Source organism: Tinamus guttatus, unplaced genomic scaffold, assembly GCF_059628265.1.
Source record: "Tinamus guttatus ecotype Peru unplaced genomic scaffold, ASM5962826v1 Tinamus_guttatus_pri_ptg000254l, whole genome shotgun sequence".
NCBI lineage: Eukaryota > Metazoa > Chordata > Aves > Tinamiformes > Tinamidae > Tinamus > Tinamus guttatus.
Window position 1 is genome coordinate 1434215 of NW_028288788.1, and position 113418 is coordinate 1547632.

General features: G+C 50.4%; 5 protein-coding genes across 10 annotated transcripts; 2 read left to right on the forward strand and 3 right to left on the reverse strand.

Annotated features, from left to right (window-relative positions):
- The first annotated feature begins 14781 nt into the window (after nucleotides 1-14781).
- Nucleotides 14782-20709, forward strand: JSRP1 (junctional sarcoplasmic reticulum protein 1). The gene is made up of 9 exons (XM_088526825.1): nucleotides 14782-14800; nucleotides 16288-16386; nucleotides 17072-17143; nucleotides 18104-18162; nucleotides 18488-18626; nucleotides 19032-19184; nucleotides 19527-19601; nucleotides 19856-19986; nucleotides 20173-20709. Exons 1-9 carry the CDS (start codon nucleotides 14782-14784, stop codon nucleotides 20707-20709), a joined length of 1284 nt encoding a protein of 427 aa, XP_088382951.1.
- Nucleotides 20710-22668: 1959 nt separating this feature from the next.
- On the reverse strand, nucleotides 22669-27077 carry AMH (anti-Mullerian hormone). 2 transcript variants are annotated; one of them, XM_088526838.1, is made up of 6 exons: nucleotides 26987-27076; nucleotides 26462-26935; nucleotides 25098-25264; nucleotides 24473-24596; nucleotides 24058-24241; nucleotides 22669-23625 (listed from the first exon to the last, which is right to left on the reverse strand). In XM_088526838.1, the coding sequence occupies exons 1-6, from the start codon at nucleotides 27060-27062 to the stop codon at nucleotides 22710-22712; spliced, it is 1941 nt and encodes a 646-aa protein (XP_088382964.1). In that variant the 5' UTR covers nucleotides 27063-27076; the 3' UTR covers nucleotides 22669-22709. The 2 variants fall into 2 exon arrangements, with proteins under 2 accessions (XP_088382964.1, XP_088382965.1); XM_088526839.1 differs by having other exon boundaries at nucleotides 26462-27077.
- Nucleotides 27078-29303: 2226 nt separating this feature from the next.
- On the reverse strand, nucleotides 29304-34410 carry SF3A2 (splicing factor 3a subunit 2). Its single transcript, XM_088526787.1, has 9 exons — nucleotides 34356-34410; nucleotides 33470-33640; nucleotides 32918-32989; nucleotides 32580-32626; nucleotides 32134-32243; nucleotides 31456-31505; nucleotides 31018-31158; nucleotides 30405-30473; nucleotides 29304-29787 (listed from the first exon to the last, which is right to left on the reverse strand). The coding sequence occupies exons 2-9, from the start codon at nucleotides 33593-33595 to the stop codon at nucleotides 29455-29457; spliced, it is 948 nt and encodes a 315-aa protein (XP_088382913.1). The 5' UTR covers nucleotides 33596-33640; nucleotides 34356-34410; the 3' UTR covers nucleotides 29304-29454.
- Nucleotides 34411-34483: 73 nt separating this feature from the next.
- PLEKHJ1 (pleckstrin homology domain containing J1) lies at nucleotides 34484-40411 on the forward strand. Its single transcript, XM_088526840.1, has 6 exons — nucleotides 34484-34602; nucleotides 35293-35360; nucleotides 37224-37290; nucleotides 39082-39172; nucleotides 39374-39437; nucleotides 40068-40411. Exons 1-6 carry the CDS (start codon nucleotides 34509-34511, stop codon nucleotides 40131-40133), a joined length of 450 nt encoding a protein of 149 aa, XP_088382966.1. The 5' UTR covers nucleotides 34484-34508; the 3' UTR covers nucleotides 40134-40411.
- A 9580-nt stretch (nucleotides 40412-49991) lies between these two features.
- On the reverse strand, nucleotides 49992-110511 carry DOT1L (DOT1 like histone lysine methyltransferase). Of its 5 annotated transcripts, XM_088526792.1 has the most exons (29): nucleotides 110326-110511; nucleotides 94868-94911; nucleotides 93303-93377; nucleotides 91609-91672; nucleotides 89910-90138; nucleotides 86592-86686; nucleotides 84286-84348; nucleotides 77987-78042; nucleotides 75247-75326; nucleotides 73945-74013; nucleotides 71188-71294; nucleotides 70189-70230; nucleotides 69462-69545; nucleotides 68462-68696; nucleotides 67975-68088; nucleotides 67544-67635; nucleotides 64690-64791; nucleotides 63974-64111; nucleotides 63267-63392; nucleotides 61930-62411; nucleotides 61574-61694; nucleotides 60635-60781; nucleotides 59157-59283; nucleotides 57476-58089; nucleotides 56561-56766; nucleotides 55734-55798; nucleotides 54276-55244; nucleotides 52513-53134; nucleotides 49992-50449 (listed from the first exon to the last, which is right to left on the reverse strand). In XM_088526792.1, exons 1-28 carry the CDS (start codon nucleotides 110404-110406, stop codon nucleotides 52548-52550), a joined length of 5214 nt encoding a protein of 1737 aa, XP_088382918.1. In that variant the 5' UTR covers nucleotides 110407-110511; the 3' UTR covers nucleotides 49992-50449; nucleotides 52513-52547. The 5 variants fall into 5 exon arrangements, with proteins under 5 accessions (XP_088382918.1, XP_088382915.1, XP_088382917.1 ...); XM_088526789.1 differs by lacking the exon at nucleotides 52513-53134 and having other exon boundaries at nucleotides 60638-60781; XM_088526791.1 differs by lacking the exon at nucleotides 52513-53134 and having other exon boundaries at nucleotides 57476-57705.
- Between the last annotated feature and the right edge of the window lie 2907 nt (nucleotides 110512-113418).

The window sequence follows — 113418 nt, forward strand, 5'->3', positions numbered from 1 at the left end:
CCCAGTGATCCGATACGTTTGTGCCTCAGCTGCATTCCCAGGCTGACTTTTTTCCTCTTTATTCCCTCCACGAGTCTCGCCGCTCTCTCGGCTCTGGGCTCCTTCGCGGGCGATGCCGGCGCCGCACTCGCCCCGCGGCCCAGCCAGCTGTGTTCACTTATCTCCCTGCTTTTCTGTCTCCAAGCAGAAATGGCTCCTGCTCCGCGCCCGCTCGCCCATTGGCTGCAGCCTCCGAGGACGCCGCGCGCAGGAGGAGCTGCCCATGGAGGTGGGAGAGGCTGGAACCTCCCGGGAACGGGCGCGGAGATGGCCCCTTCCCGGTGCCAGGAGTGAGGGAGCTGGTGTTGCAGGTGGGCCCGGCGCTGGCTGCTCCGCCGGCTCCTCCCCTGCTTCCAAAGAGGAAGGGAAAGCGGCGGCGTCGCCGTGTTGCGAAGGGGATTGGGCTGAACTCGTGCAACGAGCGGCTGCTGCCTGGGGAGGTGGTGAGCGGCGGCTCGTGTCCCAGGAGGAAGGACGGCAAATAGAGCCGTGTGTGCTGCGAGCCGGGTACGGCTCTGGAGTAACGCAGCCGGGGACGGCGGGTTAAGGTTAAACCTCGCTACGGAAATGCGAAGTGCAGTAATAAACTCCTCCAGGCTCTCCTCCAGTCTGTCTTAATGGATTAATTGAGCATTCGGAGCAGCGGGGAGCGTGGCAAACATTCCCCCTGTTTTACAGAGAGGGAATCGAAGCCCTGCGAGGCAGGGGATGGTCGCGGCCCGCGCGGGGCCCCGGCGCCGCGGGCGGCTCTGCCCTGCTCCCGAGCGTCGTGTTCCACGAGCCCCGGGTCCATCCTGTCCAGGAACGCAACGGGCCGCCCTGGCAGCACGGGCTGCTCCCGCCAGCGCTGCCGGCTGCTGCTCATCTGCACATTTTCCTCTTGCACAGGTATTCCTGGCATCCGCAGCTCTTTTTGCACCCAGGAGTCTTGGGCTGGGCTATTCTGCAAGTATTTTCTCCCTTTTAATTTGTTTTCCTCTTCTCTGGGATCCCTGTTGCCCACCTATCGTGGGCTCGTGTCCCAGGTATTTTGCTGTAGCGCGGAAGCTTAGGGCCTCTCTTGTCCCTCTGCTGTGTTCAGGGACATGGCATTAGCCACCTCATTTCTTCTGGAGTTCCCAAGTGCAGCCTCGCTGTGAAATTCCGACGTGTGCAGGGAGGACAAGGAGGGAAGCTGGAGTCAGCTCCCTGGAAACCCTCTGCTGTCGTTCCCTCCTCTGCTGTCATTCCCTCCTCTTTTCCCCCTCTCTGGCCCAGCCCTCGGGCTGTTTCCACTCCCTGTGCTGTCCAGGCCTGGACAGGACAGCAGGGAGTGACGGTCCCAGTTTGTGAAACGGCAGCCGAGCTCCAGGCGCTCTGCCGTGACCTCTCCCTTTTTGGTTTCAAATTCTTCCCATCCCTCTTTCCAATGTAAGCGGAGAGTTGCTCTATTTAGGGCCTGATGAACACACTGCCAGAGGTGTATCCAGCAACAGTTTTCCATAGCTTTTAGGTTTTCTCGAAGTCCCAGTTCAGCGTCCTGCTGGAAACGCTCCGGGCAGACGGGAGCCAGGGCTGGAGCCAAGCTCGGCCTAGCTGGGGCTCCCGAGTGGGTCTCTCTGCAGGCAGTTGCTCACAGCAGCCTCAGTCACTGCCTTCCCCACAACCCACAGCCTCTCCCTTCCTGGCGATGGAAATTGTGTCACTCAGAAATCCAGAAACATGAAAGCGAGATCATGGGACGCGTTCGTTACACGAGGGGGAGCAATCCCACAGCATTTTTTCCAGGTGAATAATGGTGAGGATCCCTTTTTGGGCCCACGCTGCGTCCCCTTGCGGGCTGGCTGCACCGAGGGCCCTGCATGGGGGCAAGGCTGAGCCCCGGGGAAACGGGAGAAACATCCCCTGGCAGTGGGACCGTGGCGGAAGACATTGGTGCCACTGGTATAAACCCAGATAATTCAGTCGGTTTCCCTGGAGTTAACCCAAATTTATAACTAGGGTTAGAAGCTTGAAGGACACATGTAATTCAGGCCACCCTGGAATTTCATGGATGTAGAAGACCAATGATCTTCCTGCAAAGGGGTAGGAAGTGGGGGACAGGTAGCCAAAAGACCAGCTGTAGCAGGGCGTTGGTTAGATCTTCCCATACGGTGCCACCAGTCGATTTGTTGGCTGCCTTCTTGCTACACCTTCCCTCATCTCCTTTAGTTTGTAACTCAGCCTCCTTCTGCACAGCCCTTGGATTGCAAATTGGCAAAAGGTACACGACTTGAGCACTTACGCTGTTTTTTTCTGGCCTGTTTATGTCCCGTAAATTAAGTCAACGATGAGCTTGGCATGGGATCTGGAAGTTTTTCACAGCAGGCTTGGTTTCCCCCCTTTAATTAAACATTACAGGTTCCTCATGAATCATGCCTCGTGCTGTTCAACTTTGATGAAAAGCCTTAACCTAGTAATTTATGGGAACTCTGTTTTGATGTGCAGATTTGGACCCCCCGTCTAACCTTGGACACAATTGTCAAGCTCCCGTAAATCATCCTCCTCTGCTGGGTTTGCGCCTCCCCTGCGAGGACGCGTCGGCGAGTGGAGCCCGACGGAGCTGGCGCAGCCCCGAGCCACCCCCTGAGCCACGAGCTCGACGTGGCTTCGGGAGCCCCCGCGGAGCCCTCCCGAAGCCCTTTTCCAACATATTCCTGCGCTTGGCTCCCACCACATCCATGCCAGGGAGCTCCGCCGTGTCACGACGCGCGGGGCAGAAGCGCTCCCCTGGTTGGTCTGCAAGCTGTTGCTCATCGCAGCTGCGGCCCCAGGTTTTGGGCTCTGAGAATTAAAAAACACCCCTTCCCCTTCGCCCTTCCCCACAGCATCGCTGCTTTTCGCAGCTCTCAGATTTTTCTTCATTTTACTGACATTTTACTCTGCTTGTGCCCAGTCTGCCCGCACCTCCATCCCTTTTCCTGTCCTAGTTGTATCTTTGCTGACATGAGGTGACCAGAACCGCTGGCAGCGCTCACCATACAGGTGCACAGGGGATTTATACAAAAACAGAACATTTTTTTTCTAACATGATTGCTATACCATTTGCAACAATTCCCCAGGATGCCTTTTTACCATTGCAAGCCCTGAGCTGACATTTGTAGAGCTATATCCACACTGACGCTAAGATCCCAGAGCAGCATTAGCTCTTTTTCATCCTGTTACTGCATATGGGTCATTAGGGTATTTTTTAAGTCTGTTTTTTCTTTGTTTTTGAAGACACCAGGTGTTCATGATGTTGTCATCCCACCAATTCGTATGCTTATACAACTAGTTGTGTCCAGTGAGAGAGAAGCAGAAGGGGTGAGGATGGAGGGATGAGGAACGTTAATCAGGAGGAAACCGGCCTCTCTGCTTCCTCTGGCCATGGAGATCCTCCTGTGCTGGTTTGACCGACACCAGATTTCAGCTCTCTGCTGCCTCGGCACTCAGCACCAGCACCGGTTCCTGTCTGAGGTCAAGTCAAGTCACACGTGTTTTGGAGGAGGCCGTCTTAGACAGTCACGTTCCAGACAGCTGCCCCGAGGTGCGATGGGCTGGGGGGACCCTCTGAGCAATGTTAGCTTTTGTAAAACATCTGCTCGGCAGAGCTGAGCGCATGGCTGATCCCAACACATGTGTCAGATCATTCCCATTTCTTGTCCACATGAAGCTTTCACCACTTATTCCCACTGCTCTGCCCGCTTGGTCCTATTTATAGAGTGCCCTTCACTGGAGCATCCAGGCTTTTAACCTTTATTCTTGGAGAATTATTCACCTCTTGGACCTGCCGTGGAGCAATTATTCACCAACACGCCTCCCAACCTGCCATTAAAAGAAATTCCCACGAGGCAGCGCAGAACTTCAAACCTTTCTGCGGCCAAACCCAAACTCTGCCTCGCGCTGGGAGCTGTTTCGTCTTGCCCCGTAATTCTCAGCCTGGCCAGGTTGCTCATTCACCTGCAAAAAATGCTTTGCTGCCTTTGATTCCTCTCCGATGAGATCATTCACCTCTGAACAGAAGAGCAAAACACACAGCAAAGGGTATTCTGACCTGCTGGGCCACCACAGCTTCTGTTCCTTGTCCTAGGGAGTAAATCAGAAGAGGCCAGTGGTGACGATGGAGCGATTTCACAGAATCCCAGGATGGTTGAGGTTGGAAGGGACCTGTAGAGATCTAGTCTAACCCCTGCTCCAGCAGGGACACCCAGAGCCCGTGGCACAGGGTGGCATCCAGGTGGGTTTGGAGATCTCCAGAGAAGGAGCCTCCACAGCCTCTCTGAGCAGCCTGGGCCAGGGCTCGGGCACGATTTGGGAGCAGCTAGTTCCCCGCTTGGGGATATCTGTGTGCATTTGAGGCCAAGTTGTCTCTGCCATCTCCGCGTTTCTGTAGCACCTTCTCAGCATTTTAGAGATACAGAGACAGAAATAATCAGCGGGTTGACAGGGGTGTGTATCGCTAGCTGGCTTCCAGGTGGTACGTGGATTCCTCGGACACGGCTGATTTCCAAAGCTTCGCTGGGGATGGAGTGGGGACTGAGCCACCCCACATCTCTGCAGGGTCAGAGGTGTTGAAAGATGAAGTGACTCTGTTCCTCTTGCTTTTGCTGTTAAAAATCCCTGGATTTTGAGTATATGGCATCACTTGCACTGCTGCGTGGGGCTGGAGCTGGCCTGGGGAACCTGCCCTGCTGCGCTGGTGAGACCTGGCTCCTCCTGAGACCCGAGAGTCCAGAGCGAGGGAGGCTGCCGGTGCCTGATACCAGCTTTTCCTGCAGCAAGCAAACCCTGGTAGTTTTGAATGGCTAATTTGGGGCCTAACGTGAGCCTTGAGGAGGAAATTCTCTCAGGCTGTTGCATTTTTGGCTGGACCAAAACAAAAAATCCAACAAACAGCAAAAGGACTCAGCTGACTCTGCCGTCAAACCTGTCAGCGTGAAGCAGGCTGGACACATGGAGGGTGAGGAGGAGGGAGGAGAATTGGTGAAACTGGATATTAATGTCCAAACATTCATCTTGGAGCTGCGTGGCGGGAGGGAGCGTCCCGCTGATGGGCTGCGCGTGTGCCCGGAGGCACCGCTCGAGGGCAGCCCCGGCTCGGCCAAACGCCCTCCCCAGAGCTGGGCGCTGCGTGGGGGCAGCCGGGGGGCTGCTCTCCAGAGCTGGGTGCAGCAGGGCAGATCCCAGGAGCGGGAGGGGATTGGAGCTGCTGCTGGACACCGTCCAGGCGGGATAGGTTCGACTGCAGCAGCTCTGCTCGGCTCTGCTTTGGGAAGGGGCCACAGTCCGGCCCCCGTCCCGTGTCCTTCTGGCCTGGCCAAATCCCCTTTCCGCCCTCTGTGCCTGGATTTTCTTCACCAGGATGGAGCCTTCACCTGGATCCAGGTCCCTGGTCCTTTAGCTGAGCTGTAGGACAAAAGTTTTAGTGGATTTCTGGACATTTAAGGAGTTTCTAGACAGGAGATAAGAGGGTGCAAGCAGGGGACAGAGCCTGACTGGAGCACCTTGCTGCTGGGATGAGGTCGCCGAGGAGGAGATCATCTCCTGCTCTTCTGCCCACTCATGCAGGAGTGTTGCCATTTTTCAATAATTCCATCATCACTTTAAATAGCTGTTACTACCGCAGCCCCCAGGCCCCTGACTCAAGTCCTCACTGGCTGTGCACGAAAGCAAACACCGGCACCCTGCCATTTCCCGCGTGCGTCTCTGCTCCTACCTGCCCCGTCCCGGGGCGCGTTTCATTCCTTTGTGCCTTTTTGCCAAGAAATACCAGACTGGTGTTGTAGACGATCATGGGAATGAATTCAGTCTGCGCTGAGCTCTGCTCCTGCCACCCAAGGAATGATCGCTGTCTCCTGCCCTGGAATAAAGCGCAGGGTGCTGGATCTGCACTGAAAATGAGGTTGCTTAACCAAGCTGTCTTCCAGAAGGTAAAAGGGAGGGTCGATAGTCAGTATAAGTCTTTGTACTCTCATCATCATGTTATTTCAGTGAAAAAAAAGCTCAAAAAACAGTGCACATCATTGCCAAAGATGAACCAGGAGGGTTGCATAATTCTATGGCCCCTCATGTGGAGGACTTTGCCCAAGTTACTTTACAGACAAGCAGCCTCGTGGGAAAGAGCCTGTTTCTACTGAGGTTTCATTCCTGCATCTGCTCTGTCAGCTCATAAAAAATTTCTGCCTGAGCCTGTGTTAACTCTGCAAACTTGTTAACCCAAGTTCACAGTGGCACCGTGGCTCCTCCTGAACGCTTGTTTCTTCCAGTGGTAGAAGGCAGGTTTACGTGAGCATCAGTCTTAAAACACTGGTCTTTTCAATGCCAAAGAGCCACGGCTCTGTAATCCCCTTGTAAATCTGGCACAGCCCCATGGATTCCGTGAAGCCGCCTTGGATTTACACCAGCAAAACTCACGCTGGCGTGCAACCTGCAGGCTCAGCGTTTGCAGTGAAGCCCCCGGAGGCCGTGGGGGTTCAGGGTGATCCCTGAGCACACGTTGCAGCAGTGTCTGTCCTCCCAGGACTGTACGGATGGACCCTGCGCCAGCTCCCAGCACCAGGTGCCGAGAGCGGAGCGATGCTGCCAGAAGGTTTCTGTGTTTAGTCCGCGGGGTAAAGGTAAAATTAATTGCTTGGCTGCTGACTGTCAGCTACAGCCAAATTGCGCTTGTTCTGGCACTGCGGCACCAGGTTCCCAGGCTCTGCACGTGGTTGCTTGTATATTTGCCAGCACGGGGTCAAAAGGAGCTCGTGTGATGGCGAGGGGAGATGTTCCCCTCCATGTGCATCCCTCCACTGGGCAGTCGTTTGATTCACCCAGTTTCAGCCACGTGTTTCCAGCAAGTTGGTCATGGTGGCCACAGGTAGGGAGAGTCCCAAGACTTAGCTGAAATATGGATCTTGCTCCATGCTGGTTGAATGGCACAAAATCAGGAACAAGTGGCCAGCAAGGAAATTGGAGGAAAGAAATAGAAAATGTTAGAGATCATGAGACTGCCTGTGTTTTGTTTTAGCCAGGCGATCCCAGAGCCTCACAGTTCCTACAGGCCTCAGGCAGGGCAAGACATGAATGTTGATGTGTTTGTGGAATTGTCTATGCTGGACAAAAACCCATCTGCAGGTTGGTGCTAATGATAGTGGGCAAAAAGGAGAGAAAACTGAATAATTCAGATTGCAGCTTTGGGAAAGGGTTTTTGCTGCTATTTTAAGGTCTAAGTGGTTTGGTTCTTGCTGTTGCTATTCATAATGTATTGCATTTGGCTTTTTACAAGTAAGGAGTCTGAAAGCTGAGAGCAGAAGCGAATTTCACTCAAAAATCTTATCCCCAAACGTCAGCCTTTTCTGTGCTGTTTATAGCTAACTGATTTGGAGACCAGCTCAGATTTTGGAGAAGGAAAGGCACCATCAGAGCTTCCAGATCTCAGAAGTAACAACAGGCATCCATAAGGACCCCAGGACATTCCTTGGAGAGTCCAGCATTCCCACAGGAGACCGTCCTGATGTTGTCAAGGGGAAACTTTTCTTAAGGAAGCAGGAATCAAACGTTTTCAGCCTCCCTTCTCCATCAGAGAGGAACAAGAAATAAATGATGTGGAGCAGGGAGAGCAGACAAGCCAGGCTGCATGAGACCTCAGTGTGTTGTCTTTGAAGGCTCCTGAATATTAACCTGGGGTTTCATTGTGTCGTAACAACAAGGAAAGAGGGAAATTGCTCAAACATGAAAAGCGGAGGGTTAGGTGAGGGAGCAAGAAGACCCTGGGAAACATCCACGGAGGGTCTCCTGGTGGTGAAGATGGTTATTTTTGCCTTTGCTGCAGTGACTCCAGCTGTACTTTCAGGTGTACTTTGTACTTTCATGACCCCCTAACCCTAAAGGCAGGACATTGGCCTCCCTCCTGCCCCGTAACCCGGCCAGCGTGAAGGGGCTCTGGGCAGGCGCCTCCCCAGGCCTCCCCAGGCCCTCGCGCTCCAGAGGCTCCTCCTGACCTTGCTGGGAGGCTCCTGAGACCTGCGAATATCCTCCCGGCAATGACAGGGGGACAAAAAGGAGTTGCTTTCGGCATGACCTGGTTGCTTTCTAAATGACTGCTCAATCCCACCGGGATTTTGCAGTGCTATTAATGGTGTCAGGGCAAGCTGGAGCCCCAGGTGAGGCTCTTTTTATGGTTTGTGAACCAAAGAGGTGGGAGGCGAGTGCTAGATCAACAGGACTCGATCTCCTACCGTCATTCCAAAAAGCCGAACTAGTCCAAAAAGAGGGACTGAAGCTGGATGAGACACAGAGAGAGGCTGCCACGACGGTGGGAGCCGTATAGACCCCCTCGTGGGACAAGAGGGCCTGAAACAGGGTGGTTTAGCCAGTGCTTAGGCTGGAGGACAGGGCTGCAGCCTTGGCCTAGGTCAGGAACATAACAGGGCCGCTCGCGGCTGCGGGATTAGGGTGAAGCGGGAGGCCGCTGGCTGCAGGCGCCGAGGGGAGAGCAGCGACCGCACGGCGTGGGCAGGAGCGGGTGAGAGCTCCGGATCCCACCACGCCGGCAGGGTCTGCGCAGAACCTCACTCATTAGAGTCAATAGAGTCCAGAAGGACCAAAGTTATGATGGATGGGACATTATTCCCAGGCTGTTCCTGGATCTGGGAGGCTGCCCAGCGCCCCTTACCCAACCACTCACTTTCCCCTTAGCCACCTCTCGCCTCAGTTTCTCCATGTTTCAGACTAGATGGGCAACAACTCCCAGCGGGAACCCGTTAAGGGACAAACATCGCAGCCTGTTTCCCTGTCGCCAAACAGCACTTCCAAGGACAGTTCGTTTGAAATGTCATGTTCAAACACAGTCGCTTGCTTGTATTCTCCTCAGAGCTACCAACGGCTGCACATCTTCAAAGAGAATAATGATTAGCCCAAAGCAGCACCAGGCTGTGAGAAAACGGATAATGGAACAATTATTGAAAGCAGCCGAGACTAAAAGTAGCATTTAATGGGATCCGGCATCTTCTGTTCCAGCTGACCTGAATGCTGCTCCTTCTGCCGAGCAAAGAGAGTGAAAACCTCCGAGATTCGTAAGTTGGAGTATTTAGGTCACACGTGGATTAGAGTGTGATCAGATTGGCTTTAATGTAGCGCTGCTCCAAAGAGATATAGATCATACAGGAAGCGACAGGATCAATGTTTGCGACGGCTTTTAGGGAGGTCCCAGGGAGCCTGGGGGAAGGCTCTCCTGCCAGAGCTGTGCTGCGTAAGCTCTTCTGGAGGCCCGATGGGTTACAGGCGTTATTCAGCCGCGTGTGATCACAGGCTCTGTGGGCACGGGAGACCTTCCCTGTGGTCAGAGTTGCCACCACAGAACACCTGCGCATCCCACGCTCATCCCGCTTGGATGGAGTCATCCAGCTGAGAGGGGAGCTCACGGTGCAGCGGGGGCTTCAAGCCTCTCTCCTGCCACAGACACTACCCTCTTCTACTCTTTGCCATGAAGGCAGTAGAGACCTAACAAACTCATTTCATTTACGAGTGCACACACCCTGTTCTTGACGAGCTCTGGTCGCAGACCCATTAGATCTGGTATCTTCTGTCCCTGCCAGCTTGATATCTTCTAACGGTGCTGCGAGGTCCAAGCTGCAGCCAGCCCTGGGGCTAAGGCTGGTAACTGAGCCCAGGAGCCTTGTTGGGACCATCTGCAAGGCCAGGACCTGGGAGCAAACCACAGCCTGGCTGGATCTGTCCGTGTTAGCTGAGCAGCTGCTTTTTCACTGTATCAGCATGAGGGGTGATTAGTGTTGGCAGGAGGCCATAGCAGAGTATCCATGTTCTGCTGGGTCAGTTTTTGGCCAGGTTCCCCCCTCCTCCTCATGGACAAAACACAAATGACATCATTGACACTTCTCCGCCATCAGAACTTCATCATTTTTGTGGAACAAGGGAGCCTGGAGACCCTTCTGGGTGCCCTGAGGGGATGTGTCTTGCATGGCCACCAGTGGAGGGGACCTGGTTCAGCTTGAGTGCCTCGTTGCTGGCCCCCTCAGAGAGCCATCCAGGGGCTGGGGATGGCTGGGGTCCAGCTGCCTGCCTTGTTCTCCAGCAGACCCCAGAGCACCTGGGCCACGGCTGCTCCTCATCCTGCAGGCATTGTGCAGCGCCAAGGCCTGTCACCAGCACTACCCAGCTGTCACCACTAGGAACAGTTATGAGAAAACACAGACTCTTAAAACAGTGAGATGATAGTGCTGGAAAGATAGCAGAGAAGTGGGAGAGCATTGCTGGCATGGGTGGGACTATCTTTGCAAGCTTGTGCTGGAAGAATTTGCCCACAGGCAGTTATGCTGGTGTCTGGTTTTTGGCATCGTGCTAGACCCCACATCATTCCTTAAACACCTGTGGTGTCACATCTTCCCAGCCTGCTTCATGGGATGTCCTTGCCTTCAAAAGAAGACCCATAATCTTCCTGGCTTGCTGTCCCAAGAAGCTCACCCACAGCTACAAGCTCCGGGCAAGAGGAAGATAGAGAAAAGCTTCCAAGACTTAACAAGCCGTGATCTCCCCAACCACAGCCCGATCTGAGTGCACAAATCCCACGGAGCTCCTGCCTCCTCCTTGGCCAACTCCACCTCGCCGCAGGTGAGGGACAGAAGGTGCCCTCAGCTGTGATTCCCTGCCTAAACCAATCACAGCAGCACTGAAGCTACAGGGCAGAGCCCAGGTCTGAGTCCTCGTGACAGTCCTGAAGTACTAGATATTTTCCCATAGCTGATCCTGTTGGGGCTGGGACCTGCAGGCAGCCAGACAGGGCATTGCAGCAGCGCCGTGGAGCCCGTCCAGGTCTTAGCTGTGGGTATCGGCTTGCGCAAAAGGTTCCTGGTCTGTCTCCCTGGATCCCTCCCGGTGTGTCAGGAAACGTTACCCAACCCCACGATTACGCCTGGTGGCACGAAGCCACAGCCAGCTTCCAAAAGGCCCCAAGCTTGCAATTAGCTGCACCTCCACGAGGAGATTGCTCAGCTCAACGTATCTCAAATCTTCCACGCTGATAGATTGTGATTTGACAGGAGATCCACAGTTGGCAGCCCGAGAGTGTCTCTTTGCTTCCTGTAACTTCCCAAGTGTTTCCAGATAATGACAGCGCTCACAAAGGTCTGCGGTTCTTCTAATTGCCCGGAGAAATCATCTCTCTGGCTGACGCTGATGTCTTGCTACCCCAGGGTGAGGAGGCAGCATCTGCGTCTCAACACACAGCTCTTGCACAACTGTCCGGGGCGGGAAGAGCTGTTCACTGCTGGATGCAATCAAAAGAGGAATTTTAGGTCAGCAGAACATTGTTGGCAGCTCTGGGTTAGGGCCAGGTTGCTATGGGGATACCTGCACCTTTTGGTTTTTGATAGCGCAAGGACTTGGCGTGCTCTTTCACCTGATTTCCCCCAGAAATTATGTTTCTGGGAGCCTTCCTCAGCCCCGCTCCCGCCTCTGGTCCCGGTGGCAAACCCCAACCACATCTAACAGGAGGGTGGAGGGCTGCGAAGCGCGCAGCGCCCGCAACAAGCCCGTGCAATGCCCGGCCCGAGTGCCTCGTGCACCTCCTGCAGGTATTTGTTTGGCTGCCCTCGGCATCAGGTCCACCTGGCAGCTGAAAGGGCCGTCACTCGCGTCACCCGGGACTGCCCCGGCGCCCCCCGCCACCGCACACAGGGCTGAACCTTGCTCCAGCAGGACTGGAGAGCCCAACAAGGGAGCCGGGCTGACGGGTGCCTGCAATGCCTGGTGGTCTTCATTGCTCCTTCCTGCCCCGGTGTCCCGTAGTGCGCACCACGGGCCAGGCGAAATGCAGTTAGCACCAAATGGCCTCCTCGCCGTGTCCCGGGAGTCCCTGTAAACCTGCGCCCAAGCCCAAGGCATCCGTGGAGACACCGGGAGATTTCAGGCCTGAACGCAGGCTTGGACCTGGGCTTAGCAGGGCAACACTGAAATTCACATCATTAAATGAGGGCAAGACCCCAACCCTGTCTCCGTGTGGGGATGGAGGAGGGCTGGAAGGAGATTGCTGCTCCCCAGGCTGGGAGAATCCTGCTGGATGGGTCTGCTGTAGTCAGGGATGTCACCCACCTTGCAGCCAGGGGGTGGAAAGATCTGGAAGTGCACAGAAGAGTTGGTGCACCTGGACCAGGACCTGGGGCAGCAGCAAATCCAGCCACTGTCCTTTGGCATCTGCCTTCCATTGTACACGTGTCAGGAGAAGAAGGAGGCAGGACTGGGAGAATGGGAGCTCCGGGCAGAGCGGACGAATCGCGGGGCAGAAATAGGAAAATTCGTCACCAGAACTAACCAGCGCCAAAAATAATCAGTGACTAATTTTATGGCTTGATGATTGCCTTTTAACTGCGAGCTATTACAGACAGCGCGAAAGAGGATTACGCCCCGGCAGGAGGATAACGGAGCGTTGCCATAGAAGCGAGGGGAGGCTGCAGCGCGGCTCCGTCCACGCGGAGCTGCGATCCCGGGCTCTGGGACTGCCGACCACCGCGGGGACAGCCAAGGCGCTGTGGCGAGAAGGGTGCTCGTGTGGATCCAAGCTGACGGCCTGGGAAGGCGGAGGAGATGGATTTGCATGGATAAGCCAAAGCTGGAGAGCGGATATTTAGCATGAGCGCTGGGCAGAGCCCATGGTGCCCTGCTCTGGCGCGTTGATTCGTTACCCTCCCGTCCTGCTCCACCAGTCGCTTTCTCCCTGAGTATTTTCATAGCTGGATCCCATTTCCATGGATTTGCATAGACAAGCCAAAGTCAGAGAGCAGCTATTTAGCATGAATGCCGAGCGGAGGCCGTGGGCGGCCAGGCCCTGGTCTGGCGCGTTGATTGATTACCCTCCAGTGCTGCTCCACCAGCCACTTTCTCCCTGCGTATTTGCATAACTGGATCCCATTTCCAAGGCTTTAACTCCCCTTCTCCAAGCAAAAATGGTCCCAGAGACACCTATCATCTCAGGGCAGGGGACAAGCAGGGAACAAGGAGAGTTTCAAGGAATTAGAGCAGCACTGGCCCCTAGGAATCGCCTTCCTCCATCTGCCTGGGTTAAATTGTTCGGTGGTGACAGAAGCTTTCGCATTTGGCCAGGGAGCGTTTGGAGATAAACGTGTGGAGGCAAACATGTTCCCGGTCCCTCCTCGCCGCAGGAAATGGGTGTTGAAAGATCCCGTGGCGGGGATGGAAGAGCAGCTCCCATGTCCCGTGTCCCCGCTCCAGGACAACGAGCTGTGTGGGTCCCCTGAGCCTGCAAATTTGGATCCCTCAATCCCCCTTTTTTTTGTCCCCTGGGAGGACAAGCTGCTCTACAGGAGACAGAGGCAAGATTACCATTCTGCAAGCAGCTCCTGAGTCATGGATAAGCAGGGACAGAGGGATTTTGAGTTGGCCCACATGTGCTTTTCTGCTTCCACCGCATCCCTGTAAAGCAAACATTCCTCTCCTGACCTTCCCGAGGCAGGAATAAAACTGAGAAAAAAAACTACCCTTGGCATGTGAGCCTGCAGGCCTGGCGCAGCGGCAAGGTCTTTGTTTATAGCTGCGTCTCTTCCTCCATCTGGGTTGAGCTTCTGCAACGCGTTATTTATACCGCAGCAAGGGCTCGCTGCGTGCTTCGTCCTGCCTCTGCCAAAGAGGGGAAATCCCTGCCCTGGAAAGCAGACACCTGCCCGGGAGTTTGCTTGCTACGTGCTCCTCGGGCAGGACCACGCGGGGGGTTTGCCCTGTGAAAGATGCTCCGGTTCCTGCAGAGCCGATGGGACATCCGGATCCCCTTGCTGCATGGTGCCTCCCTGAGGCGTGGGCGGCAGGGAAGAGCCGGGATGCTCAGCGAGGAGAGACATGGCATGTCCTGGAAGGGCAGCAGTGCGTTTGCAGCCCTGTTTTGGGAATCTGGGGCTTGACTTGGTCTCTGTGGGCCAAGCCCCACCGGTGCAGCCTTGTCGAGGGGGCAAACATCTCCTCCCTGTCCCTTCTCGCTGCGGCCCTGGGAGCCGGGTGAAAAATCCTGGGAAACCTCCAACCCTGAGCATGGGCCAGGCCATGCCCATACATCACCACGACATCAGAAAAACAGAGCCTGGAGTGATGTTAAGGGGAAAAAAATGTGCTGGAAGTTGTTTTGAAGGCTGATAATGGGAAACAGAGGGTGCCATGTACAACAGTCTGCAGAGACCGGCGCGTCAGGGAGCGACGCTGGGGCCGGGTTTGTCCATCGGGTGCCCTGAGCGGAGGGAGTCGGGAAGGCCGGAGCAAAGCGGGAGCTCCCCTGGCAAAGCGGCACCCACTTTTCCTCTGCCTTTAAATATTGCTGTCAACTTGTCTCTGAGCCCCGCTAAAGGCAAAGGCCCGCTCCGGAAAAGCGAGACGTGCCCGGTTAAGGCGCGGGCGGCGGGGCGGCCTGCGCAGCGCGGCGCCCGCCATTGGGTGCTATTTTGCTCGGCCGCAGGCGGCAGCTGTCGCTGTTCGTCCCCGGCCGCGCGGCTGAGGCGGCGGAGGCGAGGCGGCCGCGCGGAGCCCTAGGTAGGACCTTGCCGGCCTTTTAACCCTTCGCGCTGGCCGCAGCCCCGCGGGCAGCTGGCACTGTCACCTGCCCCGGGCTGGCGCTCACGGGGCCGGCAGCGAAGGGGGGATATTCGGGGTGGTTTGGGATGGCAGTCCTTGGGGACTGCGGGGTGGCGGCAGCCCTGCGGTCGGGATGGGTCGTGTGGCGCTCGGAAGGGGCCGGTGGGCGGCATGGCCGGCGTGTGGAGAGGTTGTCTCCATCCTTTGGGAGGCTCCAGTGGGAGCCGGGGGCCGAGGCCGGCCCTCCGGGATGAGCCATCCCTGCCACCTGGCCGGGGCAGCTGCCGTGGGGTGGGAACCTCCCATCCGCGCTGCAGAGGAGCCTCCGAGGGCAGGAGGGTGTTCGGCAGCGGGGCAGGATCAGTCCCATCCACCCCCCGAACACAGATCCCATCCGAATCCCGCCTGGACATGGAGCTGGGCGGCACAGCGGGAGCCGGGGGTGGTTGAGGATGGAGCATGAAAGCGCACGGGGTGTTTTCAACCACGTGCGGAGGTGCCAACCTGGAGGCTGCGTGTGGGAATGGGGCCAGGAACACAGAACCCTACGTGCCCTGGGAGTCACCACAAGCAGCCCTGGGACCCCCTCTTGCCTGCGACTCCCCGTGATCCCGGCTAAGGGCCGCAGGACGCAGCATCCGCCCGCGTGTCCCGCTCCCTCCTCACCGCATCTGCTTTATGCCCTCGGTTTAGCCCCTCGAGGTGACAGGGCAGCAGGTCCCCAAGAGGTACTGGCCACAGACTTGGGACATCCTGAGGCCACCAAAGAGCTGCCTGGGCAGACGGGGAGTGCTCGGAGGCGGCCGAGGAAGGACGTGAGAACAGGAACTGTGGCCTCGCCGGCTGGCAGGGTCCTGCCGCCAGGGCCTCGGAAAGGCTCCCAGGGGCTTTCGGGAGAGGATGGGCAACTAGCCGACAAGTATCAGGCAACCTCACAAGGCAATGGGGAATGTGGCAAGCGGCAGCGTCTTTGCTTTCAAGGTGACAAAGAGCAGCAGGGGCTCGTTCCTCTCCTGGGTTTTGCAGTGTCGACCCTCGGGTTAGAAAAATGCTTGAAGGAGGAATTTAATTCCTCCTATTTGAAAGGCAGGAGGAGCGATGTTTGTATTTACCTTCCAACATGGGCCATGATGTGTCTTCAGGTTTGGGGAAGGTCTATGTGGCTCAAAAACAAGTTGAGCGCTTGGGAGAAAACCTCTTTAGCCAACGATTCTTCGTCTCTGTGCTCTAGACAGGGGCCAGGAACCCTCCCAGCAAAAATCTCCGAGTTTTCCTGGCAGGTCCAAGGCTTCCCAAAAGAGAAAAGACCAGACTTGCCATCCCTGGTATTGCTGAAACACAACCAAAGACATGTTTGGTATCCGTGTTGAAAGCAAAGATCTTTTAGGCTACTGTTCCTCTGCCAAAAGGTTTCCTTTTATTTGTGTACTTTGCTCCAGGATCATGTTTTAGATTTCATCTCGGGCCCTGATTTTTTTTTTTTTCTCAGCGTTCCTTGTTCCACCAGGGAAAAACAAACAGATTCTGGATCAAATGGGGCAGAAATTCCTTCTTCTGCTGAGTGCTTGCGTGGATGGAATGTTCAGATCCCAATGGAGTGAGTGCTGAAGTCAGAGGGGCTGAAAGCCAAGTCCTCTTTGCGTTGGGATCAGTTTAGGATTTTCTTTAATGCTGTAGTTCATGCTAAAGGAACAGATGCAAAAGTGACCGACTGCAACAGCTATAAGTCAAGAGAAGCCCAGGAGGCTCCTGAATCCATTGAATCCCATCACTGTGGTGAGGCACTGGAGAGTTCTGGTTCCTCCTCAGGGTACCTTTCTTTTCCAGCTAGGATCTGGAAAGAGCCATGGAAGTGCAGGGTTTGGAGGCAAAGCAGCTCCCAGTGCCAGGAGCAAGATGGGTGGGCTTGGACACATCCTTGCTGCTGTCCCTGCCATCCACACGTCGTGTGGGTGCACATGGGACACTCAAGGTCCTCTTCGGTGGCTCACGGCCTTCTTGAAGATCTGAGCAGCAGCCAGGGCTCTGTCTTGCTGTCTAAGCTACAGCTTGAGCTGCATCTGCCCTCCCACCCCCAAACAGTGTATTTCCAGCAGGTTTTCAGTGTGTCCTGGTGTATCCCGGCTGTGTTTGGCAGGAATGTCACCGTCCCCACTCTGCTTTAGCTCACCCAGGAAGGTGACGTTTGGGGGGGGTGCAACCAGTGCTGCTCTTAGAGCGGAGTCTTCCGAGCCGGTGCCATGATGCTGCAGGCGACGGGCTGCCGCCCAGCTGGCCCGTGGCTTTTGCCGTCCCTGGGACGCTCATGGCACGTGCAGCAGCCGCGAGGCCAGGCACCGCCGTGCCCCAGGGCCACGCACTGACGGATCGGGAACGCCGCTGTGCCCTCCGGCGTGGCCGGTGGCAGCGAGGGGACGGTGCAGCCCGAGCGCCCAGCCGTTGCCGGCCCGTGGCTTAGCAGACCGTGTTGTGGTTGTCTTTTACAGATGCCGGCGCGCCAGGGAGCAGCGACGGGGCGAGCAGCAGCTCCCATGTAAGTGCTCCGGGAGCGGCATTGCCAGCGGCGCTGCCCGGGAGGCTGCAGCGGGGACAGGGGTGGCAGGGCAGGGGCTGGGGTTTCTCAGGCCCCTCTTGGACGTGGACCCGCTCACTCCATCCATGGACTGCACTGCTTGGGATGGAGGCAATGGAGGCACCAGTGCTTGAGATTTCTCACCTGATGGACCAGGAGAGGGTGCTGGTGGCAGCAGGTCGTGTCCTGCCCTGGCACCGGCTGCTCTGGCTGTGGTCTGTGTAGCTGACCCCTGTTAGGGGAGCAAATCTGGGGCTCATCCCCCACTGACATTTAGCCAGGAGCAGGGTGTGCCCACGGAATTGCCCCACATCCCTCCCGCCGGAGCCAAAGGGCTCCCGTTCAGCTGTCGCTGTCACTGAGCCGCGCTGGCCACCAGCGCTCGCTCAGGGCACCAGTCCAGCACCTCTGACGCACAGGGCGGCTGCCGGAGGGAGGGCTGCACTGAACAGGACCCAGGGGCTCGCGCCCAGCGGGATCCAGGGGCTCGCACCCAGCAGGGCCCAGGGGATTGCACACAGCAGGATCCAGGGGATTGCACCCAATGGGGCTCAGGGAATTGCACACAGCGGGATCCAGGGGATTGCACACAGCAGGGCCCATGGGATTGCACACAGCAGGGCCCATGGGATTGCACACAGCAGGATCCAGGGGATTGCATCCAGCAGGACCCAGGGGATTGCACCCAATGGGGCTCAGGGGATTGCACACAGCGGGATCCAGGGGATTGCACCCAGCGGGACCCAGGGGATTGCACCCAGCAGGATCCAGGGGATTGCACACAGTGGGGTCCAGGGGATTGCACCCAACGGGGCTCAGGGGATTGCACCCAGTGGGACGCGGGGCCTGCGCCCAGCGCTGCCTCCAGTGCTGCCTCCTTGGGGTGCAGCCGCGCATGCGCGCGTGCCTGCGCACTGGCAGGGTCGCACCCCAGCGCCTTCCCTGCAGCAGGGAGCCAGCTAGTGGCTGAATCGATCCTAGCAAATAACAATAATAAAAAAGCTGCCTGTGTTTCCTTTACCAAGCATGTTAAGATGAAGCAAATGCGTGCGCCAGGGTTTTGGATGCTCCAAAGACTGCATTAGCAGCACTCAGGGTCCGGCAGTAGCGTTTGCTCAGCCCTTTTAGACCTCAGAGAGTCTGAGCACGAATCTGCAGGGCCCTGAGCCCGCTGCTCTGAGCACCCTCTGCCTTGGGAGCAGGCGCCCGCGCGCAGTCATGGCCCTGCTTCCCGCCCAGCCACGCTGCTGGCGTCCCCGGTGCTGCTGCCGTGTGATGCTCTGACACCCGCTGCTCCCCGCACAGGGCCTAGAGGAGGAGAGGTCCCGACTTGGCATCTCCGGGGAGGCTCGAGGCGAGCGGGCGTTGAGCATGCCGGAGCCGGCGGAGGGGAAGAAGTGTGCGGAGAAGGTGGGAGCGAAAGGCGGCGCCGCCGGGCCCCAAGGTAGGTGTGTGGAAATCTCCACGTGTGGGTGTTTGAGCTGCCCTCAAACATCTGCCTGGCCCACGGCAGGGACAGACCCCCCCACCAACCCTGCCTCGCCGGGCAGCCCAGAAAGCACCCCTGGATGCGGAGCCGTGATGGGAGAAACGCTTCTCTCTGCAGTCCCCATGAGCTCAGCGCCACTGAGAGGCCGTGGTCCCCCCGAAGTGAGGATGGGACTTGCTGCTGGTTCCGTGGTGGGACAGAACTGGAACAAGGGCAGATTGACCCTGTTGGAGCCCTGGGATCACAGCCTGAGCAGCTCTGCTGGCCCCCACTCCCCCAAGCTGCCTTCCTCCCTCCTCTCTGCAGTGCAAACCCGCTGCTCCTGCCCTCCCCGTAACGCTCCTTCCTTTGTCCCACCAGTCCCCAAGAGTCTCCCCGTCAAGAGCGAAGTGGAGCCCGAAAGCCTGGACCCCGCAGAGGAGCCGCTCATCTGGGAAGGGCTGACCCTCAACAAATGCATCCTCGTGGCCTCCTTCGTCGCCCTGCTCAGCGTCAGCTTCCAGGTGCTCCAAGGTGAGCGGGGCCGGCAGGGCGAGGAGCCGGCCAGGTCCAGTCCTGCTCCCCGACACGGCGCCGTTGGGGCTCACAAGGACTTAGGGAGGGCGAATTGGCAGGGCCAGGCAGCGGGTTGTGGGAATGGCTCCTGGGCTGATGGTCCCAGCCTGGTGGCTGCTCCCAGGATGGTCTCTGCAGGGGGGACAGGGAGGGATTTGGTAATCACAAAGTCACTGCAAAAGCCACTGTCAGCCCAACACGCTCTGTGGCGAAGGGCAGCAGCCCCAGCTTCACAGCGGGGCCAGATCCCCTCCAACATCATGTCCCCTCTTCCTCCTCCTCTTGGCTTCTCTCTTGCAGCACCTTGCTCTAGGGAAGGGATTAGCAGTGAGCGACAAGTCCCTCCGCCGCCGCCACCGCCGCTGCCCGTGCACGGTAGGTTCAGGAGCTGGGGTCCAGCTCAGGCCCATCCTGCTCTTCTGGGTCAGGCTTGAGACTGGGCTATGCCCAGGGAAGCCAGTGGCTGAGTGGGGTGGTCCCAGGAGCCCTGTGCTAAACTGGCACCACCGACCAGGGTGGGCTGTTAATCTGGGGCGCGAGGCATCCACGCAGCCTTGGCCTCTGTGTGTGCACAGAGATGGAGGCCCTCGGCCTCCCCAGAGCGTTGACTCACCCTAGTCCTGTCCTAGAGGTCATCGACACCAAGGAGGACGTCCCAAAAGTGGTGGCTGCCCCACCGGTCCAGCCCGAGAGCAGCCTGTTGGAGCACACTGATGGGGACGATGACGGGGACGATGACAGTGATGCTGACGGCAACCTGGTATGGGCTGGTGCGAGGGACAGCGGCTTCTGGGTACTTCCCGTTTGTGGGAACATCTCATCTCCCAAGGGATGGGTGGGAAAGGGGTCCCAGGCGGGTGTCTGCAGGCCTGGCCGGGCAGGGAGGGCAGAGCAGGGCTGCAGGGAGCACGGAGCCAGCGCCCGGCCCGCTCTGCTCCCCTCACAGGCCGAGCCCTGGATCTTCAAGAAATGGTTTGGCCGCTTGGAGCCAGAGGATGAAGAGGAAGAGCCAGAGGATGAAGAGGAAGAGCCCGAAGCTGAACCAGAGGAGCCTCCAGCCAAGGTTGAGGTGAAGAAGAGCCGAGAGAAGCCCAGAAGTCCGGAAAGGAAAGAAGAGAAGCCCAAGGAAAGTCGTGCGGCCCCGACAGAGAGGAGCAGCCGTAAGGAGACACGACCCAAGGACAGAGCCCCCGAGGACAAGGCCGGCAGAGCCCCGCGGGCGCCCAAGGAGCCGGAGCTGCAGCCCTACAAGAAGCGGGGCCGGGTGGGCAAGGAGGGCAGGCGAGAAGGGAGGGAGCGGGAAGAGCATCGGAAGGACGAGGGCAAGAGCCGCCCCGGCAAGGCCGAGCGCGAGGACGGCCGCAAGCGGGACTGGAGGCAGCAGCGAGGAGAGCAGAAGGGCAAGAAGCCCTGGGAGCAGCAGGCACCGGCCCCAGGGAAGGAGGGCACTGCCAGGCCCAGGGACGGCAAGAAACGTGACTGAGAGCCCAGCTGCGGTGCCGGGACAAACGAGGGGCTGAACGACACCTAATCCAGGGGGTCCAAACTCCCCCAGCCAGCCCCCCAGGGCCGAGGTCCTCCCGCGCTCCCGGGAGACACCCGGACTCCATCCGTCTGCCGAGACCCCTGGCCCCAGCCGTGCCCCCACCCCCTGCTTCGAGAGGAGCCAGCAGCTCGTGTGGTCGCAGCATCTGGTGACAACACCGGGGTCCTGTTTCCTACCCGAGTCACGTCACATCTTTATCCCACCTGTCCCGGGGCCGGGCGTCGCAGTCCAACGCTCCAGCACCTCCAAGCAGAGGCACCAGCCAGATAGAGCAGCCTGGCCCGAGCCTCCCTGGGGACTTTGGGCCCCTCTGGATTAGATGCAGAGGGGCAAGCTGAAAAGACTGGGCAAATGAGCTTCTCTTCCCTGGGGCTTCCTGCTAACCCTCCATCCCCACCGTAAACTCCTCTCACCCCTCACTTTTGCTCTGCAAACCAGGCCCGCCACGTGGTACCCGCTGCATCAGGCTGGTGCTGGCAGCAAGGAGCCGCCGGCGCGATACAGGCAAACAGAGGCTGCCAGCAGACTCAGCGCTTGAATTCATGTAATTGTTTTATTTAAAGCAAATGAGAGAGAGAAGTTTATTCCGGGTGAAAGAAGCCAGGCTGCTGCCACCCTCGGATGGACTTCAGGGAAAGGAGCACAAAGACGTGGCCAGGCCCTGGTGCCGCCACAGGATGAAGTGAAGCTGCTGGAAACGAAGCGCTGCTGACCCAGCCCGGCAACCCAGGCTCCGGGGGGACCTGCCTTCACCGAGCAGCTTTTAGGAACAAACCCCAAGTGCGGCATCGCGCAGCGCTGTAGCAACCACAGGAGATGTCAACAGCCCCAACCCGCGGCAGATTGCAGTATTTACTATGTCGATAGAGGTTAAAATAAACTGTTCTCATTTTTAATAATGTATTAAACAGAATGTTTAAAAAAAAAAGAGTTGGTCCTGGCTCTGTCTGTGTGTTGTCCCGAAACTCAGGCCTGGGTGGTGTTGGGAGGGCCCCACGGCTGCGAGGGCACCGGGCGAAGCCAACGGGCCGGTCCCTGCGCGCGGGGGGACATGGGGGAGGGTCTCCTGCTCCTGGGGCAATGCTGGGCCCCGGGCAGGTCCCACCGGTGCTGGGGCAGGGAGGGCAGCGCGGGATCTCCCTGATCAGAGGGAGGATCTTCCCGTTCGTTCCTGTTGCTGCATCCAGCGGGAAGCAGGGAGCCGCGTGCACGGCTGAGCAGGGCAGCTGCGCGCCCAGGGCGCTCGCTTGGCTGGGAAGATGATCTGGGTGCAGCCCCCGAGGGCTCTTTGGGGCTGACATCGGATGCAGAACAGGTGCCCTGGCACTAACGCGGCCCGGGAGGTGACGGACGCTGCCAACAAGGGCAGGGGGGAGCAGCTCGTGTCCTATTTATGGTGCGAGCAGCAGCCACAAAGCTGGGCCGGGCCTTGTCTGCGCCCGCAGCGGGGACGGTGCTGCCTGTCCTGCTCCTTGGAGCATTTGGAGCAATGGGGACAGCACGGGCTTCGTGCCAGGCCCTGGGCTGGTCTCGGGCACAGCCAAGCACCTGCAAGCGAAGGGGTAGCAGGGGAAGCAACGCGTGCCCTCCGCAGGGAGCTGCAGCAACAGAAGGCAGTGGAGAAGCAGTCGTGGCCTTCACTGCATCAGTCAGGTCTTGCCCTGCCTGTCCTGCACCTCCCCAGCCCAAAGCGGGCAGCAGCCTGGACCTCCTCGTGCACCGGCCTCTTGGAAGGGAGCAGGGAAAGAGCAGGCTGCAAATCAGCTCTGCGAGGAGCGGCAAGGCTGAAAACAAACCCAGAACCAGAGCAAGACTAAAACCAACCCACGGGGAAGAGGCAGGCGGGGGCCACGCGCCTCAGCGAGGAGGCCCCGCTCCAAGCTGTGAGGGCAAAGCAGGAGCGGGGCCGGCGAGAGCCGGGACGCGGCCAGGAGCCCCTACCGACAGCCACACTCCTCTGCCACCATGTTGGGGAACTTGCGGACCTCCAGCCCCTCGCTGGAGACGCTGATGATGAGCTGGTCCGAGTAGCGGACGGGCACGCAGCAGGGAGCGCGCCGCAGCGGCGAGCCCCGCTCCTGCATGCCCAGCAGCAGCACCGTGTGCGAGGAGTAGCTGGGCACGCGGGTGGAGAGCGGCAGCTTGCAGGGGCCCTCGCAGTTGTTGGCCGCGTACACCGTGGGCATGACGATGAACTTGCGGTCCTGCAGGTCGATGGTGAGCTCCTGCAGGCGGCAGTGCGCCTGGTGGCGGGCGCTGCGGTTCTGCCGCAGGACTTTCCTCCTTTCCTGCCAGCGGGCACGCACCGTCTGCAGCGCCTTGAGCAGCAGCAGCGTGTGCAGCTTCCCGGAGCCGGGCGGCTGCTCGCCGGCTTGGCCCTCACCCGGCCCCGGCGCGTAGTAGCAGAAGCTCAGGAGATGCTGGAAAAGCCCCATGTTGGCTTGGAAAGAGGGGATGTCCTGCAGCTCTTGGATCACAGCCTGCAGTTTGCCCGTCAGCAGCTGCAGCACGGTGCCCTCGGGCTGCCAGCCGCCCAGGTGCTGCTCCAGCAGAGCGCCGCTGTCCTGCGGGAAGAGCAGCACCGAGGGCTCCTCCGACTGCACCAGCCGCTCCAGCGCCGCCTTCTCCGACAGGTTGAGCAGCTGGTGAGGGAGGGTCTCCATCATCTGGAAGTCCAGCCAGTGGTGGGAGCTGGGCTGGGTGGGCGGCTCGCTGGAGGGGCTCAGGACCTGGCGGATGAACCTGGTCAGGATGTCCAGGAACTGGCTGCTGCCGCCGGGCGCGGGGGCCGACGCGTTGACCCAGCTCGGCAGGGTGGGCGACGGCAGCTCCTCACTGCCAGTCTCGGGGGGGCTGCGAGGGGAACACAGGGATGGGGTCACAGGGGCCCTGCTGCAGCCCAGGGCTGATGGATCTGACCAGGGCATCCCCTTCCCACCGGGCCAGCCCCCATCTTCCTGGACACAGCCCCCACTCAGAGGGTCCCTCAACATGCCCCATGTCCCAGCCCTCGCACACACAGCCCCAACCTGACCGGAAAGCTCCCAGCTCCAGCACAGGTCACTCCCCGTGGGGATGCCAGGCTGCTAGTGAGGAGCCCAGTGTCAGGTCCTGGGTGGCAAAGAGCCAGACACCCCAGGCCAGCACCCTCAGCCCCAGCTCCTTCCAGACACCCAATCCTTGGACTACCCATCCTGACAAGGGACAAGGGCTGGGACTGTCTCCCCTTTCCCTCCTGGCTTCCAGTCCCTGTATTTTTCTGTGGCTGTGCTGGAGCCCACAGACCTGAGCTGGGGATACGGAGCCACTTCCACCACCCCGGCAGCAGAGAGGTAGGAGGAAGCGGCCAAAGAATCTTCTTCCCTCTGTGCCTTGGCCAGCAGGAGCAACACGGGCGTCATCCTGGTGAAGCACTTGTCATCGGAGCCGAAAAGGAGCCGCTGGACTTCTGCGGAGGGCAGGGGGGCACCTGGCAGGGAGAGATGTGGGGAGGAGAGCGGTTCGGGGCCCCACACCACATAACCATGCAGCCCCATAGTCCCCACTGGAGCCCACAGACTTCCACTTGCTACAGTTAGGCTTGAGATGAGGCCCAAGTCAGGGCACAGAGACCATTAGCAGAAGGTTCCCCGGCTGCCAGGGGCTTCCTGCAGGCCCGCGTCCCCCGCAGCTCGGGCTGCGTTCAGCCACGGCTCCGCACCTGCGCCACCGCGGTGCCAGATCGCCAAGGAGACCTCAAAGCTGAGCTGCTCGTCTGTGCGGTTCACGGATGCTACCGAGGCTCCGAGGACCAAGAACTGGGTGTCCCTGGAGAGGCAGAGTCTCTGCACAGAGAGGAAAGACACAGACCTTGGGTGAGACACCACAGAGAGAGGCAGGAAAAGGAGTTCCGCGTTTTGGTCCTTCCTGGCTCCTCCTGAGCCTGACTCAACACAAGGTTTGGCAGTGACCACCGTGACCCAGAGACCCAGCAGTGCCGGGGGGCAGATGCGTTGGTGACCCTGGAAACAGTCACGCTTGGCCAACCGCAGGGCCAAGCGGTGGCTTTGCGAGATGCCCAGGAGTCCAGGTAGGTGCAAACCAGGCATCGAGGCAGGCAGGAGGGGACCCAAGGGCCCAGCGCACTTCCAACGTGTCCCGGGAAGCGGCTGCTTCCCCGGCCGGGCTGGGGAGCCCCGGGGCCGGGACGGGGGAGCCGCGTGTCCCCCCGGCCGGGCCCGCGGCCCCGGCGCCTTCCCCGGGCCCCGCGGCAGCGCGGGGGAGCAGCGCCCCCTCCCGGCCCGCCGCGGGGCTGCTGCCCGGGCCGGACCCGGACCCGGACCCACCTGCTCCTGCGAGAGCCCCCGGCCGGTCGCCAGCAGCTCCGCTGGCTCCGCGGCGCCTCTGCCCACGTAGAAGAGCAGCAGGGCGAAGCGCAGCCCTCCCAGCGAGCGCCCCACGGCCGCCTGGAAAAGCAGCTGGAAGCGCAGCTTGGCCTGGGCCTCCCATGTCACTGAAAGGAAAAGGGAGTGTGAGTCCAAGAGCAGCCGAGCGCGGGGAGCAGGGAGCGCCCGGGGCCCCTGCTCCTGCGCAGCGGGGAAGAGCCGGGCGCACAGACACGGCTCCCCCTCCGTGGCGGGGCTGGTCACTTCACAGCACAGTTGCCCATGGCCAAGGTGTCACTGTCCTCTGAACCAGCACCTGGGCTGAACGGAGACCCTTGGTGGGAGACGTTACCCCTGTGGGACCTTTCGGTGGCCGAGGAAGAGCACGGAGCCAGGAAGCCGCCCAGCTGCAAATCTCCTTCCCCCTTCCCAGGACGGGATGCGCTCAGCAGGGCAGCCCCAGCGCTGCCTCGCGCTCAGAATTCCTCCCGCAAATTTCTAAGACAGAAACCGTGAGGAAAAGCCTTCCCCAGGTTTAGTCTCTCCGGCGGCTTGGGAAGGTCTCGGCCATCGCGTTGCGGTTGGTTGTCAGCACCTGCAGGGCCGCAGGTCAGCACTGCCCGGCTAAGAGCCCTATCCGCAGCCCAGCAACACCGGCGACTTCGGCTGCAAATCCAAAACCTCCGAGGGGGAGGAAATAACTTCCAAGGCTGGAAAAGCAACCGTGAACCTCTCGCTAAACAGAAAGCCAGGTTAAATCCAAGCATTGAACAGGGCAGTCCTCCCTCAAGCGTGTAACTAATGTTCAAAACAGAACTGATATGCATATTCGATCTACATGTGAAACTTAAACTCTAAAAATTATGTTCAGGCCAATATTAAGCATGAAATAGTGGCACATGGTTTCGGTTGCTGTGATGAGAAAAGTTTACTCTGTGGCAGGACCGCTCAGGTCCAGTTGGCTCCTCTCTTTTCTCCAGCAGTCAGAATCAGTCCTGGGCTGCCTAGGAAATCCAAATAATTTAGGCAGAATGTGAGAAAACCTCTTAACGCAAAGCAAAACGGGGACAAAAGCCACTGATAACACCCCCGTACCACAGTATCATGCCAAAGACAAGGCACATTATTGCACACACGCTGTCATCACTGCTCAAACTGCAGCTGCCTGAAAATATAAATGGAAAAGAGTTTCTTAAACATGTCGACTAATTTTAAAGCCTTGCAAATTTTTTCTTTTTTGGCAGCATCTCTAGTTTAGAATTATAAAATAACGGTTTCTGCCTGGGCGCTCAAGCCTCTTCCTTCAGGCTCGGGGCAGCACCTACCTTCCTCCAGGTGCAGCACGAGGAAGCGGTCGTCACGCGGCTCGGCCAGGTGCGTGCAGATGTGTCTCAGGGAGCGGAGGGCAGCGTGCGCATCCCCCGGCGGACACATCCCAAAGGTTTTGAGATCGGCTCCCTCCCAGCTGGCGCGTTGTCTCAAGAGCTTGATGAAGCGGCTCTCGTAGCGGGTGAGGACACCCACGACTTCCAGGTGCCTCGGGGACATCCCGTCCTGCTCCATTTTCACCCTGCACACTGGGCCTTCCAGCCCCCCGAGAGGCCAAGGGTGAAGGCTGGAGCGAGCCCAGCTCATGCCCCTGTTTTCAGTGATCACCTGGAGGCATCTTGCTCCTGGGTCAGTCTTGGAGAAGAGGCGAGCAGCAACGGCCACCTTTGATCTGGCCAACGAGCCGGGTCTCGCTCCTTCGTGCACACTCGTGTTTTCTCTCCTCTCCTCTCCTTCGAGTCCCAGCTCCGCTGAAAGAGGCGGCTCTAGATCCTCCGTAGGGGAGAGCCAGTCCCCAGTGCTCCCTTTCCTTGGCAGTGCTAGGGAGGGGAGCAAGAGCACCAGGCACTGCAGAAGCACCTTGAGAGCCGCCCTCATGTTCCCCCTTCAGCTGCTCCTGGCTCTGGGCTCGCTCAGTGGCATCTCTCAAGGCGGTTGTGTGGAGGGGAGGACGGCGTCTCCCTTTTCAAAAGGCAGTGGCCTTGAGTTGACAACGCACAACACACCTCCCTTGAGGAGCACAGAGGCTGTCATGCTATAAAGGAGGGAGGGATGTTTCAAAGAAACTTTCTGTTCTATTTTTGGGTTTTCATGTAGTATTGGAAAAGTAAAAAAAAAATAAATAAATAAAGCTGTTTCCCTTTCTTGTAGGGACATCTGTCCTTGACTTCAGATGTTTTTTTTAAAGGAGGATGGAAGTCTAGACCTGAGTCTTCATGGAGACTAGTACGTACTACTCCCACCAGCAATGAGACACTAGGGGTGAAGAATTAGCCAGACTAGGAGAAGGATAAAGAGAGATAACAGCAAGAAACTAAGAAGTAAGTGTGGAGAAAGAGTTTTCTCTCTCTTACTCCCTCTTTCCTCACTGAAAAGCCACCTTGTGCACCTTGCAGTTCAGAAAGACTGCCTGAGAGAGGCTCTTAATCCAGCTCCTCCTGAAAACTATTCTGCCCAACATCGTGAAACTACAAGTGTAAATGTAAAATGCACTTAAGGGATGTGGCAGGAGACATTTCAGTACTTAAGACTTGGCTAGGTCAGGGCTTAGAAAGTCTCAAACACGTGTGAGAATCATAAGGATTCTCCCTCAATTAGATACCAATATTCACTATAGTATTTGGAATTAATAATGGCAACCACCTAACCCACTCCAGGGAATCCTTCTCTCTATCCAGGACATCTTTCTGTTTCAAGATTGGGTGGGATCTGCACCAGGCCATCAGAAGAGGCAAAGGTTTTGAACACAGAGCTCAAGGGCTCTAGCAGAAGAGCCAGATGCTCACAGAATCCCACAATGGTTGAGGTTGGAAGGGACACCTAAAGCACGTGGCACAGGGTGGCATCCAGGTGGGTTTGGAAGATCTCCAGAGAAGGAGACCCCATAACCTCTCTGGGCAGCCTGTGCCAGGGCTCTGGCACCCTCACAGAAAAGTTCTTCCTCACATCGAGATGGAACTTGCTGTGTTTTAATTTATACCCATTACCCTGGCAAAGAGCGAGTCGAGGCTCCGCCAGCTCAGCCCCTTCACCCACAGGGCACTCGGGGCTCCTGTGCTGAGACGCGCCGCTTGGATGAGATGAATCCTGGAAAGCAGAGAGGAGAAATCTCAGAGCTGCTTCTACTTTTTAATGAGAACCAAACAATCATTCCTAAGAAATATTTAGTATATATAAAAAAAACAAACACGCAGAGGGCTAAAAGCTGGCCACAACTCATCTACCTGTGAGAGGATATATTCAATAAAAATCATACACAATGACAGTAGGTGCTTCATAAGCAAACAGATAATACTTTAACGAATCACAGCAATAAACTAAGAGCTTAACAGTAACTGCAGTTTGGGTAAAGTCTTTTGACTAAACATTGCAAGAATCTCTGGCATTGTCAAAGGTAATGAGAGCACCAACAAATTAATAAAAACTTGGTTTGGAAGCCCATAAACAGCCTAGCGAGCACTGGGAAGGAACTAGGCAGCTGCATGTGAGCGAAGGAAGATTATCTGTTTGGAACTGCCAGTTAATCTTATCCGGCGCTTCCAAGGACTCCCGAGCAGCAGGCACACTCACTGCTCCGCTGAACCGCTGCGTGTTTCTAGCTGGAAACGCCTGCGCTGCAGCCGCGCTCGGACGCGGCACGAAACATTCCTGATGCTGCCCCGGCAGCGCGTTGGGGTTCACTGGAACTCAGCATGGACAGAGGAAAAAATGCATTTAGCACCTTCTACTTGCCTTAAAATCTGTCCACAACTGCAATTGCTGGTCCTACAACAATAAAGTAAAACCCCTTTTGGTGAGTCTATGAAGAGCTGCCCATCACCAAATGAACTGTTTGACATACAACACAGCTGAATGTCAACTGATTGACTACCTGGATATTCACAGAATACACAGCAAGCAATCTAAAACGGAGCTACGTTGCCCTAACACAACTGAATTGTTAATATAGTTTCCTCAGGTAGAAGTAAGTGAAGTGCCTAGAGATTTCTAATTCTTTTTCTCCTGTTTGGATAATTTCTGGCATACAACCAGACCAAAAATGTTTTTATATATTTTTAGACTAAAGAAAGTAAACACAAAGCAACATTTTAAGCCAAGACACAGGGAAATGGAGAAAGCAAAGCTCAAAACCTTTTAATGGATCTACTGGATTTAGTCAAAATCACTGGGATATAAAACAAGGAAAAAAAAATTATCCGAATCAGTTCTGATACATCTATAAAAACACCCAAGCCAAAGGAGTCCGGTGGGACTGAGTCCAGGAGGGGCTTCAGTTGGAGGGAGGCGGCGGGGGGATAGCGCCCGGCCCCTCGGTGGGCAGCGGAGGTCTCATCATGGGTGGCAGAGGAGCTGGGGGGGGCACGCCGGGTGCTGGTGGCAGCTGAGGTGGCACTGGCGGAGGTGGCACTGGTCCGGAGGGGGGCATGGGCGGCAGGGCCATCCCCCCCGGCGGCGGCGGTGGCAGCGAGTCCGGCAGCGGCGGCCTCGGGGGCAGCCCGTTCATGAGCGGAGGCGGCGGCGGCCGCTTCACGGTCGGGGGCCCTGGAGGGAGGTTCGGGGGAGCCGGGGGCTTCTCCATTTTGAAGTGGAATTGAAGGAAGAACTGGGTGGGGAGAAACAGAGAGAAGGGAATGACCGCGCCGGGGGACAGCGCACGGCAGCCGCGCTGCCCCTCGCTGCTCCGGGCACTCGGGTCTTCCCTGACTGTCACCTTCACAGCTCAACTTCCACCCTGGCCGCCCAGAGGGCCTTTGCCAGCCTTGCCCGGTATTTTAACCCTCTGAAAGTTGATTAAAGTGCTGGGGTTAGCACTGGGCATCCCCCGCAGCATGGGTACATATGTGCCATGTGCTCATCACAGCTGGGTGCACAAAGGCAGCAGTGAGGAACCCATACACACTGCCCGTATAGGCCGCCCGTGCTGTGTTTGCTGCTGCCCTGCTCTGCTGCTGACTGCACATTTCTTTCACATGGTTCTGTGTCCCACACTAAATTCTCACCAAGACCACATACAGGGAGATTCGTCAAGCGAACAGTGTCTTACTTCACAAACAGAAGCAACTAAACAAAAACCTGAAGCGTTTGGACCTAGCTTCACAGCCAAAAGACTGAAATTCCTTCTTTATGTTCCATGTAGGAATTCAATTCTGCAGCAGCTGTACAACCCTCTCCACTCCACACTCTTCCACCCCAAGAAAGAAGCTGCATCACTCTAGCTACCTGTTTGGTCTCCCTGTTCCAATGGGTCCAAAACTTCCCTTCTGCTTTGTCGATTTCTCTGCTTGGCACCTGCAACAAAAAAGAAGACGACGGAGCTACGGAGCTATTCTTAGCACGGCCAGATTAGCTCAATGGCCCTTTTTAGCACAAGAGCCTGCGAGATAAGCACAGTTATTCCAGGCCTTTGTGAGATGCACTGGTCTCGGATGTTATTAGATAGAGATGGGAGCAGGAAAGAATTAAGTTACTCTCCTATCGGTCAAGGACAAGTGTGCTGGCAAAAAAAAAGACCCTCTCAACATCTGCACAAAGGCTGAGGAGCAAAGCCCAGAAGGCTCCTTTCTGTGCCAGACACTGAGAAATCCATGGCTCCCCAGAGCTCAACACATAGCCTAGTTTTCATGCCAGAGTCCTCCACCAAATCTCAATGGGATTTAATGACTTCCAGCCATCTCTTCCTTACTCCCCTCTCCATTCTATTAACCCCACAAAGCCTAGAACAGAATATGCCTGAACTGCTCCTCACTGGGAATTAATGTCTCAGAAAATGATTAACGTCTCAGAAAACGTAGAAGGGGAACTCTCCCTGTAATCAGTTAATCTCCAGTCTTACCTTGAAAGCGATGGTTTCATAGGGCTCTGCTGCCATCAGGAGGTACTGCCAGCGCCTGTCGGGGGGCTCGATCCTCTGCTCGTACGCGGACATGAACCGATGCCGGGGCATGATGCTCTCCGCAATCTCCGGGTAATCGATCTGTGCGAGAGTTATTGCAACATCAAGGAGAACGTTCCCTTCTCAGTCCCCCTTCCTATGAAAAAACCCTCCAACTACAAAGAAAGCGATCAGCTCCACAAGGAACACTTAAATGCTGCCAAAGGAACTGCCTTGACACATACAATCACGGATCATCCACTAAACACAAATACCATCAGCTGCAGACTAGTGAGAAGAGGGCTTCCTATTTTTCACATATTTCCTAGAAAGAAATAGTTACTTAGCAGCTCTTCTACTTGGAGAACACAGACACTAAGAACCTAACAGTGCCCTTACCTGGAAAAGAAGGCTCTGCTGGCCCGTTTCTGGATCTCTCTGTTTAGTCACTGTAAAGGCAATAGGAACACTGAGTACCACACGTAAAGGCAGAAATAATGTTGCTTGGACTCTAAAAAATGCATAAAGCTCAACAAAACACTGTGAGATTATTTTCATTTATCAAATAAAATGCTACGCTGTCTTTAGCCAAAGCTGCTATGGGTCACTACTGAAATTCAGCTGCTGTGGGGCAAGCACCCTGACACACTGTGCACTGCAACACAAGGCTGAGAGCTGGACCAAAGGTTCAAGCAAAATAATGAGGAGCTGAGGGAAAAAAATGGAGCCATAAATCCAATGAGCGATTTGTGAGCATCACGCAAAGATGGCACAGCACAAAAACAAGGGGAGGAGAGACTGAATCCGTGTCACCATCTCCTGCCTCGCTGTTACAGAAAGAGCCGAGTGACTGAGGCACATTAATCTCTTATTAAAAAGGTTCTCGCTCAACTGCCAGTTCTAAAGAGATGTTCCATGGATAATTTAAACAATAAAGTATATGGGGAGATAAGTCCATATCTTATTCATGGCCAGATCTGCTAAAAAGACTAATTAATAATTCATACACACAGCACTGCACTTCTAGCAAGCTCCACCAGGCATTAAGTATCCGCCGTGACAGACACCCCGCTGTACCTTTATAACCTGGCCTTCCAATTTTCACAAATTTCTTCACTTCCACTTTGACTTTTTCTGGTGCAGGCTGGGCAGGAGCTTCCTTAGCTTCCTTGGCAGCTCGACGGGCCCTGAAATCATGAGAGAAGGGTGCTTAGACACACCGTGGTTCATGTAGAGCGATGCAGTTTGCTCTTAAAGCTCTGTTTTCCTCCTTTCTTCAGAAACCCCATAACTGGCCTTGAACTTCAGCTCCAGACCAAGTTTGTCGGCACCATTGTTTGGAGCAGGTCCAGCCCATACCTGCCCACCAGTGCCACACTTTTACTTCAGAACAAGTGCAGTCAGAGGGTATTCAAGCACAGTGTCCTGCTACAGAGCAGAGTTCGAGACTTATAAATGAACACAATCTTAATTTTGAAGCATTTAAGCAACGGAGAATAAAGCTAAAAGAGAGAAGAACTTACAAATTGGTCTGATGCTTTTTCCCTTGGGTATGGGCTAAGTAACTTCCCTGAAATGAAAGCAAGACACAAGTAAGATAAATGAAGGGCTGTTTTTGAAGTGAGAGATGCATGTCACCCATGAGGGGCAAAAAGTGCTCCAAACCACAAGGATATTTTAACCCTTAGCAGAGAGGAAACTTACCCAAAAACTGCATTCTGCTCACAACTGCTGTGCTTAGCATACAAACCACTGCCAGTCACCACCTCCTCAGCAATCATTACACACACCCTGGACTGTTGATTTTGAAGTTAACATTATTCTGAAAGGTTTATTTCCACAGAGATGGAGACAGACTCACCTCATTGTTGTGCAGCGTTAGGCAAAGCTTGCATTCATAAGAACCCAAGTGATTTTTCATAAAATAAGGGTCCTAGGAAGAGAATTTTTAAAAAAGTTATAGCAAAACACATGGCAAAACAACAGAGCAATCAAAATATATAATGCAGAATTTCTGCTGAACTGGAAGAATGAGTTCCTGGGTTTACATTATTAGCATAACATTGTTCTGGAAATATGAGAGACAAACAATAGTAATTTTGTTAATTGGTAACAGCATATCCCGCTGTGAAGAAACAGCAAAATACGAACCAGCCCTGAGAAACCCCAAAATAACATAATAGTGGCTCCTCGAACACACAAGCATTGGCATCTCTCTGTTCAGTCCTTTCGCAAATGTTTCTCTTGCAACTCCCACATTAAAAGACGCAGAAATATTTCATTCAAATCCACAACTCTCCACCAAAACTCTCCTAATCCAAACGGCCCCGTTCAGGCTCCGCGCTCAGGCACAGCCTGCAGGCCGGGGCGCCGCGTCCCGCCGCTCCTGCTCACGCAGCGGGGCAGCGCTCACCTTGTTGATGTCGATCGTTTCCAGCGCCAGCTGCCGAAGTCTCTCCCTGCGGTCGCGGTTGCTTTCGGAAGCGGAGGCTACGCCTCCACTTCCAGTTTTACCTCCAGGACGATGTTGGAAATCCATGATGGGGCCTTCTGTACTTCAGACAGTTACGAAAAACTGAGAGGTCTGCAGAAAAATGAGGAAAAGCAACTTGAGTGATAACAAGTTGAGCAGAATGAAATGATCCAAAACCTCCATGAGCCACCGGAGACCTTTCCAAGCTCCTCGGGGCTGACGCACTCCGGCATGACCACAGCCCCCCCTGTCCCTCCCGGAGGCCTCAGCAGCCCCCCACACCCAAGCAGAGCTGCCCCATCCCCCCCGCGAGGCCAGAGGCCCCTCGCACCCACCCCAATCTCAGTGAAGGCCAAGAGCCCCCCAGCCCCCCCGTCCCGGGAGCAGAGGCCAGGGCCTCCCCCCACACAGACCAACGCAGCCCGTCCCCTCAGCAAGACCCAACGCCCCCACCCTGCCAGGGCTCCAGCACGGAGCAACCCCCTCTCACCCACCCATCCCCCTGCAAGGGGCCCCCTCAGCACAGGCCTGACCCCCCTCCCAAGCCTCCCCCAGCCCCTCAGCACAGCCCAAACCCCCCAGTACCCCCTGACCCCCAGCACCCCCCAAACTCCCCCAGCACCCCCTGAGCCCCCAGCACATCCTGCCCCACCGCTCAGCACGGCCTTGCACAACCCCCGTTGCTCCCACAGCGCGGCCCGACCCCCAACACAACCTCTCGACCCCCGAACACGAACTGACCTCCCCCCCCACCGCCCAATTCCTCCCCCGGCCCCTCAGGGCCCCCCCCGCCTTCCCGGGTCCCGCGGCCCGGCCCGGCCCGTACCGGCCCGCGCGCCCCCCGCGCATGCGCCTGGGCCCTTCCGGCGCGAGCGCTTCCGGGCGGGGCGGGAGCGGTTCCGGGCCGGGTCCGAGCGGGGCCGGGTCCGCCCGGCGGCCGCTCCGCGGCGGTTCCGAGGCGGCTCCGCTCCGCGGCGCGATGCGCTACAACGAGCGCGAGCTGCTCTGCCTGGCCCGGCAGCCGGCCGAGAAGGCGGCCGAGATCCTCATGCGGGTGCCCAAGAAGGGCAGCGGTGAGCGGGGGGGCGCGCGGGGCGGCCGCGGGAGGCTCCGCGGAGCGGCGTGAAAGGGGCCCCCTCCCTGCAGCACCCCGAGGGCGCCGGCGGGAGCAGGAGGCTCAAGGGGCTGCGGTTGTGGCTGGGTTGGGGGTATTGCCCGCATGGGAGCGGGCCGAGGTGTCCCATGCGGGCCCGGGAGGTCCTCGGGGAGGTCCAGGAGGTCTTGGGGTGGGAGGAGGGTCCAAGAAGGTCCTTAGGGAGGTCCAGGGGATCTCAGGGGCACCAGGAGATCTCAGGGGGCACCAGGAGGTCCTGGGAGGGTCCAAGAAGGTCCTTAGGGAGGTCTAGGGGATCTCAGGGGACACCAGGAGATCTCAGGGGGCACCAGGAGGTCCTGGGAGGGTCCAAGAAGGTCCTTAGGGAGGCCCAGAAGGTTCAGGGAGGACAGGAGGTCTCGGAGAAGCCCACGAGATGCTGCCAGCCCCTTTTCGTTGCAGCGTGGCCCAGAGCAGCCTGTTGGGGTCAAGCAGGCAGCGCGTTCCCTGTGTGGGGGAAGCGGGACATAGCGCAGGGCTTGGTGCTGCTTCGTGTGGGCAAAGGTTTACGTTAAAAACGGAGCTGCCCCGCTCCCGGCTGAGCCGCGCGTCGGCCAGGAGGGAACGTGCCTGGCCCCGCTCGCCTCCTCACGGCGCCTTCTCGTTGCAGTGCTGAAGAAGCGGCTCGTGAAGCTCGTCGTCAACTTTCTCTTCTACTTCCGCACGGACGAAGCGGAGGTACGGAGCTGGGAATTCGCTCGGGGTCCTCCGTAAATCCGTACGGCGACCGGCTGCCGCCGCCGGCGCGGCCCCATCCCCGCGCTGTGAACGAGCACCTGGAGTGGATCTGGTAACCACGGCAGCCTTAAACGGCGGAATCTGCCGTGTTTGGGTGTAGGATTCATCTTTTTGCCCTCGGCTGTGAGGGGAAGTTTATATTATGCTCTCCTGAGAAGATATTTAGCGTTGTTTCTTCTTTTCTACCCCAGGAACATTGCTTACGTGCAGTGCTCAGCGTTACTGAGAAACTTGTGTGGTTATACTCAGTTAATATTATTTTTTTTGGCATGTGGGGGCCCTGTTTTGGTCTGGAAAAGTAGATAGAGGGATGGGACATCTGGGTTTGGTTTCACTATTGAGATGTTCTAGGCTTTAGTGAATCCGTTAATAACTTGCTAAAAATTCTCTAGATGAAAAACAGTATCCAAAGAATCTCTATAGCCAGTACAGGGAAACACGCAGTGAATGTGCTGGCAAGAGCTATCACAAATCAATTGAGAAGCTTTCTGTGGCATTTTTAGACTGTGTCTGCTATGAAATTTAACCATGATAATGGCTGTGCTCTTATTTTAAGGCATTGCTTTCCTCCTGCCTACTGACCTGCAGTCACTAATCACTTTTCTCCTGAAGCAGCAATCAAATCACTCTTAAGTATGGCCAAAAGCTGAGCAATCCTTCTTCTCTATGTGCAGAGATTAATGTGTACCTGCCTTAGGAGCATCCTGTTATGAGAGCTTGAGGAAACTCCATACAACATGTCTCCTTTACTGTAACCCAAGGCTAGTTTTGCTGCTTTCCATTCTGACAACTATTATTTTTAAGCATTTTTGTGAGTTTGGCTGGAAGGCAAGTGATGTTACTGACTAGATCAAAAATTATTTGGCAGGTGATTAATACTAAAGTAAAACCATTGTGCCAGAAATATATGTTAAACCAGGTTTTTCGGTATCTACTTTTCTGCTTTATTTGTGTCTTGCCTTTTGTTTAGGTTGGACAAAGGAATTCACTCATGACTTGCTTTTGTTTATGGCTTATATCACTCCTTGGTTCTCATGTCCTTGCTCAGTGTGCACAAGGTGGCAAATAGTATCTACCAGTTGTCTGTTTATCCTAAACTGCCCTTGTTCATCAACACACTGTTCTTAGCCTCTAGAAAAGCTTTGGTTTTGGCCCGAGAAAATCTAATGTGGCGTTTCATTAGTCTTTCTGTGTGTGATATGAAATATTTTGTCTTAATTTGATCTGTTGATCTAGAGAGTAAATTCTGTCACTGCAGAAGCAAATGTAGCCCCTACACCAAATCTGAGCAAGTAGAAACAGTGCTAAAACTAAGGCTAGTACAGTAAGGTCTTTAGCAGACACAAGTAGGTTGCTTAAAAGAACACTGAATATTGATTTAATTCTGGACTAAGCTACCTTAGAAGGAGCATCGAGTTTTGAATCTTGCTTAAAAGGCAGTAACAAAACAATGAGAGTTCAGAAGTGTGTGAGCAATATCTATCTATCTATCTCACGTGTTTTGGGCTGTCTTCATAGTTGAGCAAATCTCTTTTACTCCACAAAGGAATTAGGCTGTGATTATGCACATCAATTCCAGCATCAGCTGAAGGTCAGGAACTTGCTGCGCTGACATAACTTGTTGGGTTTGATTTTGTTTGTGCTGCAGTTAGTGCAGAACATGCAAAGAAATACAGTTCCTCTGGCAGGTTTCCCTTATAGCCACCCCTGGGTTGAAATGAGCGCAGCCTTCCCGGCGATCCCTACCTGGAGCACTGGCTGGATAACATGTGTTTAAAGCCCTTCTCCTGGTCTCTTTTCTAGCCCATCGGAGCTCTGCTGCTGGAGCACTGCAGAATCACCAAAGAGGAGGAAAACGTCTTCTCAATCAGTGAGTTCTGCATACGGATTCCCTTTTCATTTGCCTTATGCAATTAAAATACCATGTAAAGGGAAATATTTTACTACTTAGTTCCTGCTTTTCCCTGTGTTTCTCTGGTTACACTGGGTTAGTGTTTCTCAGCCCCTGCCTTTGTCAGCTGCCAGTTGTTACTGCGGGGTTGCCCTGCTCCGTTCCTGGGATGGGGCATTTCGTTGCTGGGTGTGTGATTTGCACAGCTGCACGTGAGGAAAGAAGCTGTAAAAACACACTGGCCATGGCTTAGCGCATGTGGAAATCCCTTTTCAGGAGGGTTGGTGTTGACAGCTTGCTGCTTCTGTGCTATTACATTTTATCAAAAAAAAAAAAAAAAAAAAAAAGAAAACCTGAGCCTCAGATAAACCATCTGTCGGGCTAATCTAGCGCCAGTCCTCCCGCCCCGGAGTTTGTCCTTGTGTTGATAGCCACGACTCCAGCTGGCTCGTGGTGTGGCATTCTTTGTAAGCAGCCTTTCATCCAACAACTAATCATTGTGCGAGAGGTATGTGGCAAAATAACAGGATGTTTCTCCAAGGCCATCCCCATATCTTTTGGCCTGGCTGTCAGGCACAGCTGCTTTTCTGTGCAGAGCCTGGTCTCCTCTTCCAGCCTGGGGGACCGTGTTTCACCTCGAAACAGCCTGAGCAACCAACCTGTCCAGGCACCACGCTCGGAATTACCAGGGCTTTAGAGCTGAGAGGACCCTGGTGAATGAGGTTTCCTGAGCAAGGTGTTAAAAGTGGTGGCACTCGGAGCCAGGTTCGGTCCCCACAGAGCAGCCCTGAGGGGTCTGATGCAGCCTGACCCAGTTACTCCTCAGCAGCAGCCTAGATTTCTGTGAATTGTGTACCCAAGTGCAGGTCTTTGGGAACAACATAATTAATTAGATGTCCTGATTCTGTCTCGGTAAAGAACTGCAGTTGCACAGGGACTTGCTTTCCACTGTGCGTGGGACCAAATTCTCCAAAGCCTCAAGCAAAGACAGGTCAGTGCCTTCTCTGAGGGAGATTTAATTCCTCAGCTGGCTGCCCTTCGCATATATCAAAATAATTTCCTTGGGACTGTTTTCCATTTTGGTTACTAAATCTCTGGTGACTGTTTGCAAGGAGGTTGAGGAAATTTCAGTCCTAAATCTGGCTATGTTCATCCCAGTTGTCACTCTCAGTTTGAGAAGTTGCTCTTTCCTCTCCCAAGTCTCTGGCTGCTCTAAGCTGACATTTGCTGCAGGCAGCTGCTCCAGGCCACCTGGGAGATGCTGCACAGAAGTGCCCCTGGAGTTGGTGTCTTTATTTTCCAAGCAAGATGTGCACAAAGGGATCATAGCAGTGCGAGGTGCTCTGGGTGACTAAGGCACCTCTGGGCCACAGTCACCCCCATTCTGCTTTAGCTTGACTGGATGAGGACAGGCTCTTAGGAACGAGCTGTTGCGCAGGGGAGGGATGGGGCAGCTGTGGCAACGTGTCTGCTCTTTTCAGCGCCTTCGGAACGGGTGCCCGGAGCAAACAACTGCACGAGCACCTTGTGCAGAGACCGACTTGTCTGGGCTGTTGTCCTTAGAAGGGACAGGGAGTGAGTGTGAGCCCAAACCACGCATGGAAACAGGAGGGGAGAGTGGGGAAGAGGGAGGTCCGGGTTACCAGCTTGTTCATGGCCAGCTTAGACCAACAGAGGTGCTAACGGCAGCCACGGGCTGACTTGTGCTAAGGGCTGCAGGTGACTCTGCCTTTCAGTTCCCTTCTTACTCCTGTTCCTTATCCCTGCTAGGCTTCATTGAAGAGCCAGAGAGGAAATACTGCTTTGAATGTGACAGTGAAGAGCAGTGTCAGGAGTGGATCGAGGCACTCAAGCGAGCCAGGTAGGCTGGGCCACTGCAGCAGGGTCCATGTTGTGCAGCCCTGCACTGTTTGTCTTCTGAGCATTGCTTGTACTGATCTGGGGGAGGAAAGTGGTTGTCTCCTCCCAAACAAGCTTCCCTTCAGCTCTAAATAGCATCAGTAACTTCCCCACATCCTTTTCTGCTCATCCTGCTGCTGCATAGTCTGTTCCTGTCTTACAGCTACGAGTTCATGAGGAGGAGCTTGATTTTCTACCGGAATGAGATCCAGAAAATGACAGGGAAGGTGAGTCCTTTGCAGCTGGCTTTGCAGGTGCTGGCCTGGAGCAGGGGCTGCTGATTTCAGGTGCTGCTGCCACCTGTTCTACACAGAGGTGTTTGCTGCTCTGCGTAGAAAGAGATCCCTTAGGTCATTTCCTGAAGCCGTGCTCTTGACAGCCTGCCGAGCCCAGTGACCTGAGTCTTCCTCTGCTGAGGAAGATGCAGCTCGTGCTCGGCGGGGACGCGGGCGCAGCGTGGTGCTGAGCTCAAGCCCCGCAGGAGCTCGCGGGCAGCCCTGGCCCTGGCAGGATCCGGGCGGGCTCGGCTCAAGGTGCTGCTCGCACCCTGCCAGGCTGCCTGGAGCTCGGCCGCTCCCGGCGTTCCCGAGGGGGCGGCGGAGGCTGAGACCCAGCCCGGAGCGCACGTGCCGCGGCGGGGTGAGCGCAGCCGGTGGACGCTGCTTTCAGCTGGGTCCTCCCCAGGGGCTGCCTGATTTTCTGCACCGGGAACCAGCAGCCAGGCCCAACGGGAGCACAGGAGGAATCGGCACCGGCCCTGCTGTGCGGTGCCCCTGTGCTGAACTGCGCGCTGGGAAGGGACAGTCCTGCTGGCCTTGTCCCCATCCGCTGACGCCCTTGCTGTGCTCTTGCTGCAGGACCCCCTGGAGCAGTACGGGATCTCCGAGGAAGCCCGCTTCCAGCTGGGAACACGCAAGCAATAACCCTGGCTCGGGCTGGCCGGGCTTCTGGCCGCAGCCTCCTCAAGGAGGGGTCAAACCCAGGCTCCTGCAGGGAGGAAGGGCAGCAGTTCTCCACAGTGGTGACCAAGTGACTTTTTTTTTTTATTTATTAGCCAAATAATTTTGTATGATTTTAAGGGAATCCATTGCACATTCCCACCAGCCAGAGTCTTAACCGCTCACTGTAGACCAAAACTGCGAGCTGGCTGGTGGCTGCACTGACACATCTGCCCCCGTGCCCTGCCTGCACCACTGCAGCTGCGGGAGGGAAACAGCCCCTGCTCCCACCAGAGGCAGGGAGCGAAGAGAGTCCCCGGCCTCTGCTGTCCTCCAGCAAGGGCCTGCTTCCCTCTCATCCCTGTTCCCTTCCTGCAATAATTTACTTGGTTCTTCTGGCTCTTCCAGCAATCTCCAAGGGAGCTGTAGAGGGTTGTTTGAGCCCTCAGTATATGAGGATGCTGCAGCTGATTGCATTTCTAGGCAGGGTTAACCCTGTCGTGTCCCTTCCAGTTTGTTACAAAGCTGTTTCAGGTGCTGAGACCTCTGCTAGCACCATCTGAAGGCCGGGGGTGCTGAGCGAGGGGGAGCAGGAAGCCTTCTAGGAGCAGGGACTCACACTGGCGCTTCAGCCACTGCTGCAGCCCCCGGGAAGGGGCATTCCCTGCCCTGTGCCACGAAGCAGTGTCTGTGCAGCCACTGGCACCTGCCCAAGGAGGGTTTTCTTCCCTTCCCTGGGCGGGTGGTGCTGATTCCTAGAGGCTTGATGAAGCCTGGCCCCAGGGCCAGCCCACACTACAGGTTTTTAGCCCAAATGTGTGGGGAGGGGGAGGCTGTCTAACCCCAAAGCACTGGGGAGAGCAGCGGGCTGAAAGCTCCGTGGCTCATGATCCTGCTTCCCTCTGCAGTACTGTGGGCTGGGCTAAGACGTGCAGTTATTTAGCTTCCCCGAGAGGACGGCCAGACAAGGAGGTTTGTAAATGTAGGAACTGCTACGTGCACTTTTGCTCGATGTCTGCGCCTCAGGGCGTGCAGAACTGCGGTTAAGCCCAGGGAGCTTATGGCATCCATGCATTAACACTGCGTTCCCTGAGCCCCTGCTGCAGCTTTTCCCCCCAGCTTTGGGAGCTTGCAGAGGGACAGACCAGAACGTCTGCCAAGGTCACAGAGACCTGCGCCGGCTCTGCCGTGTGCCGGGAACGAGCGCTGCCTCCCTGGGACTCCGGTCATGAAACCATCTGCATTAGAGAAGGGCACCTCTCCTGGGGTGCTCTGCACCTTCAGCTGGGCTGCGACTGCGGGAAGGAGAACGCAGAGCGGCTGCCAGGGACCACAGCTGCCACCAGGACAGTCCCTCCGAGCCAAGAGGTGGCTTCTGAAGTAGCAGAAGGTGCAGCCAAGCACTGCAGCTGATGGAAATAGAGGCATTCCCTCAAGAAATCCTTGTGGAAGCTCCCAGGTAACATTTTCACACAGGTGACGACAAAAGGGACTTCACTAACCCCGGGAGCAGGAGAAGATGGCACGAGGCTTCTTTTGCCCCAGCAGAAGCCCTCGGGGTTGACCTGAGCCCTGGGGTTTTGCAGCTTTCAGCTTTTCTCTCTGGCTCTGGCACAGAGGGAGCTGGGTGAGAGCTCTTGCCTGTGTGTGCAAGCTTTAAGGGCCTGGCCTGCCTTTACCTCACGCTGGGGTGTAGTAGGAGAGTGGCAGATGCTGTCCATGTTTTACTTTTAACCTCAAGCCCAAGATTTTTTCCTTTCTACTCCCAGATCTTCTCGTTCCCTGCAGTGGTTCCAGGTGCTTGCTCCAGCCATTACCAAAATAGCAGAGGGACAGCTGTCCTGCACAATAAACTGAGGACCCGAGAGCTTGGAAGCAGAAAATAGGTTATTTTTGCTGACAGATGGCAACTCTAGAGGAAGCAGCAATAAGGGATTAAAAGCAGGAACGTATCAGAGCTTGTGCTTTAGGGAATTGGTGTCCTCAGATGACTTAAGTGTGTTTTAATCCTCATGAGCCTCCTGTGCTTCAGTGCAGGAAGAGGGTCCTGACTTGCTGGTGGGGTACACAGCAACCTCTTTTACTGTGACAATGACAGGCTTTGTCCATCCACACACCAGAGAGGCCTTCCGAGCGCCGCGGTGCCAGACGCGCGACGGTCAGGGTCACAGGGCAGCGCCTTGCGCGTCCTCGGCGGCGGCTCCCCCGGCGACGCGGAGGAGTCGGGTCCTGCCTCCAGCGTTAGCTGGCCGGGCTGCAGGAGGAGAAGCTCCGTGTTCATTCCAGCTGCTTCCAGTGACGTCCATGTCCCAGCCGAGCCGGGTCCCACACTTCAGTATTAGTGAGTTCTTCAATATCCAAAGTCAACCTCCCTACAAGCAAAACTCCAGAATTTTGCCAAGACTTGGTCCTCTGGAGCAAGTCAGTCTACGCAGGAGCGAGGTTCCTGCTGGGGGTCTTCCCCGCTCCCACGAGCTTCCCCTCCTCACGAGCCTTCCAGAAGGTAGGTCAGACACCTGCCACCTCCACTGTGCAGCACACGGGCATTTTAGTTAGACGTAGGGAACAGTTGGGTGAGCAAGAAAGACTCCCAACGCTTATTTAAGAAGTAACAGTGACATTTCTTAACTGAATGTAAGACAAATGCTGTGAAAAAGTTACACGGGCCTGTCCTGGGCCAGTAACTTGGTTACTAGGTCAGCGCCGAGACTACTCCTAGGACACTGGGTTAGGCTTCAGGAGTAAGGGAGACGGTACTTGTAGCCACTTTAGCGATCTGCATTAACTGCTGGTGATTTATAGACAAGTGTTCATTTTTCCTACTCTTGTTCACTCTGCTTTTTGTATTTCAGGGGCCTTTTACCATAAGCATTGAGTTAGAGGCTCCCTGAAAGCATACTGAAGCTGTTTTATCTGTTGTACAATGAATGTTTCCAATAAAAATTGGTTTTAATCACTGTGGCACTTCGAGCTGTTCTAAGGGACGTGGCCGGGGAGGGTAGAAGGAGGGAGCTGGTGCTCCTAGGAGAGCCCTTCCCTGCCGGAGGCCACGCAGCCGGCCCTGCTCCAGGAGCTATCCGAGCGCTGCAGGAATCCGGGTCTCCCGCTCAGCTGAGGGATCCCGCAGCAAAAATTATTAGGTTAAAATGATTTTAATGTTCAGAAGCGAGGATAAATGTGGGGCCTGATAGAGCTGCGTTGCATCAGCGCAATCAGAGGCTGAAAGCGGGGAGTGAACGTCGCCGGGGCGGTGGGGATCCCGCTAGCGGGTGAATCCCTCGTGTCTTACCCGGCTCCAGCCCCGGCCAAAGCTGGACAAGCTGCTAATCCCGAGGGAGCCGGGGCCGCCTCTGGCTCCAGGAAGCTGCCGGCCAGGACCCTCCATTGCCTTTGCTCAGCGGGTCCCCGCGCGGGTCCGTCCTGCGAAGCAGTGAAACTCCACCACAGAACCGTGTATTAAAATACATACACTTTAATATAAAGACAAAACTTCAAAGCATCGTTTCAATTACAAATCAAGGTAAAGACACAAGAAATTAAAGTGAAGGGAGGGGAGAAAAAACTAATTTTTACATTGCAGAGAATTAGAAAGGTAGGGTGGAAATATATATAATTATACATACATATATACACACCAGAAGAATTCACACTACTTCTATGGAAGAATGAAAGGAATGACAGGACAACTTACCAGTTAAAAAAAAAAAACCCAAAACAAAAAAAGATAAATTAGGGGAAGTTTGAATTTTAAATAATTCAGTTTAATAGGCTAAATTATATAAACTAATTCCTATTCACTAGGAAACATCCCATATCACTGTTCTAAGAAAATGGGTATTTTTTAAAAAATCCATTGCAAAATGGATTTTTATTAGTAGTTAAAAGTTTACTAATCAATTCCTGAGCAACAGCAACCTCATCATCTCCTGCTTTCCCCATCCAAGTCCCACTCGGCCAGGGCAGGCTCCCACTCCTAAAAAGTTTAAGTAGAACAGAGACCTAAGAGAGTTGGTTTTTCATTTGAAATTGATCGCTTAAAAGATTAATAGGTTAAAAAAAGCCAAGCAGGATGGATCAACCCATTTCATCTTTTCCTCATTAACTCCAGAAACGGGACCTTTCCAAAGGCTGATTTGACTGCACCAGAAAAAGCAACCAGATGTACCTTAAACAAACAAACAAACAAAAGAACCACCAGAGGATAACAAACTTGAGAACTTCAGGGTTAGTATGTCAAAAATTGTTTTAAAGATGGATTTTGTTTTTCAAACTGCAAAAAAAACTCCCGAAAACTCTTCCACAAGGCAGGTCTGCATGCATTAACTGAAGAAGTATTTCCAATAGTCTTTTTTCCTTTGAGTTTAGACCCTGAAGTTCACAAAAATAGCATCATTCAGTCTAAATAGGTATTTATATATTTATAACGCAAAAGGATAAATAAGATATGGCACAACAAAAAAAATTTAAATCCAACTTTAAATCCGATATGTGAGTTACGGAAACGTCGGAGCGAAGGAAAGAGGGAAGAACCGGAACAGTTAGCCATAAAACTTCCAATATTCGTACACTGACTGTACATCTGCGCTTCAACAAAGATCCAATTACTGTGTTTCTTTCCTCAGTGCTGCAAAGATAGTTCACAAAAACACTCTCTAGTTTTTTCTCCCCAGATTGCAATTTTTACATACACCGATGCTAACTTGCAGTCCACTGTGTCACCTCCTCCTTAAATGATTTCAGCTCAGGCAAAACAATCAAAGCAGAATTTTTGTAATTGACCACCTGTATGAGCTGGGAGATTTCCCTCTCTGAAAAAAAAATATATATATATATATTTATATATATGCACGTGTGTGTGTCAATAATCTTCAGGTTTCCATACCCTGTATTCTAAGGTCTGGTTTCAATGCAGAACGCAAGTGGATACACGTAGGACTTCATTGCTAGGACAGGGCACCAAGTCCCAGGGAAAGCTCTGCTGTGAGCAGCACCTGGGAGGGACGTTCGGAGCCTCCGGCCCGGGAAGGCTCCCCCGGGTCGGGACGTGTCGTGAGAGCAGCGCTGGGGACAGAAAGCACCAGCTCCCACCCTGGCTGCGTCCAACGGGCACCGGGAACGGCCGGCCCGGGACGGAGCCAGGTGGGAGTCTCATGGGCAGCCTGGAGACAAGCTCCAAGCACAGGGAGTCTCCTCCTCCAACAGCGATGCAAAACCTCACTGGGAAGGCAACTGCGGATGGATGAAGCCTTGGTAACGTAAGGATCTGAGGCTGCAGGCCCCCAGCACGGGGCGGCATTGCCAAGTTCAGTGACTCTCCGCAAGACTCGGCTTGTTCCGCAGAGCCGTCCGCCAGCCGCACTGCGTTTGGCCTCCGGGCTCGACGCGCAGCGGGACACGGAGCACGGCACGGGCACGGCCCCCAGCGGGCCCCGAATCCACAGCGGTCACAAAGAGCTGGGCCCTCCGCGCAAACCACGTGCTGGCCTTCAAACTGCTCCCGAGGGCTCCGCATCCCGCCAAGAACAACCTGCGCGAGCAAGAGCTCTGCGCCGGCCCCGCTCTGCCCTGCAACCACCCAGCTTCTCCCGGGCTCAGGTTGTCTTCCGCACACCAAAGATAATGGGTGATGGAGCAGCTGCTGCTTTCTAAACACACAATCCTGGCAAGATTCAAAGCACAGGAGCCCTGGAGACACCCTCAAAGCTGCCGGTCTCTGCCGCGGCCTCCTTACCCCAGATTCGGCTGCCAACGTGAAAAGCAGCGGTGCCAACGTCTGCTCAGAGCCGCAGGGCCCGCGGGAGCCCCTCGCCCACCAAGCCGGCGGCCTCACCAGGACGGCAGCGGTGCCCGCGTTTCCCACGCGTGGTCTCCCGCGGGCTGAGACCCTTCGGGCTCCTCTCCCCGCCACGTCCCTGCCCTCAGCAGCTCTTGCTGAAAAAAAGCAGCAGCTCAAAAAGAGAGAAGAAACCAGCAGGAAACTGCACTCTGAAACCCCCCTCTAAAGCGCATCTAGGCAGCTCCCCATTGTTGCAGCTGCCTCACAGGCCCTTTTCCCTTCGCCTCTCTCGCACTGGGGAGTCAAAGCTGCTTCCATCAGTGATTGTCCACAGAACCACGAGCACCTTCCCCAGGAACCTGCCTGGTTTGCCCCAGAGCAACAGGCACCGGGTCCACCTCGACTCCCCCAAGACCCTGCTCTCCGGCGAGGTTCCTGCGTCAGCCCAGCCCGTCCCCACGAGCCCTCTCTGCGCTCTCTCCCGCGGCTACGCGGGGCAGAGCGACCCCGCGCCGGGTGCCCTGGCGGGCGCAGGGACCGCAGCCGCGCGGCTGCTTTGCAGCAAGTTTCAGCTCGGGGTTTTTGGAGCGCTCCCGGCACAGCCCGGCTTGCCAGCACAGCCGGTCTCGGTGGACGGGGCCCGGCCGGCGCGAGCCAGAGGTAACAAATCACCAAAGCAGGCAGAGTGCGTCGCTTGTTCCCGTTCAGCAGCGGGGCACACGTCTTGCTCAGCGCAACATTCAGGAAGCTCAATGTTTTTTGGCACCGTGCACGCTACAAAGATGTGTTTGAACTTCCTGATGAGCCCCTTGCTGGCAGCAGCAACATGGATGAAAAGGAACATTTGTGACAGCCATGAAGTGATTGGACTCAGGGCAGGAAGCTGCAACCCAGAAAGAATTCGTTTTGGAACTCACTTTTTTGGCTTTCATTACTAAAATGTATCTCCAATTATTGAAAACAGGTTTCACATCTCCGGCACTGCGCTCGGATGTGAAGGTCACAAGGGTTTTCTACTTGCAGCCACATGGATGGGAGCTTTTATCGATCCCTTAAGGCCTCCAAGAACTTCTGCAATCCCGAAGCAAACTGATTTCACCCAAGGCTACGGCCAACAGGCAAAGGATGCACCGAGTGGAGAAGAGGAACATGCTCAAACCCCTCAGCAACCTCAACGGATTCTCCAAAATAAACCAATACTAAGACACCAACTCAACATCTTCATAGAGAAGCACTGAGTGCCCACGGAGATGTAGCACCAGGCAAACCCCTGGTGGGCATCCCTGGCCAGAAACAGTGTCCCACGGCCTGGTATCACCGTCCTTTGGAGGAGCATTAGCTTATGGGACTCCTGGAAGGTCCCCCCAGCTGGGATCGTGATGAAGATTTAACCCTAGGCTCCTGCTCAAGGAAATGCATTCCTGAAAGGACACGAAGCTGAACGTGCCACCGGTGCCTGCCACGGGCAGAAGACACTGGCGGGGCAGAGCAGCACGGGAAGGCTGCAGGTTGCTGCAACAGTCGCTGAAAACACAGTCCTGAGGGGATCAAGAGGTAGATGAGGGCCCAGCCTGCACAGACCGCAGGAGGTCGCGGCAGATGTTTGATATCCCGGGCTGCCGCAGACGGGATCCCCACAACGCTTTTGTTCCTGGGACAGAAGCAGGCAGAGCGATGGTTTCCTCCCGTTTTCCCAAAGGAGGAGCCAGGTCCCAAGTGCCAGTCAGCTAAAAACACCCCAAGGGCAGACGCCGCAGACACCACCGACACGGCACCCAAGCAGCCAGCACCACGATCCCCGCAAAAGGACAACCCTTTCTTGCAGACAACACCAAGACGTATCTTCCTTTTCCGCAAGGAGAACACGCGCTGGAGGTCAGATCTCAAGCTCCCTGCCGAGGGCCTTGGCTCGGAAGGCTCTGGGAATTCCGAATGCTCCGGGGACACCAACTGTCGCAATGCGGCGAAGGCCGGGGCAGAGCAAGTCCCGCCGCGCAGGGAGGACCCGGGGCTGCCCTGGGGTTCAGGTCAGCAGGGACCCAGTAAGAGCCCTCAACGCTCCCTCTCCACAAAAAGCAGCAATTCCGTCCTGCAAGCACCTTGGGAGGCGAACACCGGCGAACATCTCCCTGCCCCAGCAATGGAGACTGAACCTTCTTGCTGGATGTTTTTTAGTGGATTGAGATGAAGCGGGGCCAAGAGGTCTAAGCAGCGTAACAGTCAGGTGAAAGCTGACCGATTAAAAGCCACTTTTCCCATCTCCTCCTACTCTCACATCAGTGATATAGATGGGGGAGTGGGCAGAAATGTAGTTAAGGCTACAGCCCCTCCAGCCATGGGTCACACGCAGCCTTCCATTCCAAAGCCTTCCAAAGACCTGAGCGCTTTGCCTTTCACTGGGAAGGATCCTAAGGCAGCTCTGCAACTTCCACCTACCCAGGGACCTGGATGAAGTTGGAGTTGCCCAACTGCCAGCTGAGTAATATCTGGGCTACATTGTCTTCCTGGATTCCAGGACATAAATTGGGTACAGCTCCTACTAGAAGCTACTGGATGTTTCACAGCTATCACCCCCTGAGCATCTTCCCCCTCTGCAGGGTCTCATCTTGCTAGTAAGACCTCAGCAGGGTGCACTGCTGTCAACTCCTCTGCCACACGCAAAGCGGAAAACCAGCTCTGAATGTCCCTAATTCCCGGGGAGATAAATCCCTTCCCTTTCCGACGCACAAGAAGGCAGCGCTAGGTCGACCCTTGCTCGCCCAATGACCGCCCACGGCGGATGCTCTCGCGGATGTCCCACGGCCGCAGGGGACACCGGCAGCCGAAGCACTCGCCTACCCGGCGCGCAGCAGCAGGACTCAACGAGGGACGCGCGAGGCCCAGCTTTTTGTGACCACGGGAGCCACTAGGTGCCTGCTAAGGCCGGGCTCAGGGACGAGGTGATGCCCAATTGCTGGAGGTCTGAGACTCACCCGGGAGCAGCAGCACCTGCAGGCCCCGGCGCCGCGTTCCCAAACCTACACGTGTTCTCCCTCTAGTCATTTCGCTGTTGCAATTCCCCATTCTTTTACTGTAGTTTCCTTTATTGGTGCTTGGTCCACTCTGAACTACGGACCAAGGTGATTTCTACACACTGCAACATCCTTCTAAGCCTTTTGTGCACTTGAATAAATAAGTTTTCTTTTTCTTTTTTTACAAGTTTACTGTGCATTGTACAATCTAAAAATAAATGAAATAAAGTATATGAAATTTATAAATCTTCATCACATCTCTATAAAATACAGCCGCTGCTCCGAGCGGCACTTTCTGTACACTGAACACCAAGTCACAATACAATGAAACGCACCAGTCTGCGAGTGCGGCAGCACGGTAAGCTAGATTGCGGTGTTTTTGTGAACTACCATTTAGACCTACTTAAAACAAAGAAATACAAAAGCAAAATGCACTTAGTCAATAATGTACACGGCTAAGCCATTTCTGAATCAAGTATCAAAATCCTACCAACAAAATACATCGTACTTAGAACAAAAACAACGAGCTGAGAAAATATGCTACCTGCACCAGTACAGAAGCATGATTTTCGGTCTACCCAAGGTTGTTAGAAAGGGCATGACCAATACCAGTGATTATGCACCCTGTTCATATGCCAATGACATCCCAAAGCGAAGTTACCAGAATAATTACCAAAATTCACAGTGACTTGAGTGCCACCAGCGACTGCAAATGGCCCAGTGAAGTAGTTTGAATGGGGCAGGACTCGAGTTTCTCCTGTTCAAACTGTGCCTGAATTGGCTGAGCTGCCCTGGGCCGAGCCCGGGGTCGTAGCTGCCGGTCCAGAGGGGAGCACTGAGCTCCTGTGTGCGATGGACACAGTCAAACACCACCCAGTTAACAGAGCGCCTGGCTCCGTTCAAAATAACACATCACACCTCAGGCTGCCGTGCTCGATAGCTCACACTGCTGCCAGCCAAGTGGATTTTTGGTATATGAACAGAGCAAGTTGAATAAATAAAACACAGACCTTTCTGAGAACTGGGTTTGGCATTGGTCAACCCTCCAAATTCAGCACCAAGGATTCAAACTAGAGGCACAGTTCTGACGGATGAAATAGCACCGAGAGGAGGCTCTTTATATCTCTGCTGGTGTGCCAGTCCTTTATTATTCAGAGTATTTAATAATAAGTTGTATTTACGACTGTAGGTGGAATAAAATAAGTCAAAATGGTTTTCACTTTAAAAAAAGATAAATACTTTATCTAAACTATCAACAATACAAACTGGAGCTTTAAGCATTTCTTTCATTTTTTTTTTCTTTTTTTTTTCTTTTTTTTTTTAAACTCCAATTCACAGTAAATATTGTTTTCTCTGCTGTTTAGGTCTTTTTTTGTGTGTTTTTATTTTGTCCAGTAGTAAGAGTAGAAACCCCTGCACAGGCCAGGTGAGCACCTTTCAGTGGAAGCCGAGTGAAGTTGGTCCACGTTGTCCTTGCATAGGTCACATTGGGTTGAGGTAGAAATCCTAGTTACCTGCACAACAGGAGAAGAGACTCATCTAAATAAGAGACAAACTCTACTGTAGGTTAGATGTGACAATCAAGTCCACATTGCACTGAGACCTGGCAGCCAGCAGAGAAGGGAGGATTCTTGCCTTGACCCAGTCACAATTTTACATAAAGGAGGCCTCCAAGTGCAATAATCAAAGCGAGCTCATGTGACTGACCTCAAAGAGTGGCAAAAATGTTCTGGTATTCAGGACTTCAGCTTTTTTTCTAATACACACTGATCTCCCCCACCCTTTTTTCGTTTTTGTTTTTAATGACCTTGGGGCAGGGTCATAACCCAGTTTCAGTAACAAAAACAGGAGAAACAAAGCAGATGATTTTAGCCCCCAATCCCAGATTTCAGTCTCAGTTCATGAGGTCTCTGAGCACAGACATTCGTATCAATGCAACTGCTCAAAGACTTGACCCGTGTTTGAGAACCACAGTGTGCTGGACCACAGCTGTCTACCGCACATCTACATTACACATCATCTGCTCTCTAGTATTGCATGACCCCAGTTTCTGGGAAGGCAACTGCTTCAGCAGAAGACTTCCACACTGCTCTCATTCGAGTCACACACATACACAAAATGCAAAGCCTAAAGCTCCTCATCCCCTTTCCCCACTCTTATTTTTATCTGGTGTCCTTCAGACCTACTGAGTAACCACCATGCTATTCTGCATTAGTCCCTGTTAATGCACAGGGGCCAAATTATTCAACTGTTACTAGCCACGTTTTCTGGCTTATGAGCATTGAGGCAATACTTACCCGCCTCACAAAAAGCCTATGTGAGGACTTTTCATGTCTGTGGAACAGTTTGATGATGAAAACACTATACACAATGCACAGTCAAAAGAATCTCTCAGGTAGATTGTGGTTGAGTCAAATGTTTTATAAGCAGCAAAGAGTATTCAATCATATACTGTATGTTACTTTGGTATCAATGAACAGCAACAATGTCAAAGACCTACAAGAAAGCACGGAGCAAGCTCTGGGGCCTAACATACTCAGTTAACTTTGCAATCATGAGTTACATCATAACACCACAGAGTATTTTCATAACAGCAGTACCCAACTCTGTGCTGGTACACTTTGTTCTGGCATTGCTCTGGAAGGCATGGAAATACTCAAGTAGACACATATACTGTCCTGGGATCTTCCTCTCTCTTACAGCCTCTGCACGGAATACAGTTAACCCTGCGTATTCCCTACCTTCTCCTCCACCGTCTACCCAGGAAGTCAGTGACTGCCAAAGTGAGCATAAATACAGCATCCGATGGAGGCCGTTGCTGCCAGCCCTATCCTGGAAACGCAGTCAAGCTGCAGAGCACAGATAACGAGGCCTTCCTGGTTTCTTCTTACCCAGTTTCTAACTTTCTTCTTTGCTGCCTGTGTTTACATCAAGCAGTCAGGACTCGTAACTGCTTTTGCTCCTTTGTTTTGCAGGGCTGCAAGGGATGCACTGGGTGCAGTGCAAGAGCAGTGCGTTTCCTTACCAAGACAAAGCTGCAGCTCGTAACCTGGAGATTTTTTAACTTTTGAGTATTTGGAGCAGCTGTTGTTGAGTGACACTACAAAAACAAGACCACATTGCCACACAGTCACGAAGCAGCGCCATTGCGTGCGGCCTAATGCTACAGAAACATGGACTTGGGGGAGATGCAACAGTCGGTTTCAGAGGGCAAGGGAAGGGGGAATCGGAGTAGGCAACAACCACTTCCAACATCTGTATAAAAACATACCTAAAAAATAGACATTTCCTCCTGATTTCAAATGGCCAAGGAAAAAAAAAAAGCTTTCAAGAAGCAATCCCAACCTGAACATAATGCTAATGTCGGATGAGACAGACCCGAGTTACCAGAGCGAGCGCTCCGTGTCGAGAAATCCTGACTCCCAACCACGAGGCATTAAGACTCTCCATCCTCTGCCGTAAGTGCTGCCCCCAGCTTAGAGCTCTCACCGAGCCCGTTCCCACCCTATCTCTGCAAAGGAAGAAGCGTCAGTGAGCATCTCGCACACAACTCCTGCTGTTTTTTCTCTAGCCTTACCTTACAAAATAAGAACTGTTAGCTAAGCAAGCTCTTTATCGCGGCTTAACCCCAGAAAGGTGCGAAGCATAAGGAGGCTGCATGCCAAGTGTAACCCACATAGCGGAGGTGCCGGCTGCGTTGGCCGGCGCGATGGCCGGCGCGGTCTGTGCCAGCGCCACGCGGGGCAGAGGCGGGTGGTGGACGGTAAAGGAAGGGCGGGAGGGTTTGTGCTGCAGAGAGGTTAGCTTAAAGGACAAAGAAGCGTTAGCAGGTTGGACAGAAGCAGCAGAAGAGGATGGCAAAAAGGCTTCGCCGGGGGGGATGGAGGGCAGGGCCTGCAGCAGCGCAGGCTCAGGGTTAGCAGCGAGTAATGGAGGAGGAGGAGGCAACGAGACGTTAGGAGGCGGCGGGGGATGAAAGACAGACTGCACCGGCGCTCTGTTGAGCTGCTGAGCAGATCTATTCTCGCTAGATGTTACTAAATTAGAGGAGGGGGACGGGAAGGATGGGGCTGAGGTGCTGGCAACAGCCTGCAGAGGGTTTAAGCTTAGCACGGTGCTGCTAGAGACAGCACTGCTGCTGAAACTGGCTCCGAATTGATGAGGAGAGGAGGCAGAAGGCACCGCATGGTTAAAAATACCTGCAAACAGGAGAGAAAAACTCAGCTTCAACAGATGGGCTTTGTACAGTCTCAAGTGACAAGAGAAACAAAACAAAACAAAAGCCAAACAAAGAAAACAAAAACAAACAAAACCAAGCAAAATTATAGTAGTTACAGCCCCATACAAAAATATGCAGCATGAGATAGCAGCAAGCAATGAGAGATAATGGTGCAGGCCAGGAGGTACAAAAGATTTCACTTACCTTTCCTACTGCCAACCTCTAAATGGCACGAGGGAAAATGGTCAGACCCAAGAACTCTCAGTTCTACACCACCCGGGTGGAGTTTTGATGAGATTACGTGGTCTCTAGAGTTGTTTATCTGAAGACTCAAATTGCTGCTCTTCCCTCCCCACCCTCCTGCTTTCCCACTTACAGGGCAGCAGAGGGGAGATTGTATTTCCAGCAAATCTACATGCTGAGAGATGTGAGAGTTAGGATTTCCCGACATGGTGCCTGAATGATTATGGACAGGTAAGAAAAAACTGCCCTTGACCCTTAGTTCTGGCAGGTTCAGACTATCTTCTACTCCTGCCAGCTTGTCTCCAGTTTGGGCCACAGAGGCCAAGCCTGTGCAGAATCTCAGAAGTGCAAGGTGCATATGGCATTGCCCTTCCTGGCAAAGAAATGCTCTTCATGTCCATTCAAGAGCCAGAATGCTACACAATTCCCAACACCATCTCCTCTGAAGAGACACTGATGTTTTTGCTCTTCCTGGATCATGCTACATCCATTCAAGGCCTAATCCCAACCTTTCGTCAAGTTGTCAAGTTAGAGATCCTTAACTTGGTAACATGACAAGTTAAAATCTTTTACCTGCAGGCAGACCTAAGTTGGTTCCAACACAGCAACATCTGAACAAGCAAACATTATGAAAGCACAAAGTCTGGGTGTATTCTTTCATTAAGGTGATACAACATGCTCATCTAGTAGACAAAGCTCATGAGATTTCACTGTGGGGAACTGCACTCATCCTAGCATTTCCAAGAGATAGAGGAGACAGGTTATGTGGGACAGATCTGCTTCACATCCTGCAGAAGTGAAAGGGTCTCACCCCTGGAGAGGCAGAGTCAGACTTTCCTTTAGGCCCTGTCTTATACCAGAGAAAGAGTTCTGCCTACCTCCAACTGTTCCACCTGTAACCCCAGGAGAGAAGTTCCCCATAGTGTGAGAATTAGTCAGTCTGGTTGCAGCTGATGACACGTGGACCAGACTGGCAGCAGCTGGCATTGAATTAAATAAGGACTGCAATACTGAGGAATTTGTCACTGAGTTGAGGTTTGCTTGCAAGGCCATGGGGCCCAGGGGGAACTGTGATCCAGTGGTCAGAGCGTTTAGGAAAGGATGGTGCGGCTGAACAGAAGATGCTGGGTTGCCTGCTGAAGAAACAGCAGTCGAAAGGCTTTTACCATTCAGAAGGCCACCAGATGAAACAGCAGCAGAAATGAAAAGGTTGTGGCCGTTTTTGAACTCCACATCTCGGTCCCTTCCTTTGCCGACCTTTCCATTATGCTGCAGAGAGTTTTTTTCCGAAGAACCCCCAGTACGGATGCTTATTTCGCTGATCTCTTTGTTTTTGCCCCCTGACCGATTTAAGTCTTCTCCTTTCGTGCTGCTGAGGCCTTCGAGTTGCCTCTTGTTCAAAAACGGGTTTGTTTCCGACACCCCCACATCTTTGCTTCGCTGTGACTGAAACCCCAGGGAGCAGTTGGAAGTCACGTCTGAAGTCTTATGCGGAAGAGAAGCACCGTCAATAAAGCTGTGTAAACCCAGGTCTGCTGACAGTCCACCGTTGTACGTGAACCCATTAGTGGAGTTTGTGCTCGGGCTGAGCCCCTCGGCCCCAGAGGAGGGCATGGCAATGCTTTTCCTCGCGTGTGCTGTGATCTTGGAGTCAATGGCTAGGCTATCCTCAGCGGGCGGCCGAAAGGCGAAGAGCGAGTTCTGGCTCAGGGATGAAGCCGACTGCAAGGGACTGTCCGTGGTTTTGGTCAGGTTGATGTCGGATATTGGTGAGAAAGTAGATTTCCATTTACTGCTGTTCATGTTCTCGTTGGTTTGTGCTTGTTTCCTCCCGGGTAAATTGCCGCCTAGTTTGGAAGAAAAGGTAACAAAAATATCAAAAGAACAGCTTTCACTGAGTCTGTTCATCAAGAATAGGGAGCTCTCTTTGGGTTTGCTTCCTCTCCCCCCGACCAGCACACATATTTAATCAATCTGTAATTCTATTTGATTCAAAGGCAGAAATACATGACAGAAGTCACCTAATTGAGCTCCAAACCTAGTTTAGTGCTCTGAAAAGGTCTGAGAAGACTAATCTACTCTTCCCTCAGTCTTTGCACTACAAAGCTCTTCCCAAATCCTGTGTCATTAAAAAAGAAGTCAGGTGGAGACAGAAAGAACTGATCCAAGCTCTGTAGATATCAGCCATACGTCTTAGTGACGATTATGTAAAGCCCCAGCAGAGCTGCAGACTGCTCTACAGCACACGAGTGCAGAAAAGCCTGCTATCCACTCAAAAAGTGGGTGGCAGACAACCCATTTCCATAACATGAATGATTAATGTTCCTCACACCTACCGTTTTCAACAGTCTTCTGTGGAGATTTGCTCTCCAGCGATATCGTTGCAATTTTCCTCTCAATTCTAGTGAGAAAATAAAAAATGTTATAACACTAATTGCAGTCTTATTGTTGTACATTACCCTTGTAGCTTATCTTCCTTATGTTCATGTCCTAAGAGTTGTCTAGAGTATAAAAGCAAGTCATCTATGAAAGCATATTGCTACTAGAAGCACTTAAAACATTTTTTTTAATCCACCAAAAACTCTGAGCAGAAGCTGTTAAAGATTTTCACTCTTTCTCAAGATTATTGTATGTTCAGAGAACTTTACTGTTGCTCTAATTTCATGAGAAGATAGGCTGCTGCTATCACCTCAATATTAGTTACTTTTCCTGTGCCTCAAGCAAGAAAAAGAAATCACTGCATCCACATGCAGGTAGAACGTAGCAATATTCAGAGCAAAACACAACATTTTGGGGTAGGAAGGAAAGAATTCTTCATCAAGCTGAAAGCAGGGAGTGAAAGGGAGACAGATTCTTGGTTAAAAGTTATATCCGTGGCCCCAGTAACTCCTACAAAACAACAGAGTAACCAAAAAAATCATTTCTATACTATTTCTTACAAAGGCCAGATACACAGCAAACACAGCAGGAATAGGCTCCCACTTGTTCAAGCACTGCTTTCTAAATAATTTTCTGATTTACAATTTCAGCCTCACAAATGGCCTAGTGGAATCATTCTCCAAGGAAAGGCAGCAAAGAGAAAAGACCTAACACATCCCTCTAGTTTAAAACACCGAGGAAAATCAGAGCAATCTCCTCATGGTATCTGTGCCTGTGTATTCACCTGGTGCTGTTGTGCTCATCTTCGGATCCCTGCTCTTCATCGGACGTTAGAGGGGAGTAGTGAACGCCGTTGGTCTGAACGAGCGGCTTTTCCTTTTTCAGTACCGGGGGCAGGTCATTGTCCTGGTAAGGAACAGGAGAGTTCTTCAGGGAGTTTTCAGGAGAGGAAATGGCTGTTATTTCTAAAGGCTGGTTAATGTTATTGACCTGGTCAAGAAGGAAAGAAAACAGGTAAGGAGAAGAGTATCCGTTTAGAAACAAAGTATTGTGTTAAAGATATTAGAACAGGGCATAGGCATGCTGAGCACTGCACTAGTCAGGGGCACAGGCTTTAAGACAACTTGGAAAAATAGCTACTTTTAAGAGTTTGATTTTATGCCTAAATGCAAAAATGAAAACATGGTGGGATAACTACACTTCTTTTCCAACTACTACTGCAGGATCACATGAACACAACCTGTGTAGCAAGCTCAGTCATGTGAGAACATCATACACTTCTGGCACGCTCACACTATTGAGTCAGTTAGTTTAAATTACTTTCAAAATATTTCATCTACAGCCTTAAAAAAAAAAAAAAAGCTTTGCTGAAGACAGAAGCTTTTTGCCTGAACTAAAGCTAAGGGCCTGAACTAAAAATTAAGAGATTATTTTAATATTTAATGTCCTGATAAAAAAAAATCCCTCCTTGAAGATCTTCTGTCCTTACAGAAATAGGTCCTCAACTTTTTAAATTCACTAGCCTCTCACAAAGGTCATTCTCACACAGGCTCTGATAGGCTCTTCATGCCAATTTTAGCTACTAGCTCTGTAAAACCCATGGGTACTTTAAGGAACGGAGCAATTAGAACCTATTTCCAATTTAAAGGGGTTTCCCAGGCCCTCCTGTTTTGCTAGAGCTCTTCGTTTTTGCCCTTACCATGGAGTTAATGTTGAGTGGTGACCCCGATGGCTGCGTAAAGAGTCCCGACACAGTAGGTAAGGATTTGCGTTTCGGGGAGACCCCGGAGTTCCCGCTGGGATTCCCGGTAGAAGATCTCTTCCGCCGCCCTCGCTTCTTCCCATCCTGCGCGTGTGCTTGGCCACAGTCCAGCCGAGCGCTCGGGGGCAGAGCACTGTGCTTGTTGGAAGGGGATTGTTTTACATGTCCTGTATTAGGAGAGATTGTAAAGATGATTCTTCTCTTGGTCTCGTTCTCAGGATCTGAAAACGCTGCATCAGACTGAAGATCCCCCTTTGTTCCTTCGGCAAACATCTTCTGAGCATCTGCATATTGCAATACCCCTACCAGGCTCTGGGAGGTGCCATTTAACCTGGGGCTTGTTGAGTGCTGGTGAGCAGGGGAGTTTTGCCCGGAGTTCCTTGACTGCATCATTAGCAAAGGATGTTGTGGAGTGGAACTCCGAGACCCTACTGAGTTAAAGAGACTCCCAGAGTCGTCCAGAGCTGCCTGATCAACACTATGGTTAAGATGGGCTGGGCTGTTTGAAAGAGTTCCATTGACTGCCACGGAGCCAGAAGAGTAAGAAAAACCTGTTGAGAGGGAAAGGATACATCACTGCTTCTGCTGAGCGACAGTTCACAGCGCTAGGATCAGGGATGTTAGGAGTGGTTTCACCTGTACCTGTGTTAGAGCAGCCAGCAGCTCTGCCTTATGCAGGAAGCTGCAGGGCTGCTTTTCCCAAAGGGAGGTTGGGAACCCAGCGCTTAGCGTGGACGGCTTCAGTGAGCAGCTAGCCCGTTTCACTAGTTTTTTGCCAATTGAGGAAAATCCATGTGCTATATGGGACGTATCCCATGGCCTACCCAGCCTTTAAATGGAACTCAAGGATTGTTTTTCTTTTCCTATAGGAAACGACAGCCAAGCCCTTTTTTTTTTTTTTTTTTTTTTTTGCAAAATAGATGCTAGTAACAACACAAGCCCCTAGAAGTGGTAAATAGTGGTAAATAGAAAGGACAAATATCTGATGAGGGATCTGCTGTAGAACAGCTTCTGTATGCTAGAAATTAGTTTTCCTGGTCCACAAGGTCTCTGTGTCCTGAACAGCAGAATTTCAACAGATAAGCAAGTTCAGAAGCAGATTTTACACTTGAAGTATCCCTGTTCTCTCCCCTCTTGACGGGTCTTCCACCCCCAGCTACCCTAGTAGTTGTGTCTCCTCACGAGACACCACTGTGACTGCATCAGGGAATTAATTTTGCCATTGAAAAATCCCACCACACTGCTAAAATAAAACTTGCCAAGGCAGATCAGCTTGAAGCACAGCTGTGCAAAGCGTTTTGCTGGTTTGCTATGGTGTAAAGGTAAGACTGTCTTAATGCACATAGAGTTTACCAAAGGAATTATTGGCTTACACTGCAAGGTGCTGCAGTTCAGATAACAAAGGCAATTTCAAACTAGTTCTCCGTACTAAAGGGCATCTCAAGTGTCTCAGAACATCATCGTGCACAACGCGCGGTTCCTGGGTCGTGCCACAGGACACACATTTATCGTGTGCTCTGCTACCTCGAGTGACCTGATGTGCCCGGAACGGGGACACGAGCACCCGTGGGTGCCGCCACGGGGACGCAGCGCAGCTTCGCGCGGATGAGGCTGTTACCTGAGGTAGCCAAAGCCAGTGGCTTGTTTCCAGCAGCATTGCTTACACCATTATGAGAACTAGCACCAATCTGCTTTTCAAGTGTCGATGAGTCTCTATTCTGATGAACTGGGCTAGGTGTGCTTCTCTGGGGAGAGAGAAACAAATGTTTCAGTCCAGCAAATACACTCAGAAGCCACCAATTTAAACAAAATTCACATGCATTAGTATATCTACCAAGTGGCTCATCTTCCCGATTGCCCTGGATTTTGCTCGTTTTGAGGAAAACAGACAGCATATTATGGGACAAAAATAAATTATGATTACATTGCAATAAGATCTAGCATATGCCAGATCCCATGCAAACCCAGAGAGAACAGGCTCATTGTCCCAGAAAGTTTTGGCTCAGGACAGCGCAGAGGTCAGGGAACAAGCACCTCAGTCCACTGTGTCACAGGCAGACAGAGAGGCAGCAGGTGGCTGTATCATGTCCCTAAGCTGCTTTGGGGAACCTGGTGTGGAGCAACCCAGAAATAACCTGGATGCACTAGGCTACACTGCCTGCTGCTCTATCTCAGGTATTATAAACAAGTGGTATTTTTCAAATTGAGGTACAACAGTTGTGAAACCCCAGCCTGAATAAATAACATGCTGAAGTTAGAGGTAGCCCAGAGCTGGCAGTTTGTGCCCCGTTCAGTCCTTCTGAGGAGATATCACCACTCCTTGGAGTTGGGAAGACTCCAGTTACGCTACAGCTATGAAGTCTATGGCTGGAATGAGATAATGGATTGAAGATTATGAAACAACCCCAGCGTTTCAAATCCAGGATTGTAATGCTCAACCTCAGACACGCTTGGGTTAGATTCTAAATTCACAGCTCTTAAGAATCATTCACTGCTTTCGCATAAGTGCTGTACTGTAACCAGGACCCAGCCTCTTTAAACTTGCTCTACCTCCAAGAGTCACACGGGCTTATCAAGTTTTCAAACAGATGGCCTGAAAAAAGAACGTTGTAACAGCTGGGAAGTCAGCTACAGAGCAGTTACTCACACAGCAGGTATTACAATCTCAAAGCACTGTCCACGCTCATCTCATGCTCTCATGAGATGTAAGAAAAAAGATCCACCATCTATGGATGGGCAAAGTGAGGTAAAAGAATGTCTCCTTTGTGTCATACAAGGAGGTAAGGGCTAAGAGCATGTTTCCTTGTGAGGTTCTTGGCTCTCAGACCCACACACCTTCAAACACTGTTACCTTCCCTCCCAGTCAGTTCAGACTGTATGTGCTTTTGATGTACGCATTCACTTTCCTTTCCAAATGAAATGCTCCCAACTCCATCTAGACAACAACTAAGAACCAAGAGCAGCCCAACAGCAGCCTCCCCCGAAGCATCAGAGAGCCCAGATTAGCAGCCCGCTCAGGATCTGGTGCACAAGACACCATTACTGCCCACGGGGATTTTAGTTAGGCATGGAAAGCGTTGACAATCCCTTACTCACCACCTTCTCAACACGGCTAGGTAGGACTACGCTGGCCAGAGGGATACTAACAGGGAGTTTATTGGGCTGCACTGTGCTGAGAGGAATACTGATAGGTAGGCTGGTGATAGTTTCTCCATTACTCACAGAGGTTCTCTCTCTCAAAACCTGCAAATGGGAAAAAAAGAAAAAAAGTCATGCTTTACCGTATGCTATTACCAAAAACACTTTGTAAAAACTAACAGTAACCTGCTCATTTAGTTGCATGTGGTTGTATAAGAACCACATGCTTAAGAGTGATGACTACAGAAGCAAAGCCAGCTTGCCCAGCAACACCAAACTACTGGGACAGGAGTATCTGACTGTAGGAAGATATGCAAATTCCAGCTACCGCTAGCCACAAAAGCATAAGGAAAAGCACGCTTCAGGCAAGCCCATTTCCTAGTGCTTTGTGAGAGCTCTGTGGAAAGCACTCATCTGACAACTTTTTTATCTCGAGGTGCTCTGTATGCAGAAGAGGCAGCAGCCAGAAACATTTCCATGGTTACTTCCTGCTGAAGGGCTCTTGCTCTGAAACAAGCACCAGGAGGATCCATAGCAGGACCAAGCATGAGGCAGAAAAGCTTTTTTTTTTTTTTTCTTTTTTAAAATGGAAAATAAACTTGCGTTGAAGTAGAAATAGATTCAGACCAAACCAAAGTCATACTGTATTGCTGGCATAATCCATAGGCAAACCAGCCCCTCTGAGGAAAGTCTCTGTCATGAGCTCTGTCCTCTATTCCTCTAGCCAGTCCCTTCTTTCTACCACACCTACTCTTTAGTTGTGTTATATCCTACACCAAGGTGACCACAGGACAGAAAACATTTGCATCCCTCAGTCCCTGTTTCTCTTTGTTACTCTTTCTTTGTTCTAGTAGGTGTAAGGTCCTTGCACTCCAGCACCATCACAGCTCTTCTTACCTTCTCGCTTGCAATGGGTAAGGCCGCTGGGGAAGAGGGCCGAGTTTCCTGAGGACTCAGCTTTATGCCATTAATACCAGGGCTTGGATATGTAAGGCCATTCTCTTTTACATGGTCAACTCTGGAACAGACATGTACAATGGTTAGAATACAAGGAATTCCTGTACCAAACACAAGGCACTACACAGCTTCTTCATCTGATCAGTTGGCAATGCTGGTTTTGCTGATCTACAGTACAAAGCTTTAAGTATATAAAACTATTTAAAATTATTTTTCCACAATGCGAATAAACTACTTTTACTAAAGACAAATACAGTCACCCCTCTTTTCCCATCCTAGAAAATGATCACTCTCACCTCTGGATCTCATTAGCTGTTGCTTTTCCATTGACTGCATGGTCTTGATTCAAGTGTCTCCTTAGTGCTATTTTGGCAGGGGAAAACCTGGTGTAATCGGGTAAGGACAAGCTCGTCATCTTGTCTGCCTTCTGTCTGCTGTTGTGGTTTGGAGTACATGGAACTATTTCTTGGTCCAGATGGGAGGTCGTGTACTGAGGGGTGTTCTGCTTGGAGGAGGGCCTGCTAAAAGTGTTATGAATTTCATAGGGAGTAGCATGGCCGTTCATGGACAGTTCTGGGCTCATACCGTTGATGTGGGGCACAGGAAATTTAGAGCATTCAAGCTCAAGTTGGAACCTGCCATGATCAGCCTCAGGATCACGGCTCAGATGGTTTTTATTGCGTAGCTGGACTGACAGCGACTCATCCGACGGCGTATACGATTTCAGCTGCATGAGCTCCTGCTGTCTTTGACTCTTCTCAAGTTCCACAATGCTGATCTTTAAATGAAGAGGAAGACAACAACTAGAGACCATACTTAGGAATTTTAACACATTATGGAGTTTGCCATCAGAGACAACTCAGAAATAGTTTCATTTATTTCTGGGAGTAATGCGAAACAAGTGACCTACAATTTTAGAACCAAATCTCAACAGGCCACTCTCATTTTGTAAGATCAAAAGATGCCAGTAAGGGGAATGACTCAGAGACTATTAGAAAGCACCCTTCAACTTTTGGAAGCAAACATAAGGTACCTCCAATATAAATTTATATATATTATACATACACACACACGTGCATGTTTAAGAAGTACAGAGTAACTCACTACTGCCAGTCACAGAAGGAAAGCATCATCCCATGACAAGTCAAAAATAAAAATCCCTCTAAAGCTTATCTCACAAGGAGGAAAGAAACTTCTGTGGTCACAGGAGTTTCATTTTTTTAAACTATGGTTAGGTGATATTCTGTGGAAACCAATCTCTGAACCGAAACTTCAAAACACACAGAAGACTCTGAAGCCACACATTATGAAAAGAAAGGCGCTGCTTTTGTATATTAGGTCAAGATTTCTAATGATTTCAAAGAACCATGATTCCATCTTTCACAGCACTACCAGGGAATCAGGTCATAGTGTCTGCTTCCTTTTATTATCCTGAGAGTCAAAAAAGTTACCTGTGTTTTTATTTGTCTCAATTTTACCAAAACCCTCCGAAATATTAATCTCTAGAAAAAGTGTAACAGCCAGCTGGCTTACTCATCATATCATATCTAATCAAACACCCCAAGAGGCCTATTATCCAAGAGTTAATCCAGGCCTGTGACTTTAGACCTCTTTTTCCCCCCTTGCTCTCTACCTGCAACTCCAAACAGTGCTTTTGTTTCTCAGAAATTTGGTTCTTCAATGCCTGCTTCTCCTTCAGCAAGTTCTCCAGTGACAGTGTAGACCAATCCAGCTTCAGTTCTTCACACCTCGCCTTCAGCTGCGGAGACACAGAATGAACAGATTCAAAAAGGACTTTTGCTGTTTCCCACCACCCAAGGCACAAGGCATGTGCCATCATCTTTCAATTGGATTTCTGCAAGATGCTTTTCGTCCTCTTAAACTCAAGCCAAACACCACCAGAATGGTCCTGTAGCCCCACTTTAATGTGGCAGGAGCTGGCCAGCTTTTGTCTTAACTTGTCTTATCACCCAGCATAACTAAACACCCCAGAACAAATTTTTCCCCTTGTCTACCTTAATCCTGAAAGAAAAAAGAAGGGTTATGGCCACCATGAAGCAAACACTATACAAACTTCTTGGCCAGTGAGATCCAAGTTCAGTGTCGAGCCAGCTCAGGCCAGAGCCAACTGTCATCTCAGCATTTCTTAGAGGTAAACAAAGGTCTCCAAGAAAAGAGACCGCCTGCATTCTCTCCACCAATATCGTTCTTTTATCGAGAAATATATATGTTCCTCTATACAGGAACAACCAGAAAGTTGAGGCAGCTCTTGGGTCACAACCTGCCTTCCTTGCACAAATGGGAGCATCACTGCTGCTCAGATTCAAGCTTTGTACACACCAGCTGTAAGCTCTGGTTCCTGAGTTCGCTGTTATCCTTCTCCAGCTGTTTTGTCTGTTCTTTCAGTTGCTGATTGTGAGCAGAGATTTCCTTCTGAGCCTGAATCAGGTCATTGTATGTCAGAGCTTTAACTCCCAACTACACGATGGAGGATGAGAGAGAGAGAGAGATCATTCAATATAATCTTGACACTAAATCCAGACAACTGTCACATTCAAAGGTAACATTAAGGAGACCTGTAAAACTTTAATAGTTTGTAGAAAGACACTCTGAAGCACTTTCTCATCAATATTTTACAAATGAGGTAATGAGGAAGCTCAGAAATACCTCATTTTGAGTGGCTGCTCTAGCAATTCAACTTCAAAGCTGCCATTTAGTTTCTCTTGTCAACCACAAGAACACTATTTTTGCAGAGCAATCACGTTTCCTTTTGAGCTTCTGAACTTGCACTAGCAATGCAGAATTTGTTCAACTAACAACAACCCTTTATTAAAAGGCAGCGTTGTCTGTGGACTGTCCCCCCTTCACCCAAAGTGGTGCACAACAATCTGAACAGCAAAAATAAAACCTAACCAAAGAAGCAAAGAGATTCCATGTAATTTAATGCCATCTGCAAAAAGGAGGTTGAAGACCCTGGACCATTCTGGTCTTGCACCTTTTTAGCAAAAACATTTCCACCCAGATGGCAAACAAGCATCCATTTCCACCAGACCAACCTCATCAAGTTTCTGTTGAAAAAGACGTTTTATTTCCTCTTTCTGCGCCTGGCAGTGGGTGAATAACTGCTGTGCAGTCCCCAGTAGCTGGGCATTTTTCTCCTAGAAGAGGAAAGAGTGAGAAAATGCATGTTCAGCACCAAGGAAGGAAGAACTTTACATCTAGCTTTGAAGGCAAGTTGGTACACAGATGGAAATGAATCTGAGCTCAGAGAGGAGATCTGGGGACTAATGCAGCTCTTCTCAGGCTTCTGGCATCTTGTATTTGCCAGTGTTCAATGCTCTAAGGAAGTTTTTTAAGCTGAAAAGAACCTTTAAATAAACTTCTTTACTATACAGTAACATACAATCAGGACATTCTTAAAAATTCATTTTCAACTGCCTAGCACATCTGTAAAGAAGTAGCAATAACCACATCCTATAGAGGAGAAACAGAACTGGAAAACATTATCTGCATGAAATCTGTTACTAAACTGAGAATAGGCTAAATCTCTAGAGTCCCAACTCAGAGTTTTCCTACATAATATTCACAAAAGACACTCAGTAAATGAAAATACGTTGTGGGGGAGGCAGGAGGAAAGTCATAAATTAGCCAAACCATTTGTGTTTCTAAAGCCAAAGTCACTCTAATGAGCCACCCTACCCTTCTACTTGTGGGACGTTTCCTGCCTGCAACATTCCTTAACTGGATATCGGCTTACTCATTCCGGGGTCTTGCCCTGGGTGAGCAGCAAAGGGCCAGGGTAGGACTGGCTGAGGAGTCTCACATTTTTTCCATTCCTTGTCGCAGGATGAGCGCAGGGAGAGGAAAGAGCTTTGCAGATCCCACTTGCCCCCACACAACTTCTGCGGGAATCAAGCAGGAATTTGGCAAACAATTCCCGAGGAGGTGGAGGACAAGGAGAAAGACACCGTGACCCTCCAAACCATGCGGTCAAGTGAAGCAGCAGCACGAGCAAGTTCCAACTGTGAGAGCAAAACAGCAGGCCCGGTGCACAGCTCCCGTTGTCTCTGACTAAAGATTGGGCTGAGTCCCTGCAATCCTCAAGGTGCCATAGGGTGACGCGGAAAAGATCCACTGGGCTTCAGCATCAGGCATCTCATGTGGCCTTTTCGAGCAGTGCAGGAGCTGACAGCTCCATCTAAGGGTACTCCGGTGAACTAGAAGCTCAAAGCATCTTGTTTATTTTAGAATCGTAGTAGAGACATTTTTATTGTAGTTAAAAAAAAATAAAAGAACATGTTAGGGGGAGTCCTTAAACAGAGCAACAGCCCCTCTGCCAGAGCAGCCTGGCATCTGCTTTCATGAAGTGTAACCAGCCGTGCTCTTGGCATAACACTCCATCAAATCATCGTTTCACATCAAATTTCCCATTTTAAATGTCTTTACGCAACAGCTGTCAGATGCCAGCACAAAGTGATAACTTTTCCTCACTCTCGAGTCGTACTTCCAGCGTACGCACAATAATTTCACACTATTGTTTTTTATTCTGTTCCTGTCCAAGGAGGTAAGTTAACTTTATGATCTGATTTTTCTGATAACATTCCTACATGCAGAAAAATATACTGCTCAAAGAAAAGATCCCAAATTCCAAGTGCTGTTCAATGGCGAGAACAAGCGGGAGCAAGCGCCGCAGAAAGGTTTTCATTAGCATCACAACAGCACCAGACCCACTCGCTGGAAGGAATGGGTGGCACAAGTTGGCCTTTCTCCTGCAGAAAAAAAGGGTTCCAGTTCTGGAAAACCCCACAAAACACTGCCCCGGCTCGACGCTGACACTTGCAGAAAGGAAATAAAGGAAACGTTCAATGAGGGCTACCAAAAGGTGGACTTCCCAGGACGTTAAAGGGTATGGAGGAGCTCCAAGGGGAAAGGTTCCTCTAAGCAAGTACCTAAGCAGGCTATCTCATCGGGACTAATTTAGAAAGCAATTAAATTATTCATTAATTGAGGTAAGGCAATGCAAGACGGAAAGGCATTTAGGCAGTAAATCTCCTCCCTCTACTGGAGAGAAGTCTCTACAGCAACAGATTAAAAAACACTTCATAATTAAAGTATTTTCTATGCCTTTCCATGTATTTCAACTCCCCATTTAAAGTTTCATACTTTGCCCACCAGTGTAGCTTTGACATACTGTCAGTACCAAGAGATCCTTGTACCAAAGCATCCTTAAGGCTGCTAGGATATTTGCAACTCATTTAAGGTTTTCTTAAACTATAAAAAATAAAATATTAAAAAAACCCAAAAGCAAATAAACAAAAAACCCTCAGAAAATTCAATTCCAAGGATTTAAAGCAGACGTCATTCAAACTCGCTGCAATGTTCAGCTAGATTAATCCACATGTAATTATTTAAGCACAGATATACTGGCAGCTCACAGGATGCCACCATGGAGGGAAGCAAAAGAATATTTAAGCACATACTGCTGGAAAAGTTGACCTGTAACATTTGGAAATTAAAAGTTGGGGAGAGAAGGAAGGGTTCACGCCACAGCACTTTCCATATGCATGCAGCTCAGTGTGGAACTCGAATTGCAGAAAAAAGTCTTGTCAGGTGGTCTGCAAGGCGGGTAGCATGTTAAGAGGGAAGAGGAGATGCATCTTTCCCAGTTCACGGAGAGGGAATTTAAGCACACAGAATGACAGGCTGACCTAGTTAACAAAATCTCCATGTACAGTCATTCAGAGCAAGCCTTGCTCTGGCAGGGTCTTCAATTGGTCTGGTGCAGCACAGTCATTAAGATGTGCACAGTTACAGCCCCCAGGGTTTTCCCCCTTCTTCTAAGGTATTTAGTAGCCTGTCAGCTTTTGTTTAGAAATGCTTTTTTAAAAAACAACCAAGCAAAAACACTACCTTTTCCTGCTCCAGTAACTGTTGCAGACTTGCTTTATACTGAGGAGTTTTCATGTATGCCATGAACTGCATGTACTGGATCTTAAAAGAGTCTGCAAAATACATAAGGAAATAACACATTTCAAATGAGAGAAAACACATTTAACCCTCCTTGCTCCCTCTTTTTTATTGTTTGGGCTGTAAGTTCCCCTTCTTTTGGGCCAAATTACAGTTGAAGCAATATCAAAAAGAAATGCAAACCAGGATGTCAGCTACAGCAACAAGCAAGAGACTAGATGTCAAAGGAGGCAGTGGGGTGAAGTTCCCCCACTCTTGTTCAATCTAGAGCTCCCACTGTGGCTGTCTATTGACCACCCTTTGATTTGCTATTTAGAAATAAGTAAGTAAAGGTCCCCAAAAAACCCTACAGACCAACACCACTTCAGTCTCACCTAGCAGCTTCTGTAGTGCGGGTGGGGTGGGTGTCACCAGTAGCTGATTAGATGAATGCCGTTGCACTTTAGGAGGTAGTTGGTAATATGGACTATGAGGTGACTTGTATGCATCTGAAGAGAGAAAAAGATCACAAATTCATGAAATTCAGCATTTCTGGCAAGTGTACAGTAGCTTTGTCATTAGAAAGTATGTCATCTATAATGCAAGACCCAGTAAACTGGCTAGATCAACTACTACAACAAATGGTGTTTGGTGTTAGCCTGAGAACAGCAGCGAGCAAATAACTGCAGACAGCTTCAATCACCAGCATCATCATCATCATCTCAGACCAAGATAGACCACCACTTCAAAAGGAACTTTGCTTTAACAGCAAGGGAGAAGTCACACATGAAGACCAAACTAAAGGGAGCAATAAAAGAAGCAGGACCTCAAAGCACTCAGACTCTCAACACTTTGGTAGAAGTGAGGCTTCCTCAAACTCACCCTGAGGAGAGGATGAAGATGTTTGCGACACAGTTTGAGCATGCAGAAGTTCTAGTGCAGTTTGGTTCTTCTTGGTCTTGCGCTCTGTATTTGCAGTGTTCATTTTCTTGGGACGTCCTCGTTTCCTGCCTGCCATTTTCCTTCCTTTTTTACTCAGCTTTTTCTTACGTGCTTTGGAGGGAGATGGCTTTTTAACAGAATTTGCCCCAGCTTTTTCTTCTTCAGCACCAGAATCCTAAGAGAATTTTAAAAACCCTTTAATATTTAGCCGTTTATACCTGCGTATGCAGCAATCCTTTTAAGCAAGCATGAATAATTTGGTTTAATAATTTTTGGAAGAAAGTTTGTGCACTCTAATTAAGTAACTTAATTAGCTAGCCAGCTAGACAGATTTCCTTGAAATTAAAGCAGCCCCTGAGATCCAAGAAGTTGTATCAATTCTCTTCTGGATCTATTCATTACAGAGAAGGAACTCTGTAACTTGTCTAGGAAAAGCTGATTACTCACCTTGCATTGAGTATTTTCACCTACTGCATTTCACAAAGGAGTCAAAGTACATCAAGTACTTAATATTTTTGGATAGGAACAGTCTTTTATTTCCAACAACATTATGCAATTGAATGGGAAAGGAAATGAGTCTTTGCAACAGCAATTCAACACACCCCAGACTCCACTCAATGGGCTTTGGCTTAGGAAAAGTTCTGCAAGTCAGTGTGGAAGGCAAAGGAAGGCTAGAAATCCAACTGCTCTCTTCATCAGGCAGTACTTTTTTTTTTTTCCCCCTCAGAACTATAGCTGCAATTCTCAAGGGCAGATCTTATGAAGTTATTAAATCACTTTTTCCCCTCACAGCAAGGCTATAGTAGTTTACATATTCAGAACAAAATTCCCATATGGTCACATTTTTACTGGCATAGACAAAAGTATAGGCATAGCTTAACTTTACATAACACAAAGTAAACGCAACATAAATATTTACTGTATGAAAATGTGAGTTCACCTTGTTTTCTTGAACCTTCGTTGGAGTAGTTGTGTTACTCTTATTTTCTCTTTGTTGACGACGTCTAGCTGCCTCTTGTTCCTCCTGAAAAAACATTTGAAAAGACTTTATAACTTGCTGCCACTTTTCTAACACAGAGCCTTATATTCCCCAGCTTATTCTTCTAGGCTGATATCATATAAAGGCTAATTTAAAAAGGAAAGTTATCCTTTTTGTTACCAGCACAGGAAAAAACATTTATCCTGCCCCATGCAACACTGAGTGTGAACAAGAAGATAACTGCAAGTTACCCTGTTGTGCTGCAATAGTTACTATAAAGGACTTCAAACCTGCAGCCTCTAGAGAAAGGAGAACAGGCCACAACCTTTTCCCCTACGTGTCACACTGGTGCTATATATAAAAATGTATTAAAATAGCCCCACAAAAAAGCAAAAAGTTCCTAAATGTCAACAGCTTTACCTATACCTTTAACCTTCTATGTGTTACTATGGCATTACAAAAACCTTGTACGACTTGAAACAGCAAAGTCGCTCCAAAAAACAAATTCACTCTTGGAAGTGAAACTCTTGGAACCTGACTGCAGTGGTGCTTGATGGCTTAGGATGCTTCACTAAGTCCCATGCACATTTTTTTTTCCCCTGGCAATTCTGAAGATCTTTAACACAGTTCCCATACTATCACTGCTTCATTATTTTGAGTTTTCTACAGAAAACTGATTGAAACTTACCCTGAGTTTTGGATTTTTGAGACTAGAAAAGTAGTTTTCAAGCTGAAAGGAAAAGATAAGATAGTCATTTTGTAAGTCAGACCAGAAGGCTAAATGAAGAACACAATATTAAAACAAATGCAGAACTGCAGAAATTCTGACCATTTTTTTCCTTCTGATAAGCCCCTAAAAGAAGCCATTTCCATACATTCTTTTTAAAGTCACAGGTTCTAATGCATAGAAGGACATAATCCAAGCCTCAACAAGGCTTATCATCTTCAGTACAGCCTAGCCTTGCTTTAAAGCTTTGTGTAATGTATCTCCACTCAACAGAAGTTATTTTCAGAGAGGATAATTTATTCCTACACGCCACTAAAATATTTGTCTGCACTCTAGCATGTTCTTTAACAGCAACAGCATTAGACTAAAGCAGACTTAGAAAAGTAGTCTTAGCATCGTATCACCATAATATAGAATAAATCGGATATTGTGGAAATAAAGTGTTTCCACATAAAAGTTTACTTTAAAAAAAGAAAAAAAAATACAGTGAGCAGCATCGTTATTAAGCTTTGCAACTGCAATTTCAGCTGAGAACTGCTGCTTGCATATCATGAAATGGAAGTGCTCCATACACCGCAAGGCAGATTGAAGAATTAAAACCACAGCATCTTCACTCAGTGTAAAAAGGAAGAGTACTATAAACAGTTTTTATACTGGAACACGCAAAGAGGAATTATATTCATAAATCTATGCATCTTCAACTAATTTGCAGAGTACCATAGCACTGTGCATAATTAATCTGTTTGTGCAACATGCTGCTCTGAAGTCGCTAAGGGCAAAACCACACGGCGGTTTTTGCATGTTTAGTTAGAGCAGTAACTGGGGGAATTGTCCACTGGCACCCGCTCCAGCAAGACGCATTAGGCTCTGTAAATGTGCAAGAATTATATAAAAACAACCCTCAAGAATAAGTTTGCATCCAAAAGCAGGCAAACAAACGGAGAAGCGTGGGGTACTCACTATGGTTCGGTCAATAGTATGCAGGTAGTAAGAAACTGGTTTCCCGGTCCACGACACAGACCCTTTCAGTGGTGACAGCTCCACAACTCTCATTATAGTGCCAATATCTAAAGGGAGAAAGTCGAGTTAGGGAATTAAGGCTCACACCAGTTTTCTGCTCAGAACTACTGAGTTGAATCCAGCTGTGCGGGTTCCCAACCGAAGAATAAACATTGCCTACGGATAGCAGTGCCCTGGAAGAAAGCACAGGCAGCACTGCTTATTCCCTTGCCACAAACACCATGCAGAAAACTTGGGAAATGCATGTTGAGGATCTACATTTTATGAGTTAGGGAAAACTTTCAATAGAGCAAAACTTTCCTATGACTCAGAAATAACTCGCACAGGGGATCCAGTGACAGCAAATCCGCAGTGATGGGCAGGACTCAATCAGCTCGGACCAGCTGCAGATTATGGACAGATCCAACCCACGTGAACTGTAACTGCCCTATATTTGGATGGAGGATATTTATTATTACTTGTTTTCTTGTCTGTATTTGTTTTGTTCCCCAGAGCTGATAGATATAGGATGTGTCCAAATATTTAACCATAACCACTCAACTCTAAGTAAGTGGAGTGACTGCAGCGGAAATATCATGGCACATTTCTAATTAAAGAGAAAAATACCCAGAAGAGTCAGAAAAGAAAGTTTAGGATACAACAACAGCAATCATCATTTTGCCCATGTTCTAATATTGTTTTTAGTCTGTCCCAACTTTTCCCACATTTCTTTTTCCAGAAGGAATTACTAAGGACAAAAAAGACACTGAGGAAAAAAAAATACCACATTCTTAAAGTTTTATTCTATTCCATTTTTTTCATTACTTTACTGTTCAAATTTTATATCAGAACAATTAACAGGCATCAGGCCACGTCAGCCAAGTCACACTTGGGTGCCCAAAGGGAAAGAAAAGGGTTGAATAAAGGTGTTAAAAAGCCCTGGCAAAGCAGCAGCATAATGTTAGCCCAGCAAAGTGAACAAATCACCCTCCCTGGACGTCCAGGATATGCCACGTTAAATGCCATGTGCTCTAAGCGGATGGCACTTCCTTAAAAGTGTCATTTAGAACAAATTATTAAGCTTGAAGCAAGTCCCAGGCTCAAATATCACATGAACATTTACTTGATATTAGTATTGCCCATGTAGAGAACGGTGGCAGACTGAGATTAAAACCTAAAACTGAATTTCCACAATTCCTCCACATTTCTAGCAGTATACAAAGGTAATTTCTCTTGAAGACCTCTTACTGGAATTACTGTTATCTATTAGGGGATGCTATTATCTATTCTTTTGCCAAGCAAAAATTAAGGCCAAAGTTTAATTAGGTATCTCTATATAATTTTAATGTCAACATTCAAGAATTATCAAGTGGCACTCTAGAAAATTATTCTCACTGAAATACTAGGGTGAAGGCTGAAAAACAATGAAGAAACAGCCCAAAGTGTTTTATTAGGGAAAGAAGCAGTACAGGGCCTGCTTTGCCTCCCCACCAACTTATTTGGAACTGTAACATCCCAAACACAGCAAAGAGTGATAAAACAAGACATGAAAAAGCCTGGAGAAAAAAGGCTTGAGAAGCCAAGAAATTGTGTATATGTACATGGGTCTCTCTTTAACTCTGGCTTGCCAATCCATTTTGGATATGGACTTAAAAGACAGGGTCAAAATGATTAATAAGGTTCCAAGCAATCAGATAGCACAGGGCAGTATCAGCAACACGCCAGAACCGGGCGCTTTGAGGTGCTCTCTGCAAAGGGCACTCTCAGCAATTTGGGCTTCGCAAAAACAGACCGCACTAAGGCACTTCTTCACTGAAAGGTCTTAACGACAGCCTTCAAATTACTATTCTTGTAAAGGAGTTTCCATAAACAGCAGCCCAAAAAAAGGAATACAGAGACTGAGATTTGTAACCTGGTATGCAGCTAGCCATGTTTGCAGAAGGCAGGGAATACAGCGGGTTTTTTTAGGGATGGTTTTGCATTGGATATAGGAAATACATGCAATCCCTAGCCTGAAGCTTCCTACTGCTTGCGAAGCTTTCAGCAACAAGCAGTTAGAAAAGTCTGAAGCACAAACACCAGCACGGGAGGACGGGTGTTCTCACAAGCTCAGTCTGCAGTTCTGAGCCCTGCAGAGGGTAACGCCAGCAAACGTGAAGCCTCCTCAGTTCAGAGGGGGAAAAAATGCTGGCAATAAAGCAGATACTGCAACGGGGCTTTTATGGGCCGGGCCCGTTTGATTGCTTTGCAGTAGGGAAGAGAAGACATTCAAAGACAAACACGGCAGCTTCTAGGCCCTACAAATTGTGACTGGTGGGATTTACCTGTCCAAATTTAGACAGCTGTGAAATAAGGAGCCTTTGTGCAAGCTAGTCACTGTGACTCCTTTTGTAGCTTGTAATAAATCACGCCCTAGAAACACCTTATTTCTCTTCAACTCTAAAACACACCCAGGCAGAGAAAGCTAGGGAAACATCTGCACTACAGACACGTACACAAAACAGGATGAATCTCATGAAACGGGTGTCCGTGTCTTCTGGCGGATTTATTTATTTAATATGCCTGTGCCTTTAGCACATATGTGCTATATAAATACAGCAGCATTTTTCTATATATTGATATAGCTCTTAAAAGAGCAGCAAAAAGTCCCACTATATACAGGGTCAGATAATGAATATCACGTAATAACAATAAATAAGAAAAAAAGGGCAATCATACCACTCAAGTTTCGACTGTTTATTCTAAAATTCAGAGGTGCAAAAGGTTTTGAGGACACAATTCTCCCACCTGGAAAAAGAAAAAAATCACAAAGTCAGTTAACACTGTATCTCCTAGAAATGATTGGTTATTGAATATAACTCAGTACACAGCCTGAAAGAGCAGCCCAAATAACACCATCATTTTTATCCCCTTACCAGGATAAAAAAGATATATCATGAGGCTAATTCTGGCAGCCTCCAGGAAAGAGAATATATTAATCCCGTTAGCTAGACATGAGGCAGCACATCAAGGACCACTTAAAAATGACAGATCTTAAAAACACTCCAGAAAAAGGAGCATATTAACTCTCTGTGGCAATCTACAGAAAATTTAATTAGGAACACCGCTATCTCATTTCTAGTTAGGGTCTTTTATACACAAGCCCCCAAAGTCCTTTTATTTCAGAAAAAGGATGTTAATCTCCATTTTACAGCTATTTATGGTCATTTAATCAAAGGCAGAGAGCCCGAGCAAATTATGAAGCAAAACTGTGGTGAGAGCTCAGGTGTCTCCATTTTACACAGAGCTCTTGAACTCGCCACATCTTCCCACTTCTCTCAAGTTGCTACAAAAGAAAAATCAAAAAGATCAACCTGGAGAATCGGAGAAGACAGATTAAGTTCTGGGGTCTGTGGTTAAGCTGAAAGAAACAAAGACCCCATGAGTATCTCAAGCACCTCAGGGGCCACTGTGGCACTACAGGACACTCGAGTCACTACTATCCATGATGCATCTTCTCAAGAGGAAGACGTTGCCAGTGACAGTGCCCACATTTTAACACTTATTAGTTCATACTCGATTACAAAAGGGGCAATTTGAAACAGGAGAATCCAACAATCAAATTCAGCATGCAACTGCAGACACCAGATTTATGAATGCCTGCACGTACAGCCAGGAAGCCTTGCAGCTTCAACAGTTATAAGGATCCTCTACCCCCTTCCCTGCCACTGGTGTCTGGAAGATCCAAAGACCTTCAGGCAGGAAAGAAGCAGTAGGTCCTCCTAGCCCACAAAGCCCTGCATAAAATCTTAACAAGCAAAGCTATTGCAGACGAGGAAGACCATGTGGATTGGAGTATACGTTAAGACTGCAATTAAGAAGTCCAAGGAGTAACCATTGTGGTGCAGAAACTCATCCAGAAGGAACAGAATGAAACCCACCAACCTGGCTTGTGATGGTTATAACTAAACCATTTACCACCACGAGCTCCTGCAGCAAGCAGGAAGCCAAGGGAAAAGAGTTTTACATTCGATTTGTTACCTTCCTTCATGTTCGCAAAGCGCTCCTTCAGTTGGTGATCCACCTCAGGACCAAAGGCAAAGTTATTCACAAAAATTACACTGCAAGATAATGGTCTAGTTAATAAACAGGGACAGACAAGCAGCATTTTAGCATACACGCATACACCACTACCCCTCAAAAAGCATGCTGCAAGTGTCACTAGTATGAGCAAAAAATGCTATTTATCCCGGATTATACAGCTACTTCCAGGCAGCAAGCTGGTTTTCCTCTTGCATGGTTTCAAACACAGAGTTACCTCTAGCTGTCACAGATTGTGCAGAAACAGTTGTCATCCTACAATTCCTTTCATAATATCGCCGAGTTTTGCCCCATAAACTTATTAGTTATGCCCAGAGGTTTCAACACAGAAACGTCTAAAATCTCTCTTGCACTGGCACAGGCTGCCCAGAGAGGTTGTGGAGTCTCCTTCTCTGGAGATCTTCCAAATCCTCCTGGATGCAGCCCTGTGCCACATGCTCTAGGTGACCCTGCGCGTGCAGGGGGTTGGACTAGATGAGCTCTAGAGGTCCCTTCCAACCTTAACCATTCTGTGATTCTATGACGTTCTCTCTCACACCGAGGTCAACACTACCTACCACCAACGCACCGACAGTAGTGCACAACAAAACAGTCTGTTCTAGGAAGCAAAGACTTCACCCAAATTATTTCTTTGCCTTTGTTTAACAACACCACAGCTAAATATCCCGGCGTGTTTTCCCTGACGGTTTTTATGCTGTTCCTTCACGATGTGAAGCAGCAGCTCACACCTCTCACACATTATCGCTGCCCTAGGCTCAGTGCTTCACCCTACCCTGCAGCGGGGGAGCCGCATCTCTCAACAAGACGGGTGGGTTATTTTGCTCCTTAAAAACATCGGTCACCTGGAAAACAGCCCTGCACAAAGGCAGAATCGCACAAACGATTCCACGTTATGGATTAAAGAAATAAGAGTATTTTTAAGAACCAGAAAGTCTGCTCGTGCTTTGGGTGCAGAACTGCCCTTGCCCCCCATTTCCCAGCAGCTCGCAACAGGAGCCCTCCCCATCTTTGCGAAGCCATTGAGCACCCTGAGTGTAAAAGTTGCATTGGACCTTTCCTGTAGGTTGTTTCAACAAAATCAATTGCTTTACAGCAGGTCTGCTTGCAAAGCCCCCTTCCAGTGCCCCCACACGCAAAAAGCTCCAAAAGACAGTGGCTTTAAGAGTAGCAGCCAAAGCTATTTAAACCCCAATTGGAAAAAGAAAAAAAAAATGCACATCCACCAATAAGTGGGGGGAAAAAGTCTTATTCCTGCTAACGCCTTGCTCTTAGAAATCTGGGAAGTCTTGCTTGGCAAGTGAGGCTAGCAGCGGCTCTTTCCTCCTCCTTCCCATCGCGTGCCAAGAAAGAGGCCTTGCAGAACAGCCAAGCATATTAATGTGACTAGAAAACATCCAGGGAAGGAAGGGAAAAAGAGGAAACCTGCCAGGAATATTCTTTAGCGTTCGATCTGGCACGATGTCTGTGTGCACGTGAGGGACCCACGGGAGCCCCTCGTCCCCGCTGAGCGCATCCCTGTGCTCCCCGCGCGCCGCTGTCCCCGGCCACGCGCGGCGGCAACACTGGAGCAGCGCGGGACGGCCCGCGGGCTCCCTGCGGCCGCGGCCGCTCCGAGGGCGACACTTCCACTTACGTGAGGAGCCTGGACGGCTCCAATGCAAATTTATCCGGCAATGTGCAGCCTCATTAAATGAGCAGATGCTCAACTGCCGGGACAAACCCAAACGCCTTGCATTTGTGAACAAAAAGCTGCTGCTTTATGAATATCTGTAGCAGAGAGCAAGAGGACGGCTAGCAGGTACCATGCAAAACAAACATCTACCAGCACTTCCCCCTGCAGCAAGATGCACTCAGTCTAGAGAAGAAAAAGCAAAATTTCTTCCAAAGGAATCAAAGCAGCAGAGGGGAGTGCATTTAGCGAGCCACAGAGGCAGACCACGCTGCTAAGTGCAGGGCCGGGACAAGGCTGTCCCCAAGCCAGACGTTAAAGCGGGGCGGGTGACGCAAAGGCCACCAGCCTGGCAGAGCCCTGCTCCAGGGAGGGCTCTCGAGCACTGTCCTGGCAGCAACCCACGACCTGCCCCAGCCCTGAGCACCTCCCAGAGGCTTTTCCACTCCTGTCTTCTGCTTCCCCACCAAACGGGGTGGCCCTGGAAGGGGCTGAACCCGTAGACTTGTGACTTAAAGCTGAAAGGATGCAAAACCTTTTAAAATATAGGAGAATATTTTCATTCTTTAACTTTATTCCCTCTTTACTACTGTAAAAAAGGGCTCTATGCACATCTTCACAGATATAAGGATTCAAAAACCATCAGTTTAATGAAATTCCCCAATTTAAAGCCTCACTTCTTTTTTTTTTCTTAATGGAAAGTGAACCTGGCTCTATGTAACTAATATTTTGCCAAGTCACTGACATTAGTTATAAGGATATTCAAAAGAGGGGTCATTCTCTCTATAACCTGTTACACCCTTCCATGTAGTATCAAGGAACATGCACTTAATCCTATTTTTCCGGTCAGTTGGAAAACTAGATCTAAGGAAGCCAGTATGAGAGGTGGCAGATAAGATTTTGGCTGTTTGCTGTGGAAATTCTATAGAGAAAGCTGGCCAGCCTCCCAATTTCCATTATATACCCTCGAAATGTTCGGCTCATAACGCGGCGTTCAGCTGCTTACGGTACCTTGTGTTTGCAATTCTCTCTCTCCATTCTTCTGACAGGAAGTCACCTCTTTCCAGCTTAAAAAAAAAGGAACAAAAGACAAAACAAAAACCACACGTGAGAGTTAACACTGTTCCTTTCTACGGCGTATCTCGTCTTGCTTGGAGAAGCCAAACACACTTTATTAACTCAGTGATATTACTGTAAATATTACTGTAAATTACTGTAAAGACAAAATATGCTTTATTAACTCAGTAATGTTATTGTAAATGAGGCCACCGAGTCTTTAGGAAATACCCAAGAGAGAAAACACCCCCAACTGTGCAGCCAGGTTTTTGCTTTGGATGTCCTTTCCTCTCTGCTCTCAGGCCTCAGTCCTTCTTCTAAAACAGGAGAAAAGGGCAAGGATCTTCCAGGGTATAACCAGCCCCTTACAAATGCTTTACTCACTAAAGCTCTGCAGTACATAAGACAAAAAGCTCTCTGTGCTGCAGAATCCATAGCATAAACATCCAAAGCTGCCTCCTCAAGTCCCCAGTGAGAAACAAGATCCCATCTTCTTGCAAGGGGGATCGACGCAGAGAGGTTCTGCCCGGGGTGGGGAGAGGCCCCGGCCTGTCTGGGCTTCCTCGAAACGGAGCGGGAGGCACCTCGTTGATCAGCGGTGCCAGACACGCGTCTCGAATGCTCCCAGCACCTTTGAGTTGGAAGCTAGGGAGCACATAAAGGCCCTGTTGGAAAAGGACCACGGTGATTTATGGAATAACTCGCTGATGGGAGCACGTCACGTCACATCAGAACACAGGTTGACGCTGCAAGCGGGTGCTTTGCTGCACAGGGCCACTATTCTGCTGTGTCACAAGTGGAGCAGGAGGAGGCTTGCGAGGGGAGAGGAGGGGGAGGAGAAAGAAAAATCATGTGCAACTCCCTAATTAACGAGCGTAGCACCAAGGAGGAACAAGGCCCTGGTTCGTATGGCAACACCGGGAACATCACAGCGGCGGCAGCGACTGCTCAGTGGCCACGCGGCGCCCGCGGCGGCTCCTCTCCGCTGCAGCGAGCGGACGCTGCGGCGGGCAGGGCTCGCTGCGGCCGGGGACAGCCCGAGCGGGGCCACCGGCTGCTGCCTCCGCGCCGGAGCCGGAGCCCGTCCAGCAGCAGCTTGGCTTTGGCAGCAGAGCAGCCCGACCTCACCCGGGAGCCACGGAAAAATGGCAACGGGGAGGAAATCTGGCTGGTGCGGGAGCCGAGCTGCTCCACCGGAGGAAGAGGAGGGCTGAGCGGAACGAACGGGAAGGATCCCTGGGCCAGAGACGGGTCAAGAACCCTGCAAGGGAGCGGCTCTGCTGCCGCCCTCCAAGCCAGCCAGGCAATTTCCAGTGGCTGTAAAATGTTTTCGTGCAGAAACAGGAGACTAACCTCAGGAATAATGAAGTGCACTCCCCTAGCTCCAACACGGCCAACAGTTCAGGGAAAAAATCTCACCAGGAAAAGTACCAGAACTTGGAAATAACCAGATGGTCAACTGTGGCTGGGAGGAAACTATTTTTTCCCCTCTGGAAGCAAGACAGCGATTCCTCGAGCAGCTGGCTGCTGCCCACAGAGTGCAAGAGCTTTCTGACTATCCCCAGCACTCGGTTTCCCTGTATATGCCCCATACTGCTTTAACTAAGCCGGGGAAAGCAGCCTATACGCTGGGGTCGCGCGGGGATACGCGGCGCGGAGCAGCAATAGCCACGGGGATGCTCTCAATCTCTTCCAATCAGCGTCCCCACCCCCATCATGTTCTCCCTCTCCGAGAAACTTAATCTCCTTAGTGAATAATGAATGGAAGGGACCATCTGTAATGCAGATATTTTCATCTGATTAGACAATGCAGGAGCCGTGCTTTATCTAAAAGGATAATTAGCTCCCCTGCAATCGGCTTCAAAGAGCCGCCAGCCTGCATCAGTTCTAAATTTAGAGGCAGAAAAAGCCGCTTTTTCTTCAGGTTTTTCTTCAGGTTTTTCCAGATGGACAATTTGCCCGCCGGACACTGCACAAATAGGTTGGACGGTGTCCGATTCCCAAAGCAACGGGGCAGGTCGCAGCCCCGGGACGCCGCGGCAGCAGGGGGATATCGGTTACGCGGCAGCGCGGGCGCTGCGCAGGGTCAAGGGCTCTTTTCCTCGCGCGAGGACTTCGCTCATCCCCGGCAGCGCCCCCGGCACCGCTCGGTTTGACCGGCTGCACAGAGCCAGAAATGCACACGCGGAGCGCTGCATTCCAGCAGCCTCCGTGCAAACGCTTGGCTCACAAATAAATAGAAAAAAATAAAAAGGAAAAAGGAAAGGAAAAAAAAAAAGAGCTAATTCTGCCTGGAAAAGTACACATGGTTATTTTTAGGTTCCTGTTCTTTTCAAAAATAACTGGAGGCACAGCTCCAAGCCTCCAAACCATGGCATCATTTCAAAGCCACAGGGGACGTTTGGAGGGCTTTTCAAATACCAAAACATGAAGTTTCCCGCTGAAATAGGGCATTCAAAAATATCCGGGACAAAGGGAGAGCTTGCCCGCTGCGTTGCTGGAGCGCTCCGGTAAGCGATGGGTGTTTTTAGCTGCAGGTGACACCAGTTACAGCCCCACAAATCCCAGCCCAGCAGCTGACAGCAGGCAGTAAAGGCCCTGTGACTCCTGAACAACTTGTTGCTCATTACTCTTGTTATTCAGAAGAGTTTTCTGCTAAAACCAGCACCCCAGACCCAGCCAGGGAGAAGGCTGCACGTGAATGGACACCCAGCTCCCCCTCTAATTCAGCGGGGTGAAGCAAAGAAAATTTCGTATCAGAAACTGTTGGGGCTCTCTTGGAACAGGCAGGAGGTGCTGTTAGAGGTGTCAACTAGGCAAAACCCCAAGCCATTAGCAAGGCTCATTTGTGTTTTCCCAACGTTACTCGGAAGGCTTGGAGACGACTTCCCCGCCCTGCTCAAGCCAGCTCTCAGGAGCACAGGGAAACCTTCCCCTCTGGCAGCCTGGAGCAAACAAACAAAAACCCCCTTGTCTGGAGCAGAAGGACAAGCCCTGGCTCCGGCCAGCCTGGCTCGCGCACGGTCCCTCCAGCCGACTGCTGGAACAGTATTTTTCCCTTAGCAAAACAGGGCAACAGGTAGTTGGCACTGAGCACACAGCAGAAACTCAGTGCAGGGGTCCCCTGGGAAGAAGCTCTTTACCGGGTGATCTCAGCGTTACACCTGGACACCTGGCGACAGCTTGATTTGGGATCCACAGGATATACACAGTGAGAAGCCATGAAGACCCGTCTGTCTCTTAATTGCAAGGCTCTCTTAATTTGGTGCCCGCGCATGTGCAGAAATCCCCCAGGAGAAACTAATCACCCAGGCCCAACCACCTTGAAGATCTCCGGTTTCCTTCACACAACAGGTTTCTCGAGAAGATTGACATGAAGCCTAATCCTGCAAATGTTCCAGCGCCATGGGAGAAGCTGGAACAAGAGAGGGGCTGGAGTAAAGCAGGATGGGTTTGAGGTGGAGCAGTCTAGCCCCGAAAGCTGAAGCAGATACTGCCAATGAAAGCCCTCTGGAAGAGCGATGTATTCCTGCCAAACACAGAGAAGGCGAGCGAAGAACAGGATTGCTCTGGAATGGGATGTCAGGGAAGCAGAGGAGCATCTGAAACTAAAGAAGGACAAGAAACATCAAGTCTCAAACTGCAATGACGTTTGCAGAGCCCGTGCGTGCCATCAGTTGTTCCCTTGCTAAAATAGCAAGATTTCAGACACTCAGTGGATCGCTTTTCAGACAGTAATTAAAAATCCATTTGTCTTGGGATCGCGGAACTGAACGTGGCTCTGGGTTGTCACCAAGCCAACCTGTGGGCCCAGCCCCAGGATTACGGATGCCCCCCGGTGCCGCAGAGCAGCTGTGAGGCGCACGGAGCCCGAACCGCTGCCCGCGGCATTCAGACAACGCAGCAGGTGGGATCGGAGGCTTCTTCCTGCTGAACTTCTGCCAAGCTTCCCTCCTCCAACATTTTCTTCTTCTCCAAATATTTATTTTGCATATGGCTGCCTAAAACACTAGAGTGGAATTTGGGAGTTCAGCTCTGATGATCACAGACTATTTCAATCTGTGCTCATTCTGTCCGTCTGCAACATTTGGCATTTGGGGACCTCATTAAACATTTTGCAGAGACAAAAAATTGCTCTGCACTGACACGAAGGTACCAGGCTTTTAATCCTGCCCCTTCCAATGACTTCTAGCTGTGTTATGACACAAGTTTGTTATCTAAAAATAGGTGTCGCCTGTCTAAGGAGCAATTAAAAAAAAAAAAAAGGCAACATTATCACTTGGCAACAGAAAGCAAATGCAAACCTGTTTGGTAAAGCAATAAAGACAAAATAAAAGCCAACCTTGTGTGTCTACACATTAGAGACCAAACTCTGTCTTTAAGCCTCGCTGTGAGGAAGTGAGAGGAAACCAATTTTCAGCTGAGTCAAAAAGTGCTGCCAGTACTGAACACACAGCCCCCGAAGAGCAAGCCACGCACTTGAAGGGAAAAAACCTGCACTAAGCACTCATCACAAAACACAGTTGTAAAAGCCAAAGAACCTAGGAAAAATAAGGAGTTTTGTTTCACTACAGCACCAGACTCTGTCGTGTGGAATGCGCAATATGGAAATGTTTGCTGCCTAAGGCAATCAATATGCTTTCAATATTTGCATCCAAGTTCCTCTCCTATTCTTTAAATTACACAGCTCATAAGCAGAGTATCTTCAGTAACGATTCCTTTCATGTAATGCCAGCTGGGTGACACAATGGAAAAATGCCATATGGCCCCTTCATGAAAAGGAAAGCGCGCGCAGTGTTCCCGCAGCAGGAAAGAGTTAGCAGCCTGGTATCAATCCTGCCACAAACTAGGCACAATCCTGCACAACCCGGCATCCATCTGAGCACACGCAAGTGATCCCATAAAGGCATTTTAGGGAGAAAGGACACAGAGGAGGTGGCACTGTCACCTTGCTCCAGCCTCCTGCTGAACGGGAGGACGGTAGCACCCTTCCTTTCAAGGCAAGCCCACTAAAAAGCATCTCTTGGTTCAAGCACAAAACCTGAGGCACAGCTGGCCGTGGATGCCATGCCATCACACACTGCCCTGGGGGATGCTGAAGCCCTGCGGTCCCAACGGCTCCAACGGCACCTCAAGAACGTGCTCCTACAAACACAACGGAAACGAAGATCCTCAAGCTCCCTGCACCTCAGCACCCATCCCTAGCTGCAGCTTCCGAGCAGGAAAGGACCTCGGCTTCTCTGGGCAAGCAGGGTTCACCACTGATCCATGCAGCCTCCTTCCTCAACGTCGGAAATGGCAGGAGACAAGAACAAGTACTACTAAAATCCTCAGTGAGCTGCTGGTGCACTGTGATTGCAAACATCTGCTCACAGGCGAGTGGGGATTAGGGGAGCAGCTTTTCTTAATGACGATTAAGAAAGGACAGAAAAGGGGAAGGAATGACACGAAACACTATGATGTGACCATGCATGCGCTTCAGGCCATCCTTTCAGAGTGGCAAACACCACAGGGACTGCAGAGGGTTAGCAGAAGGGCAGAGCTGTCCCAACAGGACTTCCTAGTTCCAGGCACACAGATGCCCTGTGTTGACTCCTGCTCTAGTTCCACCCCCAAACACTTTCACAACTCCAATTCTTTCCAAAATTATGCCAATCCTTTCCAGCTAAACCATTCACCACCTTTCCCAAGACCACAAGCCCATTCCTTCCCTCCAATTGAAATCTACCCTCTACAGGCCCTGGAGTCTCATGCACTGGTCTTGCAATGCCTGTAGCCAACCCAGAACTTCACCCCATGTTCCCCAAAGCTGAAACCCCCGTCAAACCTGTCACCCTCTTCAGGGCCTGTCCCAAATGATCCACCTTCCCCCTGCCTGCAGAACCAAAGCTTCAGCATTGTGTCTGCTAAGAGAAGCGTCTGCTTTTTGGGTTCAGAAACCCAAAAAGAAGATTTGCCCCAGAAAGAGAAGACATACGGCAGCCCCATTCCATGAATGACAATGTTTTAGCAAAGTAAAACCCTCCATAAACTTCTGAAAAGCCTTGACGTACTCCCCAAAACACATCATCAAATATCAAGTGAGATAAAGAGAGGTCACTTGGGAGAATGTCTTAGCAAACACCACCCCTGGAAATAAAAGCCAAGCAGCAGATGACTCCTACTGCTGCTTGGCTGGTCAGGGGCTGAAGAGGACTTGACAAATTCTGTACATCAGTATGGAGCACAAAGATTTTCAGTTGAATTTCACTCACTGTGTATTCTGCATGTTTTTTCCCATACCATTTCATCCACTTTCTGAACTCTCTGTCCATCGTCTAGAAAGGAAAGAAAAACAAAACCACCTATTAGGACATCCTGTTTTAAAAGTTACACTGCAATGAAAAGAGATGCAACACGGATCACTGATCCACAAGACATTTTTGTTTGCCTATCTAATGGCATCTACTGTGGTTTCTTTTTTGCAAAGAAAAAAATTTACTTCACCTGGGCCAATTCAAAACTGGCATCTTCCTCTTTCCTCCCCTTTTCAGTAAAGTTACGTATTATAGAAATGTAATCCCAGTTGCCTCGGCACTAAAAATGGCACAACCTAAGGCAGCTCCCACGTTGCGCTACGCAAACCCATGGCGAGGAGGAGCAACGAGAGCAGCCCAGTCTAAGCACTGAGAGCAAAGGAGGAAATGGACAGGGACAGGTCTGCTGAGACGAATGAGAAAGCAGGAGGTGACACGCAAAGCGATGGCAAATAGAGGGAGCAGCATCCTGGCCAGAGCAGCAGGGAGTCCGTTTAGGCAGTCCTGGGTGACAGAGGACAGAAGGCTCCCTGCTGCCAAAGCAGGTAACTGGCACCCATTACCCACTGCCCAAATACAGGGAGAAAGGAGCCCAAAACCCCAGGCATCAAGAGAGTTCAGTGCCTTATGAACAAGCCCCTCCGTATTTACAAAATATTGTCCCTCGCTACCTACACTGAGACTGTGTAGTGCGAGCCGTAACTTTAGACTGGAGGCAAAGTTGCACCTTATACTGCAGTGAGAAAACAGAACTTGAGCCCCTTGGAAGAGTGAAAAAATCCTTCTGTCTTACCAAGACAGACCTAACAAATTTGACCTTACAAATGAAGGAGGTAAATATGGAGGTAACAGGGAAGGGATGCAATGGAGAAAAGCATGGCAAGAATTCTGGTTTCCCATTTTCCTCCAATCCAGAGATGCGGGAGACCTTCATTGGCAGGTCAGTGAAACTGTTTGTGTGGACAAACATGTTTTAAAAGTCTTCAGATTTCAAAAGCTGCCCGGAGTTTTATGGGACAATTCACACAGAGCTTCAATAGTTTCATACTCAGCATGAACTTTCATTCTGAAAATTTTTCAAAGATAAGTTAGAAAAAAAAGAATTCTGATTCTCCACTTTTAGCTGAAGCTTTCCAAGGCCATCTGCATTAACCGCCATAGTAGCCAGAGACACGGTTATCACAGCAAGTCTTAGCCAGCGGCTTCACCTGATCCCTGCCACAAGTGTTTGCCACAAGAAGCAGGGGAAAGGGGTCCCGCGCACGGAGCAGGGGCAGAGGAGCTGCAGGGAATCGCTGCTCGGGCAGCTCCCCCGTCACAAACGGCAGCAGCTGCTGAGCTGTTAAACCCGACAGGCCATCCCCACCCAACGGGAAGGACAACGCGGCACGTTTTGTTCCCCCGGTAGAGATACAGGACGGTGATGCACGTCTGTCAAAGCCAAAAGGATCCCGTGAGTTAACATCCTTAGGATTCAATTAGTGGATAAAGAAATTGTATTTTGTACTGACCCAGTTCTCATTTTTACTGAAGCCTCGTGTTTATACAGAGGGATATGAAGGGATATTAGTGAAGGCAAGTTTTATCCTTCCTTCTTGAACACTGATAATTGCATTAAGTTCACTATTAAACAGAACAGGACTTTAGGCCTTGCAACTCAGTCCCTAAAACAACCACCACACTCACTCAAAGGGACTGAAGAGAACATTCCAGTTGGAAGTTTCCACTGGGTCACAGCAGAGGAGAGCATGGGAATTTTAGATCTTTGTCTGATCCTCTTCACCACTGCGTTTACACATTTTAACCCATATAACCAAAAATGAAGTTCAGGGATTTTTTCTCCTTCTTTACAACCTATAATTTTCTAGTCTGCTTGGCGTCAGCTTATTCTAGTGATAGGGAGGGTAAGCTTCAGTCCAGTGCAGAGAGGAAACTTCTTGACTAACTTCTATTGTTTGCTTGTAGTTCTTTACTTGCTTTCCAGGTTTTCCTTGGAATTGATTATTGATTATTTGTGTTCCCCCAACGGCACACCATTAGTACAAGTATGTGTGTTTGTATATATACATGTGCATATATAATAACATATTTACACATATGTGTGTACATTTATATAAACATATTTTGTATACACATATGTATATGTTTACACACACACACACACATATATAAATAAAACATATATACATATACATATATATTTAAAAAAAAAAAAAAAACAAATTGCACTCACCCTTCACTTGAGGGCAGCCCAGAGCACTCACCTCAGCGTATTTGGCTGGAATATCAGCTTTCTCCACACCGTAGTGATGTTTGCAGTTGGTGGCCGCAGCCACCTGAAGCACCACCTGGCCCACACCTGCAGGAGAAGCAGGAACAGCCTGAGCCGAAGGACCCGCATAAAAACCCTGGCAAGAGGATCCAGAGCAAAGGCCAAGCACCAATAAGGAAAACGCAGAGCAGAATCATAAGGGAACTCCGGGACCGGAGTTTCGGATACCCAGTTTGACCTCCCGGTTCTCGTATTGGGTCTCTCCTCAACGGAAAAGATGCAAGGCAAAGTGCATTACACTCAACCAAGTGCTGTTTTCCACAGTTACATGAAATATTAAGCACATAGTTTTCAGTAAAAGGACTATGAAGTAAACAGGGCAACTGAATTTCTTTCTTACGGACAAGAAATAATCTAGTATTATAGTTTTGCATTTTATATTTTTGCATACAAAAAGAGCTTTTAAATAAGTAGCATAAAGCTAAACATTTACAGCAATGTTTAGATTGATAAACATTAGCAGCTACTATAATTAAATATTAGGGTGCATTTTTAAGGATACAGAGAGGCTTCAGGATATCTGGATTTTATGATTTTTGTCCAATTGTTTTTAATGCATTCCATAAAATTTTTGGATTTTACACTGTGTTTCATTATTTAGTTGCAGTGATTGAAACAATACCTAGAGAAATCCCCTCACATCTCAAAGCAAATCCTGTCTGGTCACTCAGCTACACCATTCAACGACAAAAATGCCTATAAGTAACTAGCATTATTTATACGACCCTTCACCATGACAGGCAGCACTTAAAGCCTGAGAATATTAAAAGCACATTCAAGAACAAGCATTACTCTAAAGAATCAAGGCAAAAAAGACAGGGTTCACACCTCAAAGCGAGTGCAGAGGCAGAGCTACCCTGGTGAGGCTTATTTAAAAATGTATGAACTTCCCATCACTCCAAATTCTACTTGCGTCAGACACAAGCAGCAGTAATTAGGTGCCATTCCCGGCCTTCTCTCTCTCTTATCTCTCTGGATTATGTCAAAAAGAAAAAAGGAAAACTATCCGATTTGTGGCTGGACAAACGATGCAGAGCCTGCACGCGCTGGAGCAGGGGCAGGACAGGGCTCAGCGTGGTCGCCTGCGTTCTCTGCAGGCCCGCGCTGTCTCCAGCAGCAGAGCTGCTGCAAGCAACCCCAGGGCTCGCGCTGCGCCAAGGACCGGCGAGGACAGCCCGTCTGCACAGAAACCATCCCTCTGTTTCGCGTTTCTTTGAGTGCCCCAAGCTGGTAACTGAAGGGGTGGAAATCCAGCCTCCAACCCTGCCCAAGGCACGGAGCGGGAGCGCCGGCAGCGTCTCCTTGTCGCTTCGCTCTGACCTGTTGTTGTTATTTCACGTTTTGCACGGGCGCAGGTTCTCAGCACGTGCAGAGGGACGCGCACGTCTCTGCAGAGGGAACCGCTCAGCACCTTCGCTAAGGACCGGCCTCACCTCGAGCACCGGGCACGAGTGCGGAGCAAAAAACACTCTGAGGGACTCAGCTGCTGCAGTATCTCTTGTTTAAGGACAGAAAGACAAAAGGGAACATCAAGAAGCTGCATTCACTCGAATCGTACGGATACTGCGTAAGTTATTCATTTAGTCTTCCCTTGTTTTGAATTTTGCAAGAACTTGTCTGTCTTGTCATTCGTTTGCCTCGTTATGCTCAATACCTCCATAAACTCCCCCTGCAATCAGCATATTAATCCTGACATCAACACGGAAGTAACAGGCACAGCCACAACATGCAGGTGGGGATCAGCCCTGCCATATGCATGTAATTATTGGGAAGACATTCAATTTGCAGACAGACATAATACACTACCACAGTATTCTCATACTGCATTCAATCCCACTTTCATGACAAGCTGCAAAAATTTACTCTATCAGAACAAGATCAACAACTAGGAGCAAACTTCCTTTTTTTTTTTCCTGTATGTTCTGCTTTTAATTACTTCAGGGCTCCAAACATTAAAGACTTCTGAATTTAAACCATTCCTTTCAAATGCAACTGAAGCTCTATAAATTTTTATCTTGTTGGTCAATAGCCAGGCACTAAAGTGAGAATAAGGGTAGCAATAAATACCTTATTTTGTTTCTGGTGGTACAGGGTAGAAGGAAACCTGACTTTTAAGCTTGATCACACACTTCATCTTTTTACATAAATGGCAACACTACAGGATTTCAGATACAATCTTCTTTGACCTTCCTGCACAAACAATTGCCAGTATCTGATAATTTTTTTTTAACCCTTACAGATGGAAAACAGCTCATGAGACCTGATGCTGCCAGTGTCTCATTTGTGCATAAGTCACTGCAACAGGAAATTTAAGATCCAAGTTCCACTGAGAGGAGAAGGAAATTTGCTGAAGGCCCCTGACTTGGTCTACATTAAGTATGAAAAAGGCAACAACATAGCAGATGAGTATGTTTAGTTGCTAAGTAAGTTGCTAATTTTAAAATCTTTTTCTCCAAAGCCCTCTATCTTACCAGCCACAAAACCAAAACATGCTTCATCCAAAACATTCTGACCGATCCAGGAAAAGGGGAAACTCTTATTACTCTTTTCCTGCCCTGCAGTGGATCTTAGCAACAACGAGAACATCATCATCTTACTCAGTACGTCTGTTCCACATGCGTTTGAGTCATATCTGGTTTCTTTACCAACTAGAAACTCTTCCTTCCTTTTACTCCAAGCGGTGGAGGTGATGCAGTTGTGGGTTACTGAACTGTTAAAGCTGACTACGAAGTCTTTTCTGACATACTTTCCAGTGTGTCAGAGGGTGAGTGGCTGATTGATTTTCAGATAACAGGCCAAGCTTGTCACTCTGGCACAGGAAGGGCCAGGAAATCACAGTTTCATTCATGAAGGGCCTAAATTCAATCAACAGAAAATGCCTGAATCCTTAAAAATAGCATGCACTGTTGTTGTCTTTCCAGAAGCCTTTTTAATATTCTCTCTTCAAGGTGTATCTACCAACAGCAACGGAAACTAAAAGTTTTTGAAGGAGACTGATTTTGCAATATGGGTTTATTTCTTTTCTAGTCCATCTCACTAACAAAGCAGGAAAGACTATTTGTTTGGTCCACTTAGTATTATCATAAAAACCAAGAGCTTTGTTGGGGGATGAACTAGAAGAGGTGCTTCCTTCGCAGTGTAACCGGCAGTCTGGGTTTACCACTTTGGGATGGTTTTTTTTTTGGAATGAAAGGAAAAAGCAAAGAGGAAAAAAAAAAAAAAAAGACCCTTCAAGTTCTTTGTCACTTACCACTGCCCAAGTCCACAAACAAATCATCTTCTGTCATTTTAATTTCATCTATCATTTGGGCCACTAAGTCAAAGGAAGTTTCTCCGTAAACCTCTGGGGAAAAGGGCTCGTAGTTGTTGAGTTTCTCTGGATCGGTCACCGAGTGGTTGTACACTTGCTGCAGGATATGACGGAGGAGCCCGTTGGAGGGACGAGTGTTGAGTTTCATAGGCTGGGTGGTTCCCTTCCACTAAACAGAGAGCAGGAAGAGAACATAAATACACACACAGGCTCGAAAAAGAGCAAAAGATGCTGAAGATGAAGTGCGACAGGGACTGCTCTGCAGCCTGCATCACATCAGCTAACAGGTAACTCAAATACCTCTGACAGGGTGAACAGAGGGTGGCAAGGGCAAGATGTAGTGAGAGATGTAGAAAGTCACTGGCAATGTAAAACTAGGCATTGAATATATTCAGAGTAGATGACAAGTGAATTTATCTGCTTTTTAAATTGCTGATCATCACCAAAGAGTGGTTAACTATACTGTCAATACGTAAACTGTTTTATTTTATTACATTAATTGGGAGAGATCATACGTACTCAGATAGGAGCGTCAGGAAATAGTTGAAAAACAAGGCTCTGTTCTTTAAGTACTTTCTCCTAAATAGAAATGCTACTAGTTTTTTTTTTTAAGTCTGGTTTTGCTTTAGATAAAATTCATTTTATCCTTTATCCTAACCTTCCTGGCAGATGCCAACTCCGGGATGCTTCCGAAGCATTCCTCTGCTTAAGATCCAAGTACAGTTTCCATAGCTGGCCTATGTGCAGACATTTCAGACAGTGATTACAAATGCTGAAGGGCTTCAAATTTTTCACTGTTGATAAAGACATGAATGAAGAAGCCCAAACATGAGTTTTAGGGAGTTGTAGGCCCCAAAGTGAAGCAAAGTGTGACAAAAAAGGTAGTTTCTTGGCCATAACATTGCCTGTTTCAAATATCAGAGAGAAGAATATCTACCTGTAATTCCAAAATTAAATAGAATAATAAAATTAATCCATTTCTCGTGTTTTATTTCTTCCGATTCAATATTACACTGGGGTAAGAAAACCAAAAACACTATCTTGTTAAAATGGTCTGAAGAGACATTTCACTGCAGTTGTGCAGAGCGAGCCCATAGAACAGAGATGCTGCACTGAAGAGAAAGGAAATTCTTAAGCCATGGATCACTGCCACAATACACAGGAGGGTTCAGATGGATTATTTAAGTAGCCCATAAGCCAGAGATTTCCACAGACGAAAGAAAAGCCATATTATAAATCCTCGAGAAACGTCTACACACTGAGGTCAGGGAAACCTTTTGTCCAAAGGCAGCCCAGCTATTTCAAAGTGTCCAAACAAGGACGCCCCAAGGGTTGATATTTGACATGAGTAGCCTATGTATCTCCCTCACCCGCAACGGTAAATTTAGTTTTCTCTTTAAATAAGAAAGGCAATCCCAAAGGAAAAGAAAAAAATCCCTGATTGCCTAGATACTATCAAGAAAACAAGGCTTAATGTAAGTTTTATTAGCTTCCAGAAAATCAAACAGTAATGTAGAAGTATTGGTGCCGAAGCTACGCTATCACATGCAGTTCAGTGTCAAGAAAGTCAGCATTTCTTGGATATTTTTCACAATATCAGCTAGATAAACATCATGGCATAACAAAGGTAAATACCTACCAGCTGATGAATGCTATCAATGGCTCGGTTGTATTTGTCACAAAGCCTCTGCATGCTTTCAAAGCTGCAAAGGGAGGAAAAACGCAGGGTCAGTTAGAAAGAGAGCACTCTAAGAGCAGCTGAGATTTGAAGGTAAAAGTTCTTTTTTGTATTTAATTTTAAGTAGGCATCTTGTTTTCTGCAGTCTATATTATTACACATACTTTTAGATCATTGTATAGTTTCTTTAAAAAAAGCCTCAGTAAATCAGCAATACCTGACAAATGAGGAATAAATTCCACAATATAATATATTCAGAAGGAAGAAAGTGCCATTTTGCACTAAAAATGTGGAACTGAACTTTAGGTTCCTTTATCAATAGGTAAAGGACTGAACTTAAGATAAATTCTGATTATAAGGAAGTTTTGGGTTCTTCTGGTGCATTATCTCCTTTCCAGGTCCTCAGATGCAGAGGAATTTAGTACAGGTAGACGGATCCAGCACATAATCTGTAAAACTTAACCCAACAGAAAATCCCAGCGATTGCTGCCTGGGCTGGCAGTCTGCTCAGTCACATAATGAGAGAAGCTGAGAAGATTTTTAAACTATTCGATTCAGGCCAGGGAGGAAAAGATTTTGCTAGGAACATCAGACATAATCAGATTCCACAAGGCAGCAGCAAAAGGACCAAGGCAAGGAGTTACACAAGGTTATTCAATTGTGGCCATCCCCAGATAAGGAACAGAGAGGAGATGGAGGCCATGGGAAGGAAGCGGCTCTTCAGTTGCTTGGGAATCTCACATTACCCTGACACCAGACAAGACTCCTTCGCTGAGGAGTTTTGCTGACCCTTTTCAAGGCTTCAGTGCCCAGAGCAGTGGCCAATGATGTATGAGAAACTGATGCAGGTTCATCCCTAACCCTGTTGTCAAAGTTAGTCCTGCTGTAGCCTTGAACAAATCCAACAACCACAAGGGCAGTTAGGGAGGTGGTTGTAAATCACAACTTGGGGCTCATCTCTTTCTCCAGGCTCAGTACAACCAAGCCAATACTCAGACCAACTTCTCCGTGGATATCACAGGGGCAGAACCTGCCTCTCCCAGCCTCCAGGTGGATGCCGCATTCTACACGTTCATCTTCAGTTTTTAGATATTCCCACGTAGCCAAAGGCATCATAAAACTCCTTCCAGCTGCCCAGAGAGGTGTGAACTCTTTGCCTTTTGATTTATCCCCCCACTCAAACAGCAGCTCACTTGCATCAAACTCCAATCAGAGGAGAAACGGGGCGGGGTGACCTCCTACGCCGACGGCAGGAGCAGGACACAGCGCTGACAGGCAGCTCCGGCCTGACGATTTCCAAACAGGACTTCGTAGCTACTACAAAAGTAGAACCCTCAATGCCATTCAGATTCCAACTCTGGACACAGTCCAAGAGCACAGATACCAATCATTGTTTTGCAGTGAGTAATTCCAACGTGCACCAGAGCTCAACTCTCTGCCGTGTGGAGTTTCCAATTATGTCCTTAATCCGACAGCCTTTGCCAATATTTCTATTACACATTTCCTACCAAAATAACTTTGCAGGGTCTGAAGCCAGTTCTAAAAGAAAAGCTCCAGTTTACAGTGCCTAAGAATAACCAGTGACAATCTGATTCATTATATACCATCCTGGTCTGCCTTTCCGACAGAGAAAGGAAAAAACAAAATCCTCTCACCTTTTTGTATCATAGTCAATTAAAACATAGTTTTCCATAGCAAGCTTGAGATCTGGGATTTCTTCACAGACCCATCTGAAAGGAAAGAAGAAACACCATAAAAACATCTTCTCCAATCTAGGTTATTAAGGCAGTCTGTCTTGACCCTCCACTGCCATTGCTATACAGAGAGACAAAACACTGCAGCAGACACGACAGAGCCCCACAATGCTGGGAATAAGGCAGAAATCACAAATGCTCCTTGGAAAGCTGCAATAGTTGGTACTGGTTTCTGTTGAACAAGCACTAAGATGCCCGTAGACATTGGCAGCAGTACAGAACTCTTGAAATGGCACAGCTTCAAAACGAGGAGGCAAATATATTCAAAGCATCTAAAAATACACAATGCGACGCTAACCTAACATAAAAAGTAACGCAGAGTGCAATATTTTGATGAGATTCTTTTTTAACAAAAATCTAACGATTAAAGATGTAAGCAAGAAAAAAAAACACACAGAAGTTTTAAATCTAAGGCTGCCTCTCTTCTAATATCTACCATTTCCCTGAAAATGTGACTACTTCAATCTCTGCAACTCTTTTAAATGAGGTCAGTGGGCAGCAGCAGCTGTTTACTACTGGTTTGAAAAGCAAACTAATCCTCTGAACCCATTTACCCCAAACTTTCGTAAGGTTGCTCGGTATCAAACGCAACCACATCACAGTTACTTTGCACCAGGCAAACACAGGCAGCATGAAAGCATTTCAAGAGGCTGCATATACTGCAGTGATGCTTAAAGGCGAGTCGTGAAACACTGCTTTGGCCCAGGTGCTTCTAGCACAGGTTTTGCTTTGCTGTCAGCTGGTAGAGCGTGGAAAGCACTAGCACAGATGACTCTGGCTTCAGCACTGTGTTTGTTCAAGCCTCTCCATAGAGGGTCCTTTCAGAAGAATCACAGTGACACGCGATGCCATGGGCACCAAGGCACAGGACATGACCAAAAGCAGCCCAAAACGTGGCCCCAGCCCAGGGCTCGCGGTCGGACAAGGCGCCCGCTCCAAGGAACGAGCCGCAGCCGCAGCCCCTGGCGTTCCATGTTCTCTCCAGTCAACAGGAGAAACCTGTTTTGCAGACCATGGCGAAACACCACAATTTCATGCATGTAAAGTGATATTAGCAGCTCTAATGACCAAGCAAGCGATGCTGGCAGCCAAGCAGCCTCAGCAGGGTTTCCTAGGCGAGATGCTGCCGCTCGGGTTTCGAGGCCAGGTAGAACACTGCTCACATTTCCTCTGTGTCTGCACCGTCCAACTGCGAAAACCCGATGCCTCTGTCCCTAATACTGTCCTGCCTCTGTCCCTAATTCTGTCTACACAAGAACAGAATTTATCACATTAAAAATCAAGCAAGATAGGGAAAATTACAGATTTGTGTTGTAATTGCATCAATTCAGCTTAGAAAATTAACTCGAAAGTTCTGATTTCTCCTTTACACTTATGTCCTCCGTTGCACTGTGGCTCAAGACACCCATTTACTGAGCTAAAGTAACACATGGGAAATTTGGGGCATGTCTCCATCGAGCACTTACCGAATTGTCTCAATAATTTCGTGAGCAGCATCATGGTGTTTGTCCTGAAATGAAAGAAAATAGATGTTTCAGAGAGACAGCTGAAAAATACCATCCCCATCCCTTACAGATCACAGGAAGGACAGGCAAGTGCCACGCAGGCCAGCGCCACTCAAAACGGTCACCCTGGGGAAAAGCCATAAGGATTGGGGGCGTTTTTCAGGTTTCTGGGGACTAGCACAAGATTTGCATGAGAAAAGGGCCATTCTACCTTTGTCATGTCCAAATGAAGGAATTGTGCAGTGCTACCCAGGGAGATTTTTGGTACCCAGCAGGTTGGGGTTACAACTTTTATCAGATTTTATCGACCTCGGACCCAGAACGTGCTCCCATCTCCACATGGGCAATACAATTCCAGGCAGCAAATGGCTTGCCAAAACAGAGCATCAAATAAGCAGGAAAAGCAGATCTCAGTATAAAGAAACCTGATAGTTTCTACCTGAAAACGTAGACCTTTTCACCAATTAAAAAAACAAAAAATAACTGAAATGCACATTAAAATCATGCACTGTGCATATAGGCTAGATTGTGGCACAGCTGTTTGCTGACATGAATTTGGGAAGTTGCTAGGAACAGCAGAAGCAAAGCAAGTGTCGGAAGTCAGGGCAAACAAGCTCCTATCAATAACGCCATTGCAGGTCCAATAAATATAAATAAATATATTTTAAGAATGTTAGGGGAGTTACTATATCTATTACTGTGTCCATATTGTTAGGCCTTAGTTACCAGAGACCACCTGCAGAGAGTTTAGATTATATTTAGATATTTGCTTCTTAAAAAGAGTTTGACCTTTTAATTAAGGCTCTGATATCTAAGATCCTTCCAGAGCTAGAAGGTAAATGTCATCTCTTGCACATGCAAATAACCTTCCTTTTTCTTTTTTTTTTTTTTTTTTTCTCCTTTCTGCAGCAGTAATGTAATTTCTACAGCGTTACCTGGGGGAAATTCTCCAGCAAAGGGTGGGGATGGGCAACAAACAGCCAAGGGTTGGTGGCAAGGAAAGGAAGGGAGTGGAAGGGCAGCTCTCATGCACAGATACACAAATGGCTATTTCAATTTCTGCAAGTTACTGAAGAACTTGCTAGGAGTTAAACATAGGATTTTCCCCACAGTATCACAGCTTCCAAGTCTGCGTGAGGAGGCAGACTGTGCCCTTGTGCAGTGGGTCCCTCTACTCAAGGTCACGAGCAGAAGTTCTCATTTCAAGGAAGAACCTGCACACAAAGTAACGGGCAAGCTGGAAAACACAATTACATGAATGAGGGATGGCAGTAAGGGCAGGTATTTCTTGGTCTGTCACAGTACGTGTTCACAGTCACTCTTCTTATTTTACTAGGAAAAGCTTTTAATTGTATAATGCAGCTGGAACATTTTGATTTTCTTCCACATCATCAAAAAGGAGAAGATACCAAGAAAAAGGAGCCAGGACATTCTGCCTTAGACACAGCAGTCCAGAAAGCCAGTGTCACCTGGGTCGTGTTTCATAACCAAACGCCAATGCTACCCAAATGCCTGGGAACAGAAGAGCCATCAGAAACAACCTCGGGATTTTCCTGCTTCCAGTGTCTGCCGTGGGCTTCGTGGCCCCAGGCTGGGGGCCCAACAGCAGCAGTAAACAGACAAGTCAAGTTCAGAAAGGGAAGGTCTTGACAAATCTTGGCCTAAGAAACAGGCGAGAAGTTGAACTAAAACCTGCACCAAACTCATGGCATGCACATATATAAAATACACACGTACGTGTTTATAGGAATAGGCCTTTTATTTCTCATCTGCAAGGTATTAAAAAGAAAAAAAAAAAACACGCACACAACTTGGCTCATCCATAAACAGTGTCTCAGTTTTCACCTTTCATTCCATGCACAGTTATCACAACATAAACCCTTGGGCTGATCTAGCTATTCCTGTAAACTGTGTTCCTGCATACTAAGAATATGCTTTTATCAACAAAAGCACATTATATTGCAAAAGGGTATTTGTGTTTATGTTGGCATAAGCATTTTCTCCGAAAAGCTTACATTCTTCACTGACTTTTGCACAATTTCAGTGCTAGAAGAACACTCGTTAAAGAAACCCTGCCCTAAAGTCTCCATGAAAACGCCCTGTAAATGTTCAGAGCTGCTTATTCAACAAATTCCTTCATCTGGAAATATATATATATATGTATGTATGTATGTATATATACACACATACATGCCTACAACTACAGATCTTCCAGTTTAAACAACTGGTTTTACTAATGTAACCTCATGCAAAAAGAGCAGCCTGAAGAGGCTTCCAGAGTTTATTCTGTGTCACTATCTGGATTAACAACGGCAAAAAAAGCTCCCCATTTACCTCACTAAAACTTCTCATGTTGAGAGATTTACCTATTTAACTATACTCTTTTTATACTCCATGTAGACTGGCTTCAGGATCTCAGGCAAGTCTTCCAAAAAGAAGTTGGAGAAGATCTCCCAACACTTCTTCAAGGGCAACACGGTGCAGAAACGGGGGAGAATCCAGGCCTAGCAAAGATATGGACCACTTCTCACTTTCTAGCCATCACTTTCAGTCCCTTTCAGCATTACACTTGTAGGATTTAATAGGAGCAGGCAGGAAGCAGTGTCAGCCATCACCTTGGTGTTTACGACACTGATGGAGATTCCCCAGCAAGTCAAATAGAAACCTCAGCACAACCACAGCGCCCGCTCGGGCAGGATCAGCCTCGGCCCGTCCAAGGACACACACTGCTTTGGGCCAGACGCTACTTTTACAGCAACCGAGTGTGGTGAAGCAGTTTTAACCAGGGTCACTGCACGGGCCCATGAAGTGAACCCTCAGGGTAGGCTGGGAGGACCAGCTGGTTCTGCAGCAGTCAGAAAGGCTGGAGAAATGCAAAAACTGGCCCAGCTCATGGAGAAAGCGGCACGTTTGAAGGTGGCCTCTGGCTTCTCAAATTCGGACGCTCACTGCGGTGCTTTTCGGGCTGCAGGACCCACGGCGAGCGGGATGGCAGCGATGCCTCCGGCAGAGGCAGCACCACGGGCTTTGGCAGCGGCAGCAGCCCGGCTTTGCACCGTATCTGCAGCTACACTGCGATCCCTGCCAGCAAAACATGCCCATGAAGGGCCTCTCTCAAACAGACCCTATCAAAACATACATTGTGCAGAGGCTCTGGAATCGTGTCTGCTCTGTCCATAGTCACGAGATGATCCGTGGGACTGCGTGTCAGGAAGAGGCGCTCCATTCACCCTGCGGCTCTGCCGGCCTCCCTGCTCCGCGCTCCTGCGGAGGCTCCTACGTGTGCTGCCTGCTCTGGCTGTACTGCTCCGTGTTCTTCTATTTATGCAGTTGGAGAGGGGCTCCGAGTCTGCTGGGCCACATAAATGGGAGCTATTTCACAAGATGAGACATTATCTCTTTAATGTGGTCTAAGCACTCAGTACTTAAAATAAAAAGTTGCACTGTGTAATTATTGAGAGTGCCCAAAGCTATTCATAACAAGTTCTTTCTTAAACTTAAACACACATATTAAAAGCTAGTTATTACAGTCAATTCTCTCCCCCTGAAATCTCTAATAAAAGGTTTCATATTTTCAACCTAAATGTTCAATCTGAAATTGAAACGTGAGCTCCCAGAGAAGATTCAGTAGTTTTGCCAAGTTGTTCCATTGGAAAAAATCATGGAAAGAAAGCAGACACTTTTGGAAAAGTCACTAATTTTCTATGGAAAACAGGGAAGGAAAATCATTGCCAGGACTACTGACCAGCTTCACACTGCTGATGCTGAAGACTCGATTTCTCCATCCATATGTTAGGCCATGGAAATAGCCTTTTCTATTAGTTTAATCTGTCCCTTCATCTCTTCCCCCAAAGCAATCCATCCTTCTTTCACTGAAAGCCAGGACTTTTTCCTGCTCTCTCATCCCAGGAAAACAAGGATATACAAGTGTTTCTGAAAGCCCCAAGGCAAAGGCAGCGCTGTTTGAACTGGAAGCTGGTTTGTATCGGACAGCTCTGGGAGAAGCCCTGCCCTAAAGGCAAAATAAAATAGTGTCTAAAAATGTTTCCCAACTAGGTATTTTCATGCAACCATTATTATTTTCTATAATCACGTACTCCTTTGGTTAATCCAAGCTAAAAAATAAACACTCATCAGTACAACCAGAACTGAGAGATTTTGAGTAGTAATCCCAGCTATTACTGTAACGCCTACGTAGAAAATTAATGGGGCCCTGATCACACTCGGCATCATCTAAATTGTTCCAGACATCTCAGTTGTCTATATATAGCCTTGTCCTATGAAACACCAGCTTTCTAATAAAGAAGTAAAAAATAAAAATAAAAACAACTGCTAAACGAGCAGCAGGCTGGTAATGCAGCAGCCAACACAAAGCACTGCACACTCTGCCATGAGGTGTAGCTGTTCTGGTCAGCCTGTTTTGGAAGTTAACATCCCTCTGGCTGGGTTAAAGGCACAACTGGGAAATCCTGCTGCAGCCCTGCACCGCGTCCCGGCCGCTCAGGTACGTTTGCCAAGGGCCTGGGTATTTCACAGAGCAACACTTTGTGCTGTAACCACACCACTAAGCTCGAGCAGCGGCCCGAGCGCCGCGCATTTAAGCTTCCTTAAATACACAGGACACATTCAACTAAATGATCGTGGCTGGCATTGCCCGAAACAAGGAAGCACATCCCAGCACCCCCCAAATGGGCATCTTTTTATGTTTCTCTCCTTCTTAAACTCTGCAGAGGGAGTTTTCTATTTTCTTATGTTTAAGCTCACACCCAGCCTCGTTTCTCCATATATGAAATGGGGTGCCCCTGTGAAGTCTTCTCAGTCAATGCAGTGCAGTAGAAAAAATGCCACAGAAAAAAGGGGAAATTGCAGGTTAGAAAACCTTGCAAAGGTAAGAGGAGAATCTCCGTTTGGTCTTGAGAAATAAAAAAACATACATGCACTTTCTACCAGTAGATGTGTAAACATCTTGCAGAGGGCTTTAAGATCCCTCATCTGAGGAAGAAAAAAAAAAATCTTTGTTTTCTTCTTTCCAACACAGGGCTGACCTGCCCAAGAGCCAGCAAGAAGGCGGCTGCGCGGCGCGGGCCGTGCGCGGCGAGCGCCTCCGAGCTGGGCGAGCTCCGGGCACGCACCCACGAAGCGGGAGGAGGACGGGCTCTCCTCCAAGCTCCCAGGTGCCCACAGGAGGAATCCAAGCACTTCGGAAGAAACAAGACCCAAGACAACCTAATTAATAGTAAATAGTAAAGCTTGTGCACTTTTTAACGTCAAATCCTTCAATACCATTCTACTTCCAACGTTTGTATCACGTAGGGTTGGCTCTCACTCCTAAGCGCTGTCTCCATTCCTCCTGCTTTCACAGAAGTCACCTGGACTGACAAGTTCTGAGCTGCCCATCACTCTGATCTTATCTAACTTGCAAAACTGGAAGAGGTCGGGCTCATTCCCCTCTGGATTTAAACACGGGCTGCTCAGAGTGGCCGCCCTCTTCACAAGCAGCAGCCATAAATCCAAAGGAGCGGATGTTACAGCTGGAGACAAGATGGTTAGCAGAGATCAAAAAGATGGAAGAGCAGATCTATCCTGCAGAAGACTGACACGACCAGCGCCTCGTCAACAGCCTGGACTCCCTCCAGCTGTGGTCAGACGATAAGCATTTCTCTAGATACAAAAAAGAAAGGCAATTACAGCTGCAATTGCCCCAGAGAAATTAGGGGAGGAGGATATGAGGCACAGTGCTTGGATGCCCTCTTTAAGCCCACTGCCTGGAGGATATCCCAAGTTTTATTTGTCTCCCGACTCTGCAACACAGCAATGTCTGTGCTGCATTTCACACTTTACTGCCAGACTTTAACATCATCTGATTTTATGCAAAAACGTAGAAATTTAGACATATATATTCACATTTATAAACGAAGACCTGCTGCTGCCAATGGCCCTGTTTTTTAATCTTCGCTCAGCTGGGGAGAACAAGCTATTGAGGCTGAGTTTTGAAACTCATCTCCCAAACACCAAGAGAAAAGACAAGTTCATCATAGTTGTAGCAATTAGCAGGACTTGGCTGTGACACACAACTAAGCAGAAAGACCATGGAAAGCACAGAGTGCACTGCGGCCTCCTTAAAACCAACTTCAGAATTTTTAAGAAAAAAATAAGCAAAGTTTGGGCTGAAATCCAGTAGTTATCAAAACTACTAAATGAGCAAAGGAAATGGAGAGGATCCACCTTGACCTGGGTAAGTCGCACACCGTGAGCACAGGCGACCCAGAGCTTGTAGGCAGGAAGCGCGGACCTGGCGGCCACCGGACACTCCCATTGCCACGACTCCAGCCCCAGGAAATAAATAAAACAAAAACATTGGGTCTTTCGCAGAGCTACGTCGCTGCAGACGCTGCACAAGTGCTAGGATGGTTCCCAGGAGAGTGGGCAGGAGGGCTATAAAACGCGTTACTCTGCAGTCACTCTGGAGAAGGGTCTAAGGCAACATCCACACGGGACAGTCGCACCAGTATCGCCCACGGGCTGCAGTCTGCACAGAGCAGACCCAGACCAGGCCTAGGTAAGGAGCAGTTCTGTTATGCAAGAAGACTTTTTAGTTTAAAATTAAAAAAAACCAGACTGCTCTATGGGAACATACAGGGGAATATAATCACTTCAGTAAAATGGTAACCAATACTGGTATATGCTGCTGTCCTTTCAGTACGTTCTAGCACCAGTTTCAAACCCTCCTGTAACCACGGGCCACGTTAATAGAGAAATAATCCTCCCATAGAGCAGGGAATTGGGGATGAGCAGAGAAGAATTCAGCCTTCATTGCCAGCTTCATTGCCAGAAACTTAAAGCCTTTATGTAAAACCAAAGGCAATTAACATCAGTTATTCCTGGTAGAAATGAAAATCCAGTCCCAAAAGTGCTTGAGTGTGAGCTGCAATTGCATTAATTTCAGAATTCCATTAGGAATATGGATGCAATAAAAAGAAATCAGAAGTCGAGCCCATTTTCTTTCCAATTTCTTTGAGGATATTTAAAAACAGCCAAACCATTCTTCACAAAAGAACTTGTATGTTTGTCTGTCTAGAACAGCGGCAACAGATGAACAGCCTTGAACACATATGTCTGAAGGGTGTCGTTCTGTGACAAAACTCCCACTATAATAAGGTTCTCCACTGCCTTCATCTACAGCATCTGTGAAACGTCTGAATTTAGCTCATTATGTGAATGCTCATAATATCCGCAAAGAATAAACAGAATTATCAGAGCCAGAAGTTGTACGGGACCTGGAATATGGCTGGTTTATAGATAACTTTTCTCATTTTGAAGGTAAGACAGACACTGGAGGCCTGCGGGAGACAAGGTGACACTGGTGACAAGTGCACACACACTGTTCAGATGAGCGAGAGCAAACGGGGTGACTGCTTTGCTGGAAGAGGCTACCACATCTGCTCCCATCTTTGCTCCCCCAAGTGCGTGATCCTCCCGCTGCCTTGGTGGACCCTGGTTCTCTGGGAGGCTGGGAAGAAATTCCTGGCCCAGCCTAGCAATTTTGGGAAGTATTTGGTGTTTGAACAGCTGCTCTCCATCTCCTGTAAGGAAAACTGGCAAGGCAAATAGAAGCACCTTGAGGGCCACTGGTAGCACAAAGCAGACCTGAACAACCACTTTCCATTCCACAAAGTGTCGATCTTGGACAGCTCAAAGATCCTGCTCCTAGTTATCACACACAAACATTCCACTACAGCATAAGTTAGCAGTAAAGCCTGGTATTCTGTATGGAGCCGACTGAGTTCCTAGGAAAAAAAAAAAGATGCTTCTGCAAAGTGCAAAAGAAGAATATGAAGAGCCAGGTTCTTCCTCCAGAAAGCTGCAACTTGTGTTAACCTACCAGATCTGAGCAGCACACATACAGAATTTCTAAGCGCTAATCATTTCTAAAAGCCTCGATTTTAAGGACATGTAAATGGTTTAGGCTCAACAATATGAGGGGGTCTTTCTTTAAGAGAAGAAAAGGACTAAGAAAGCACAGAACAGAATCACCCTGCCTTCCAACGGGCAGGCACCAAAGACATCAAGTGAGAGCAGGGACTCGTTTCACCCGCGTCACGGGGCCCAACGCTGCGAACACCTGAGCTCTTCGCATCAAAGGGTTTTGCACACAAATATGCAAACCAGGGGGATCGCCTGCAACAGGACTGAAATCCAGCTGTGTCGGAGAGGAGGGATGAAAAAGCAGTTCAAGAGCTCAAACTTCTCTTTTTCTGAAATTATAGAGCCCCTAAGCTCTACCAAGCGAGTGACAAAGCAAGAGGGAAACCGCAGACACTTCACACTATGTAGAAAATATCAGAAGCCTTCTCAGTAATAGAAAACGTGTAACAACCCGTGAAGTTTTACAATGAAACTTGCTCACAACCTTCCGAAGGTCTTCCAATAACAACGGGGAATAATGATTTTACAAATAAACACAAGCAACCCTTTCCAGTAGATGATTTTGCTGCCTTCATTTGTTCATTACAGTTCTTTCATCAAAATACTTCTGCATGTTGATTTTGAGGAAACTCTCATTCACCCATGAAGTGAAACAACAAAAAAAAAAATCTGCAGAGCAGAAACTTTCGTTATTCATAGATCTGCTCCTATCTATGAGGCCATCATTTCCTGTTGTAAAACACACTCATCTTCTTCCTATATGCTAAAAATAGTAGCTACTCAATTTGATATCTATATCATGTACTGCAAGTATCATACGTCCAGTTTTATTTCTTGCTCCTCTTCAGTGTTGATTTTGTCTTTAATGATCAGTACAAAGAAATTAGTATATATGCAGGGCCCCAGTGTGACCTTCTTTTCCTTCTGTGGATCCTTATGGTAGAAGGACAAAAGTTACGCAAAAATACTTTAAATACCCCGAGATACTTCAAGATTATCAACCAAACAGTCAGGAATAAATATATTGGGAGGAGACAAAAAAAACATACAAAAACAAACACACACACCCCACTTCTGCTCCTTTATCTTTGCCTTTACAGTAAAAAGCATTAGTCAGCCAAAGGTTAACTCTTAAAGCAGCAAGAAAATAAAAGAAAGACAGTACAAAAAGGGGGGAAAAATAAAGGAAGAGTACAAATAGACATATGGATGTCTGGGGAGAAGGGCAATACAATTTCCCACAAATCTTGCATGCCAAGAGGTAGGATATTTGTCCATATTCCCAGGGGGAACACGATTTATTCACATACTGCAAGGAAAACCATCTCCAGGCAGATCCGGGCTGCCGCGAAGGACAAGAGCCGGAGCCGCAGGCAGCGGCATGAATTTCTCTTGGCTCACTGAGAACTGCCAATACGGCATCCAACTGTAACTGGGTGAATTACAGGTAAATAAACTTTAATTGTCAGGATTGCAAGTCACACCAGGACAGGAACATTAATCCTCATCTTTCCTCTGAAAAGAAAATAAGGTCTTTAGCAACTACTTTATCTTTCAACAGTTGCATCTCAACCATCTCTCAAGACACCTGAAAAATAGGAGTCCTCTGGTCTCATGGCACAGCAGAACAATTTTCACTTTTCAGAGAGAAAGATGAGGGGGGAAAAAGTTAAGCTTACTGGACTTCTGCTACATATTGCATCTTTTGGGTCAGAGCTTTGAACAAAAGTCTGAAAACTGAACACATAGTGGTTGTCACCCGTGACAAGGTGGACTTGAAAGGGTAAAGTACAGCAGAGAACTGCTACTCGATAGTGACCACAGGCTGCGCAGTTGAAAGCTGCATGGTTACGGTCTCCCGCACCTTCTGAGCGTGCAGACGAACAGCCTCAGAACAAGCACACTGCGCAGTCCCACTTGGCATCCTTGGGAGCAGGAAAGCTCAAATTATTCATCTGTGCCAATTCTGTCATTTGCTTCTGTTTATTTGCCGGCTAGCAGAGAAGCCCGAGCACTTCTGAAACGATTTGAGTCAATTATTTTACTGTTTGCTACTACTCACTCCTGGCAGTTCCACAGTTATGAGGAGCTGGAGGGGAGGGCATGAGAAATAGTTACGCTGCTGAAGTTTCCAAGACCTTTTCATTTCAAAAGCTTTTTCATCGCTGTGTCATCCCCGCCACCGTTGCCCAACTGGCTTCATCAATAACGTTGAATCAGAGAAAAATCCCCTAGCGCTGCCCCCGCCGGGTTTCTGGGCCATGACTGAAAACGTGTTCCCGGGCGATTACTCAGAGCACGAGGGGCTTTTGCCTGGCAGAGGCGGCTCAGCGGCTTCCTCTGCCACCCCCTCCTTCGCGCCGACACGCCTGCCCGGGGCAGCCGCATGAGTCAGCCGCAGCTCGGAGGGGAGGGCGCTGCGCAACGGGTTTTTTTGGTCCTGCCCAGATACTTTCAGCGATCTGGTTTTCCAGCTCCCCGCCATCGGCGCGGGGGGTCGAGGCTACCGTTCACACAGCGAAGGCGGCCGCTGCAAGGGGGGCTGCGGCGCCCCCGTCTCCTGCCTGCTCCCCACGGCTGCCGCGCGGCAGCGGCTCCAGCACAAACCCCACGTGCGATTCCTCCTGCCGCAGCGCAACGCGGTCAGCACGGGCCGGAGCTGGACAAGGGGAACGGCGAGCGGCTGGGGCAGGGAGGCAGCAGCACCACCCTGCAGCCGAGGTGCGACCCAAACCGCGCGAGGCAGGAGAGGGCTGCAGGAACAAGCTGCTCAAGAGCAAAACCCAGGCCCTGCCGAGCTGACCTGCCCCCAGGTTTGGTGCAGGGGGGCAGGGGACCACGCACGGTGCTCGTTTCCACCTGTGCAAATAAAGTCAAGTACCATCGAGCTGGCATTGCGCTGCTCCTTAGTAACAGACACATGTACAGCTCTCAAACAGCTGCTCGGAGCGATGCTATGACAACACCCAATTAGCCAATGGGAATTTCTTGCCGCTACAGCAGAGTGGAAAGGGAAAAGAAAAGCACAGACAAATCGCTGAATTATTCAAGCCAGATTTATCTCCCCCATCGCTGATTGGGAGGCTTAAGCTTTGGTGGTTCAGCGCAGAGGTACTTCACCCCGACATGACTCACATAGCAGCACAAGCTGCACTGTCCCTGCGTGGGGCAGGGGCAAAGCGGTGACATTTGCAGGCTGGACAACAGGAATTCAAAGGTGGCAAAGCGGTCCCGGGACGCACCTCTTGCTCCATGGAGGCCTGTGCTCCCAGGCGTTATCGCAACAGAAACGACAAGCCCTTAAAGTCAAACCTGGGAGCAAACCCCTGATGCGGAGGGAGGTCAGCAGCATCCTTGCAGGGATGCTATTCAGCAGGCAAACAATGAGCAGGCCTGCGGGATGAAAAGAGCAGGGCAAGACAGGCAGATGTCTAATTTTGAAGCTTGCAAGGATTTAAGCACTATTTAACATGACAGGCGGCGAGTCATTTAAAGCCATCAGGATGAAGGGTGCAGCTCGGCAAGAGCTTAAGCCACTCAAAGTCAACAGCAATTGCACCCTCCTCTCATCACCTGATGGCGCTGGGCCATTCCCTCCCTGCCCTCAGCCCTGACGGTCGCTTTGATCCCCCCTCCAAACCAGCTCAGCGCAAAAGAGGAGAAAAAGGCACCAGGGAAGTGCCCTCCTATTGCTGCACCAGCTACTTGGTACAGGCAGACCTGCAAAGTGCCCTAAGGGGTAACGAACAAACATGGGGTTTGGTGACAAAAATCAGCCCCCGGTCGCTCGGTTCTGTTCACAGCCAACCTCGGTCATCCCAGCAATACAAACCAGATGAAGGAACTGACCCAAATTTGTATTAAAAAGGCCCTTCAGACATCACAGGCCATGACTACTTAAGCCGGTCCTGCTGTGCTAGAAGTAAGACCCCAAAGGCCTTGCAGATTAGGTGGATCTTACCGAGGTTATGAAAAAAACCTCATGGTAAAACCTAAAAAATAATCAGATTTAGCTACAGCAGAAGGCAGAGACATGCATGAGAAAATGGGCCAATCCACGGACAATTCTCCTGGAATAACCTAAATATCTCCAAGGCTTAGGAGGGGATTTCATCCTTTGTATCCTTCCTATCTACCTCTAGGTAATAAATACTGGTTTGTGTGTTTTGATACCTGGCGTATGACCATAAATGACTCTCTAGTGGCCTTAGCCCTTTTAAGATCACCTAGATCCACGTGCTGAAATGGCTGAGCCAGCAGAGCTAAAAATATACATCTTTTATCTAGAGGCCTATGTGTCTCTCACCCGTATCAATTTCTTTAGTTTGGTTACAAGCAGAGCAACATAACCCAGGCTACAGCATCACAGCCCCCCGGAAACGCAAATCAAGCAAAAATTGGGGCAGATATTTGGGAGGCAAGGAGTTAAACGGCGCGTCCACAGGAATAAACGCGCTCAGCTCCGGTTAAACAGGGCCCTCATAAAAACCAGAGGTCAACAGCAGAAAATATTCTGTGAGTCATGAGGCGAGATTACTCACTCTGCACTATTCAACTTACTCATCGCAGTGCGTTACGGACAGAACTGCTCACCATGTATTCATTAGAAAAACCATGGCCTTTCCTCTGAGAAAAGCAGAAGGCGGGGGAAAGAGTCATACTTTCAGTTTTGTCTGCGAGCCAGTGGGAGGCTGGATCTGTAGCACCAGAGCTCTCTCCTCCCACGGCCTTAATTAGTCTGCTAGGGAAATACATGTTTCACATCACCCTCCGAGGCCATTTCAGCAGCTCCACGAGCCCTAGTTTGTCAGCTGAGCGGTTGTGCAAACTCAGCAGTCTGCGGAGGTGCCGCTTCGCCTCTTATATAGACCGTAAGCAGCAGCCCTTAAATAAAAAGGCACGTCACTAACGCAGGCTGGCATCAATACGAGAGATCAGGCTGCCTGCCTTCTGCATGGCAACACCAACATCACTGATTTAGATGCAGTGAGAACATAAAAATAGACGAGTTATTTAATTGCATCACGGAGGTGCTCGTCAAGCTGCAGCCCCACAGCACAACTCGACCGAAATGTGACTCCCTGCCATTCCCGTTGCTCCCATCAAAATATAATTAGGATTGAGGGTTCCCCCCATCAACTCTTTTGGGAAAATATATTTCAAAGTATGCAGCAGGAGATAGAAAGGTTTGGAAGGTGAGAGAGAAAACACGGGGGTTTCTCCCGTAGTACATAGTGAAACATAGTAAAGCTACCTGAAGTCTTTTTGATTCCAGGTATCCCACTTGGCTTCCTAGAAACCAAGCGGCAGCGAGTGGTGAAACTAAGAAATGTTCTGCTTACGTCAAAGGGAGCCGAGCTCTGAAACCACAGCGGCGCAGGCAGCGCTGCCAGCGGCGGCCGCGCCAGGGAGGGCAGGCGGCGGCGCAGCGGGACGGGGCAGCCAGGCCAGGCGCGGCCGCGGAGGGGACGCGGTTTCTTCCCGAAGAGGAGGCACCCGCGGCGCGGCCCCCCAGGCAAACGGGGCTCCTGCAGCGCGCGGCACGGCAAGCAACACAGCGGCGGGCTCCGCAGGAACCGTCCTCCACGGCTGGCTTCCTATGGAAGGATCTGCAACCCGGAGAGGCCGCTTTAATGGCAGGATGTTCGGGTTTTGCAGCGTTTCTGGACATATGGAGATAAGGTGTGTGGGGAGAAACGCTCCTGCCCGACATGCTTCTGATTAACTGGAAAGGAAAAACTATGTCCTAATCCATCTTCAGAGGCCGCTGCTCAAGTTTCCCCCAATTAACCCAATCCTAAGATAAAAGCAGCATGAAAATGCACGTTTTTTGAGGAGGGTTTCACCTACAGAAACTTTTGGGAATGTATATATATGTATATAATAATTTCTTGTAGATTAATCCTTAATCTGTGCAGTCTTTAACCTACACTTTACACAACCTGCTCAGAGCAGCAAGTTAATATTTGGCAACACGAAGCAAAACGGAGCTGGTCCCCATGACACTTTCAGTTTCTGTCAACTGAAGCGGCGCGCGCCCGCGCAGACACGCGCGAATGACGGAGCTGCCCAAACAGGAAAGGCTGCATGGAGGCGCGCGTGCTGGCGGCCCCGCGAGCCGCCGACCCAACCGGCACGCCAGCGTCCAGGGAGGATGTTTTGGAAACCGTCCGCGGCCCCAGAAAGGGGCGGCCAAGCCTCGTGCGCAGCCGCCCGCCGGGCCCCAAGCCGCGTATTCCTGACGGCTCGCGCGCACGTAGGCGGCGAGCGCCAAGCGGGCGGCCGTAACGGCAGCGCCAGCCGCCGTCCCGGCACGTTCTGCCCGCGGAGCGTCACCGGGGCGAGAGCAAACGCTGCAACGGGGGAAAGGAGCAACAGGGCTCAAGCCGGGATCGTTTCTGCCCCCCTCCCCTCTCAAAGCTGTTCTCAAAGGCGGTATAAAAATTTAATCTGAAAAATCAGATTGTGCGAGTGGTGCCACAAGGCGCACACAAAACGCAGCAGCTCCCCGCCTGCCTCTCGTGAGATTTTCGCTAATTCGAGCGCGGACGTTGCTATCAAGGTCACGCATCTTGCGCTCACGGCTCTGAGCAGGCAGGACAGAAGTCAGGCAAGTTAAATAAAAAACAAAAACAAAATAGAAACGCTGCTGCCATAGCGAAGCGGGGAGCAGTGACATTTTGTTTGAAAGCACGCGGATTACAACTGCCATCAACTGCCAAGCCGGGCTCGAATCCTGCGCGGAGGGAGTAAGGGGGAGCACAAGGGCAAGGAAAACACGAGCAGCAGCCCCGACCCTGCGAACTCGGCAGTGCAGAGCCCTCCCTTATCCCCATACAAGTAAATTAAGCCTTTTCCCCTGCTTATCGCCCCTCCTGGGGTTGGTTTTTTTTTGGGGGGAGGGGAGGAACCCTAGTATCAGAAGGAATTTGTAGGGATTTGGGGACTAGAAAGCCCGTTTTGCTCCCACTCGGCTTATTAACTAGCTACACGAGTCAAGTTCAAGAAAACATGAAAACTTTTCGTTAACCAGTGCTCGTGCCCGCCCTGAAGTTCAGTCATCCAATTATAAAAAAAGAAATGGGGGGGATTTGACTTCCAGGAGGGCAAAGGCAGCAAAGACCAGGGCACCGTGAGCCTGGCAGTTTGGGGTATTTTGTTGTTGTTATTGTATTAAAATAAGGATATGCTACGTGCCATAATCCAGATTGTTACAGCTTCCAATAAGGAAAAAAATAAAAATTAAAAAATATATATTTTTAAAAAGCCTTAGCAAGGGCAACATCCAAGCTGAGGGTGGGGGGGGTCCGGCGGGGCGAGGAGGGGGAAGCGGGGGCACCGAGTGGGGGGGGGTTCATTAAGTCAAAACCAAATAATAAATAAAGGCGGGATGGGAGAGGGGCTCTTGGGGCTCCGGCGTGACAGGGAGCCGGGCGGAGGGGATCAGGTGCCGGCGCGAGGGGCTCGGGCCGGGCCCCGCGGGCCATACTCACATAGACGGGCAGCGGCCAGGGGTAGACGGCGGGCTCGGCTCCCACGGGCGACTTCAGCCGCAGCTCCAGCCTCTCGCCCATGTCGGCAGCCGGAGGAGGAGGCGGCGGCGGCCCCGCACCATGCTAGAAGGGGCCGGTCGGGGTGTGGCGGCCGGGCCCGGCCGGGGGCGTGCGCGAGGTGAGGCGGCGATGATGATGATGATGGTGAGGAGGAGGAGGAGGGAGGGGGGCAGAGGGGAGGGGAGGGGGGAGGCCGGTGCCGGCGGGGGCGCCCGCTCCCCTTCGCCTCCCTCTATTGTCGTTAGCGGCTCGCGGGGCTCTCGGGCGCCGCCGCCATCTTGGGCCGGCGTGAGGCGAGCACAATGAGGCGCCGCGCCGGGCCGGGGCGCGCGGAGCGGAGCGGCGCGGAGCGGCGCGGCGCGGGGGGCGGGCGCGGGCGCGGCCTCGCGCTCCCTCCCCCTGTCCTCAGCTGCCCTCCCCGCCGGCGGCTCCCGCGCGCGCGCGCGCGCGCACCCCCCGCGCTCCCCGTGCGCGCGCGCGCACCCCCCCCCCCACTCCGCGTACGCACCCGGACCCCTCCCCGCGCGTGCGCGCGCGCAGGCGGGAGGGCGTCGCGCTCGGGGCCGCGCGCAGGTGCCGGTGCTCGGGGGGTGCCGCGCTGCAGCCGGGGGGTCCCAGGCTGGGCCGTGCCAGGACGCGGGGGGTGCCGGGTTGGCACCTGCGGGCGGCCCCGCAGCGCCCCGGCCTGGTTCGGCTCTCGCCAAGCGGCTGCGTCTCGTGTTTGTGGCACTGGTGGCCGCCGAAGGGACCTGGTGTGGCTTGAGCAAGGGTCTCCCACCACCCACCCACCCTCTGCTCGTGCCCCTTGGGCTGCATTTCCCTTCCTCCTCCCTGAGCACAAATCCCAGGCTACACAGTGACATCTCGCAGTCCCCTCAGTCCAATTTATAGCCCTTTTTTTTCCTCAAATAACTCCATTCCTAGCCAATGGTGCGAAATGCACAGCACAAAAACAACAAATAGCGCTTTGCCTAAATCCGCTGTTTGGAAGAAGCACCAAGGTTGGGCCTTCCCTTGCAATACGCTTAGGGAAAGCTGCGGGGGAAAGAGCTGCTCCCGCCGCCCTGGCGAGGAGGAAGAGCCTTGGAGCAGAAAGCAATGCCAGGGCAAAGCTCTCCGGGGCAAGGCCGGGACGTCGTTAATGCTTAACAAACCAGGGCCTTTCGAGTGATTCCTCTGCTGGCTCTTGCGCTAAGGGAGTTTAATGGACAGCAAACGTGACAGCTTGGCGTTTCTGGGAGCCTGATCGGATCGAGGGAGGCACGAGCGGCACCGAAAACTTTAACGCAACCCGGCTTTAACGCAACATCCTCTTTGCTTTTGCGGACGCAAAGGAAGCTTGCTGGTTAAAATGTAACCCCCCGGGCACCCTTCTGCAAACACTGAAAATCGAGGCTGCAGGGAGCCGCTCCGACAGCTCCATCCTCATAACACTGTTTAATTGCACCCAAATCCCCCTTTTTATTGCATGTTTACCAGCCCCCTTGTAATGGGGCCCTGCTCCATAATGGGGCTGCCGCCTCCTGCAAGGCCGGGGGGTTTCGTTGCTCCCGGCCGCGTCTGCGCGGGGCAGGGAGCTGAGGCGGGCGCGCCGGCGAGCACGTGAGGTGCGGCCCCGTGAAGCGCCCATCAGCTCCAGGCCGGGGGCTCCCGTTGCCTCCGGGGGCTCCGGTTGCTGGATGTCCCTCCACTGCCTGTGCCGGCTTTGGGAAAAGCCCCCCAGGCTCCTGTCTGCTGTCCTGTGCTGTGCTCCTCCACTGCGGATCAGGAGCTGGGCCTGGGGATTGGCCACTGGGCTCCAGGGAAGGGGAAGGGAAGGGAAGGGGAAGGGGAAGGGGAAGGGGAAGGGGAAGGGGAAGGGGAAGGGGAAGGGGAAGGCAAGGCAAGGCAAGGGAAGTTGGTTGGTTGGTTTCCAGCTCCACTTCCCCCCGAGGGAGGCAGGGGCAGAGGTTAACCAGCCTCCAGGCCAGCAAGGCTCAGGTGCAGGCGGCCAAGCCTGGAGGCCGTGGTGCAGCTAGGGCAAAGCAGCTTGGCCAAGAGCAGAGCACTCCCAAGCCATGGCACGGATGTCCATGGAGGCTGGAGCTGAGCGGGACTGTCCTGCAGCTCCACAGCTGCCCACAAAGGCTGGGAGTGGTTCTGCACCTCCATAGGTGTCCAGCAATGGCGGGAGCTCGGAGATACCGTCACCATCCTGCATCTCTATAGACACCCGCAGAGGGCATCCCACATGCCTATAGATGTGCATAGGGTGGGTGCTCCCAGATGCTGCTCTGCATCTGTATAGGCACCAGCGGGGCAGGACGCTCAGAGATCACATCAGGCCCTGGAGGAGGTCTCCGGCAGCTCGCAGCCATTGGGTTGCTAATGTCCTATTCAGGAAATCCGCCCTGCCCGGAGCTGTCCGGGCAAACAAAGTCCTTGAACCACCCGAACCTGCAGCCCCGAGGGGAGCGCCCCAGGGCTGCTCTGGAATTGAGGGAGTCAAGCGCTCAGCAAATGTGATGACTTGGCATTCCTGCTAGCGTGGATCAGGTGGGATCGAGGGATGCAGGAGCAGCACCAAAAACTTCAATGTAAGGGAGCATCCCGGGAGCCCAGATCCCATCTCCGGAGAGCCCGACTGCCTGCAGGGAGGGCTGCGATGGCTGGTCCAGGCTCCAGCATCTCACTTTGGCCGTGACACCTGCTTGGGGACCCCCGAGGCACACGTGGGTCACCCCGCTGGGCCCCGTATCGGCCTCATCCACTTTTATTGAGAGCTCAGAGCTGGACCGGAGCATGAGGGAGGGAGGCGGGAGGGAGGACAGCAGCACAAGGCAGCGGGACGCCGGTGGCTTGGTGGCCCGGATGGGTGCAATGGGAGTGCCATGGGGTGCTGGCCCTGAGAGACAGGCGTGGGGAAACACTGCTGAGGCCGCCAGCCTCAGCACCAGCGCACAATCCTCTGAGTTCCTTCATTTTCCATTACTGGAAATCAGGGCGCGACCATCAGCCCAGACCTCCTGGGACCTGGCGCCTGCGCAGGCATCT

Excerpts from the sequence above, each read along its gene's own strand:
- JSRP1 (XM_088526825.1), top strand. Across the intron at positions 18,163-18,487 it reads TAGTGGCTGAATCGATCCTA|GGCCTAGAGGAGGAGAGGTC; the intron begins GCAAATAACAAT and ends CTCCCCGCACAG. Across the intron at positions 19,602-19,855 it reads ACCGCCGCTGCCCGTGCACG|AGGTCATCGACACCAAGGAG; the intron begins GTAGGTTCAGGA and ends GTCCTGTCCTAG.
- AMH (XM_088526839.1), bottom strand. The coding sequence starts at position 27,062 with ATGAGGGCGGCTCTCAAGGTGCTTCTGCAGTGCCTGGTGCTCTTGCTC. Across the intron at positions 25,265-26,461 it reads CGTGCTGCACCTGGAGGAAG|TGACATGGGAGGCCCAGGCC; the intron begins GTAGGTGCTGCC and ends TTTTCCTTTCAG. Across the intron at positions 24,597-25,097 it reads GGGGGCTCTCGCAGGAGCAG|AGACTCTGCCTCTCCAGGGA; the intron begins GTGGGTCCGGGT and ends CTCTCTGTGCAG.
- SF3A2 (XM_088526787.1), bottom strand. The coding sequence starts at position 33,595 with ATGGATTTCCAACATCGTCCTGGAGGTAAAACTGGAAGTGGAGGCGTA. Across the intron at positions 31,159-31,455 it reads AGCAGAGCCTTCTTTTCCAG|ATCGATTACCCGGAGATTGC; the intron begins GTAAGGGCACTG and ends ACTCTCGCACAG. Across the intron at positions 30,474-31,017 it reads ATGAAACCATCGCTTTCAAG|GTGCCAAGCAGAGAAATCGA; the intron begins GTAAGACTGGAG and ends TTTTTGTTGCAG.
- PLEKHJ1 (XM_088526840.1), top strand. The coding sequence starts at position 34,509 with ATGCGCTACAACGAGCGCGAGCTGCTCTGCCTGGCCCGGCAGCCGGCC. Across the intron at positions 34,603-35,292 it reads GGTGCCCAAGAAGGGCAGCG|TGCTGAAGAAGCGGCTCGTG; the intron begins GTGAGCGGGGGG and ends TTCTCGTTGCAG. Across the intron at positions 39,173-39,373 it reads GAGGCACTCAAGCGAGCCAG|CTACGAGTTCATGAGGAGGA; the intron begins GTAGGCTGGGCC and ends CCTGTCTTACAG.
- DOT1L (XM_088526792.1), bottom strand. The coding sequence starts at position 110,406 with ATGGGCGAGAGGCTGGAGCTGCGGCTGAAGTCGCCCGTGGGAGCCGAG. Across the intron at positions 70,231-71,187 it reads ATACTATTGACCGAACCATA|CTTGAAAACTACTTTTCTAG; the intron begins GTGAGTACCCCA and ends TTTTCCTTTCAG. Across the intron at positions 60,782-61,573 it reads TACCCATTGCAAGCGAGAAG|GTTTTGAGAGAGAGAACCTC; the intron begins GTAAGAAGAGCT and ends TCCCATTTGCAG.